Genomic DNA, 115,185 nt, shown 5'->3' with positions numbered 1-115,185 from the left:
AAATTACATAAAGTGTCACTAATATCATTGGGGAGGAGTGGGGAGGAGGATTCAATGAATTTAATGGGACAACCAATATTTAATATCATAACTACTTCAGTATTCCAAGAACACCTGTTGGCAGTAACAATTATCGATAGACTGGAATCATATGAAAAGAAAGAAAGATGCAGACTTTCAGTGGAAAGCTTTGTGGAAGGACTGATTTCCCGGGTTGCAAAAAAATCAGGCACAGTCTTCATCATTGAAGATGCTGAAGCTATCTCCAACCGGCTTACCATGAAAATCTGGACTGAAATCAGGGAAGAATACGACAAAATCCCCCCAGAGAAGTTCAAGAAACTCAGCGAGAGGGTTTTCAAATCCCTCTGTAAAAGATGGAAGCATGCAGCGGTTATTGTGACATTCTGGCAATTAAACGTCCAAGATCTTGATGAAGATATTGTTAAAACTTTCAAAAGAAAGATATTCACAGAACCAAGTTGCATATCTAAGTGCTTCTCATCGGTGCGTGCATTTTTTGGGAGGTTTAAGGGAGGAAACAAAGTTTCCCCTTTATAGTGACATCGTGATATCAACAGCAAGATATTTTCTAAAACTCACTGGACACTTTAAATTAGCTAGTTTTACATTTAGATCAGATCAAGTCATTTTTGAAATCCCCAGGAATGGTCGCGGCAGATGGCCACCCCGCCCTGAGCCTGGTTCTGTCGAAGGTTTCTTCCTCTTAAAAGGGAGTTTTTCCTTCCCACTGTCGCCTCGTGCTTGCTCAGAGGGGTTTGTTCTTTTGGGGTTTTCTTTTTAATACTGTAAGTTGTTACCTTACAGTGTGAAGCACCTTGAAAACACCATTGTTTCCTTTGGTGCTATACAGATTGAAGTGACTTGCACTGACAACATAACTAAGCTGGGACTTTAATTTAACATCAATAAAATTATAAAAATATTACATCTTGATTTCTGCTTGTTTTCATTGTCTGTGACTTAATGAATACAAATGTGTAATTTAACAGATTTTTTCTTTATGTTAGTCTGACCGGTGATTCCACGTTGGCCTTAGGTGTTGGCGCGGATACGCTGCAGCCCCTGAGCCATTAATGGCCCAGCACACTACAGTAAAAACAAAACAACAGCCATCTCTCCAACTAGGAAAGGAAAATAATAAACTGCCTCCTTGGAGGCAACCTGACTCAAAACAGTTGCAGTCCAACTCAGACCGACTGCAATCACTCTCAGGCAGATTGATGAAGATCTGCAAATAACTGTTGTCTAATTTATAAACGCAGACAGATTGCCAACACGTCTGTTTACAATAGAGGACTGTACTTACATGGTTGCAAACTGGTTGTTGTCTTGCTTATATGAAAACATTGCTTTGGAGCAATGAAACTCAAACACATTCATTTTAAAAATGCCTCAAAATGAAATTTTGAAATATTTGGCTTTATGCTTTGAAAGTGCCGTTGTGAGTGGGAGTGTGAAATCCTTACTTGATGTGTTCCCTTTGCCTTTACTGTTTTCAGTTTTATTTGTCATATGCAAGTTAGCACAGGGTCAACATTGCAATGAAATGTGTTTGACGAGCAGCAGTCACTCAGCAGCATGGTACAGTAGAAATATAATAAAATATAATAAAATAAAAAATAGAAAAATAGTAAAGAGCAAAATATTAGAGAGACGTGGTAAAAGAGAAAAGATGACTAAATATATATGTATCTATAAATATAAATATATGTACACTAGTGATTAAATAAGAAAATCTTGAAAAGAAATATGACGGGAGGCCAAATGGGATGTTGCACAGGAATGAGCAGCAGAAAATTACAGTATTACTCAGACTTTTAATAGTCATATTGTCAGTTTTGGCCGACGGTCATGGGTCACTTCCACTAAAATAGCACGAGACTGGAGTAAAATGTACTTTATTAATGAGAACACATGGTGATACAGCAAAGAATCCAACCCTTCTGAAAAGCAAATGGCTTCCTGTCATACTCTACCTGATTCAGGTGAGCATCTGGAATAGACCAAGTCTGGGGGTCAGCAAACCAAAGGAAAACAAAACCCTCCCCATAAGAAAACCACTACAATATAACCAACACGTCATAGACATATGAAGATTTGGAACAAGTCCTATAAATAATTCCATAACATATAAACTTCAGTCTCTTCTATATACATTAAAACAGCGGTCCCCAACCTCTTTTGCGCCACGGACCGGTTTATGCCCGACAATATTTTCATGGACCGGCCTTTAAGGTGTCACAGATAAATACAACAAAATAAAACTAGTACCGGTACCGGAAAAAAAGAAGATTTATTCATAACACACGTGAAAGACCCAGGAAAACAGAGTTAACGATAAAAACGATAACAAAATAACGATAAAAACTCTGAAAACCATTTATTTAAAATGACTGGTTCCCAGTGTTTCGTGCCTGTTTTCAAACAGTCAAAACAAACAGCTCTTGATTACTGTTATGAATGAGAGGAATGATTACAGCGAGCAAAAAGTGCCTCGCCATCGAAACCAATTCATGAAGGGTAATGCTATTAGAACACACTGCAATACAAAGAAGAACTAAATCGTGATTCCCTCCAGAACCGTATTTTTCCCCTTAAGCTGGTCAGTAAAAAAAAAAAAACTATCTGGAGGGCCACCTAAGAGTTTAATGTGCAGGAAAAACATTGGTCTTAATGTCATGAAAAACCTCTGGAAAGTTCTCTCAACCCCAAAACCTGTGTTAGGTATGCAGAAATGCTCCTGGTTACACAAACTGGCCAAGACAAACAAATAAGGAAAAGCACATAGGCCTACAGAAGAATCTCAAATGAAAAATGATGTGTGTGAATAGAGAGGTTGATGGGTATAAATAGAGGCGCACACTTACTTGTGCGAGTACACCAGCACTCAGATTTTTACTACTGTATTCCATGCAAGATTAACTTCAAGGTTTTCCAAGGAATGTTAACAGAAAAATGTTAGAGAGCGGTCAGAAAATTAACCGTATCAACATCGACATCTATGGAGGTGAACATGCTGGTGATAGAAGAACTGCATAAAACAGTGCTCATTCATATTACAGCCTTGTTTGAATAAACTTTCCTTGGGTTGGAGTGCGGGCCAGCTTTCTTTCACTGTGAGCATCCCGTGTGTCATGGTCCCTGTGCCTCCCCGGCCAGCCCAGTGTGGCCACAACTGTTTGTTGTTTTTCTCTCGCTCTGTCTCTCCTACCTGTCTGCCTGGGCGGAGCTCTGATTGGGCTCCTGCCCTTGGCCCACGCACCTGCAGCTGATCGAGTGAATTGCAGTTCTCTGGCTCTTAAGGCTGGGGCTCTGAGCTATTCGTCGCTGGAATATTGAGTAACTCTCGTTAGTATTGCCTGGCTTCCTTGCGATTCTACTGTTCCCGTGTTTGCCTTCAACTTACCCTCGTCTGTGTAAACAGGTTTACCTGGATCAGCCCTTTTGTGACCCCTGGACCCCGTGAGCAGGAGAGTGAGCTGAGCTGCTTGTGTGGAGACTGTTTGGACGAGGAGCAGAGCGAGTGCGAAGAAGTGTGTCTACCCAGCCTATCGATCCCCGGGACCCTGGTGTTCCCCCCCCCCCCCCCCTTCACGTGTATATAGTGCACCAGTGTGATTAATAAAGTGTCGTTGAACTGTGCTACTTCAGCCTGCGCCTGAGTCCGTTCCACACCCGTGACAATTCATCTGTGCTTGTATTCAAGTTTACAGCAAATCATCTGAGAAATGCCTTTGAACTGGTGCCTGTTTCTGGGCTTTTCTTTTGACACAAACTGCTCACAAAGAAGGACGAATGCTTTAGGGAACAAAAGCTTTGGAATGTATTCTGCAAGTACAGGTCAAACGTAATAGCCTCATTGTTTTATAGCAATGCTGAATTAACTTATGTCACTGCAGGACAGTGCAGCCAGTGGGGCTAATTGTTATAGTCACTGTGCACGACAAGAAAGCATTTGACATGGTGAACTGCTGCCACGGTTTTAGAGAGACGTCTGTTTGTAATTAGAAGTAGTTGTTCTGTTTAATTTGGGGTTTTTCTCCTTTGCTTCTGCGTAGAAGACGACCAATCTGCACATCGAGAAGCTGTCCTGTCTTCAGCTAGGAGTCCTTCTCCAGCTGCTGCACATGCTAACAGGCAAAACATCAGGGAGTAATACAAGCTTTTAATGCTTATGTGAACCACAGGCGTGCTTATAATGTATCAACCTGCAGTGAGACTGTAAAAGCAAAATCTTTCTTGATTTAATTTTCAGTGCACAAATAATAACAGATTCAGGAATGTATTCAAGGAAGAGACTGGCAAAGAAAGAGTGGGATAGTCAGGGAGCTGAAGGAAGGAGTACTAAAAGGCTAGGTGCACAGCAAAGAGAGAGGTGTCACTGGCACAGGAAAAGGCTTGTAGTGAGTTGTATGTGAGGCTGGACACTAAGGAGAAAATGATTTTTAATGAATGGCAAGGCACATAAATTGTCCTGGAAGAGAGTAACCAAGTATAGAGATGGAAATGTGCTAATGTGAAGAATGTGTGTTGAGAAGAGAGAAGGAGTACTTTGGATGAAAATTGAATTAGAGAAGGAAGCGAGGCAACTCTGAAGAGGATGGAGACGGGAGGCATAGAGAGGGTAGGAGTGAAGGCTATGATAAGGTGCGAAGAGAGTAACTGTGGTGCTGGATTTGTGGATGTAGTGAAGGTGGACATGCAGGGGGTTGGTGTGACTGAGGAGGATGCTAGAAATAGAGAGATGGAGGCGGATGATCCACTGTAGCGACCTCTAAAGGGAGCAGCCGAAAGAAGAAGAAGCACAAATAATTCTAATCATGCTTTTCTTTTATTCTCAGTACTAAGCTATGTAAAGGAAGTCAAGGTTGTTTCCTCCTACAATCACTTTGTAGATGGTTTAGACTTGTTTAGATTGGTGCTCTGTCTCCCTTTATCCAAACTAAAACTTTGATGGGTTTTTTTTATCTTCACTAAACATTTTTTTGCTTTGTGTTTATTATTGTGCTACTGCAAGTATTTCATATATTAGTCAGTTGATTGTTACTGTAGGGCAGCTCTAGGACAATCCCTGATGTGATGTAGCTTGCTTTTATCCAGCAGATACGACATCTCATGAGGAGGTTCGAACCCTGTACCCTGACCTTCCCACTGACGCACAAAGTCTGGACATCCAGAAGCAGGCCCTTCTACGTGAACAACAGCACAACAGTTTCTATTTCTTTTAATATTAGAAGTCAGTTATTCATTAATGAATACAAATGGTGACTGAAGTTATTTAGACAGGACATTAAACAATAAACTTCCAATAAATTATGAACAATGTGTGACTGAATGTGTTCAGTGAAAGACTTTGAAAATATCGCAGCATAAAACCAGTGTAAAAGTACTCAGACTACTTTTGGGGGTATTTATTTGATGATGCAACCAGAAAATGTGCAGGTTGTGAGTTTAACATTTTCAACACTGGAGAAGAAGTACATGTACACAGACTAGCTAATGACAAACATTTTTTTTTAAATTAACCTTTATTTAAACAGGTTGTTCATTTTTCTGAGCTTACCTGGTGTCTAGTTTCGGTGGCAGTAGCATAAGCAGAGAAGACCCAGACCTTACTCTCCCGAGCCAGCTCCTCCATTATTTGGGGGACACTGAGGCATTCTCTGCTGAGTGCTGTGATCTCCCCAACATGTCCTGGGTGTGTCCTGTCTGTCCTGGTGGGACATGCCTGGAACATCTCACCCAGGAGGCGCTCAAGAGGCACCCTTGTCAGATGCCTGAACCTCCTCAACTGGCTCGTTTAGATGTAGAGGAGTAGCAGTTAACTCGGAATGAGACAGACAGCACCTACTGCTGGGGTGGGCCTACAGGAGGGAGAGCTCATGTCGTCTCTTCAGGACACATCACTGGACCCCAAGAAGCTCTCCCCTGAGCTCCCTTTGGCTGCTGGGGTCGGCATACGTTCAACTTTAAAATCACTCTTGGTTCTTGGCTAGCTTTGTGTTAGCATCCTTTGTGTACTGATGCTTGCAAGAAGCTAAAGTTGCTTTGGCAGAATTTTCTTTCTCATATATGCACACATAAGGAGAGAGATGTTTTATAAGCTTTAGTCATCACCGTGCACTTTTCCTGATTCACACAAAATACAGCAATCTGGCACCTTCCCGCAGGGTCTTGCACGAGTATTAAACATGTTCATTTGTGCTTTGGACTGTCACCAGATTTCTTCTAGAAGTTTCTTGCCAGTCAGCAACTATCTTGGCAACACCACTTGAGTTTGTGTGTTGCATGCTAACACCATTATCATATGTGTAATAATACTAAAGCTTCATCTTATGCACACACAAAAAACAAATATGGCTCCTTCGTGCAGGGTTTTCTGGTATGTTCATTTATGCTTCCCAATTAAAAAAAAGAAAAAAAAAAGAAAAAGCAAACTTCTTGCTTCTCAGCCACTGCGGCCACATCCTCACTGTTTTTTAGACAGTTATATAAACATACTGTGAGTGAGTCATAAGCTTAAATACAATAGTTGAAGGAACAAAAACTTAATGTTTAAAAATACCAGTCAAATCTGATTAAAGTAAATAAATAATAAGTATACAATGTAGTTTTAAGACTTATCTCAATGTTTCGTAACATTAATGTTCTATGAACTCGTGAGTCCAGAAATCTGAATGTCATGAAAAGTATTTATTATTCGTGTATTATTATTTTACAATACAAGGTTGTTTTTCTCCTGATACTTCATGCAAACCACATTTCTCCAGGCCGGTCCTAATCAGCTTACTCAGTATCACTAGATCCAATGCTGCTCCTCCAGCACAGCACACAAAAGTAGGAGAGACCGGAGATGCCATGGCTTAGTTAGGAGACTGTTTGCTTCAAGGCCACTAGAAGGTGCTGCCATAAAACTACAATAAATGAATTGACCTTTTGACCTGCTCACACTCTTTTATGCAAAACCCTGCTGATGTTACACACACACACACACATAAAGAGATTCTAGGTCTGACCAACCATCTCCGCCGTGGGCAAAAAGATGACAGTCAATAAAATTCTAAAATTTTATTTATAAACACAATGAATAATAGTTAAAAGTCCAGTGTCCCATTTAGGTACAAAGTAAAAACACACAGTCCAAGGCCAGAGCCAGCTATGCCACAAAGCCAGTTGCACTCCACACGTTGTTCACTTCAACAGGGGTAGCAATTGTCCTCTGAGACCCACCACCCTGTAAGTAGAAAGCCAGTGATCACTCCATCCTCTGCAACTCAGCTGCCTTCAGGCTACAGCATATAATAGGCCCTAGCCTGCACAGAGCGACAAAATAAGACAATTCACTATATAATTCACAGCCCATCCATCCCAAACATATCAGATCATTAGAGGTTTTGTCACATTACATACCTGCACTGAGAGACAAAATAAGACTAATGACGCTAAATTTAATTACGGGTCATGGACAGCCTTCATAAATGCTCATATTACTCACCCACACTGAATTCCAGCACAGGTTCATCTGGGTCCTGACTATTTCCTGCAAAATAACACAAACGTCATCAGAACATTAAGTCAGAGAAACAACATTTGGAGCTTTTGTACATGATAAATTATACTGCAGTAGTAAAACAAAGTCAAGCAGCAGTACATTTATTAAAATCACCTTCAGCTGTAATATTTAAACTGATTTAGTGTCAATTTAGATTATGTTTAGATTAAAATGAAACTAGTACCCTTGTAATGTCTTTTTAAATTAGAGGTAAATATTTGTATATTTTTTTACATAATATAATTATATTTACTGGATTTTCTCTCTATTGTAGTTTAATATTATAGTTATTACTTGTTTTTTATTGACTTGTCTTGTTTTTACAATGATTTGCTTTGACTGCAGCCTTTAAAGAAAAGACTATCTGTTCAGTAACTATCCATCAGACTGGGTCCATGTTACCAGCCAAATGGGTAATAATTAAAGTAAGTTTTGAATTACGTATATTTGGGTGTTTAGGTGACACTTTTGCAAAAAAAATTATATAATTAGGTTTAAAAAAACTAAACATGTATGTATTTAAAAACAATAAGTGTGTTAGAATTACTACAGCAACAGGTTGTAGCTCACTGTACTGTTTTTGAGCACAACTTTGGTGCTTTTGCCTCATTTTTAAATCAGTGATCCCAGTAGCACAGTCTAAGCAGAGACCTCAGTGCTTGGCAAACAATCAATAGAATCAATATAATTATTAAAAAGAAACAAAATAAATGCCAACCATATAAAAAACATAAACTTAAAGAAAAAACTAAACTTGATTTTATGTCTTTAGGCTATTGTTAACAGCAAGCATGAGGTTAGTGCATATGTATTATTATTGGAAAGATTACTGCAAAGAAAAAAAAGTTGAACCAGGAGGGGGCGATATTGCTCTTCTTACAATGAGTTACATGCAGGCTATTACTTACCGTGTCACTCACATTTATTTCACAAATTAGCTGAACCCACTTAATTCGATTTAATTGTATTTATGCAGAGCTGAATCACAACAACATTCTCCTCGAGGTGGTATAGATTGTAAGGTAGAAAGTCTACAATTAAAAAGAAAAAACCTCAATACAGTGGGAAGGAACAACTCACTTTTAACAGGAAGCACCCTCTGGCAGAACCACGGTCAGGGAGCAAACTATCAAACTACGAGGTCTTTAAAATAAGGGTTCCACAGTGTCACAGTTTTCTGCATATAGTCGATTAATAAATGTTGAGAAAACAACTAATCGATTCAAATTTTTTATTTGAACAAGTATCAAATTGATTTTCACAGAAGCGTTCAATGGAACAAATACATAAATGGTAAACTGACTGCTTTTTATATAGGGTTTTTGTATTTTGCTCGTGCATTAAAAAGCGCTTTATACAACATGCCTCATTCACCTATTCACCCAAACATTATTACAAGCACCTTTTCTACAATTAAGCTAAACATGCATAAAATGTTAGCAGTGGAGATTTGGCACCTGAAAGGACCCCCTTTGATCCACTCCTAGTTTGAGTCTATTTACATTTAAATACTGATACTTCAATTTTGCCTTGGTTTGAGCTCCATAAAGCAGGCAAACCAGAATTAATCACAGAAGGCAAAAACACTGAAACTACGTTTTAAGCTGCGAGCCAAACAAACCAAAGGTAACCGTGTTTTGAAAAGAGCTATGAAGAGAAACAGACAGACTACTGTAATTTCTCAATAAAATGTCGCTTATTATCGCTCACTCTCAAGAACAAAAACGTGAGTAATTTTCCAGTAGCTCACCATATTTGGGATCTTCTAACATCCACACTTCATGTTTAAACGGTGGTGCGGAGGCGGTGTACCGTCGCAGGACGGATGTAGCATTCAGCGCGGTGTGCCTTTTTTTCAGTTGCTAAGCAACAGATTTGTCCCGCCCCCTTTCGTTATGACGAGCCGGGCCAGTCCTTTGACTGGTGACGTTACAAAGAAACCGACCTTATATATAGACCTGGCTGTTCAGTTGAAACGCATTCATACAGCGGGACAGCAGCGCTTTAAACGTTCAAACACGGAGTTTAACACAAAACAACATTTTAGGCATAAAAAACAAAAAAGTGAAATGGCAAGCTCAAACTGTAACACAATGACAAATGATGAAACAGTTCAGACCAATCGGGATAATTCTACAGTGCATGCTTTAGTATCCCTCTTGAATAACTTGTTCAGTGATTTTTCGTACAAGCAGTGGGAAGAGCTTACCTCAGGCTATCCGGATTGCTCCACCGCTAAGCGGCTTGCAGGTTTTGTAGAGGACGTAATGGACCTGTGTGAACAGTCAGGAGCAGTATCACCACTGAGGTCTTCCCAGAACTCCCCTGTACATCAAAACTGTTCTGTCCACACCACCACTGGCAAAACGTTTTTGTCACCTGTGAAATTTTTGGACGATTCTGCTGAGCAGGAGTTTGATACAGCACAGAATATAGATGCTAACAGCCAAGAAACAGCTAACACAGAAGAACGCTGTCAAAATGCTGACCAACACAGTGCTGCAAAAGCAGAAAACAATCCAATTCCAGATCCCCAGCAGCAGAAATCCTGTGTTGAACATGAAGCCAGCATCCCACCGTTAACAAACATAAGTCAAACGGAGTCATATAAAAAGATACAGAATCACAGATCTTCTGTAGACTGTGAGCCACCTGAAAACACCTTAGACTTTGAAAGATGGTTAGAGACATTAATTCAGGCTGTGCTTTCAAAGCTTGGTAAACTTTTAAAGTGCCCTCATTCTCACCAAAAACGTTTGTTGGATCTACTCTTGGACAAATTCAAGTGGATGGATTTGCATTTAGACCGAAAAGTGCAGAATTATTTTGACTGCATTGCTAATGCCATTTTCACTGATATTTGTGACAAATTACATAAATTGTCACTAATATCATTGGGGAGGAGTGGGGAGGAGGATTCAATGAATTTAATGGGACAACCAATATTTAATATCATAACTACTTCAGTATTCCAAGAACACCTGTTGGCAGTAACAATTATCGATAGACTGGAATCATATGAAAAGAAAGAAAGATGCAGACTTTCAGTGGAAAGCTTTGTGGAAGGACTGATTTCCCGGGTTGCAAAAAAATCAGGCACAGTCTTCAGCATTGAAAATGCTGAAGCTATCTCCAACCGGCTTACCATGAAAATCTGGACTGAAATCAGGGAAGAATACGACAAAATCCCCCCAGAGAAGTTCAAGAAACTCTGCGAGAGGGTTTTCAAATCCCTCTGTAAAAGATGGAAGCATGCAGCGGTTATTGTGACATTCTGGCAATTAAACGTCCAAGATCTTGATGAAGATATTGTTAAAACTTTCAAAAGAAAGATATTCACAGAACCAAGTTGCATATCTAAGTGCTTCTCATCGGTGCGTGCATTTTTTGGGAGGTTTAAGGGAGGAAACAAAGTTTCCCCTTTATAGTGACATCGTGATATCAACAGCAAGATATTTTCTAAAACTCACTGGACACTTTAAATTAGCTAGTTTTACATTTAGATCAGATCAAGTCATTTTTGAAATCCCCAGGAATGGTCGCGGCAGATGGCCACCCCGCCCTGAGCCTGGTTCTGTCGAAGGTTTCTTCCTCTTAAAAGGGAGTTTTTCCTTCCCACTGTCGCCTCGTGCTTGCTCAGAGGGGTTTGTTCTTTTGGGGTTTTCTTTTTAATACTGTAAGTTGTTACCTTACAGTGTGAAGCACCTTGAAAACACCATTGTTTCCTTTGGTGCTATACAGATTGAAGTGACTTGCACTGACAACATAACTAAGCTGGGACTTTAATTTAACATCAATAAAATTATAAAAATATTACATCTTGATTTCTGCTTGTTTTCATTGTCTGTGACTTAATGAATACAAATGTGTAATTTAACAGATTTATTATACCTGATACACACACGCACACACATATACACATACATATATATATGTATGTGTGTGTGTGTATATGTATATATGTATGTACGAACAAGACCATGAATGAAGAAAATCAAGAAAATTGTACTACACAGCCAAGAACGATGACATAAATCAAACAACACTTACTGTACTACCTCAGAGCCAGATATTAAATAAAACATGCTGCTGTGTGAAAAAGAAACGCGGTAAAACAAACTCCGTGTTTTCAGACACACATATTCAGAGCCTGGTTTCACAAGTTATTTTGTGGTTGCCACTGTTGTGACACCTAATTTCTCTTTTCATCATGACTGTATGATGCCAGAGGGTTTCCCCCTCAGATTTATGTGTATGAGCTCATGAGGCAATATCACCTGCGTTGCGGTCTTCGAAAAAAAGAAGAATCAAATTTAAAATGACTGGTTCCCAGTGTTTCGTGCCTGTTTTCAAACAGTCAAAACAAACAGCTCTTGATTACTGTTATGAATGAGAGGAATGATTACAGCGAGCAAAAAGTGCCTCGCCATCGAAACCAATTCATGAAGGGTAATGCTATTAGAACACACTGCAATACAAAGATGAACTAAATCGTGATTCCCTCCAGAACCGTATTTTTCCCCTTAAGCTGGTCAGTAAAAAAAAAACTATCTGGAGGGCCACCTAAGAGTTTAATGTGCAGGAAAAACATTGGTCTTAATGTCATGAAAAACCTCTGGAAAGTTCTCTCAACCCCAAAACCTGTGTTAGGTATGCAGAAATGCTCCTGGTTACACAAACTGGCCAAGACAAACAAATGAGGAAAAGCACATAGGCCTACAGAAGAATCTCAAATGAAAAATGATGTGTGTGAATAGAGAGGTTGATGGGTATAAATAGAGGCGCACACTTACTTGTGCGAGTACACCAGCACTCAGATTTTTACTACTGTATTCCATGCAAGATTAACTTCAAGGTTTTCCAAGGAATGTTAACAGAAAAATGTTAGAGAGCGGTCAGAAAATTAACCGTATCAACATCGACATCTATGGAGGTGAACATGCTGGTGATAGAAGAACTGCATAAAACAGTGCTCATTCATATTACAGCCTTGTTTGAATAAACTTTCCTTGGGTTGGAGTGCGGGCCAGCTTTCTTTCACTGTGAGCATCCCGTGTGTCATGGTCCCTGTGCCTCCCCGGCCAGCCCAGTGTGGCCACAACTGTTTGTTGTTTTTCTCTCGCTCTGTCTCTCCTACCTGTCTGCCTGGGCGGAGCTCTGATTGGGCTCCTGCCCTTGGCCCACGCACCTGCAGCTGATCGAGTGAATTGCAGTTCTCTGGCTCTTAAGGCTGGGGCTCTGAGCTATTCGTCGCTGGAATATTGAGTAACTCTCGTTAGTATTGCCTGGCTTCCTTGCGATTCTACTGTTCCCGTGTTTGCCTTCAACTTACCCTCGTCTGTGTAAACAGGTTTACCTGGATCAGCCCTTTTGTGACCCCTGGACCCCGTGAGCAGGAGAGTGAGTTGAGCTGCTTGTGTGGAGACTGTTTGGACGAGGAGCAGAGCGAGTGCGAAGAAGTGTGTCTTCCCAGCCTATCGATCCCCGGGACCCTGGTGTTCCCCCCCCCTTCACGTGTATATAGTGCACCAGTGTGATTAATAAAGTGTCGTTGAACTGTGCTACTTCAGTCTGCGCCTGAGTCCGTTCCACACCCGTGACAATTCATCTGTGCTTGTATTCAAGTTTACAGCAAATCATCTGAGAAATGCCTTTGAACTGGTGCCTGTTTCTGGGCTTTTCTTTTGACACAAACTGCTCACAAAGAAGGACGAATGCTTTAGGGAACAAAAGCTTTGGAATGTATTCTGCAAGTACAGGTCAAACGTAATAGCCTCATTGTTTTATAGCAATGCTGAATTAACTTATGTCACTGCAGGACAGTGCAGCCAGTGGGGCTAATTGTTATAGTCACTGTGGACGACAAGAAAGCATTTGACATGGTGAACTGCTGCCACGGTTTTAGAGAGACGTCTGTTTGTAATTAGAAGTAGTTGTTCTGTTTAATTTGGGGTTTTTCTCCTTTGCTTCTGCGTAGAAGACGACCAATCTGCACATCGAGAAGCTGTCCTGTCTTCAGCTAGGAGTCCTTCTCCAGCTGCTGCACATGCTAACAGGCAAAACATCAGGGAGTAATACAAGCTTTTAATGCTTATGTGAACCACAGGCGTGCTTATAATGTATCAACCTGCAGTGAGACTGTAAAAGCAAAATCTTTCTTGATTTAATTTTCATTGCACAAATAATAACAGATTCAGGAATGTATTCAAGGAAGAGACTGGCAAAGAAAGAGTGGGATAGTCAGGGAGCTGAAGGAAGGAGTACTAAAAGGCTAGGTGCACAGCAAAGAGAGAGGTGTCACTGGCACAGGAAAAGGCTTGTAGTGAGTTGTATGTGAGGCTGGACACTAAGGAGAAAATGATTTTTAATGAATGGCAAGGCACATAAATTGTCCTGGAAGAGAGTAACCAAGTATAGAGATGGAAATGTGCTAATGTGAAGAATGTGTGTTGAGAAGAGAGAAGGAGTACTTTGGATGAAAATTGAATTAGAGAAGGAAGCGAGGCAACTCTGAAGAGGATGGAGACGGGAGGCATAGAGAGGGTAGGAGTGAAGGCTATGATAAGGTGCGAAGAGAGTAACTGTGGTGCTGGATTTGTGGATGTAGTGAAGGTGGACATGCAGGGGGTTGGTGTGACTGAGGAGGATGCTAGAAATAGAGAGATGGAGGCGGATGATCCACTGTAGCGACCTCTAAAGGGAGCAGCCGAAAGAAGAAGAAGCACAAATAATTCTAATCATGCTTTTCTTTTATTCTCAGTACTAAGCTATGTAAAGGAAGTCAAGGTTGTTTCCTCCTACAATCACTTTGTAGATGGTTTAGACTTGTTTAGATTGGTGCTCTGTCTCCCTTTATCCAAACTAAAACTTTGATGGGTTTTTTTTATCTTCACTAAACATTTTTTTGCTTTGTGTTTATTATTGTGCTACTGCAAGTATTTCATATATTAGTCAGTTGATTGTTACTGTAGGGCAGCTCTAGGACAATCCCTGATGTGATGTAGCTTGCTTTTATCCAGCAGATACGACATCTCATGAGGAGGTTCGAACCCTGTACCCTGACCTTCCCACTGACGCACAAAGTCTGGACATCCAGAAGCAGGCCCTTCTACGTGAACAACAGCACAACAGTTTCTATTTCTTTTAATATTAGAAGTCAGTTATTCATTAATGAATACAAATGGTGACTGAAGTTATTTAGACAGGACATTAAACAATAAACTTCCAATAAATTATGAACAATGTGTGACTGAATGTGTTCAGTGAAAGACTTTGAAAATATCGCAGCATAAAACCAGTGTAAAAGTACTCAGACTACTTTTGGGGGTATTTATTTGATGATGCAACCAGAAAATGTGCAGGTTGTGAGTTTAACATTTTCAACACTGGAGAAGAAGTACATGTACACAGACTAGCTAATGACAAACATTTTTTTTTAAATTAACCTTTATTTAAACAGGTTGTTCATTTTTCTGAGCTTACCTGGTGTCTAGTTTCGGTGGCAGTAGCATAAGCAGAGAAGACCCAGACCTTACTCTCCCGAGCCAGCTCCTCCATTATTTGGGGGACACTGAGGCATTCTCTGCTGAGTGCTGTGATCTCCCCAACATGTCCTGGGTGTGTCCTGTCTGTCCTGGTGGGACATGCCTGGAACATCTCACCCAGGAGGCGCTCAAGAGGCACCCTTGTCAGATGCCTGAACCTCCTCAACTGGCTCGTTTAGATGTAGAGGAGTAGCAGTTAACTCGGAATGAGACAGACAGCACCTACTGCTGGGGTGGGCCTACAGGAGGGAGAGCTCATGTTGTCTCTTCAGGACACATCACTGGACCCCAAGAAGCTCTCCCCTGAGCTCCCTTTGGCTGCTGGGGTCGGCATACGTTCAACTTTAAAATCACTCTTGGTTCTTGGCTAGCTTTGTGTTAGCATCCTTTGTGTACTGATGCTTGCAAGAAGCTAAAGTTGCTTTGGCAGAATTTTCTTTCTCATATATGCACACATAAGGAGAGAGATGTTTTATAAGCTTTAGTCATCACCGTGCACTTTTCCTGATTCACACAAAATACAGCAATCTGGCACCTTCCCGCAGGGTCTTGCACGAGTATTAAACATGTTCATTTGTGCTTTGGACTGTCACCAGATTTCTTCTAGAAGTTTCTTGCCAGTCAGCAACTATCTTGGCAACACCACTTGAGTTTGTGTGTTGCATGCTAACACCATTATCATATGTGTAATAATACTAAAGCTTCATCTTATGCACACACAAAAAACAAATATGGCTCCTTCGTGCAGGGTTTTCTGGTATGTTCATTTATGCTTCCCAATTTAAAAAAAAGAAAAAAAAAAGAAAAAGCAAACTTCTTGCTTCTCAGCCACTGCGGCCACATCCTCACTGTTTTTTAGACAGTTATATAAACATACTGTGAGTGAGTCATAAGCTTAAATACAATAGTTGAAGGAACAAAAACTTAATGTTTAAAAATACCAGTCAAATCTGATTAAAGTAAATAAATAATAAGTATACAATGTAGTTTTAAGACTTATCTCAATGTTTCGTAACATTAATGTTCTATGAACTCGTGAGTCCAGAAATCTGAATGTCATGAAAAGTATTTATTATTCGTGTATTATTATTTTACAATACAAGGTTGTTTTTCTCCTGATACTTCATGCAAACCACATTTCTCCAGGCCGGTCCTAATCAGCTTACTCAGTATCACTAGATCCAATGCTGCTCCTCCAGCACAGCACACAAAAGTAGGAGAGACCGGAGATGCCATGGCTTAGTTAGGAGACTGTTTGCTTCAAGGCCACTAGAAGGTGCTGCCATAAAACTACAATAAATGAATTGACCTTTTGACCTGCTCACACTCTTTTATGCGAAACCCTGCTGATGTTACACACACACACACATAAAGAGATTCTAGGTCTGACCAACCGTCTCCGCCGTGGGCAAAAAGATGACAGTCAATAAAATTCTAAAATTTTATTTATAAACACAATGAATAATAGTTAAAAGTCCAGTGTCCCATTTAGGTACAAAGTAAAAACACACAGTCCAAGGCCAGAGCCAGCTATGCCACAAAGCCAGTTGCACTCCACACGTTGTTCACTTCAACAGGGGTAGCAATTGTCCTCTGAGACCCACCACCCTGTAAGTAGAAAGCCAGTGATCACTCCATCCTCTGCAACTCAGCTGCCTTCAGGCTACAGCATATAATAGGCCCTAGCCTGCACAGAGCGACAAAATAAGACAATTCACTATATAATTCACAGCCCATCCATCCCAAACATATCAGATCATTAGAGGTTTTGTCACATTACATACCTGCACTGAGAGACAAAATAAGACTAATGACGCTAAATTTAATTACGGGTCATGGACAGCCTTCATAAATGCTCATATTACTCACCCACACTGAATTCCAGCACAGGTTCATCTGGGTCCTGACTATTTCCTGCAAAATAACACAAACGTCATCAGAACATTAAGTCAGAGAAACAACATTTGGAGCTTTTGTACATGATAAATTATACTGCAGTAGTAAAACAAAGTCAAGCAGCAGTACATTTATTAAAATCACCTTCAGCTGTAATATTTAAACTGATTTAGTGTCAATTTAGATTATGTTTAGATTAAAATGAAACTAGTACCCTTGTAATGTCTTTTTAAATTAGAGGTAAATATTTGTATATTTTTTTACATAATATAATTATATTTACTGGATTTTCTCTCTATTGTAGTTTAATATTATAGTTATTACTTGTTTTTTATTGACTTGTCTTGTTTTTACAATGATTTGCTTTGACTGCAGCCTTTAAAGAAAAGACTATCTGTTCAGTAACTATCCATCAGACTGGGTCCATGTTACCAGCCAAATGGGTAATAATTAAAGTAAGTTTTGAATTACGTATATTTGGGTGTTTAGGTGACACTTTTGCAAAAAAAAAATTATATAATTAGGTTTAAAAAAACTAAACATGTATGTATTTAAAAACAATAAGTGTGTTAGAATTACTACAGCAACAGGTTGTAGCTCACTGTACTGTTTTTGAGCACAACTTTGGTGCTTTTGCCTCATTTTTAAATCAGTGATCCCAGTAGCACAGTCTAAGCAGAGACCTCAGTGCTTGGCAAACAATCAATAGAATCAATATAATTATTAAAAAGAAACAAAATAAATGCCAACCATATAAAAAACATAAACTTAAAGAAAAAACTAAACTTGATTTTATGTCTTTAGGCTATTGTTAACAGCAAGCATGAGGTTAGTGCATATGTATTATTATTGGAAAGATTACTGCAAAGAAAAAAAAGTTGAACCAGGAGGGGGCGATATTGCTCTTCTTACAATGAGTTACATGCAGGCTATTACTTACCGTGTCACTCACATTTATTTCACAAATTAGCTGAACCCACTTAATTCGATTTAATTGTATTTATGCAGAGCTGAATCACAACAACATTCTCCTCGAGGTGGTATAGATTGTAAGGTAGAAAGTCTACAATTAAAAAGAAAAAACCTCAATACAGTGGGAAGGAACAACTCACTTTTAACAGGAAGCACCCTCTGGCAGAACCACGGTCAGGGAGCAAACTATCAAACTACGAGGTCTTTAAAATAAGGGTTCCACAGTGTCACAGTTTTCTGCATATAGTCGATTAATAAATGTTGAGAAAACAACTAATCGATTCAAATTTTTTATTTGAACAAGTATCAAATTGATTTTCACAGAAGCGTTCAATGGAACAAATACATAAATGGTAAACTGACTGCTTTTTATATAGGGTTTTTGTATTTTGCTCGTGCATTAAAAAGCGCTTTATACAACATGCCTCATTCACCTATTCACCCAAACATTATTACAAGCACCTTTTCTACAATTAAGCTAAACATGCATAAAATGTTAGCAGTGGAGATTTGGCACCTGAAAGGACCCCCTTTGATCCACTCCTAGTTTGAGTCTATTTACATTTAAATACTGATACTTCAATTTTGCCTTGGTTTGAGCTCCATAAAGCAGGCAAACCAGAATTAATCACAGAAGGCGAAAAAACACTGAAACTACGTTTTAAGCTGCGAGCCAAACAAACCAAAGGTAACCGTGTTTTGAAAAGAGCTATGAAGAGAAACAGACAGACTACTGTAATTTCTCAATAAAATGTCGCTTATTATCGCTCACTCTCAAGAACAAAAACGTGAGTAATTTTCCAGTAGCTCACCATATTTGGGATCTTCTAACATCCACACTTCATGTTTAAACGGTGGTGCGGAGGCGGTGTACCGTCGCAGGACGGATGTAGCATTCAGCGCGGTGTGCCTTTTTTTCAGTTGCTAAGCAACAGATTTGTCCCGCCCCCTTTCGTTATGACGAGCCGGGCCAGTCCTTTGACTGGTGACGTTACAAAGAAACCGACCTTATATATAGACCTGGCTGTTCAGTTGAAACGCATTCATACAGCGGGACAGCAGCGCTTTAAACGTTCAAACACGGAGTTTAACACAAAACAACATTTTAGGCATAAAAAACAAAAAAGTGAAATGGCAAGCTCAAACTGTAACACAATGACAAATGATGAAACAGTTCAGACCAATCGGGATAATTCTACAGTGCATGCTTTAGTATCCCTCTTGAATAACTTGTTCAGTGATTTTTCGTACAAGCAGTGGGAAGAGCTTACCTCAGGCTATCCGGATTGCTCCACCGCTAAGCGGCTTGCAGGTTTTGTAGAGGACGTAATGGACCTGTGTGAACAGTCAGGAGCAGTATCACCACTGAGGTCTTCCCAGAACTCCCCTGTACATCAAAACTGTTCTGTCCACACCACCACTGGCAAAACGTTTTTGTCACCTGTGAAATTTTTGGACGATTCTGCTGAGCAGGAGTTTGATACAGCACAGAATATAGATGCTAACAGCCAAGAAACAGCAAACACAGAAGAACGCTGTCAAAATGCTGACCAACACAGTGCTGCAAAAGCAGAAAACAATCCAATTCCAGATCCCCAGCAGCAGAAATCCTGTGTTGAACATGAAGCCAGCATCCCACCGTTAACAAACATAAGTCAAACGGAGTCATATAAAAAGATACAGAATCACAGATCTTCTGTAGACTGTGAGCCACCTGAAAACACCTTAGACTTTGAAAGGTGGTTAGAGACATTAATTCAGGCTGTGCTTTCAAAGCTTGGTAAACTTTTAAAGTGCCCTCATTCTCACCAAAAACGTTTGTTGGATCTACTCTTGGACAAATTCAAGTGGATGGATTTGCATTTAGACCGAAAAGTGCAGAATTATTTTGACTGCATTGCTAATGCCATTTTCACTGATATTTGTGACAAATTACATAAAGTGTCACTAATATCATTGGGGAGGAGTGGGGAGGAGGATTCAATGAATTTAATGGGACAACCAATATTTAATATCATAACTACTTCAGTATTCCAAGAACACCTGTTGGCAGTAACAATTATCGATAGACTGGAATCATATGAAAAGAAAGAAAGATGCAGACTTTCAGTGGAAAGCTTTGTGGAAGGACTGATTTCCCGGGTTGCAAAAAAATCAGGCACAGTCTTCAGCATTGAAAATGCTGAAGCTATCTCCAACCGGCTTACCATGAAAATCTGGACTGAAATCAGGGAAGAATACGACAAAATCCCCCCAGAGAAGTTCAAGAAACTCAGCGAGAGGGTTTTCAAATCCCTCTGTAAAAGATGGAAGCATGCAGCGGTTATTGTGACATTCTGGCAATTAAACGTCCAAGATCTTGATGAAGATATTGTTAAAACTTTCAAAAGAAAGATATTCACAGAACCAAGTTGCATATCTAAGTGCTTCTCATCGGTGCGTGCATTTTTTGGGAGGTTTAAGGGAGGAAACAAAGTTTCCCCTTTATAGTGACATCGTGATATCAACAGCAAGATATTTTCTAAAACTCACTGGACACTTTAAATTAGCTAGTTTTACATTTAGATCAGATCAAGTCATTTTTGAAATCCCCAGGAATGGTCGCGGCAGATGGCCACCCCGCCCTGAGCCTGGTTCTGTCGAAGGTTTCTTCCTCTTAAAAGGGAGTTTTTCCTTCCCACTGTCGCCTCGTGCTTGCTCAGAGGGGTTTGTTCTTTTGGGGTTTTCTTTTTAATACTGTAAGTTGTTACCTTACAGTGTGAAGCACCTTGAAAACACCATTGTTTCCTTTGGTGCTATACAGATTGAAGTGACTTGCACTGACAACATAACTAAGCTGGGACTTTAATTTAACATCAATAAAATTATAAAAATATTACATCTTGATTTCTGCTTGTTTTCATTGTCTGTGACTTAATGAATACAAATGTGTAATTTAACAGATTTTTTCTTTATGTTAGTCTGACCGGTGATTCCACGTTGGCCTTAGGTGTTGGCGCGGATACGCTGCAGCCCCTGAGCCATTAATGGCCCAGCACACTACAGTAAAAACAAAACAACAGCCATCTCTCCAACTAGGAAAGGAAAATAATAAACTGCCTCCTTGGAGGCAACCTGACTCAAAACAGTTGCAGTCCAACTCAGACCGACTGCAATCACTCTCAGGCAGATTGATGAAGATCTGCAAATAACTGTTGTCTAATTTATAAACGCAGACAGATTGCCAACACGTCTGTTTACAATAGAGGACTGTACTTACATGGTTGCAAACTGGTTGTTGTCTTGCTTATATGAAAACATTGCTTTGGAGCAATGAAACTCAAACACATTCATTTTAAAAATGCCTCAAAATGAAATTTTGAAATATTTGGCTTTATGCTTTGAAAGTGCCGTTGTGAGTGGGAGTGTGAAATCCTTACTTGATGTGTTCCCTTTGCCTTTACTGTTTTCAGTTTTATTTGTCATATGCAAGTTAGCACAGGGTCAACATTGCAATGAAATGTGTTTGACGAGCAGCAGTCACTCAGCAGCATGGTACAGTAGAAATATAATAAAATATAATAAAATAAAAAATAGAAAAATAGTAAAGAGCAAAATATTAGAGAGACGTGGTAAAAGAGAAAAGATGACTAAATATATATGTATCTATAAATATAAATATATGTACACTAGTGATTAAATAAGAAAATCTTGAAAAGAAATATGACGGGAGGCCAAATGGGATGTTGCACAGGAATGAGCAGCAGAAAATTACAGTATTACTCAGACTTTTAATAGTCATATTGTCAGTTTTGGCCGACGGTCATGGGTCACTTCCACTAAAATAGCACGAGACTGGAGTAAAATGTACTTTATTAATGAGAACACATGGTGATACAGCAAAGAATCCAACCCTTCTGAAAAGCAAATGGCTTCCTGTCATACTCTACCTGATTCAGGTGAGCATCTGGAATAGACCAAGTCTGGGGGTCAGCAAACCAAAGGAAAACAAAACCCTCCCCATAAGAAAACCACTACAATATAACCAACACGTTCTCACTCCCAAAGCGTAACATTTTACGCTAGGTGACAAATCGTCACCATATTACGTTACATTTTACGCTAGGTGACAAATCGTCACCATATTACGTTTTTGGCTACCCACCACGTTCCTAAATGACGACCTCGGAAAAAAGAGGAAATATGAGAACCGTCTGGACTGAATCTACACATGTTTGCTCTTTTTCTTCAAATCGCTTAGAAACACGCTATTTAACATCATTAAAGTCCTGGTTAAGGTCAGGAATAAGGTTATGGTCAGGGCTAGGGATAAGGTTAGGTTTAGGGCTGGAATACAGGGCTGGAACGTCTATTACCGCGGGAGCGTCATTGCACTGGATTCCAGCCATAGCCCGCCGCGTACAATAAGAACGCCGAAGGTCTCCTTTCGCGTTCCTCAGGAACGCTGCGGGACGTGACAAAACGTCGACATGTTACGCCTCGGGAGTGAGAATGGGCTGATATAGCACATCATAGACATGAAGATTTGGAACAAGTCCTATAAATAATTCATTAACATATAAACTTCAGTCTCTTCTATATACATTAAAACAGCGGTCCCCAACCTTTTTTGCGCCACGGACCGGTTTATGCCCGACAATATTTTCATGGACCGGCCTTTAAGGTGTCACAGATAAATACAACAAAATAAAACTAGTACCGGTACCGGAAAAAAAGATTTATTCATAACACACGTGAAAGACCCAGGAAAACAGAGTTAACGATAAAAACGATAACAAAATAACGATAAAAACTCTGAAAACCATACATTTCACACCCGAGCCTCATCTCTCGACCAAACGACGGTCCGTGGCCCGGCGGTTGGGGACCGCTGCATTAAAACACCTTAACCACACAGTTAGGTTTCAGCCCTCGCTGACTCAGAACAAAGTAAGACAATCAGAGTTCGATTGGTTTTTACTTGTGCAGGGGAAGCCTGGTCAGATTCTCAGAGTTGCAAGCTCTACACCCAAACTCAGACAACTCCAACTCCAGCCTTTTATTGAATGAAAACAGTTACACAACCGCCCATTGTAAACCCCATATGTTGTGTGGTAAAAGCTAAGGCACTGTGTGTGTGTGTGTGTGTGTGTGTGTGTGTCTGTATACGTGACTTCCTGGTTACAAACGTTTTAACCGCATCTCTAGTCATAAAAGGGTATCTCCCCTCAACCTCGTATATGGCTTAACCTCTTTAACAGTCCACCATTTACATGGTGAGCCCATACTGTAAAGGGCAGGAAGTGAACATTCCTTACCAAATAAGGAAACCAGAATCTTACATAGATTGGGCCTGCAGTTGAAAACTATAGCTAGTAACATCCCCAACATCCTACATGTGGGGGAGGAACAGAAAAATATCTGAACATACAGTTCAAGACAAGGTCCAAGCACAATAATGACAACTTTTAACAAAATCACTCCAACACACACTCCCCTAGCCTGGCACATTGGTTTGCTCCAGGAGCTCATAAGCAGGTGATTGAGCTGCTTTTACTCTTTACAAAGTGAGTACTGTTAACACTTCTCTTTTTACATATACAACTAATTTAGGTTACAGACAAATGTTTAAATGTGAACAGCTCTAACACGGGTTCTTTTCCTGACACAGGTAGGATGGCCAGTCCCCCTGTCTCTTCACCTTTCACGAGTCACTTAAATAACAACCCAAAAAACCTAATAAAGATCACAATCAACCAGTGTGTGTTTTTCTTCATTATGGTTTTTAAATACAAATCAGTCAGTCAATTAATAAAAATACAAGTAAGGGTAATGGAACCCCTGGTCTCCATTACACACATAAATACCATAAAGACACTAAGTCGTAGAGCTCTGAACTCCTTGCTTTTATGATATTTACACTTCTTCTTGGCCTTCTCCTTCACTCTGAGTCACTGCAGGATAAACGCATCAGCTCAGACATTCAATAATTAAAATATGTGTAGGTGACCGTTTGGCAGAAGACGATGTCGAGGCGGTACTGCAGTGACACGTCCGTGGCTATCGTCGGGGCGGTGTCCTGCATCAGCAGGAAGTCCATAGACTTCTTGGCTTTGTTGCTCATCGTGGCTCTGTAGTCCGTGGGCGTGGCCTGCAAAAAGTGTAAATAAACCATCAGAGACCAAACACAAATATGCCTTCCAACCACTAGTTTAGACAACATCTTGCAAAGAGTGTGTATTTCAGAGTGCAGTTGTTTTTAAATTTGACAGAAACAGAAAAAAAGACGGAACAGAAGGACAACAGGGAAAGCAGAAGCACCGACACACTGAAATCTTTTAGGGTCAAGCTCCAGAACTAGCCACAAATCCTGCTGGAAAGAACCTAAAAATACTTAAAAATACTTGCAGAGATCTAATGGAGCCGTTAACTCAAAAGCCTGGTGTCAGGCATGTTCTTTAATAAATAAGAAACGAGCTGATATGTTACAGACCCCAGTCTTTACGTAAAGAAAAAGCTGACATTTAGAGCGGTCTCGCAGCAGATTTTAAAACAGTGACACTGATTTGTGGGGTTTTTGTGCACAAATTTGAACCTTTTTGTTTTATCCATGTCCTTGAACACAGCTTGTGACTTGGGCGCTTTCATATGTACCGATTCATTTAGGTTTGTGCACTGAGGCCAGATTTAGGTATTAAAAACGAGTCAGTCATAACACTTCTTACATTAGTTAAAAAGCTGAGCTTACACTAAACCAACATTTAAATTTCCCCTTGTGGGACTAATAAAGGTATATCATATCATATCATATCATTACTACAGTATTGCTGCAACATTGTAAAGACAAAGATGACACACGGACCAGACATAAAACACTGAACACTTTTTAAAGAAGAGTCATTTAAGAGTATTTTCTCTAGAATAAAGTCGGCTGATATGGTGAAGGAAAAATCTGCTCACGAATCCTCCAACTTCTTAAAAGTAAGGAGTGACCTGAGCTGGAAATCAACATGAGAGGGATGACTCAAGAAGAAGAAGAAGCAACAAGAAAAGAAAAACAGAGTTCAGAGTCTAGTTAAGATATTAAGCTGTATCCACAATGTGTGCCAAGAAACTAAGCTTGTCTGTTCTCATGCTAAAGAAATAAAAAATCTGGAATCAGAAAACAGCCAATAACTGCTGATCAACTCACCCACTCCTCTTCGTGCCAGTCCACGTGCAGTGACGACTGGCTGTTGTGACCGCTGTACTTTGCTCTCAGCGTATCCTGGTCATTGCGGAGCACTACTTGTTCAGACTCAGCGGAAGGAGAAGCTTTGGTTGCGATGTACTCGCCCCGTACTGCGTTCAGGGCCTAAATAGCTGAAGCTAGCAGCTTGCAGCCGCACACTGTCACCAGCTGACGGGTCTGAAAGGAAGAGGGTATGAATGAAATATGAAGCGTCCCCACGTAACGTCAAACACTTTTAGTACCTTGTCAGCCAGACTGGCGAGCGATTGGTCTTTGGCAGCTTGAGATAGCCTCTGCGTAATAGCTGACCTGAGTCTTCTGCGTGTTGACGTGGGCGATGATCTCTTTGGCTCAGACAGTGTCCTGGGGTATGTGGATGATGACTGAGCTGGAGAGGGCACTACTGCAGGGAACAAAGACACACAGACACGTCTTTATCCAAGCTGGGACTGAGGATACTCTTACACTCACCAGCCACTTTATTAGGTACATGTGTTCAAAAGCTTGTGGCAGCAATTTAGTGCATTTAATCAAATAAAGACAATAGAGTGGCCTGCAGGTGTATATTTTTGTAATGTTTCTGTCTTATGCCTGAAATATGCTTCAGCAGGAAATATACGCTGTAACTGGAAACAACAGTGTGGAATGGACCGGTTTAGTGTTAAGAGGTGTTACATCTGAAGTTAGAACGTAAATTTCCTGCAGAAATCTAAATCAAGCTTCAGAGGTACTGTTCCAAAAATATAGGGAGGGACGTTACCCACCAGATGTAAAAACAAACACTGTCTGCATGCACATGCCTGCTCTCAACGAGCCTAATCGTGGCTTAGAAAAAACAAGGAGGAGCCGACTGCCGGGGACGGAGAGCGATACCACTCGCTTCACAAATTCAGACCATCTGTGTAGAAGAATTTTAGAAACGTCTCATTAATATTGTCAGGATTTGACTTGTTTTTGATAGACTTTAAAATGACTGAATTTATACAATGAGCAGTATTCATATACAACTTTGTGACAAAGGATTTGCTCATTTTAAGGTAACACACATTTTAGTTCTATATTAGTGAACACATCACCGATGCGCTACGTGCCCTTTTTTCCTTGCATTAACATGATAAGCTGTGCAAAACCCCATTCTTCCAGCTTAAAACTGAAAATACTTTGTTGTACAAATCTTAAGGATAAGATAAGAAGAACTTTATTTATCCCGAGGGAAATTCTTTAGTCATACACATACTCAATGCAGCAAGAGAGACAGAGGAACAGAGGAATAAGATATACCATATATACAATAAGAATACTACTATTACAGTAATATACAGTAGGATAGTGCAAAATACAATATCAAATAACTCTAATGAAGTTAGTTCAGTCAAATGAAAACAAGCAAAGCAGTGCAAGGACTCACCATTCCTCCTCATTTACGCTGATTGGAAAAGTAACAAAAGCAAAATTAAGAGGAAGCCATAAAATGGGAACTGAAGTATTAATGCAGAAATTGAAGAAACAAGGTGACCAAAAACGACTGTTTAAATACAAATCACAAGACGAATAAAGCAAAATATAAAAACCCAAAACAGGAGCAGAGGTCATCACTATGCCATTGCATTTGTCCCTAACCACCAGAATCCCTCACGTTAACTTTTATCAAGTGGAAAAAAGTGAAGCTGGCGTTCATCCTCCAGCTTCACTGTGCTAATGTTATGCTAACAAACCTGTGTCGCTAGCAATCACGTAGCACAACATTATATACCAGGTAGTCCAACTTCAGTAACCCTGCAAACGCCACTGCTGTTTACTTTTCTGTCTTCATTTATGTTGGAAGTGGTAGCAGAGCTGTACGTTTTAATTAGTTTAAAAAAATCTCTCAGTCAGAACATGGTATGAAATGTTTAGGTGGAAACTAGCAAGCTAACTTCCTGTTAACTTGTAACTCCGTTAAATTTAATAAATTCTGTTTTCATTGATGCATGGATGTTAAACTTAATTGTTACACCTGGTAAAGCAGCAAGGTTGATGATTTTATTAAAGATGAAAGAATTTAGACCGTTTTTAACTCTCAGTGTTCATCCGACTTTGGGAGCTGAAGCCCACGGAGTTTTGGACCCAGATTACTCCATGAAGCTCCTCACTACGGCAGCCGTAATGCTCTGACAATCCATCAAGCAGTGCAGCTTACCAAAGTAGTACTAAAACATTTTTTAACAGATGTCTGCACGCCAAAATCGGTTCGAGGTCAGTAAGCACAACCAGAATTCATACATAGGCACTCTTTCGATTTTTGAGAAAATTAATTAAGTGTGCCATATAGTGTGGAAAATATGTTATACAGAAGAAAAGAATATTTCCCGATATATATCATTACCGCATGTGCTTCAAATTATACAGCGATATGGATTTTAGGCCATATCGCCCAGCCCTAATGTGACGCCCGACTTTACTCTCAACTTACTGTTTCTTTGCTTCCTCAAACTTCTGGATGAGCTTCCTCAGAACGCCATTTTTAGAAACCCTGGCAGTGAGAGGCCGGTGCTCCGACAGTTACGACATCATATGTCTGTTCTGGAAAGACAAACGAGGATGTTTTAGAGGCACAAAAAGAAGTATGTGTGATCACAAGAAGATTTTTTTAAATCATATGTATTTGTGTCTAAACCAAAACCCATTTCCCCTGTCCAAATCACGTTTTATGTTTTTAAACCCACTTTGCACAGAGAGGCATGTTTTGAAAAATTATTCTTACAAACGGGGAATGAAACAACTACGCTTAAAATAAAGATGGTATTAGTTTATTTTGTTCCAACCTGTAATTTATTGTAGTTTACTTTTATTTGTTTGCTTTTGGTTTTTTAAAGGTTTGAGGTGTGAAAGAAACTGCAGTGGAGTTTGAAAACAATAAATGGCTGTGTGTGGTTTGAGAATGTGTTTGTGCCGGGGGGCTGCGAAGATTTTCTTGTAAAACAAACAGGGGCCTAGCAAAAAAAAAAAAAAAAAAAAAAAGGTTTGGAAACCACTGGTTTAATGTAACATCCTTTTATTTATCCTCCCTGTCCTATATATCCACGTTCAAAGTCATGGGTTTGGTCAATCTAAGGAGAGAAACTTAGACCTCCCTTTTGCCAGCCACCTCTTCCAGCTCATCTGGGGGAAAACTGAATTATTTCCAAGCCAACTGTGAAATGTAATCTCTCCACCGAGCCCTCAGTTTGCCCTGGGGCCTCCTACCTCCAGGACATGCCTAAAACACCTCATGCAGGTGGTGTCCAGAAGGCATCCAAATCACATGCCAGAATCACATCAGCTGCCTCCTTTCGATGTGAAGGAGCAGTGTCTCTAATCCAAATGCCTCCCCAATGACTGAACTCTTCATCCTATCACAAAGGCAAAGGCTGCCTACCCTTCAGAGAAGGGTTATTTTGTCACTTATATCTGCCATCTCATTCTTTCTGTCACTATCTAAAGCTCACGACCATAGTTGATGGTGGGGAGGTAGATTGACAGATAAATCAACAGCTTCACTTTTATGCTTAACTCTTACTTCAAAACAACAGAGCCCCAATCTGTCTGTCAACCTCCCGCTCTGTTCTCCCTTCATTTGTGAATAATTCAATTCAATTCAATTTTATTTATATAGCGCCAAATCACAACAAAAGTCGCCTCAAGGCGCTACAGAGAAAAACCCAACAATCATATGACCCCCTATGAGCACTTTGGCGACAGTGGGAAGGAAAAACTCCCTTTTAACAGGAAGAAACCTCCGGCAGAACCAGGCTCAGGGAGGGGCGGCCATCTGCTGCGACCGGTTGGGGTCAGAGAAGGAAGACAGGATAAAAGACATGCTGTGGAAGAGAGACAGAGGTTAATAACAGATATGATTCAATGCAGAGAGGTCTATTAATACATAGTGAGTGAGAAAGGTGACTGGAAAGGAAAAACTCAATGCATCATGGGAATCCCCCGGCAGCCTACGTCTATTGCAGCATAACTAAGGGAGGATTCAGGATCACCTGGTCCAGCCCTAACTATATGCTTTAGCAAAAAGGAAAGTTTTAAGCCTGATCTTGAAAGTAGAGATAGTGTCTGTCTCCCGAATCCAAACTGGAAGCTGGTTCCACAGAAGAGGGGCCTGAAAACTGAAGGCTCTGCCTCCCATTCTACTTTTAAATACTCTAGGAACAACAAGTAGGCCTGCAGAGCGAGAGCGAAGTGCTCTAATAGGGTGATATGGTACTACAAGGTCATTAAGATAAGATGGGGCCTGATTATTTAAGACCTTGTATGTGAGGAGCAGGATTTTGAATTCAATTCTGGATTTAACAGGAAGCCAATAATAAGACCTTGAGGTACCAAAATTCTCCATTTGATGCAGCGAGTCATCCCTGACCTGCAGACAGGACTCTGCTCTTTCTTTGCTGAAGACCACGGCCCTTGACTGTCTTGAAGGTGCTCACTGTCCTTCCTGCAACTTCACTCTTTGATGCAAACCATCCCAGTTTACATCTAAGGCTGTCTGGGAACGTTTAGAGACAGGACACTCTCAGCCATCTGCTCCAGCACTCGTAGGTGGTTCCCATCAGTGGTTGGGAAGCGGCACATCCTCGACATCATGCCGCCAAACACTGAAGAAACACAAAATTCAGTTAGCTGGGATTAGATGAAGACAGATCTGACCAACGTTTTTCTCTGTGGACTGCCACTCAATCTCCGAGGTAAACAGACACCTCCCATTCACCGGGGACAATCAATTTAACTCAACCTTTTCAGGATATGTGACTGGAAGAGTTAATGAAGCTCTGTAAAATTGTCCACTTCTTTGTAAATGAACCATCCCATGTTGTGTAGCTCTCTGGATTTTGTACTTATTGGCCTACATATTTATTTAAAATAACAACAGCGTGAATATCAAAAACTGTTAACATTGCTTTAACAGGAAGTTAGCTTGCTAGTTTCCACCTAAACATTTCATACCATGTTCTGACTGAGAGAAATAATTGAGGACTAGCTAAGTAATTTAGCTTTGTTAGTTTTGCTAACACTGCTATCAACCCGTCCAAAATGCTATACAATAAACTTACCAAGTGCTGCGGCGTTTGTGAGGTCGAGGGTGCATTACCGCTGAATCGTTGGATGGCCGACAAAACGGCTCTTCCAATGTTTTCAGCTAAATCGCTGAACATGCTGGTAGGGAATAGTCGAAGCAGCTCATGGCAGTCAAAAGTGACCGTAAGAGGAGCGCAAACACAGAACCTGACCGCGACCGGCACACTTTAGCGCGGGAGGTTTTCTTGAAGCTTTTATTTTGGTATTTCCGTTGACCCGTACAATAAATTTGCATATTAGCTAAATATTTAGTTTTCCGTAACATTTAGATTTAACATTTAACATTTAGATTTATATATAACATTTAGATTTAACATTTAACATTTAGATTTATATATAACATTTAGATTTAACATTTAACATTTAGATTTATATATAACATTTAGATTTAACATTTAACATTTAGATTTATACATAATATTTAGATTTAACATTTAACATTTAGATTTATATATAACATTTAGATTTAACATTTAACATTTAGATTTATATATAACATTTAGATTTAACATTTAACATTTAGATTTATATATAACATTTAGATTTAACATTTAACATTTAGATTTATATATAATATTTAGATTTAACATTTAACATTTAGATTTATATATAACATTTAGATTTAACATTTAACATTTAGATTTATATATAACATTTAGATTTAACATTTAACATTTAGATTTATATATAACATTTAGATTTAACATTTAACATTTAGATTTATATATAATATTTAGATTTAACATTTAGATTTATATATAACATTTAGATTTAACATTTAACATTTAGATTTATATATAATATTTACATTTAACATTTAACATTTACATTTAAATATAATATTTACATTTAACATTTAACATTTACATTTAAATATAATATTTACATTTAACATTTAGCATTTAGATTTAACATTTAACATTTAGATTTAACATTTAGCATTTAGATTTAACATTTAAAATCCTGTTTTAAATATGAAAAGTTACAAATATTTTACTAAATGTTGTAAAAAATGACTCGAAAAAACATGTTTTTGTAAGATTTAGAGCTAAATGTGGAAAAATGTTGCTGTTAATTTCGGCATGTTTCAGTTTACAAACGGCGCCCCATAGCCTGCTGCTGTCCAAAGTAAACAAAATCCAAACTGTTTGTTTAGTCCATTGAAAACACTGAAATGTATCAACTGCCTTCAGGACTCCCAGAAAGCACCACACATAACCTCCTGCAACCCTACAATCTGGTTTTTGTTTTTAAATCACTTTAGCAGTTTTACAGATAACACAATCAACATATAAAATGTGAATCTGTGGTGTTGGACAAAGCCGAGGTAGCTGCTTCCTTTATTTATGTCATCATGCTAGCAACCCCTGGCGATAGAGTCGCATTCAGCATACAAACGTTATTTCTTAACTTCAGGAAGAAGGTGAACATGCTGTTTGGCTAACCGGTTGCCTTATTTGATATTAACAAAACCCCAAATGCATGCTAACTCTGAAACGAGGTGCAAAAAAGTGTCCTGTTAGTTCAGAGAGATACAGGCCCGCCATTTCAAAACCACTCGCCCATTAAACCCCCCAGCCCGCAGCATAGTGCATGTGCTGTTTTTGGTCACAATAGACTCTTACTGAGACTGTGAACTTGTGTGCTGTATTGAGAAACCCTGGATTTTGGTTTCACTTCTTCGCACCTCGGTGCCAGTGTCAACACGGCTGCGGTTCTCTGATGCTGGCCAGGACTGATTATGATTTGCTCTACACCACAAGCATCGCACCCATTCAGACTGAGGGGATGACAGGCCCTCTCAATTTTTGGATGCATTTCTTCTCGACCACATGCTGATTTTCTTCAGCGCTTCAGACTAACACATGGGGCTCTTCTCTCTCTTTTAATTTTAGGAGTAGGGGGAACACATCTGTCACACTGAAAGTCTTTTTTCTTGCCATTCGGACTTGCACGCAAATGGCTCTGTGAGTTTTCTCAACCTGCTTGCAGTTTAATTGGGGTAAGAGCAGTAGCTGGTGGACAGTCCCCTATTTGCTTATGTTTATCTGCAAAACGTGGAACATGAAGCGGGGAAACTTTCTTAGCGAAATTTATAAAAAGGTATTCTGTCCATGTTTGGGTCATTCAATGAAAGCCAATCAAATCCTCCAGCCTGACCCCATTAAAATAAGCTGGGGTGTGTATCAAATAATTTACTGGTGAAATTTTCAAAAAAGGGCATTATAGTTAAAGGTTCAATGGTCACCTCACCAGGTGAAAAAGCAAGTTATAGCATATTAAAGGTCTCCTTTTTACCTGCATTTGCATATCAGACTCAGCTTCTAGTCTAGTCGTCAAAACATAATCGGTAGGCGCTCTGATGCTTCGTGTTCAAATATGAGTGTGTTTACTGTTCCACTTTGAAAAACAAAGGTTGTTCTGCAGGGACATTTTGAACCTCTGTACTTTGCATAGATTGGGGCCTTTTTCCCCGCAAAAATGCACACTCACAAACCGAGTCAAAGAAGTGCCCACAGAGTTACTCTTACAAAGCCTATCTCTCTCACATGTTTAGTTAAGTCCTCGGCGGGGCTTAATTGCCGTCTTGTTTGGGATTCTTTTTAGCGTGGTGCTGATTGATTGGGGATCAGGGCCCTAATATGGCTCATCGGGGACGGGTCCTTTTGACATGCCCTGGTCCCAGAGCACCAGCGGCTGTTTGAAATCAGAGATACCACCACAGCCTCCCTCCCACAAGCCCCACCTAAATCCTGCCCCACACACTCGGGGGGGGGGCATAAATTGTAGACGGCCTTAGCCATTAAAGCAATTTACATTATTAGGCATTAGACGTGACACACGTCTGTCTTTACACACATTATGAGTTTTCATACACCACTCTTTATTAACGGAGCTTTCGCACACATGCTTGGACAAGGCCGACTTCCTGTTTCCCAGGTTTCCTTGTGTATGTGTGTTGGTGATCCCGTTGGCAGGTCTGGTCAAGGTCAGATCTGGTAAAGTCTGTGTTTTAAGGTGTGTGTGTGTGTGTGTGTGTGAGAGAGAGAGAGAGATAGAGAGAGAGAGATATTTTGTGAATCACAGTTTCTCCCTGAGGGTTAGAAGGTCTACACAGGGTATTTGGGTTTTCCCTGAACTCTGCCCTAAACCTCCCATGAACACACACACACATATACACTTTTGCACAGGAAAAAAGGGAACTGTATGCAGAGAAAGTGCTCTTTCTTTGCCCTTGGTGGTGTGTGAGAGAAACAAATGGGCACAGTGTACGTTGTGTCTATTTAGAGGTTATATAGAAGCTTTTGTTAGCAGTTTAGATCGCTGTCCTGCCAGCGAAAGCCAGATGGCATGCAACACTTAATGTGATCAATGCAGTTTGCGCTGAGAGTGTTATTATCTTCCATCAGTTCAGGTCAGTTTATCAATCAGTTTAGCATTTATTAGTCCTGGCGCCCACCAAATTGCATGCATGTGACCAAAGGCCATTCAGGGTTTTGATAAAGTCTCCTTTTCTGGATTTTCTTGAAAAGCTAGATGAATGCAACCTCACTGGACCAATTCTACAGTTTTATTAGTGTCAGTGTGAGGCAGAGAGCCCAGATTACGTATGTTCTTCTGTTTTGATCAGATTCATTCACTTCTGTGAAATGATGTCAAACTCATCTTAGGTGGGCCAGGATAGGGTGAGGTCAAGTATGAGCAAATTTGGGCTGCTGGAGCCTGGTGACAAAACTGATTAAATTATGTTTCTTTTTCCAGCCTGGGTTCAGCTCTGTTTTTGTAAAGACTGTAAGAGATATATTGTATGCCTCGAGTTTACACTGCTCCTGCACTTTAGCAATTTTAAAGTGGACTTTATAAAATGCTGCTGACCCAGTCTTAGCATGAAAACTCTTAGTCTGTGTGGTGAAAAATGACACACAGACACCCATGTTCATAACTGAGTCTTATGAGTCACAAATGAATTTGCCAAATGCATTACAACTGGGATCGCATACCTTTTTGATTTCACCCTTCCCCATAGCCATTGCTTTGTCTGACCACTGATAATGCTTTCTGTAGCACTTTGATACATTCTAACGATACACTTTGACACTTTCACATCATCGTCAGTCCAAAAAAATAAAAATAAACAAAGCCTCCAAAAGTTAACCCACTCAATACATTTATTTTAAGTGTGTTAAGTGATTTTTTTATATACACCATGTAGTACTATGTGGAAAAGCAGAGATATATCAGGATATCCATTTTTTTTAATAAAATGTTAGAATCTAAAAAAAAGTTGCATTTGCATTTGTTAATCAGAAAATCTTGAGGACTCGACCGCCTCAATAAGAGCTAAAGTGAAATTATTTGCTATTAGGAGATCATTTTGACTTCATGTCTCTTGGTATAAACACAGAACTCAAAGAATTCCTATTTTAAATTGATGGGGAAATCCCCCAAACAGCAAGGAGGGTTGTTTTTGCAGCCAAGCCAGCAAACACTTTAAACAGTTTTCATCTGATTTGACCTGTGATTCCATACATGCCATTTCCATGTCTAAGTAAACAATCAAATTAAAGTTAATTTAGCTAATGCTTCAGAATAATCCCCAAATATGTGTCTAGTGGTGTTTTGCGCTGGCTTGCTTCTAGAGGGACTTTGACTTTGTTATAATGCAGCTTCGGCTGATAAGCAGTTCGTGTGAGTCGGCGAGGTTCGTGCATGCACAGAAACCTTTTGGTTTGTTGAAATACTATAATGTTTCCTCCATCACAAAAAGGTTCTGTGAACATACACAAAGTTGCACATACGTACACATATATCAAGCACATTGTAAATATATACGACAGCTGTGAGAGGGTTTGCCTGGCGCTTTCACCAAATGAATAGTTGTGTTTGTTTCCACGAGTGCAGGAGCCTTAACTTATCTTATTATTGGAAGGTTGGACCTTGAAGACAAGTCATATCCCTTAAAATACCTTCAGCAAAACCATTTTTGAGTATGCCTGTAAGTTCTTATGTCCGTGTCAAGATTTGTGCTTTACACCGGTTGTCACACAGCAGGTGAATATTGTACTATTATGGCTGGAGCATTCCAATAAATATTTTCTGTTGTACTCACATTCCTTAAGCTTGGTTGTGTGCTTCAGTTTCATCAACATATTACTACTTGCCTGTAGTTCCCAGGAACTCCAGACAAAATGCCTGGATACTCTGAATGTAAAATGTGTCGAGAAACAGCAACACGACTGATGTGTATAGCAAAGGAAAGGGGGTTCCACCTGATCACATTGGGTAATAATTGTTCATTCATCCTAAAAAGAAATTTATAAAGTGAACCAAAGATATATTTTCAGTGACTGGGATCAAAATCCAGTATTTTGCATATTGATTTCTGACACTTTTTACTGTTGTTTCCTTTTAACTGCTCTTACTGCAAACTTTAGCACAGAGGATCTGGTCTTCATTGTTAATCAAACATGCTGCACCTTTGTTCACTCTATCACCTCCTACAAGGACAAAGAGCCAAATTCAACACTGCACCCGGACTGAATATATCCAGCAGTAAATTAAAAAGAGGCTGTCAAAGAAAAGAAAGAAAAAATCTACATGTATTTTATGACATCTGTTATCAACATGCAGTTGAAGAGTATCCCTTTTCTCAAATGTATTTCTTAGACTATCTTTCTAACCCCCAGAACAGTGTTTAAAGTCACAGGCTCAGGTATAGCTCCCTGACATTTTCATTTTGCTAGTGCGAATTTTGAAAGGGTTAATGATGTTAGGGTTTGTTTGGGTTTTTTTACATTGCAGTAGATATAATTTTAAGTTTCACCTTCCTTTTCACCTGAAACCTTTCTACCTTTCTAAAGTGCTTTGCACTTTTGGCAAATCACTTTGTAAACTGCTTTTAAAGGTGCTATATAAATAAAGTGTGTTATCATTTGTAATGCTTTTTTTTCCGTGGGAATTGCAGAAAATGTATCCAGTGGACAAAGGCATACAGAACATACTGTCAGCAGTTCATTAGAAGCTTTGTTTAGTTACAGGAATGTCGTTTAAGGTGGATGTCCTTAAACTGAACATAAGTCTTTTTGTGTGTTTTCTCTGTCATACAGTCCCCAGTGTGTTTAAAGACGGATTATTTATGAGCTTCACAACAGTGTTACCTTTCTCCGTGTCTTTTGTGATTCTTACTCGCTCTCATCAAGGATTATTTCAGTTTCCTCAGGAAGCCGTGCTTGTGTTCAAACATGCACATTCTTGTTCCTTAAGCACCGTCAGTAGCCAGTTAGCCAAAACATGTGTCCTCCTGTCTTTTTTAAGTGTCTGTCTCTGTGTGTTCAGATTGGGATCTGTGATCTAGGCTATAAGCTGTCGTAAATCATGCACAAAAGTGTGTGTGTATATATCTGTGTGTGTGTGTGTGTGTATATCTGTGTGTCGGGGGGTAGAAGCAGGTTTGCTCCTGGCAGTCTTGTTTCACTCTTCTTTATTTTCTGCTTTCCTTTCTTCTCTCGTCATTATTGTTTCCACACGGATGTTTGCTGGCAGCCTGGAGTCAATTCAAGGAATGCTATTAAGAAAAAAGATAAAGTCAGGAATCTATTTGCAACAGAGATATGGAAAACAAGAATAAAATTTGTAATAGCTCTCCGGGGGGAGAAGACCTCTTACGAAAATAAATTACGAACTGATGTATTTGTTATACTCGACTGACAGTTTGGAATTCAGAGCCCTAATTTTTTGTTACATGGAAGTCAAACATTATAAGGCTGTTTTCCCATTTTGCTGGTCCTTCCTGCTTAAACGACTTTAGATGTTCTGAAAATTATCAACATTTCTATTTTTCAGATATCAGAGCTGCCAGGTTCTTTGTATTTTGTATTTTATTAATCTTTGACCCTCCTTTTAATGTTCTTCATCACACTTTTTCCTTTACTTTCCTTTGCTTTGGGTTATAGTTTTTGCTAAGGCATTCATGTGGCTATTCAAGCGAAAACCCTCCAGCCCTCTCCTCCTCAGGCAGCAAATTCGACTCTGTGACCCCTGAGCTCTGTTTGTTTGTATGTATGCGTCTGCCGAAAAACCACTGGGTTTATGTCAGGCTTAAGCAGACATATTGCCTCCTATACTCCTAATTGACAGACAGATTGACACCTTCACTGCCCAAACCCTTCACCCTCCAGGACCTCTGAGTCCCTTCTGCCCTCTGGGAAAGTGATGTCACCAGGTCAGGAGTTTTGTGAGGAGTGATGGGATTGATGTCGGTTCCTTTCCTGCATGTTGAACTCTTGTATTAAACTTTTCTGGGTCTTATAGCAGAGCGCAGTGCAACACCAGCATCTATATCTGGGAGTCATTTTTGCGTTATTATAGATAAGATAAGTATCTAAGTTGCATTCAGTGAAGTGTTTTACAAAAATAATTTTCTAGGTTTTATCTCAATTCAAGAGTTATTCAAACAGACAGCTTAATGAAAGCTTTAGCTTTTATTTTTCAAAGTCACTAGTCACTGCACTGGCTTTTCAGTAAAAATCAGTTGAAGTATGTGCAAGAATTCTATATTTGGCATTAGCAGAGAAACAAAGACTGCGACTGTAGACTATGTTCAGACCAAGTGATAAGCAATGAGACTGAAAAATGAAGCCAGAGTAAAAATATTCAAAGGGTCAAAGCCACTGAGTAACTAACTTTGTTTCGGAATAATTCTCTATTTTGTTGTCTTATTTCATTGTTTTATGTAAACAACACTCTTCTTCCATATTTATTGATACAAAGTTGCTCTTGTAAAAGAGGAAATTTTTTTAAAGTGAAGTTGTTCACAGTTTTCCAAAATGTCTGGTTTTGATTCTTTGGCACCTGGTCTCTTCAGAAGTGTACCCTTTCTGCTGGTCAGTGGAGCACAGATGCTACACCTTAAATATGACTCATTAGGAGAGAATTCTAATGTCTAAACCCCGGTTACAGTCGCAGTGAGATAAATATCTAGAGAGAGAGATTTTTTTTTTATATTAGCACATAATTAGCTGGTTTCCACTGCATCATCCTTTTTAACCTAGCTAGCATTAGCTCACAGCTTATATGGTCACTCCAGTGTTTGGTTACTTGTCTCTTAAAAGGCCATAGAGGCTCCAAAACAGTAGTCCACAAACCAAACCAGTGACACATCCATGTTTTATACACTTTGCCTTAGACCCACTGTCTGTGTGCTTAAAAGTGCAGCCTCCCCATTTATTTAAATGATACCAGACTGAGTGGGTAGCCAGGCAGGCAGTAAAATAACAGCTGGATCATCTGTAAACGGCAGACACTGAATTCCCCATTTGTACTGTTTACCCCGTTACTGTTTATATTAATACTGTGATACAAAACCACAGAAGAAGAAACCTTCTTCCTCCTAGTATTATAAAGCTTCATTCATGGTTTTGGCACCCAATAAACCCTCATACTGATGGCTATATTAATCAAGCTTAGCATTCAGGCAGTTTCGACCATACTACCAAAGTTTTGCTATGCTGGATGGAAAAAAACTGTGATTTTGATTTTGTTTTCAGAGAAGCCTCCTTATTTTTTTCCCTTTTAAAAAAAATGCACACCAGCTCAAATTAATCCCTCATGTTTGTTCTTACATCCTTCTTCTCTTAGCGCTCTGTTAGTTTCCTTCTCTCTGACAGAAGCCTCTATTGTTGCAGTCAGCGAGCAGCAGTAACATGATGACCAAGAGGGCCTTCTCTCTCCACTGTATCCTGATGCAGTGCCTCAGTTTGCCCTCACTTGCTGTTCATTCCCAGTGTGGTCACGGGCCACTGGCAGCCACAGATCCCAGTCAGCCTCAGCCTCTGGTGGCCATTTTGGCTCCCTGTCAGTAAGAGATCATTACACAGCCCTACTGTGATAATGAAATCACGAGTGCACACCAATGGAGAGAGCCCAACATGCTGACGAATGCGTGTAGATTTCACCTGCTGCACAGACAAATTGAAAAACGGAGACTTAGATGCACTTGTGCATCTCCAGATGCACAAGTGCCGTCTGATTTGTTGTTGGGCATCTTTAATCTGTTGCAAACATACATAGCGTCTAACACATAAATTTGCAAACAGTTGTATTCAAGTGATACAATACAACTCATGAGCTTTACTGGGCATATCCAACCAGTCACCTTCTTTTCTGAGTCTCTTTAGATGATTTGCACATCATTGCACTTTGGCTTCTTTTACATGACAATTATGAATTTATACAACGTAATATGTATAATGGGTTGGTAACAAAAAGGTACATTATCAACTAAATTTGCAGGTTTAGAGCAGCAAAAAGTTATTGGTCATGTTAGACCTCCTGATTCTGTCAAAGCATTTATTATTCCTGTCAAACCAGGATGAGAGTGATTAAATAAAAACTAGTTTAGGGGCATCCCTAATCAGGATACAACAGCTGTGACCTCATGTTGCTAGCAGCTCATCTCCTCTTCACTCAGCACCCAGAGCAGCTAATGGAAACAAAACCCTAAAATCTAAAGTGTCATCACGATTTCCCTCCCCCTTCTCATCATCCTCAAATCCTTTCCTTTCCATAGCATGCTCCAACAAAGAGCATTGAGATTCACATCCCTTTACCCCACAACTCAGCACAAACCCATCATCACAGACTTCTTATGGGGAAACACTCGAGCTTATATCCTCAAGGCTTAAAGGTTTCTTTCATTATCAGAACCCTACACCAAAGTTTAATCCTCAAATGAGACCAGGACGAGGCCGCTTGTCATATTCTGTCACACCACCTCCTCCCACCACAACTCTTCATATTCATGAAGCAGATGTGAGGAAGCAGTTTAAGAACCTGAATGCTCGGAAAGCTCCCGGCCCAGACGGTGTGTCTCCTGCCACCCTCAGACACTGTGCAAACGAGCTGGCCCCAGTGTTTTCTGGCATTTTCAACTCCTCACTGCAGGCATGTCATGTGCCTGCCTGCTTCAAGTCCTCCACCATAATCCCTGTCCCCAAGAAATCTAGGATCACTGGACTAAATGACTACAGACCCGTGGCTCTGACATCTGTGGTCATGAAGTCTTTTGAGCGCCTAGTTCTCTCCCATCTCAGGACCCTCACGGCCCCCCTCCTGGACCCCCTGCAGTTTGCATATAGAGCCAACAGGTCTGTAGACGACGCCATCAACATGGCCCTACACTTCATCCTGCAGCATCTGGACTCCCCAGGAACCTACACTGCAAAAACAGCTATACTTGAAACAAGCCAAATGTTCTTAAATCTGACAAATTTTTCTTGTTTTGAGCAAAAAAATCTGCCAATGGGGTAAGCAAAAGTTGCTTGACTAGAATTCTTAAAACTAGCAAATTAATCTAACTGCCATATGCCTTTTAACTAGACAAAATTGTCTAAAATGTATGCTTATTTGAAGAAAATGTGACTTATTATAAGTAAAAGACACTTTGATATTTAGAAAATCTGCACCTAAAATGAGTATTATGCTTTCTTGAACAAGCTGTTTTCAAGAATTATTTGCTTACTTTAAGATTCTACACCTTAATTTAGATTTTTCACATTAAAAAAAACACCTTACTATAGGACAAATTTTCTTAAAACTGAATTGTTTCTTTCTTGATTGAGCTAACTATAAGAATTATGTTTCGACTCTGAGAACAATAATCAGCAAAAATTCCTGAGAATAAGACACCATCTCTTCAAAAAGCTACTAAAAATAAGGGAATTCATCTTAAATTAAGACAGCAAAAGCACTCTTAGATTTTGCGCTTTTATTGACACAGCAATGGGTCAGTAACTCACTGAGGTCTGTTCCAGGAGAATCATGCCTAAAATTATACATTTCAGCAGGGTACTGTGTAACATGGCCAATATAAGAAGTGCATATTCCAGATACTCTTAAAATGAATAATAACAGTATAACACACTCATGGCTGGTATCAAAAATAAATTTTGCTGAAGCTTAAAACAATCACTATTTCAAATCCTATATTACATAACATTTTAGAAGAACAAGTTTAACGACCACACAAACAAACATGTGTTTTACATTTGAACAACTTTTCTATAGAAAAAAAAACAACCTCACTGACTAACACTGAGTCTGATAAACAAGGCAGATGTAGTCTGTCATCTGGGAGACTCACTCAATGAATGACTTCCACTCACCAAGCGCCTTCTTGTAAGAGGGGGTTGAATCTCGGTCATGGATGGAGTCTTTGAGTATTTCAGTTTGCAAGACAGACAGCAGCGTGGAAATGCACTATGGATATGTGAGGTGGAGGGCATAGTAATATGCCATCAGATAGAGCAGTCCCTCATTAAGATCCTTCCGGTCAAAAGTGCTCACCGGTGTGGTTCCAACAGCTATCATGCAGTTGCCTTCAGAGACAAGCAGAACTGGACAAGCCAGGGGTCGCTGACGCAGGTAGCCTTCAGGGTCTTCTGAAGTCTACATGACAGAAAAAAAGAGTATTAGAACAAGACTGTAAGAAACACAATTTTTGAGTTGCATTACAGTTTAAAATAGATCAACTTTTTTTGTAGGTTTTATTAACATCAACATGTTATGGGGATCTGAACTTTAAGAATATTTGACTGACTCCACAGTAAAATATATAAAATGAAAACATGAGTAACTGCAAAATTCAACAATATATACACATAGAATATTGCAGCCTTACCTTTAGGACATGGAAAAAAGCCTCACTACAGATGCCCAGCTTCTTAGGTGGTACTGTGCTGGAAGGGAAAAGCATGGGAAGGGCTCTGAACACAGCTGCTGCATGTTCCACTGGTTTGAAAAAAGAAAAATAAGACAGGGCAACACCATTAAACATTGCAAATAATGTAATCTGCAAAGCATAAATGTAGACAAATCAAGATACTGTAGCATTACCTCCATCCAAAGTTTTTGGATGGAGGTAAGTGCTGGGTTCCTCTCTGAAGAAGTCACCATCTCCAGTAGTTGTTAGCGTTTTTTCAGCAGCAGTCTTGTTCTAAAATACAGTGTACATAGGGCTAATTTCACATAAAATTGCACAAGAACTTTAGGTCTCTAAATATGAAAGATAGTACAACAAAATATCAGTAAAGTGTTGAACAATAAAAAATATGTATATTTAATAAATGTGTAGGCCACTTGATTTAAATCAAAACTAAAGAAGATTCTACTGTCTATCTGTTAAGTGAGTATTGGTGGAATTATTTGAAACTGCATAAAACAAGCTGGTGTGTTCTCAGTTTTGTCACACAGCGATAGGACAGAACTTACTTCTTCACATTTGTGCACTGCAAGCCATAGAGCCCGACGCCTGAGGCAATGTTCAGGACCAGGAAACAGATCTTTGATGTCATCTCGTGAAAGTGATGAGAGCAGGTCTTCTCCAACATTTGCTTCTGCAATAGGAGTTTCCAATTATCACTACATTGCATTATCCTCATGTGCAAGCCAGCTGACAGCTTTGCTTGGGTAACAGACAGGATACATAGGAAACATAATTTAATATTTACCATTTAAAACCATGACTCTATTCCATTATTCTCCCTCCTCACTGCTCCACAGGTTCTAAATTACCTTCCTCCTATTGACTGGTAAAAGTAATATATTTGTGATACATCAATTAAATGCATGTATACATATAAATGTTGTTTTTTTTTTTTGCTTCCTGGGCTAAAGTATATAATGAAATAACTTCACTAATAGAAATTTGAAACTCCCACAATTTCTGTAAAACTGGCATTAACTTATGGCACTTTGCACACTTGTTGAATAAATTCACAGACACTGAAACTAATAACTGGACATGAATTCTTTCATAACTTTCTGCACTAGCATATTTAAAAATGCTAATGCAACTAAGCTAACCGCACAGCTAAGCTAAGCTAACAACCGGGTATAGCCTGCCATGCTAGCGACTTAACATGCAACATACCAGAACACAAAACATAGAAAAAACAAAACAGTCACATACCTTTCAGGTTGGCAATTGTTATTTCGTCCAGTTTTTCCATAGCGTGCCTTAATTTCTTCACACTGTACCAACTGTATCGCATCTACACCCAGACCCCAAAATCCTGCAATCCAACCGCTTAGGCACGGAGCTAGAGGCGGGAAGGTGGGCTGTACCAACTCAGGAGTATGGGGTTGTGTACGGAAATAGTTTAGTTCGCTCTTTTATACCTATAAAATGATATATATTTAAATATTTGACTATTTAGTTAGATTATGTTCTGTAAATACTGACGTGTGGGTGCTGTTACTTACTACAGCTGTTATAAGGCACTGAATTAGGATAGCCATTCCTACCCCATAATGGAATAATCCTGGTTATCTTGACTTTATGGGAAAAGTAGTTCACAGACCAGTAAAACAAAATGATTTGGCGCTGTGTTATCTACATCGTTTTTGTAGGTCTGACCCTCAAATCCCTACTGAGTCATATTAATTCTGCACATAGCCATAGTCCAGATTTCCGTGAAGATTGTGGCATAGATGGATGTGTCAAAGAATATCGTGTTTACAGCTAATTTTGGTATCACATTCTTCGAACACACTCCGACCACCTTGCCAATGGACGATGCAGCGGATCGATTAGGACACAAAAATCTGTAAGGTGAGACTGACTATATACTTTAATATCTTTGAAAATAATCATATGAAATATTCATGTTAGATGTCTACTTGTTTTTACAGCTTAACAGTAGATATGTTAATGCTTATTCCTTATAATCCACAACAATGCTATCTATTTATAAAGAATATTCTGATAGTGTTTAATTTCTTCTACTAGAGAAAACAACATTTTGTATTTTTTTAAACTTTTGTTTTAAATAAACCGATTGTCATGGTCCGCAGTCTCCTTGGTTGTTTGTGTTTATTAATATTCATTGTGTCAGTTAGTTTCCTAGTTATTTGTTAATTATTTCCAGTGTTTAGGTGTTCTCTGTACCTCCCTTGTCTTCAGTGTATTGTCCCTGGTTCGATATTCGTGTTTATTCCTGTTTTACTTTGATAGTCCCTGCCCTGCATCGGTGTATTCTGTTTTGCTTCCTCCTGGTCTCTTCTCATCTGATTAGTGTCAGCTGTGTTTCGTGCCTGTCTGCCAATTCCTCGTTTCCTTTTGTGTGTGTATATTTAGTGTGTTCTTTGTCGGATCGTCTGTATTCTCTCCTGTGTTATCATCTGTGTTCCCTCCCTGATGTTTTCATGTCTTATGTTCCTTGTTCAAGGTTGTAAGGTTTTTGCAACATTTTCCATGTTTCCTGTGTTCTTTAGTTTAGCTTTCCCATTTTAGGTTTTTGAGGATTTTTCAAGGCTTTTAAACTACAGTTAAGCTGCCAAATAGCAATGAGCATTAAATGAATATCCATTTATTAAACTCAGCTTGAAAACATGCATATTTTAGAGTAAATTATAAAATGCAGTATATTTCTGACATTAAAATTTTTTAGAAATTATCAGTGTACCTTGTATTTAATTTCCTTATCCGCAACTAGTCAATTAATCAACCAATCTCAATTGCAGTTCTAGGAGGGAACCCTCATCAGCAGTGAACAGAAATCTGAGTAACATGTGGGCATACAGGACTGATTCAGTGGTGGAAAGCCAGCCAACAATGATATGATATGAGATTCCATTCCATATTACAGTTTCACACACAAAGATATGACATGTGCGGTCATGAAATATTACCTGGGTGATGTAATTGGACTACACGTGAGCTCAACATATGTTTTATAAAAGGTACACTGCTTTACATGCATGAACTGTATTTTCAGGTTATTGTTTTGGACAGTTTTGTGACAATTTTTAAAATGAAGTTGTTGTTTTCCTATAAATTCTGACAGTTGAATGCGATTTTAGCATTGCCATAGTATAGATATACTGATGCTGATCTATTATTCTGTTTGACATGGCCTAAAGTGAATGAGTTGTGCTGTTTCTGTTTTTCAAATGGGCCTGTATTTCATGTTTACCATGTGCTTTTAGTTCCTGCCTTTGTTCATATACTGCATATTGTGTCAAACTTGACAGCAATTATATTAAACTTTAGTGTCAATAAATAAATTTCTTAAACTGAGCAGCTGTTTAAATGCCCTTACTCTTGAAATGAGAAAAATAATCTTATTTTTATTCTGGAAATTCAACCAAACCATTGTCATGCCTTGTAACTGGTAAATAAAGCTCAAGATGAGCTGAAATATCCTTTTAAGGAAAAGTTAGACATATTTTCCTAGAATAAGCTTTATTTTCTTGTCCAAAACTTGCTTGTTAAGAATACATTTTCTTTTTAGGCAAAAAATAAGAAAAAATGTCCATAAACAAGGTTTTTTTTATTTTCTTGAAAATCGTTTTTTGCAGTGTACGCCAGGATCCTGTTTGTGGACTTCAGCTCTGCCTTCAACACCATCCTTCCAGACCATCTCCGAGACAAGCTTTCCCAGATGAATGTGCCTGATCCCATCTGCCGGTGGATCACTGACAGCATGTGAGGCTGGGAAAGAATGTCTCGGACTCCCGGACCATCAGCACCGGCTCCCCTCAGGGCTGTGTTCTTTCTCCTCTGCTCTTCTCCCTGTACACCAACTGCTGCACCTCCACCCACCAGTCTGTCAAGCTAATCAAGTTTGCAGATGACACCACCGTTATTGGACTCATCTCGGACGGGGACGAGTCTGCCTACAGGAGGGAGGTTGAACGTCTGGTGTCCTGGTGCAGCCACAACAACCTGGTGCTGAATGCCCAGAAGACAGTGGAGATTATTGTGGACTTCAGGAAGCACACAGCCCCATTCCCCCCCATCATCCTGTCTGACACCCCCATCACCTCTGTGGACTCATTCCGCTTCCTGGGTACCACCATCACCCAGGACCTGAAGTGGGAGCCCACCATCACCTCCGTCATCAAGAAAGCCCAGCAGAGGATGTACTTCCTGAGGCAGCTGAAGAAATTCAACCTGCCAACACGGACGATGATGCAGTTCTACACTGCAATCATCGAGTCCATCCTCACCTCCTCCATCACCGTGTGGTACGCTGGAGCCACTATCAGGGACAAACAGAGACTGCAGCGTGTTGTGCGCTCTGCTGAGAAGGTGATTGGCTGCAGACTCCCATCTTTGCAGGACCTGTACACCTCCAGGACATTGCGGCGTGCAGCTCGGATCTCAGCTGACCCTTCTCACCCTGGACACAGTCTGTTTGACCTGCTCCCCTCAGGCAGAAGGCTCCGGTCCATTCGCACCAGAACCTCTCGCCATAAGAACAGTTTCTTCCCCTCTGCTGTTGGACACATGAACAATAACCATATGACTGTACCCGCCACTAACACATGACCCTATGCTGTGTTCACTGCATCATTCTATGTTTGGCACTGATCACCACCTGCACTCATGTATATATCTTTCAACGTAGCACTCTTAATTCTTATTCTCATGTATATATCTCATGTATATCTCATGCACATATCTTTCCACGTAGCACTTTTAATTCTTATCCCTACTTTTATTTTTTTCCATGTCTATTTAAGTGCTATTTATGACAGCATGTTTGCACTGAAGCACCGCAGCAATTTCCTAATGTTGTAAACCTGCTCAACATTTGGCAATAAACCCCTTTCTGATTCTGATTCTGATTCTGGAGTAAAGAAAGTGTGTGCTCATTCGTGTCACAGCCTTTTTGAGCTGTGTTCATGTTCTGTGTTCATTGGTCGGACAGTTATCTTCACTGCCATGTGTCCCACTAATGAATAAAAATCGTCACGGAAAAGTTAAAGCAGATAAGAGTGAAGACGAGTCATCACATTGGAAAGTGGAACTGGGAGAGTTTGCGGAATCTGTGGAAATCCTGAGAACTTTGGACGTTTTGATGAATATGGTTTAAAAAATCCAGATTGAACAACTTATTAGAGATATTCAGAGTTGACTCAACATTTTTTAACATTCTTCCTTAACTGAAAACTCTCCCTTTCCTGATAATTCTATGTTTGTGTTAAACCACAGCCCTTAAATCCCGGAACGTGTCTGTGTCATTGTACTGATGTTCTGACACAGTATTAGTCAAGAGATCAGAGAGAAGACATCAAAACGAGCCCACTCCATCCTATCATCAGTTTGTGGTTTATATGTTTCATTGTCCAAGCACGTGTGTTTCTGCCTATGAAAAACTGAAAATGTACAGTGCAAAGGTTTTGAGCCACTCCTAATTTCTTTAGAATTTGCTTCTAGGAGCCAGACTTTCTTGTGATGTTTATTAAAATGGTCTTGAGCAACGATTCTCGGTGCTTTTTCACAGTTGTTTGGACATTGGCTGCTTTTTCACAGTGTAGTCCGTGCACCTGACCAGTTCAAGCAACTGACTGCTGACCTATGGCTTGTTCAAGCATAAAAAGGCACCTTACTCAAATGATGAATCAGTGTTGTGTCAAAACATAATCGAAAACTTCGCAAGGTACCAATTTGAAATTGCAACTTTGGGCTAGCAGCCTGTAGCAATTGTTCCCATTTATCTAGCTGAAGCAACATCAAACAAAAAACTTAAATGGCCTTCAAGGAAAACTATTCCTGAAGACTACTTAAAGAAATTATAAGAAAGATGCCAAAGGGAATTCAGGCAGTGATGAAAAATAAAGGTGGCCAAATACCAAATACTGACTCTCACACTACAATTGTACAAACTCTGTTTTTGCTTTCTATACTTTATTTCCATGTAGGCTTGCACATGTTTTAATATATCCCTGCACCTATTTCCAATTTTGCTAGCAAAACATAAAGAAATTTGAAGTGGCTCAAGACACAATATTGTAAATATGTCCATGTTCTTTTCCTTGTAATCCTAATTTTAGTTTACAGAATGACTCCAGAGCTGCTGTTTGAGTCTGATGGTTTACCACATTGGTTCAAATTAAAACATCTCAACACCTATTAGATGGATTACCATGCAATAATATGCAGATGTTGGATTATGTTACCTTATGTATTTGACAATCTCCTAGCACCACCGTGTGGATTTACATTTGGGATTTCGAGTGAGACTGAAAACATAAAGCAGTGTTAGCTTGGTTTTTATAACAGTGCCAAAATAGTTAGTATGGATAGGATCAGTCTTGTTCTCTTATTGGATGCTTTCAAATTTATATAAAACTCACCTCCCACTTTATTAGGTACACTTGCTCAACCGGTCATTAACAAATAACTAATCAGCTAATGACATGACAGTAACCCTTTAGCCATGCAGACATGGTCAAGATGAGCTGCAGAAATTCAAACCAAGCATTGGAATGGAAAAGAAAGCTGAACAAAGACTGTGGCATGATTGTTGGTGCTAGATGTGCTGAAACTGCTGATATACTGGGATTTTGACACACAACACTGTCAGATCTCAGTCCAATTTGGCATGCGGTGGAAGGGGAGAAAAATGTGCACCAACTGCTTCATGCTCTCACGCTAGTATGGATAAAATCTTGTGCCACCAAGAATTAAAGCTGTTTTGAAAGGACGGTTATAATGGGGTCCAACCAGGTAATAACAACATGTACGTAGGTGTTTTTGTACTTCCATTCTTCAACAACCATCCACCCATCCAACGTCTTCCATTTGTCCAATTCAGGGTTGCTTCATGTGGCTCACATGAGCTAGATGTTCCATTTATATCCATCTCCCTATTTATTTATTTCGAGCGTGAAAAAAGTAAATAAATACTTGAATTACATATGAATCGAATGAGTTGAACTCTATATCTTTTCTACACACCTATTGTGCAAATGTATTTACCACACAGGTCTGGTAAATACTAGTCTCTATTTAATACTGTGGATGTTAACCTGGGTGTTGGGTGGAAAAAGACCATGGCTGCTCAGCAAGCACTTCCCTGAATAAATAATGAGGTCGGAAAAAATGTAATTGGACAATGCATCAGTGTCTTCAGCACCTTGTTTAGGCTCTGTGGTGAGGCTCGTCTTTCTGTTTATATCTGGATTATAGATCGAGTCTGGAACGGAGAAGGCTCCCTTTGTAATTAACTGTTATAAAACATTATACAGAGGGCCCGTGGCGTTAGTGTGTAAAATCAAAGGCCTGAACAGTTATTCACTGTTTACACAAATAGCAACCGCGCTTAGCTTTCCCCTGCTCGGGATAGCTTACACTGACACACACAAACACATGAGAAAATAAATGGACAAGAAAACACCGAGAGAGGTTTTCGGAAAACCTCAGATGTCTCACAGTGATTAGGTTTTCGTAGATGTGTCTATCGCTCTTCGAACATGCTGTTATCCATTCCTTCCCTACCAGACGAGATGCTTTAATCATCTTCTTAGACATGGTCTTGGAAGCTCCGTTGATTTGGAAACCAGTGAAAGAAGCTAAAATACAGGAAGCCCAGTGAGGGCGACTTGGGATTCAAGCTGAGCCGCTTTGGTTTAGGGCGTTCTGACTTGCAGTAGTTATAATTTGCCCGCGGGGATCTGGCTGCACTGCGGTGGATCGTCTCCTCTCCCTTGTCATTTGCTTGTCTGTGTGTGGCTTCATGCTAGTGTGGATGTTTGTGTCCACCGTTCTCTGTGACGCACAACCAAACTAACCTCTGGGTTGCCTGGACACACTCCAGCCCTCGCTCTTTATCCCGTTTGTGTATGTTTTCTCATGCCAGAGCTACCTTTTTTTATGTTCCGCTTCATTACGTTCAAAAATGGCAGGAACCTAACCAATTGTAAGTCTCTCAAATTATTCAATTATTACTGCTTACAATTACCAGACACTCCCTTTATTGCTTTCACCTAAACACAGGCGGCTCTTCCCCAAAAGGGTGAAAAACATCCAAAGGAGTATCAGTTTATGCATTTGCGGCTTGTTGAAGGGGTGCTAAGCCCTCTGCAGGCCCACCGCAACATGAAGTCATTATTACTGCATATTTTAGTAGGAAATTACATATTCCGGGGATAAAATCTGTTTAAACCTGCATTAAGTTGTAAAGTTACCCTATCTCTGAGGAATCGGCAGTATGCAGACCGCTGCCCTGGTAGTCATGTGTGTGAGTGTGGGTGTGTGTGTGCATGAGTGTGTGTGTGAGTGTGTGTCCATGTCTGGAAAGCCCATTTAAGATCTGCACAGACAGGGAAAGGGGGTTAACTGACCTTGGCCCTTCAGTCACTTAACACTCCACAGAGAGAGGTAACCTACTGACCTCACACTCACACCAAACCAGGATGGGGGAATGTGTGTGCAATTTTTACAGCTTGTGGAGTAAAATTAGTGCTTTGTACCATCTCTTGTAAACCATCCAACTCTCATTAGCAAAAGTGACGTTTCTGTAAAGCTGTAATAAAAGAATGATGTGCAAAAGAAGTAGAGAAGCAGTTAAATTCTCACTAGGCTGCTACACAATAGTGTTTTTTAAACCCCCATATATGGTGGCCCTGAAAGGTCAAACAGACTGCAAGTTAAGGAAACACTAAGTAAATAGAAAAATGCAGCAAAAGCGTAGAAAACACAACAGAAGTTGAATAAAACAGAAGTAGAAAAAACAAAATCCAGAAATGTTTCTGGGGACACAATAATGTGATGGACCAGCCACAGAACGGACAGAAATCAAAAAATACGGAGGCGTCATTAAAAGCAGTTGAGGATTCATCAATGTTATGTGTTATATTGTTGTTTTAATTGCACACTTTCATATAATACTGTAGGTAGTTTGCTATTGGCCATCTACTGTTGGCTTGTCATTTGTGCAACTCTTCCGTCACATTATTGTCTCCCCAAAAACATTTGTGTGTTGTTTTGTGATTATTAGCAACTTTTTTTCTATTTCTATTGGGGTTTTTATTCAGTTTTATTTTGTGTGCTTTTTCAGCATTTTTCTATTTGCTGGTGTTTTCATAAGCTGCGGTCCGATCGACCTCTCGGGGCCACCTTACCTATCAGAGTCGAAATGTTTGACTATTGGTGTTATTGTTCAGCCAATCACAGCTGAGGCCTGTGTCTTAGCTGTGATTGGCTGCACTTTAAGTTAAATATATTAAAAATGTCATAGTCTAGCTGCTTCTGTTCGCCATTACTCAGGCAGCAGGTCTGCACCATGAGGATATACTTCATATATGCAGTGGCATCCACATATTGCAGTTGTGCCTGGTCTTAACGTCCCATATGGTATGACTTAAAGCGCATGACAAAGTGATCTCACACTGAGCGAGTGGTCTGCCGGTGAGCGTGGGCTTTGTGTGTGTGTGTGTGTGTGTGTGTGTGTGTGTGTGTGTGTGTGTGTGTGTGTGTGTGTGTGTGTATGGAGAAAGAATAAAAAAGCACAGAGAGTGAGACAGGAAGGGGAGAGGATGATGATGACTGTGTTAAGCGGGATAAGAATCGTTACATTAACGAGGAAATTAAAAGAAATGCCCCAAAAGAAGCTCACTGAGTGGAGTTGCATATCTGTAGAAACAAGGTTGCTCTCTTTCTCCTTTCATATGTTTTAAATTGTGGCTCAGAGTGACGACTCTCTGACGCAACACGAATAAAGTCCGAGATATTAATTCTTAAAGCAGTTTACTGTGAATAAGGACATTTATGTGTATTAGATATCTGCCTTTGAGTTTGCCTGATCTGTAGCCAAGCAAAGGCAGCAAGGAGCAGCCTTTCCCTCCACAGAAGTGGAACTAGTTGGTCTTGTGGGATATGCTAATGTAGACTGACCTCTAGTGGTTTTCCTGTGAAAGAGTCGATGAAATTGATTCATGTTGTTCAGACGAACTTTAAAAGCACCCTCTCTTTCTCGCCCCTCTGACCTCTCAGCAACGGGTTTCCTGAAGATGGATTCTGCCAGCCGTACAGAGGCATAGCCTGCGCCCGCTTTATCGGCAACCGCAGCATTTTTGTCGACTCGCTGCAGATGCAGGGGGAGATTGAGACCCAGATCACAGGTGAGTTTGAGCGGGCTAAACCTCCTTCGAGCCAACACAAATCGAATTAATGTTTTGAGAATAGATTAAATTTACTTCTACATCCATCATAAATACATATTCATTCATAAGAAACGTTTGATTAGTTTGTGTGTACAGGCTTAACTTGATGAAGATGATTCCATGTTACTAAATATTTAGTTCCTGCAGATTCAAGAAAGACAACTGAACACAATCAATGACCAAAGGGCATACAGTACTGTGCAAAAGTCTTGAGCCAAAAGTCATTTCTTTATGCTTTGTTTGAAAAATTGGAATAAGTGCCGCTTCTTCTGTCCTTGCTCTTGATGGCAGATGGCACCTGCATTTTTGGTAGATTCAATTAAATGGGAGAAAATTATGTCTTTCAGAGACATAATTTGTCTCTAAAAGACAAATAATACTGATAATACTGATAATACTGAAGAGACTGAAACTGCCAAACTCTTTTAGAGATATAATTTGCTGCTAAAAATAAAAAAGATGTAGTAATTCAATAAAAACTTTGTGTAAATTCAGATTTTTCAGAAGGTAATCATAATTAATATGCTCCAGGAAGGAAGCAGAACGTCACTTAGAGAGTTCAAAGGGAGTTCACCACTCAGTATGAATCACATGTGGCCGACACACTGTTTCCAGTGTTGTTACACGTCTGTGTCTCAGCGTGTGTGCTTTTTGTTTTATGCGTATGCATGCGTTTGTCCTCAGAGGTCATTATTGATTATATCCGTGCAACAGTTCAGGGAATGACGCAGGCCATGAATCCAGAGCCTGATCTGAAACATCAAGGACGAGTGATAATTGAGATTTATGGCGCCACAGAGTCGTAACAGGCCAACAGTAGGACTGTAAATCATATCAGAGTCCAGATTCAGCATCTTGAATTTAATGTCACACTTACTGATCTCTATGTTCCTTTTTACTCAAGCAACATGTGCTGGAGAAACATTTGGATGGTTGTCAGGTTCACTTGGCCGCTTTTTATTCGCGTCTCCTCTTCATCGTAGTCGCCGTAGTGATAATGACAGCCGCAGCAATGCACATGTTTGCAATAAGTGAACAGCATCGCTGTGCGCGAGTCGTGCATTTAAAGTATGAAATTCTCTGTTTTTATTCAGTCTCCTAATTCTTCGTTATTTAGAAACTTTCAAGCAACTGAAATTGAATCCTCTCGTTCCCAGCGGCCTTCACCATGATCGGGACGTCCAACCATTTGTCTGACCGCTGCTCGCAGTTCGCCATCCCTTCCCTCTGCCACTTTGCCTTCCCAACGTGCGACCGCAGCTCGGGGTCCGACAAACCCCGTGACCTCTGTAAGGACGAATGCGAGATCCTGGAGAACGACTTGTGTAAAACCGAGTACATCATCGCCCGCTCCAACCCGATAATACTGAAGAGACTGAAACTGCCAAACTGCGATGACCTGGCTACTTCCGACAGCCCCGAGGCCGCCAACTGTCTGAGGATCGGGATCCCTATGACAGAGCCTATTAACAAGAGTGAGACATGTTCATGTGGCAATTGTAATGATTTACTGTGTTGACGCTGCTAAAACATCATTGTCTGTTATATTCCACCAGATCACAAATGTTATAACAACAGTGGGGTAGACTACAGAGGGACGGTAAGCATAACCAAGTCAGGGCGTCAGTGTCAGCCGTGGAACTCCCAGTATCCTCACAGCCACAACTACCAGGCTGTGCGCTACCCGGAGCTTAACGGAGGACACTCGTACTGCCGCAACCCAGGGAACAAACACGAGGCCCCCTGGTGCTTCACACTAGATGAGGGGGTCAGAATGGAGCTCTGCGACATACCCCTCTGTGGTGAGACGCTAGTTTTAAATCGTAGTTTGCGATGTTGCCTTTGTGACACATGTGTGACGTGTGAAATGAGATGATTCCCCTCTCTCGATGTCCCATCTGTTTAGACCATAAGGAGTCTGGCATTGAGATCTTGTACATCCTGGTTCCCAGCGTGGTAATCCCCTTAGCCATCGCATTGGTCTTCTTCTTCATCTGCGTGTGCCGCAACAACCAGAAGTCCTCCAGGCCTCCCGTGACGCGCCAACCCAAACCCGTCCGCGGCCAGAACGTTGAGATGTCCATGCTCGCGACTGCATACAAGCCTAAGGTAGGGAGCGTTACAGTCACAGCAGATGGCACTCAGGGTGGGGAATAAATGACGGAGGGCCTTCCTGGTAATCCTGCAGATTACCGTTTATTTCTGCAGATATAGAACACTTTTTACATGTAATATCAACGCAAAAATTAAACACTGTAAACTTCACGATTTTGAAGTGGACACTAAGTGCATCATCACGCTGTTGTGTAATGACTGTAAAGAGGCTGTCGTTTGGCATGCAAACAGACTGCAGAAGGAGTCAAAACACTGGCACAGCCCTCTGTGTGTCATTAGGGATATGTCACGGCATGCCGGGGTTACTGGCTTGAGTGTGTGTGGAAACGACCTGTCTCAGACAAAGCATCAGATCCGTCATCAGAGCTCAGCAGGTTCAGGAATGTTCAACTGCAGCCCACCACCTCCCTCCTGTTTATTTCTCACTGTCTCTTTTTCCACACCCTTCCCTTACACTTCTCCTTATCCTTGGTCCTCTCACTTAATTCATCTTTTTAAGTGTGCCTATGCCAAGAGGCACACTTATTACTATTCGTCGGCTTTATTATTCTTATCCGGTTGTTCAGTGATGACGCGACGAATCTTACTTCCGGGTCTAAAGTAGTCTGCGTTTAATATGGCTTTTGTGTTGTTAACATGTTTAATGTTATGTATTTTCTTCTATTTGATCTCAAAAAGCTCCTAAAACAGTCAGTGATCACTGTTGACCTCCCTCGGCTTTTATTACCACTAATCATTTATTTAAGCTCAGTTTTTAAAACCTTAGGATGTAACTACAGCCCAGCCCATGCAGCAGTATATGAATGACTAACCTCGTATTGTGGATGGATTATCTCAGTTGTTCTCCTGGCTGAAGTTTGGTCCTTTTACAGCATCCTGCCATGCGATTACATTTGTTCCTGACCACCGAGAACACTCACATTATGGAACGCCAGGACTGCCATAATGAATTAATTAAATACACCATTAAATAATGAATTAAATGTGTCAATAATTAATTAAAATTGGAATCAATTAATTAAATAAATAGTTATGACACATGTAATTAATTATTGACACATTTAATTAATTATTTATGTATTTCACATTTTAATTAATTATTGACACATTTAATTAATTAATTATTGACACATTTAATTAATTATTTATGTATTTCACATTTTTATTAATTATTGACACATTTAATTAATTATTGACACATTTAATTAATTATTTAATGATATATTTATTTATTTCATTTTGGCAGTCCTGGCGCCTGGCTCTCATCATGAAATAATTTTATCTGTCAGCCTCACCCATCAAACTCAGGGGGCGGGGTTAACGCTGATCGAGTCAAAACCATTGCTTTGGCCTGGTGGCCATTGTTTCTAGCACACAACAACCGGCATGTGGAAGCTAACAGAACTGAGCTTTGAAAAACCCTGTTTGTGTGTCACCAAATACCGTTTTAATATTTTTTTAGCCGAGAATGTAGTGGTTTAATCTTCTAGTGATGGGTCGTTCGCGAACGAAATGGCTCTTAGAGCCAGCTCTTTGACGTGAACGACGCGAGCCGGCTCCTTATCGCGAGCCGTCACGTGGGGTTTTTTTTTTTTTTTTTTCTTTCTCTCGGCCTCTCTCTCGCACTTTTTTTCCGCTTCACTCTGCACGCGAGCCTTGTGCTTTACGCTGGGCAGAGGGGGGAGGGGCGGTAGTTACACTCAGTAGCACAGGAACAGAGCCAGAGAGAGAGAAAGAGAGGCAGGGACAACAACATTAGAAAGGTATAGTAATCAAGGCTGGACTGGGACAAAAAATCGGCCCGGGCATTTTGACTAGAGACCGGCCCACCAGGATAAAGATTGAAAATGTGACATCATTCAGGGATAAAACCGCAAAGGATTCTGGGAACTTGTGGCAAGAGGTACTAGCGCACGCAGGCTTTCAATTGAACTCAGTTACACAGCGATAAAAAGAAACCCAAAAAATGGCAAGAAGCTGTTGTATTATTAACTTCAATAGCCGGTCGCATGACAGCCACGGGAAGCCGATGGGTAAAGAGATCTTTTTTTTTTTTATCGGATTACGTCGTTGAAGAGAAATTTTTTAAGCCATGTTTCCGAAGTAAGAGCCGACGGATGGTCTGGATATACCAAATATAACGTCTCAGAACACTCCAGCTCACATGTTAGTCTGCTCCAAGCATTCCCACAAAGGTCAGAGTTTTTTAGTAGTTAATACGTCATTTTTCTTAACATAATTGGTGATATAGGTTACAAGCAAGTCTGGCACTGAACAGAAATTGTCGCGCTATGCTCCTTTATTTATTGTGCATAAATAGTAAATTGTCCTGACACAATATTGTGTTTCGCTTCTGTTATTACCATGGTACATTGACAAAAACATATACTTTTATTCACAGGATAAAACAGTTGTTTTGTATCACTTATTGTCCATTGCGATTACAACATACAATATTATTGTCACTGCTACATTTCTGTAATGCTACTGTAACCGGTTTCTGCTTCATCCCGCTGCAACAGTTCGGCCCAAACAGACTCCTCGACTCTGCGTTGTGTAGTGTTTTAAAAAAGACAAGGAGTCTCTGATCGATCGTTGCCACTTTATTTCCTGAATGGAAACAACGGTGTATTATCAGTGCACAAGCTCGCCATACACCACTCCGCACAGCACACTCTCGTATGGCTACGGCAGACTGGCAGCGATTACTGCAGCAATATTACAATTTCTAATATACAATAAAATAACAGCAACAACAAATTATGTACCTGAATGGAAACAACGGTGTATTATCAGTGCACAGGCTCGCCACACACCACTCCGCACAGCACACTACGGCAGAACATCTCATTAGCATTCCGCTTTAGCATACAGTTTCACACATTACAGTTTTTTACAGACGCTAGGACACATTTCTCAATACTTAGGTCACTTTTGCAAAACTCTTCACACAATTCTCCTAACTGACCCTCAGCTTGGCAAAGCAGTTCATTCCACATTCAAAATGCACTACAACTACCAAAACACTTCATTCAGGTCTCAAATAAAAACATTCCTCCAGAACACTAGCAAAGGTTGACAGCCGACAAACACACTTTGTCACCCACAAAACAATGACCTAAAAAACACTAACAACATGTAGCATTACACAGTGTTTTCCTGTGTAAAACAAGGACACATCTCTGTTTATAATTTCAATATATGTTACTGGAATGAATCAGACATCATGTATTTATGTTTATGTATTTTTATTTTTTTGCACTAAGTAATCCCAAAATACAAGAATTCGTATACACACCATCCACTGATACACATACAATAGTAATGCTAATCTACTCGGTCTTCTCCATTTGGCCACAGGTTCTCATCCACATCACATCTTATGTCATCTTGGGCAACACACCTAGGAAAGAATCTTCTGGCATGCCAGAACTGAAGGAGTTGAAAAATTGAAGGAGTAACAACTGTGTAGATGTTCATCTACAATGAGAATCAGCTGTGGCTGGTTAAACTGCATTGTTAGATTTAAAATATGTTTCAATAAAATATTGCCGTTGGATTTTGCTGTCTTTTCAAGTTTTGCATTGTGTTATTGTTTTGACCATGAGTTTAACAGTTTTGAAAACAGTATGTAAGCACATGCAAAATGTCCTGTCCGTACAAAGGTTTTTGGCAGTTGTTGTGTCTGAGTGAGAAGATGATTCATGTAATTTGAGAGATGTAGTCATTGAATGCATTTTGTGCCAAAACAATGATAACTGGTCCTCAGTTTAGCCCACATAGACTTCTGTTGTGCTCACTGTGTGAGGAGTTTTGCAAACGTGACCTAAGTATTGAGAAATGTGTCCTAGCGTCTGTAAAAAACTGTAATAAACAAATGAAAAGTACATAAAACTGGTGTTGGACATGTGTCCACTAAGCACTTATTACACTCGGTGCTCGTCAGCTAATCAAACATGTTTTATGTGTCTGTACTACTTAGCTATATTGTGTGCGGAACAATACAACTCACCTCTCGTATGGCTACGGCAGACTGGCAGCGATTACTGCAGCCAGCCTCACCTAACCAGCCACACTGAGAGCGGGGGGGCGCTGTTTCCCCATTACACTGATATTTGTGGCAAGTGGAATAATACCACAAACACTGTTACACTACCAGAAATTATTTCCACTACTAATTAATTACCGTTGAGCTCAAAGGTCCTATTAATAAACTGTTAATGAATGTGTATTTATGAAGACGATTTGTGAGACTGGTAAACTTATGATACGTACAATAGTCTTTCGTCCTACACGGTGCATTTCAAGGTCCTGCACCCATCCGTCGGTAAACTGTACCTGGGCTTGTTGCAGTGACCTGAAGTTACTAAACTTCATGAGTGTGTGCACTCACTCCAAGAACCGTGTAATTATAAATCTGAGCGTGGTGAAAGTGGGCAGCACACTGACGTCTTTTGTCCACTCTGTGTGCTCGTAAGGGTCTGACCCTTTCACTCCTTTGATTTTTTCCTCGTATCTTTTCTTTGTCTTTTCGTCGAGTCTGTCTTTGTACGGACCGGCATTGTTCTCCTTTTGTTTTGTACATTCCTTTTTTGTGCGGCAAAGAAAAAAAAAGAAGGTATTGGAACCGGAGAATGAACGTTTTGCGGTGCTGCAAATGCTTGCATTTGATGCGGTACTTGGATTGTTTTGCCACGAGTTCCCGGCATGCAATGCGCGAAAATCACGTGATTGCTAAACAAGGGGGAGGGTGCATCCAGCCTCCTCGGCTGTAATTGGTCCAGCCCAGAGTCGATCATGACCAATTGGCCAATCCAACACCTTTCATTATATATACCCTTCCTAAAAAAAAAAAAAAAAAAAAAAAATATCCATCGGCCCATAAAAACAAAAAATCGCCAGCGGCCCACCGGGCAAATGCCCGGTATGCCCGATGGCCAGTCCAGCTATGATAGTAATCATCCACAACTATTTTCGGTTGCAGATGATAAAGGATTGAGAAAGTTTATTCATGCAGGTCCATATGACAGAGAATATGCATGTTCTTTTAGTTTTCATATTATAATTTATATTTAATTGTGTTGTGGTTTGCAGTGTTTTGTGTTCTTTTCACTTTAAATTTGTGAAAGGAAAAAGCTGAAAATTTAAATAGTTAAAACTTGAAATGTGAATAGTTGATTTTTGTATTATATGATTTATTTATTACATTTTATGTGGAGTGAATAAATAAAAGTATATTTACGGTGGCCCCTAGAGACAAAGCACATACAAACTTCAAATCACGTACGAACTCTGAAGCATGTACAAACTCCAAAACACGTAAAAACTCCAAAAACACGTAAAAACACGTACAAACTCCGAAGCACGTAAAAACTCAGAAGCATATAAAAACTCAGAAGCACATAAAAACTCAAAACACGTACAAAAGACAACAGAAGTGCTCCAGGATGCTGGGCGCAGTGTTGAGCCTTTGTTATCTTGTGGCTACACAAGCCAGCAAGTACCAACGACCGGATTTGGTGTGTGGTAATAACAGGTAAATGAACTTTTTTTTAAAATTATTTGAATATATATATGAGTGCCTGTGTATAAATATACAAACAATACACACATGCTTTCAATTGTGTAATTTAAGTGATCTAGTAGCTCTGCTTTGGAAGTTCAGTTCATGCTAGAAATGTGTTTTGGAGTTTGTACGTGTTTTGTCTCTAGGGGCCACCGCATATATTTATATATAAACATATATAAATAAAACCACTTGTTTTTACGTTAGTAATTCCTTTTGTGCATAATTTTATATTATTGTTAATAATAAATTAATTAAAGCAACAAAACAACCTGAAGAGCCGGTTCGGAGCCGAAAGAGCCGGCTCTTTTTAGTGAGCCGAACCGAAAGAGCCGGATCTCTAAAAAGAGCCGGAAATCCCATCACTATAATCTTCATGTGTCTGGTCGGTTTGTCAAGATACAGCCTCTTTGCAAAAGTGTTTCGATGATTTCGGAGATGTCTGCCCAGTCTCACGGCAAAGCGTGGGATAGACCCGCTCGCCTCGCAAGCAATCCCACCGACAAAGCGCACAGCTGTAGTAACCCCCGCTGACTTCTTTTACTGAGGTTATATTTATCGGTGTTTTATTTCCTGATGTTCTTATGTGTCTTACGTGTTTCAGTCGCCAATTCTGAATCATAACTAACATTAAAAACATGTTTAAGGAGGAGAGAGAGCAAATAAATTTGTTTAACATCTGATCTTTGGGTTTTTGTTCAGTAATCAGCGTGACCTGTGTATAAACGCATAAAAGAGATAACGTTGGTGTTTCTGTCATGTAGTAACTGCTGGCTTTAACTGTACAAAGGTTGTTCGACACTATGAAACACATACAGACTTCATGATGTTCGGCTAATATTTTTATTGTGAATATTAATCATGCTGACCTCGCTCTGTACACCACGCAGCGAGGTCAGCATGTCCACGATATCCTCAGCTCCATGAGTTAACACAAAGTTTCCCAGCTGACTATCTAACTTCCAACTATTCCAGAGACGTGAAAATATACAGCATAAAGAAAAGTGTAAGAGACTCAGCAGCAGATTAGAATAACAGTTATAGATTTAATAAATCACCAAATGAATCCAAGAAATGTGCAATGACAATAAAGTTGAATTCTATTCTATTCTATTCTAAACTACACTGATTAGCATAGACACACTTAAAATTTCTTCTGAAATTTTCGCTTTCTAGTATTTATTTAATATTTCTTTATGTTATAAAAATGACTTTGAATCCTGATAAAAATGCAAAATCATGGGTTAAAAACGAAAACAAGAGAACTAAGAATGTATTAATATTTGTTGACAGAAAAACAGAAACTGTATATGTGCCAACCAAAGTGCCATTTTAATTCACATGAAAAAAAAAGGGATTTATTCATTCATTGTCCATTCAGGATCTTAAAAATGTGATAATAATAATGAAATAATACAAATAATGTAATAATAAGAATGATGTAATAATAATTAATGTAAATCTAAATAATATTGTCCTTCAGAGAAATAGTTTGTAGTCCTGAAGATGGAGAAGTTTACTCCTGCAGAGCGACTGGGACTGTCTGTGGTCATGATGGTTGAACCTCCAACCACTTTCCCAGCTTAGCCTCAGAGTGCTGCTGCTACTGTAGCTCTTCTCCTCTGTACTCGTCAGGACTTGCATTGTCACATCTGGGGATCCCAGGCCCTGCTGGAGAGGAGAGCCTAGTCTGAATGCTGACCTGCTGCCTGTAATTATTAGCCTTTTTCAGGCTCTTCTCCACAGGACGCCTGTCTTTTTCAGGGACAATCTTCATCCACAAATTCATAAAGTCCTTGTGAAGGGTCAGTTTCTTGATGATTGTTCGCCCATGGTACCTGTGGAAGATTACAGTTGTCATTAATTGTGTAAACTCACAGAAAATAAAACATTGATGCACTTCAAACCCATTTAAAAGTACCCACCTGGCTTCAGGTGCAGCATCCCCTGCCATTCTAGAGGCAGCAATTAGAAACCTTTCAGTGAAGCTTCCTGCTTTCAGGATGACGGCTGCTCCAACTTTGTCAGCCAGCTGGTGCAGGTGTTGAGCTGTGCTATTCCTCACTGCGACACAGCGATGGCTGAGCAAGGACAATATTAGACACACAACTCAGTGAACATCATCTCTCTTTCATGTCTTCTAATAAAATCACTACAGCTTCTTCTCTCCTCTTACGTCAGTCCTGTGTTAAACAGAGCGCTCAGAATCCGTCCATGGCTGCAATTTTCCACCATGGCATCAAGTGCCAGATTGACCTCCTGATGAAGAAAGTTGTTGTTGGTCTGTGCAAGCTTCAGCAATAGAGCTCGGCCTGTTGTTTCAACTTCTGGGTCCATTGTTTTCTGGAGCTGAATGTAGAGCTCATCGATGGTATGTATGGCCTCACAGGCTACTGCTGAGCGTTGGTTTTTCACCTAAAATGTGAGTGAAAATCATCAGTTGAGGCTGTAGTATGCACTTGAAGGGAAACTAGCTGCATGAAACACATATAAGAAACATAAAGTGTGCAATACCTCCTCAGTGAGGACCAGACACACTTCATGCAGTTTAGTCTTCAGGATGTCCGAGTGGTGCTTTGCCAGAGACTGAATAGTTTGCAACCCCTGTCTTTTCTTAATCCTGTATTTACACAACACAACATTGAACACGACTTCAGGAACACCACAAATAACACAGCCACATTATGCAGCACTGTTTCTGTGCAGTATTTAATGTCTCCTTACTACGCTTCTTACCAGTCGTCTGAAGACAGCAGACTAAAGCTGTGGGACAGGCTCTCTACAGGTGTAGCTAGAGGCGGGAGTTTGACCCTGCCCTCTCTTGGATTATTCTGACTGCACTGACTGTCTGCTTTCTTGTCTGATAATCAACGAGGTTAGTAAAGAGAAAATGTAATTTCTTCTAATTTGAAGCATTGTACATGATGCAGTGATTAATTGTTCATTAAAATCTTTTTAAAAAATCTCTTAATTTAAAGTTTGATTATTCAGCATCTTCTACAGTTACTGAGGAAAACCACTTACCGTCTATAGGGACGACTTTTGCACGGCGCAGCAGCGTCCCAAGCCGAGGTCCTCGTTTTTGCGGTATGGGAACTGTTGGAGGTTTTGGAGTCAAAGGCTTTACTGCAGTAAATGTTTTGGTTGGTACTGTGTGTCCAGGTGAGGTTACAATCCCATCCTGGAAATGCTGCAGTTTTTCCAAAATAGGCCCAAATTTGTCTTTTACTGTCAAGACTCTTATTCCACGAATGACCTTCGTGTCTGTTTAGACAAAAAAATAAATAAATAACTACAAATTGACATCTTACTAAAAAAAACAACAATAGACATTTTTCTTCCTGATTTTTTTTTTCTACAAAAAAGCATATAAAATGAATGGACAGCAAGAATATGTGTAATTTAGCATTAAAATAGATAATCTACAGTGTCAAATTTTAAAATCTAAACTAACTGATTAACAGCAGGTGTAACCACTAAAGAAAAGCATCACCTTTGAACTGACCTGCTCCTAAATGTTTAGCAGAGAAAACAGGCAATTGTGATGGACAAGCTGCTCGAGGAGGTGGAGGAACTGGAGTGAGCGGTGTCATCTCAACAGGACTGTCAATGAGAGGAATGGCCCTCAGCTCACTTGGTGTGTGTGTGTCTACAGAGCTGAGGCTACACGGACTTCTTTTAGGGTCCTCCTGATTCCAAAAGGGGTCATCCAACCAGGGACTTAAGTTCCTGCTTCTCTGGACTCTCTGTGGAGAGCCTGCGCATTGCTTAGGTAAAGGTGGGAGTCGCACAGCATAATCTCTGGGTCTCTGTGCGATATGCGATGTGTCTGCCTGTTGAAAGAACACATTTCTCTTACTGCTCAGAGCTTTGTGAAAGTCCAGGATCCTGGACTCTGTGGTGAAGCGCTGACAGTTGCTCTGTCTACAGTGACTTACACAAAAATTACACTGTGCAAAGCAGCAAAATATAACACATCTCTCCGAAACGTTTACATTTGAACAGCAGAGAAGTCAAGAATGAGTATGTTTAGTTACTTACATCTCCACCTGTGCGTTTTCTCTGAATCAAATCTCGAAAGCGATGGAAAAAGTTACCTGATGTCTTTTCAGGCATGACTGAGATAAAAAGTGAACAAATTGTTTAGAAACAGAAAGTTTGTGAGTGCTGCTCAGTGTGTGAGTGACAAGTTCTAACTCAGCTGCTCAGTAAATCAGTTATGATGATGTCATGAACTCACAGAGCATTCTGTGCATTTTTTGAAAATATTCATATATATACACTATTTTGTGTTTTTACAAAAATATCAGACATGTCTAAATCAAAGGCAGCTTATGATCTCTAATTATGATCTTTAATCAACAAATTTAAATAGACGTCCTAATCACAGCTTCTAAAACTAGACAACACTATACTGATATAAAACGGCAAAAAGGAGATAAAAGCACTGTCATAAACAGAGAAATAAGTACAGTAAATAAATAAATACAGTTTTAAAAAAATACAGAAAAAAACATGTGTGTCATTTGCTACAACAACAACAACGACAACAAAATAGCAATTTGGACAAAGCTGTTTCTTCAAGCTTCGCCTGCATTTAGGGGCTGCAAACCTCTGTCCCAAAGGAAGAAGCTGAAATCCTCCAATAAGGGGTGGGAGTCATTTAAAGTAGAGTAACTCATCCTCTACAACTGCCTAGTATTCAAGGACTCTATGTTAAGATGCTCTAACATGGTACAGTACCTTCAGAAACGCCCCAAATTTCTTATATACTGAAAATTAAATCTCTTCTCAGGAACCTTTTCTCGATTCAGTAGAAGTAGATCTAGTTTTCCATTGCTATGCTTCTGTCCATCCTAATACCACTGGAGCTTTTTTCTTTTTTGTAATGTATATCATGGTCTCCCAGTAAAACACACAGCTCACATCAGCATGAGTATCATGTTGCCTTCAAGGCTGCACACCCTGTCATGTCGTGTAAGCACATCTTTTTTTCCACATAATTGTGGTGGTTGAGGGCGGAGGGTTGGGGGTTTATCTAGACAGCATGTATTGCTGGGCACACTTGAGCTGATGCTCAAGGTAAGGCGTATAGTATTACAGCGAAGAGCCGCGGAGAGAATTGCAGATGTCACAGATGCGTCAGAATCCATTAATATCCTTGCTTTATTTTGTTTCTGAGGGTTTTTTGGGAGGGGGACTGGAATAAATGTTTCACTGACCTAAAAAGGGAGTCTCTCCTTGCTGTTTACATGAAGACCTTGTGTCTGCAAAGAGTTACGTTTACAGGAGAGTGACACCCATGCAGTCATGGAATTATACAGTTGATTTTAAATGGTCTTTGTTGCCAACTTGGTTCTGAAATATAGCAGACTGCATAACCATCAGCTGAAAGATTACCAAAGCCCCGCCCTCATGCGTCCATTCAGCCTTGTAGCTAAATTTTACAGATCTACAAGAAAATTTTAATAAAAGGGAGCGGCTGTGTGATTTCTGTCTTTTAAAAACTTTTTTATATGGGCTAAATATTCCGACTTTTAGACGTTTTACTAAGTCAAATGTCTTTCTTTCCTGTTTTCATTATCTGCAGCTTTGTCTTGGATTAAGCTGCTACCTAACAGGCTTTGCTTGCAGGGGGTCACCCAAGGGTTACTGCCTATGACAGTCCATTTAGACACACACATAGAAATCTGTGGTGGTGTGAGGAGGTTCTGAGGGTTTGGGTGTGGGGAGGAAAGACAGCGGGGAAAAAACCCATAACTAAAAACATCTGTGTCTCACATCATGCACAACACACACACTCACCACCCCCCTCAGAGCTCGTACAGACGGTGTGCATGTGTGAGTGTGTGAGTGCATGTGTCCTCACAGAGGAATTTCATTATTCATCTCAAAGTTCCTGGAATCTGGAAATCTCTGCCAACCTTTCTGCACCTTTTATCTCTTCCCAAGCATAGATACGAGTGGCAGTTTGGCACCATCGACTTTATATAAAAAATATTCAGTCCCCAACATCCCCACCGTCATCTGTTGGTGCTGTTCTAATGAGATGGTCGGTATGATTATCAACCGTGGTCATGCTCTGGTTGCAAAGAAGACTAATCTTAATGATCAAAATAAAAAAAGAAGACACACACAGAAACCTGACATCACAGATTTGCCTGAAGAAAAAATCAGGGGAAAGATACACATTGTAATAAGACGTTATGTTAAAAAAAAAAAATTCATACTGAGAAATTAAAATACCGTCACAGATTTTGGATAAGAGTCTCAAAAAAAGTTATGGCATCATACCTGGGACTTATCGCACTGAAGATGCATGAAAATGTGTTTTTCCCCCATAATCAGGCTTTAATATCTGTGAAGTGTTCAGCTGATTTGCTCCATTTTAAAGTCTATTACGTGCTTTGCACATGTGAAGCTGTAAACAAAATGTGGGTCCCATCTCCTCTACTGGCCTCCCAAGCTGCTGCTGGAGATCGGACATCCAAATTGGATTAACTTGAGCTGAGGTTTGAAAGTCTGTGCTCACACTTTCAGAAGTGTAGCTCACAGACTTTGCCCCCTAAAAAATTAAAAAATAATCACTCATAAAATATAAAAAATAAATTCTTATAAACTTTCCTTTGAAGAAGGCCATTTTCCCTGGATTTCGTTTTTTTTTTTGAGAGATGGTAAGGTGGGGGGCATCTGATGAACAGTCCTCATGAATTCTTAAACAAGTGATCTGCTTTCCCCTCAACTATTTTACACAGAAATCTGACACTAAATATACTTATTAAGGTGACTAATTTCTAACAGATGGCATTTACACAGTGTATCTGCTGTGGTGTTTGTGGGAAACTGCTGAACCGCATTTTCTCCATTTGAATCATTCGTTTTCTTTATCTTAATGAGGAAATGGATTTAATTGACTGCAATTTACTTTAAATGAATTCCAAAACGTGCCTGACCCTGTCCTAACCCCACAGCCCAGCTCATTCCTGTTGGATTTAGATGTGCTGTAACCCAGCATTCCAGTCAGAGCACTCCTCAGTGAGTTCCAAAAGATGAAAAAGCAAAGTCATCCCTCACAGGGAGCGCTACATTGTTTTCTGCTATTGTTGCAGCTGATTCTAGGGTTTACTGGCAAGAGAATTAATTGCCTCATCTTCCCAAATTTTGCTTAACCTGTCAGCCAGATGACATTTTTAAGCTGCGACATGTTGCCAGATTTCGCAATTTTCCCACATCGCTTTCCAGAGGCGTGAAAGGGGCGATTTGGGGGCTGATGTAATGGGCTGAGTCTGATTGCGTGAATTATCAGCTCTGAGCTATAGTTTTATTTTTCTTCTACAATTCAAACACGGATTTGGTGTTATATTAGGCAGTTCGCCTACATCAGATTGAAAGCAGCGACATCATGTTTTCTTTTCCCTACAAGGACAGCGGTGATGAAAGGCTGCTGACCCGACAAAGAAAGTAATGATTTCATTTTTGTTGAATGTGTTTTCAACCTGTTGATGTCACCTTACCATTTTTTTCCTCCTCCTTCTTTCTGTAGAGCAAGGCCAAGGAGCTTCCCTTACCTGAGATTACCGAAAAGCACCACTGAACGACACAGGAAATCATTCCTGCCTGTGGCCATCTCCCTGTACAACGCATCCACTTAACACACTGTTTGCTGCTACAACTACACATGTTTCTTTTCCAAATATTTATTTATAAGTGACTTATGTATGTATGTATGTATATATATGTATATATTGTACTATTCTTAGTTAGTGTATTGTCTGTCTTGTCTTAATGTTGGTTTAAAATGGAGCACTGTAACAAAAAATAATTTCCCCCAGGGATCAATAAAGTATTCTGATTCTGATTCTGATTATCAGCCGTCCGTTTCATGGAGGAGCTCGGAGAATGTACTCTAGGGAAGATCTACAAAGGTCATCTGTATCTGCCGGGCATGGACCAGGCCCAGCTTGTGGCCATAAAGACCCTCAAAGACATTTCCAATGCCCAGCAGTGGGCTGACTTCCAGCAAGTAAGAAATGTTTCTAAATTAACCGTTTTTACAACACACATAAAAAATGTATATATATACAATAATGAAGCCACATCAGTCGTCTTTGTGTAGAGTTGGAAAATGAAATGTACCACTAAAATATCCTATTGCTAAAAACTACATGTGGCTGCTTTCTTAGAGGAAAGGCGTCTAGGCCCACAAGATTTCAAGCACGGCTTGTTGTATGTCTATAGAAGGTAGACGCGGTGAAAGATTGGAGACGGCTGAACTGCTCAACTGTAGATGAGTTCTCTGGAAATAGCTCCCAAAATAAACTGTAACTTGGTGGAAGGTTGTCCAGATAAATTTAGATGTGACGGCGGATTGAGGCAGTCGGCATGTGTAAGACGTAATCCTCACTTTCCGTTTACAGAAAGTGAGGCAGACCTGAACTGTGCCCACATTTTAAAGTGGTACTGCCATCGACTCAATTTCAAAAGTGATCAATGAGCCGTTGTGAAACCAGCTTGGGTGATCTTCTTATAATCACCTGTCAAAGCCACACAGTTTCAGACTCAGTTTCTCCATTAAACTCCCACATCTTTTGTAAATATCCACTTTTCCAGTAAATGTTGAAATCAACCTGCCAGCCACCTTTTTTTGTTTGTTTGTTTCTTTGAAATTCACCGTTATTTATCCAACTTCATCAAAGGAGGCCGCAGTGCTGACCGAGCTTCAGCACCCCAACTTGGTGTGCCTGGTGGGTGTGGTTACCCAGGAGCAGCCAGTCTGCATGCTGTTTGAGTTTCTGCCCCAAGGTGACCTCCACGAGTTCCTCATCATGCGTTCGCCACACTCAGACGTCGGCTGTAGCAGCGATGAGGACGGCACGGTGAAATCCAGCCTGGATCATGGAGATTTTCTGCATATGGCCATACAGGTAGGATCTAAAAACATCCTCGTAGTTGGCTACAAGCGTAGTGGAAGAAGTACTGTTGTGCCTTCCATTTAAACATGAACCATTTACATGAAATGTTGATGATGATCTTAATCGCTCATGTAGAAACTTTGAATTAAAATCAGTGTTTTAATGTCTACCTTTCACTGCTCCTTGAAACGTCTTCTAAATATTGTGAACCAGGTGGCTGCTGGGATGGAGTACTTGGCCAGCCACTTCTGCGTTCACAAGGACCTCGCAGCTCGGAACATTTTGGTAGGCGAGCAGCTCCACGTCAAGATTTCTGACCTGGGTCTCTCCAGAGAGATCTACTCCTCAGACTACTACTGCCTCCAGCCTAAAATTGTGCTGCCCATCCGCTGGATGCCCCCTGAGGCCGTCGCTTCGGGAAAATTCACCACAGACTCGGACATCTGGTCGTTTGGAGTTGTGCTGTGGGAGGTCTTCAGCTACGGGCTACAGCCCTACTATGGTTTCTCGAACCAGGAAGTGATGGAGATGGCGAGAAAGAGGCAGCTGCTGCCCTGCCCCGAAGACTGCCCACCAAGGTATGTTGCAATTACCGGTGCAATATGAGAAGTATACAAGAAGATAGTGCATCCAGCTAATGGTGAAACTCAAGTGTGCAAGTGTCTTTATTGGACTCTGGTATTAGGGTTAGTTTAGTGTATTCAATTCAAATAGAGTTTTAGAAGCAGTCTGATTGTTGCTGTTGTGGTAATGAAATAACTCTGTTGGCTTTTAGGTTTTATGGTCTGATGACAGAGTGCTGGCAGGAAGGACCAGCATGTCGGCCGCGCTTCAAGGATATTCACGCCCGCCTGCGAGCTTGGGAGGGGTTGTCGTCCCACGCCAGCTCCAGCACGCCCTCTGGAGGAGGAGGCAACGCCACCACTCAGACCACCTCGCTCAGCGCCAGCCCCGTCAGCAACCTTAGCAACCCACGCTATGCTGCCGCTGCTGCCGCCGCCGCGGGGTACCTCTACCCAGCCCAGGCTATTCCCGCGCCGGGACAGATGGGTGCAGTTCCAGCATGGACGCCCATGGCCGTGACCCAAACCCACCAGCGCTTTATCCCAGTCAACGGATACCCAATCCCGCCAGGATACGCAGCATTCCCAGCTCACTTTGCACCCCCAGCTCCGCCTACTAGGGTAATCCAGCACCACCTGCCCCCTCCAAAAAGCCGCTCCCCCAGCAGCGCTAGCGGCTCCACCAGCACGGGTCATGTCAGCGGCGTGCCCTCCACAACGGGCTCCAACCATGACGCCAACACGCCGCTGCTGTCCCACTGCATCATGCCGGGGAGCGGCGGAGGGTCGGCTCAGGTGTACGGACAAATCTCCCAGAAGGGGATGGTGGACCACGTGTCTCAGACGTCAGCACTGCTTACCCCTGACTCTGATGTGCTGATGTACAACGACTCAGTCATCACTGCAGACCTGTAAATATTCAACCTCTTTGAGCTTAGATCCCAGATATGAGACGTTTAGCGCTTCAGCCAGTGGCGCAGCGTCACAGTTCTTCTCTGGTCTTACCGAGACCCAACAGAGATGGAGCGTGCCACACATCTGGGTATCCAAGAAACACTAAGCAGGCTATATAAGCAGCTGTCTGACTCTGCCATGCCTTACTGTTTACAGGAGGCGTACTTACTATCATGGTTTGAAAATGTTATTTTAACCTCTGTGTAAATACAGTACATAGGTCCTGAATGAATGAATGAAATACAAAGATATATATTCAAATGAACTTTTTATTAAGTAAAACACTTTAAAGGTGAAAACATTCTTCCCGTGGCCTTATTCAACAGTTTGTGTTCCAATCAGACAAAAAAAAACTAAACAATTCCCACTCGATGGACTTTTTCCTACAGGATGTCAGGCAGACATGGATATTCATGTGATGACTTTCAGGTGCCTTTTTTTCTAAACTAGTTCATTGGCTTGCTTGTCAACACAAAAAAATCAAATATCCAAGGGAATTGGAACGGCGAGTAACTTTATAAAAACGATCAACAGTGGCCTGCTCCAATAAATGATGCCTCCTTGGCCCTCATAAACCAATCAGTAACATTTATGTTAGCATGCATAATTCCCATGCTGCCAACAGCTATGAAAGTACTAATGCAGGTGCTAAGAAGTCCCTTTGAGAATGACAGCTGAATGTGTGTTTTGTTTTTTTTTGTTTTTTTATTTTCCAACTTCATCACGCTATCTGAGACGTCTGCAACAAGAAGACCGGACACAGTGAAGCTAGAAGTTTATCTGATCGGCCTCCCTTTAAGTATCATTTCTTTTCATCATCGCCCCCCAGTTTTGTTTCTCCGGGAGACATCGCATCTAACTTCAGAACTGGCAAGAGGGCCCCCTGCAGATGAACAAAAGACATCACAAAGCACTCGCTTCCTTCCACAGCTAACCCACACCGTTCTCAGGGCAAACACTTCATTCGCCGCATAATTGATTGGATACAGTCTTTTATGTTTTTTCCGAAAGTTTTTACGGATTTCATTTTGGAGATGGGAAAAAAAAAGCTCAGCACGTGCAGCTTTTAACAGAAAAAGTACAACCTGAAAAAAAAGTCTGACCGTTTTGTCTGTTTCCCAGTGAAGGATGACGAAGTGTGTGTTTGGTGAGTCTCAGTTTCGTAGCCGCACAAACTATGCCTCAGCCATCCACGATGGTTTATGAGAGGCCAAATATGAAGCTTCTTTCATTCCCTAAAAACAAAAGTCAGAAAACCAGCAGTAATGTGTCAAGTCAACAATCAATGGGTGCGAATGTTCCTGAGTGCATGTTTTAACTACAGCAATAACACATCCGGGTTGTTTTTACTGAGGACATGCAGAGAATAAAGTGCATTTCTGAGTTGTAAAGTAAGTGGACACGTGAAATGTAGCAACAAGAAAAAAGTAGCTGCAAAAATGGCATCACAATCAAATTCAGTTGTCTTTATAAATCCTACTGCTCTTTAGTTTTCCTCAGCATTCAAGTGAGTAGAGGTCAGTAGTGAAGCTGGTTGGCTGTTATTAGCAGCATGAAGGGTGTGCTCTTGTGTCCATGCTATTTGAAATCATTTGAGAGTGTATTTTTCAAATGCCTTTCCTCTCTGTGTGTTTTTGTGATTCTATTTATCTAAAGCAGAGTGAGCTACCTAAGCATCTTTACCCATGTAAATGATGTACGAATACTAACATAGACTGTATATATAAGCTAGACTTTGCTTCCAGATTTAAAAAAGCAAGGCCAACGCAGTCTGCACTGATGGCCAACAGGGGGCGACTCCCCCAGTCCAGTCCACTTCTCACTTGATTTTTGACATCAGTGAAGCCTTATTTAATACAGGACGTTTCTCATTTTGTTAAGGATGCTGTCACTGACAATTGCTAATAAGGCAGAGAATAGTATAAGGCATGGCTACCGTATGAGTGTACAGAGTCTAATAGAATAAAATAATAAAAGTGAAAATGCTCAAGTGAAGGTTTCAACCATTGGGTGCCGTCATTGTGGCTACAGTCATCTTTTTTTATGTAGTCTATGTACTAATATAGCAGTGCACAAACCACTTGTACACAAGACTGTGAATCTTAATCAAGTTGAGGTATTTTTGTATTTGGCAAAAATTCATTATAGTGCCTTTTTTTTTGTCTTTTATTGGTAAGAAGAAACAAAAGTATATGTATATTTCAATGCCAGTGTACCCATAACAGGTTTACATGCATATTGATCAAGAGAGGCCTTGGCTTTGTATTTTGTCTGAATATTTTTGCACAGATGTTTTGTATTGCAAAATCATTTATTAAATAATGTTTGGTAAATCCCGCTGCTTCTGTTGTATGATCGATCAGTTTTAAGAATACAGACTTGTAATAGCAATGTGAATCCACTGGGGTCCACCAAATCACCATTTCTGAGAACAGTTTTGAATGTCTTTGGACGGTCCATCGGCGGTGGAGCTGGCCATCCTGGAGTCCCTGAAGAGGCCACACCAGTCTCCAATGGAGCATTTCCTCCTCAGCCTTGTTCCTGCTCTGGAGAGCAGCTGGTCCTTTTTATTCCTGTCTCTCTGTAAATTCTTATATTTTATATATTTATGTTTAATGTTTTTCTGTTTGAGACTTTTAATATTATTTCAAATAAATTTTTATAATGACTAATGTCTCAGTTCTACTACACAGCAAATGTTGGCACACGACTTGACACATGTAGAATTTATTTCATATTATACTAATGACAAAATATACTAATACAGTGGGATGCAAAGGTTTGGGCAACCTTGTTAATAGACATTATTTTCCTGTATAAATCGTTGGTTGTTACAATAAAAAATGTCAGTTAAATATCATACAGGAGAGACACACAGTGATATTTGAGAAGTGAAAAGAAGTTTACTGGATTTACAAAAAGTGTGCAATAATTGTTTAAACAAAATCAAGCAGGTGCATAAATTTGGGCACCACAAAAAAGAAATGAAATAAATATTTAGTGTATATCAATGTGTGTGTCTCCTATATGATATATGGGGTGCCTTTGTCTGGATGTGCTTCCCATCCAGAGCTGCACAGCACAGAGGAAAGTTCCAGCGCTCCTGGAATCCCTCTGTGATGGACCGCCAGTCTCCAGTTGAAGGCACAGCCATGAAGTCGTCCACTAGACAGTCCCAGATGGACGTCGCTGCCTGGGGGGTGATCTGGCTCACCGTGGACACACCGACTCCGTAACTGAATGCTTGGTCGTGAAGGAGTCCCCGGTGACAAGGAACCTGGACAAAATTGTTCAAAATCAGTATTATGTGTACTGCAGTTACAAAATACATTATTCAAATTCCAAAATACTTTTGTGATGTCAGATTTAAATCACAAAACTTAAATCTTACATAAAACATTTTGTAATTATAAGGATAATTACAAAATGTATATTAGATCATATCTAAAACAGTTGTGTTTTGTTTTAACTTTAACATATCATAATTTGATTGGTAGCAACTTTTGCCACTACAGTGAGCCAATCACTCATAATTCCTAAACATGTCAATCAGGTAGGAATGAAGTAAGACATTAATAGAAATAAAGAGTTGTGTGTTGACATGTAGCCCTTTCCTTGCTTAAATCATTAATATTTTTGAAAAATTAATCTGTGATAAGACAGCTTATCAAGATAGAACCATGTAACTAAAGATGAACCAAACTGTTCAGTTTGATCTAACTCTGTTTTAATAAAGGCTGGTGACCCCTGCTATAGAGTCTGACAGCTGCAGGGATTATATACAAATATTCAACTATCCCAGAATTAAACCAGGTCTAAATAAAAAGGAGTGAGTATCACTACAAATGTTAACTCAGTGGTGCTAATGCTACAGTTTGATATCAGCAAACACCGAGCGCATACATTGATAGGACACCACAGCCATGCTATCATCGCAAACACTGATAACAGCATAAATCGAATTAAATCGGGGCTTGATGAGACCTTCTGAGTATCGCTAGAAATATTATAAAGAGTCGTCTCTGTACCACAGTTTGCTTTCAGTAAACATCAACAGCATTCACTGTTAGCATAGCACATCCATGTTAGCAGTGTATAACTGGATGGATTAGCATATTAGCACAGATATCAATAAAGGACTACCGTATTAAACACTTTTACTAACCTCAGGCAGACGGACAGGCGCTCTGCAGGTGGGATTGAGCGTCTGTAGTTGGTGTCTAGGCGGGCGATGCTGGGACCGACGAGGGAAAGCAGGTCCTCAAACTGGCCGACGGTGATAGCGCTGGAATCGGCCGTCATCCAGGCGCAGCTCCTGGAGCAAGTGGTGAAACTCACCAAACTGCTCATGCCTCTGGAGGACCTGATGGACCCAGGTACGGCGAGGACGTCTTTTACGCTGCTGCTCTGCTCTCCACAGTACATAGAGAAGGGAGACTCTCTCTTCAAGCGCTAGCTCGACAGCTGCCATCTTGCCGGTCTGGCACAACTCCCTCCCACATTCCTCCCACATTTCCGGTTCACGCGCGTCAAAATATGATATTTTGACTCGCGATGGATTTTTCTTGGACACGCGTTGAGACGCGAATGTACACGCGTCAAATTAGGGGCGTTTGGGGCGTTTTATTCGCGTCCATCGCGTTCGGTGTGAACACACCGTAAATCTATTTGGAGTATCGATATCATTCTTTCACCGTAAGAGACAGCAGGCTTTGGTGAACAGTCATGGAAATCTTCAGGTCTCTGTGGAAATCCAACAAAAAGTTATGACGAGAGAAAAAAGTGGTTCATTTCCACAGTTTGAAATCTGAAGAAATCTGTGCGATAGACAAATTTCCTACCCTCAAACAAGTCCAATCCAATTCATTGTGTCAAAACCGTGGGATGAGTTACGCTCCAAAATTTCAGGCGGAAAAAGGAAAATAATAATAATAAGAAGAAGAATAATAAATCCGAGAAAGAATAAGAAGTGTGCCTTTTGGCATAGGCACACTTAATAAATCCGAGCAATAGTAATAAGTGTGCCTTTTTGCATAGGCACACTTAATTATACACACACAAAAAAAAACAAGTTTAGCTCGAAAAGGAGTGGAATGAAGACAAGCTTTTTAACTCCCACCCCTACAATCTTATCTGAGTTTTAAATTTTATAGCTACACAGTACATTTAAATATTTATGACATACAATTACAATTATAAAATTGACATTGTCATAATTACAACATACAGTAGTGCAAATATTTAGCATCAATAATACAGTCTTTGTTACCACCGTTGAGTATCACAGTCATCACCATCAATACATCCTCTCCATTTATTATTTATATTTTGGCTATAAAAATATCAATGAAGTTTGCTTCCATTATATAGTAGTAACTTCATTAATTTTACTTTTAAGAATTAATTCTGGTCTACTGTTTCCTAATAATTGAGATAGCAGCGATAACAACAGCGTAAGACAATATCAACAGTGTCCATTTCAACTCTATAAGATAATTGTTTATATAGCTATTTGTTGTTGTTTTTTTCTTGTTTTTTTTTACAGTAAATCAACCAGTTTATTTTCCTCGTGAATGGGGCAAATAACAACATTCACTACACTGCATCTCATCTCTGCTGAGTTTAATCATCTTTAGGTATGTAGATGATTTTGAACCTCTCGAATAAGTTGATGTCGTCCTCCAGCTGCTTCATTTGCCTTTCGAGGCAGTCCTTGGTGGCCCTCTGTGACATAGTGTCGATGATGAGGGGAAGGGCCTGGTACTCGTGATGCAGCTTATCCCAGGTCTCCTTCAGGCGCTTCAGGATGGCTTGTCTCTCCTCCTCTGTTATGTGTTTCATGGCCCTCTGCTCCCGCTCTGCTTTTACAAAGTTTTCATACTCCTCTCGAGCCCTCCTCTCTGCTTCGCTGCGCTGCTGGAGGTACGCTGGTACTCTACCAAAGTCCTTTCGTGTGATGAACTTTGGGACAAGCCCTGAGTTTTCCAGCACCTGTTTGTGCCCCTTGCTGGTGTCTACGCATGCAGGCTGTGGTTTCATTGGCACCAGTTCAGGTGTTTCCTTTAAAAAGTCCCTCTTGGTGTGAATTCCCATCAGTGGTTTGTCATTCCTTCTGGGGACTGGAGGTTTCCTCTCAGTGAAAGAGCAGGTTTTATGAACATCTTTGGAGCTCTGTGTCTGTTCAGGCAGTTTGGGCTCTTTCGAATGCTTCTTGAGGAAATTCTCTGGAGATGGCAACTCCAATCTGGCAGGTCCCATCGTCCTTATCGGCTCCTTCACCAGTTTTCTCTCCAACATAACTGCAGGCCTGAATTTTGATATATATCTTGGAGCTTTTTCCTTCTTTTTGTCTTCCACTGGAAGGAGATTGAAGGCACTTTCTGGAAGATGAACATCTTCAGACATCATGAATAAAGAGGCGATTAACGAAAGAGTGCCGTAGCTTCTTTTGAAGGCTAATAGCCTTAAAATCTCCAAATTTGTTTGACACCAGCTAGTTGATTAACGGTCAATTTAAATGAAACAAACTGACCTACGTTAAAAAATAAATAAATATTTTTTTATGCTGCTGTTGAACACTTTGAACTGTACGAATTATGAAAAAAATTTGTTGTTAACATTCTATATATAAACAAGGAAAATCACACCCTCGATTCCTCTTTGTACCTTGACAATATACATTTTTTGTACCTCAATTTAAACAGATGAATATTTGGACATTGTTTGAGCTCGACATCCAATCTGTTCCAAAGTTTCACTCCACACACAGACACACACAAACTTTTCCTGGTAGTTCTAACTCTCTGCCTTTTAAAGTTACTACATCCCCTCAAATTGTAACCTCCTTCTTTATGTGTAAAGAGCTTTTGGATATTTTCTGGCAGTATACCCTTATTTGCCTTATATAGAAGTTGAGCAGTCGTGTATTCAACTAACTCAGTTAATTTTAATAGTTTTGACTGCCAAAACAATATATTAGTGTGACTATGATATCCTACCTTATACATTACTCTTATAGCACATTTTTGTAGTGTGACCAGATGGTGCAGAGAACTTTTATAATTATTGCCCCACACCTCTACGCAATAAGTCAAGTATGGTAGGACTAGTACACAGTATAACAAAAACAATGCATGGTAGTTTAAGAAGAACTTGGCTCTGTTTATGATTGAGATACTTTTAGACACTTTATTTTGTATATGTCTAATGTGTGATTTCCAGCATAATTTGCTATCAATCGTTACTCCCAAGAATTTTATTTCTGATACTACATCTATGTCTACACCATCTAATTTTATTGCAATATCTACATTTACATTGTAATTCCCAAAGAACATTACCTTGGTTTTGCTCAAATTTATAGATAATTTGTTAACATCCATCCATATTTTTAGTTTCCTTAATTCATTGTTAATGTTAAGTACTAGGTCACTATGATCGTCGTTAGAATAAAAAATATTGGTGTCGTCAGCAAATATGACTAGTTTTAATAACTTTAATACATTAAATATGTCATTTATATAAAGGTTAAATAGAGTTGGTCCCAGAATTGATCCTTGTGGCTAGAGCAGGGCGATATGGCCAAAAATATTTATCACGATATATACTTGAAAATTTGCGATAACGATATAACTGACGATATAATTGATGCGAGACAAAATACAACTCTACAACATTACTAGCGCAAAAAGACAACCTTCCATTTATTTTCACTTAAACAAGAAGCTGTTTTTTATGTACATTAAAGCTTTATAAAAATGTAACAGTGCAAATGCAAATTCCTTGCTGAAAGTTTAACCAAAAGGCATTTCCAGTAGAAATGGGCTGACATATCCTGAGCATAACCATGTCCACTGAAGTTAAAAAGAGGTGCTTTGCAACATTAAACTGCAGTGTGCAGTACGTATTTTTTGGACCATAAGGTGCACGGGATTATAAGGCACATTAAGCGAAACAAAGCAGTCAGATAAATCAAACTTTATTAAACTCATTCTTCTTGCTTCCTCCTCTTCTGTACCATTGATTCATTAATGTTGAATTCTCTGGCAGCTGCTCTATTCCCATGTTGTTGCAGTATATTAATGACTAACCTTGTATTGTGGATGAATTATCTCAGTTGTTCTCCTGACTGAAGTTTGGTCCGTTTACAGCATCCTGCCATGCGATTGCATTTGTCTCTAACCATGAGGAACCTTCACGTTAACTTTTATATGTGGAAAAGTGTTAGTGATCGTCCTCCAGCTTCACTGTTTATGTTATGCTAACATAGTTGTGTCGCTAGCGATCACGTAGCACATCATTTTATACCAGCTAGCCCAACTTCAGTAACCCTACAAACGTCACTGCTGTTTAGTTTCCTGTCTTCATTTATGTTGGAAGTGATAGCAGAGCTGTACGTTTGATTTTTTTTTTCAGAAATCTCTCAGTCAGAACATGCAATATCATGCTTAGGTAACTAGCGAAACTAGCGAGCTAACTTCCGCTAGCTTCCTGCTAACGTCTAACTCCGTTAAATGTAATAAATTTTGTTTTCATGGATGCCTGGAAGTTAAACTTCATAGTTACACCTGGTAAAGCAGCAATGCTGATCGTTTTATTAAAGATGAAAGAATTTAGACAGTTTTTAACTCTCAGTAATGCTGCAGTGTTGTTTGACCTGAAAAAGACGGAGTTTAGGACCCAGATTACTCCCAGATTTAAGAGCATCTTAGTCCGACAAATACGACAATAACGACGGCCGCTTGCATGTTCTGCAAAAAAAAAGTGCTTTGTTGTGTATCTGACGGACAAACACCAAACCAGTTCCACATCACTGAAGTTGCACCATTTTTACAAACCAATTCTGGTTCATCTGTTTCACTCAACAATTGGCCATGTGCGTATGAAAACAAAGGCACTGCGCATGCGCGTTTTACTCCCATTCTATCGCGATATTTCATTTTCCTATCGTTGCCTAACATTATACCGGTATTACCGTGAACGGTATAATATGGCCCAGCCCTACTTGTAGCACTCCACAGCTAATGCCCAAATACCCCGATTCAAACTCGCCCATCTTCACATACTGCTGTCTCTCAGTCAAGTAACTTTGGATCCATTTCAAAGTCACTCCCCTAATACCATATCTGTCTAATTTTTTAAGTAATCTACTATGGTTAATCATATCAAATGCTTTCTTCAAGTCAATAAATATCCCTGCTGCATGTTTTTTTCTATCCAAACTGTTGGTTATCTCTTCTATTGCATCAATGATAGCCATTGAAGTTGACCTTCCTATCCTAAATCCGTACTGACATTAATTAATTAATTTATGTTTGTCAATAAATTTACCTAATCTATTATTATAAAGTTTTTCTAATATTTTAGAAAACTGAGGGAGCAGGGACACTGGTCGATAGTTCGTGAGGATGTGTTTGTTTCCATTTTTATATATGGGTATAACTTTAGCTATTTTCATTTTCTTTGGGCATTTCCCGTTTGAAATGATAAATTGCATATATAAGCTAGAGGTCTAACAATGCTATGTATGATTCGTTTGACTAATGTCATATCTATACCAAAACAATCAGTAGATGTCTTGTTCTTACAGTTGTTAACTACATCTAAAATATCTAATTCTGTAACTCCCGACAAGAACATAGTCTTTGAATTTGAATTTTGAATTTGTTTCTATCAATGACATTTCACTGCTATTACATTTTGGAATTGTTGTAGTCAGCTCCGGTCCCACATTTACAAAAAAGCTGTTAAAACACTCCACCATCTCATTTAAATTGTAATTGTCACTGTTATTATTAGTGAAATAATCTGGATATGAGCCCTTTTTTGTGTTACCTTTAATAATAGTGTTAAGTATTCCCCATATCTCTTTAGTGTTGTTTTTATTTTTATGTATTAATTTAGTATAGTATAATTTCTTACTAGTTCTTAATATTTCCGTTAGTTTATTTTTATATTTTTTATATCTATACTCTGCTTCTTCAGTTCTTAGCTTAGTGAATTGTCTATATAAAGAATTTTTCTTCTTACAGGCCTTGTGTAATCCTTTTGTTAGCCACGGGCATTTAATAAATTTATTGTTGATACTGATTTGCCCGACTGGGCAGTTTTTATCATACAGAGAGTTGAAGATATCCAAAAATATTTCAAAAGCACCATCCACATCATCTCCGGCATACACTGCATTCCAATCCTGAGTCATCAAGTCCTGATAAAAGAGGTTAATTGCATTTTCTGTTCTTACTCGTTTGTAGATATATTTCTGAGGTACTTTCTCACATACACTCTTAACGTCATACACTACAAATATTGGCAGGTGATAAGTTATATCACATACCATTAATCCGCTAGCAATTATTAACTCTAAGTTATTTGTAAAGATGTTATCAATAAGGGTAGCACTATGAGATGTTATACGACTTGGTCTTAAAATTGTGGGATATAAACTCATACCAATCATCCTATTAATATAATTCTCGGTGATCTTGTGATTGTTTGGATTTATCAAATCGATGTTGAAATCTCCACAGATGAATAATATTTTATTACTTGCAACTGAAAATATTTTTTCAATCCAATCCAGTGAATACTTCTAGACTCGAACCAGGTGATCTATAAAGACAACTAACAATAATGTTTTTCACTTTTTCATTGATAATTTCTATGGTTAAGCATTCAAATAAGTCATTTATTGTCAATGTCATACTTTCCAATATTCGAAATTTAAATTTCCTATGGACATATATAGCAACACCTCCTCCTGCTTTGTTTGTTCTATTAACATAGTTCAGATTATAATCCTTTAATTCAAAATCAACACCTTTTTCTTCTTTAATCCATGTTTCTGATACTGCTATAATACTAAATGGGTCTTGAAATTGTTGTAAATATTCCTCGATTGAACTGAAATTTGCATACAAACTTCTACTGTTAAAGTGAATGTTTGAGAATTTCTTATCAGTTTTAATTGAGGAATTATATTCTTTTTCAGAATAATATTTACAGTCATTTGGGTTAGCTAATAGGAAATGGTTGTCAGGGTCTAGATGATCTTCTTGATCTAAAGCATTATGATCAGTATATTTGAAATGCTTCAGTTCCAAATCCTCAAGATTTAAACTCCGTTCATGTGTTTCTAGTTCATCTTTTTTCCGTTTTAAGGAGTATTTAGATGTCATTGTATGAGTTTACGCTCCCTTAACTGACACAGATTGTGCAGACCCTCAGTAGTATTCATTCATATTTATTCAATTCCTCTATATCTCTGATAATCACCACTTTAGCTTCCTCAGGCGTTCCTTTCAGTTTGATGTATACCTTACAGTTCATGACCCAAGTATTCTGTATCTTGTCCTGCTTCCTCATGATTCTGGCTTTTTTAGCAATGTCCGCATTTCTTTTAATCAAATGATCATTCAGATAGACGTTAGTACCTTTTAGCTTTTTCCCTTGCTTCATTAGTGCAACTTTGTTTTTTCTGCTGACAAACCTCAGGAACACCGCTGGCATGTTGTTCTTCGTGGGAAGAGGATGACAGGCATCAATGGTATTTACATCCAAGTGTATCTTTTTAGACGCAAAAAAAGACACCACCTGTTGCTCCATCGAATTCTCCTCCCGTAAGCCGGTTTCTTCATTGTTACCGGAGGTCACAGCATGAGCATAAGAGCGGGGTTTGATCTTAATCCCAGTCACAATAACATCGTTTATCCTTGAGTATTGCTCCAAATCCTCGACTTTCTTCTCTAGCGCTGTTTATTTTTTTGTCCCGCTCAGCAAGGCGTACACGCAACTCTGTCACTTCCTGCACTAGGTTAAGTATTTTGTCTTGTTTAATTTTAATGTCATTTACATCCTGTGATAGGAAGTCCAGTGATCTTTTGATATCTTCCGCCTCCTCCAAGGCTGAGTTTTTCTTGGGTGGCATTGTCAGGGGTAGTCCAGAGTCTTTAGCTCCGAGACTACCGATGGCTTCTTGATTAGCTCATTAGCCACAGTCCAAGGTTAGCTGTTGTGCTAGTTATCTTCTTCCCTTTTTTCTCCGTTTACACTGCACTCACGTACACTATCCACACTATTAACACTAGCGACGTGAGGTTGTTTGTACATACGTGGGGACGATGTGCGTGAACTCCAGCGGCGCGGATGCAGGCCGCAGCATATCAATAACCTTTCCAAATAGCGTAGCGTGGAAAACAAACACTAATAGATGATGGAAAAACTACAGTCCCGTTTGTCAAGCTTGCATTTTCTCCCGGTCCTCTTCGGCAACGCTGAGCGACCCTATGTGATATTTCGTCGTCCAAATTTCCATGACATACTGCGGTATGGAAGAAATATAGTATCATCAGAATTCAAGTATTTTTAGACATTGAATTTATGACACTGAATTTTTATCCTCCAAATTTCCCTGCAAAAATATTCACCTGCAAAAATTCACCTGCAAAAATTCACCTGCAAAAAATTCACCTGCAAAAATTCACCTGAAAAAAATTCACCTGCAAAAAATTCACCTGCAAAAAATTCACCTGAAAAAAATTCACCTGCAAAAATTCACCTGAAAAAAATTCACCTGCAAAAATTCACCTGCAAAAATTCAACTGCAAAAGTGATGAACTTTAATGACCCAAGCCAGAGCAATCAGCACCAGATCGAGTCGAGTGGCTCTCAGCCAATTAAATTACGCTGTTTGATCACATGACACCGTTAGCCAGCAGTGTGTCTCCTAAAAGAGAGCTGTTTAAAGGTGAGTGATTAAGTTTTTCTCCTAAATAGAGATCATTACAGAACGCCTAGTCCGACTTAAAATCCCATTTATTATTATTTTTTTTTATCATCTACTCGAACTAAGGAAAACGTTTGACTAACTCAAAGACAATTTCCACGCCTCCCCTGCCTGACTGCAGAGGCAGTTTTGAATTTAGGAGCGCCAAGATGGCAGCGGCAAACCCTGGCGGCTCTCCGGTGAGTATATATATATTTTTTTATCTTCAAGTTTGTCTTTTGAAACCTTAATTTTATTTAAATCCGTTGCTCACGTATAAAGTACACAGACGGGGTCTTTGCTCAACTCGTCTGAGGCGTGTCTCACTAAGCGCTACATGCTAGCATCCTGCTAACCGAGCTACCCTTTACATGCTGTGCTTTAGAAAATAGGATACTCGTTAAAAAAAATACTCCGCAGATATTGATAAATAGACGAACACTGCAAATATAATGTTGGAAACGAGAACGGCCTTTGGTGAAGGGGTAAAATACACCATGAATAAAGCCATAGAGTGAATGGCTGCCATGGTTGCAGAACAGCCTGATTTAATGACAAGAATGGGGAAGAGTGAGGTGAAGTGAACCACAGCCACAAAACACGGTCAGACAAGGCGGCAAAAGGGCAGTGATCTGTCCGTCAGTATGAAGTTGGTGTGTGCTTTGGTGAACAAAAACTCCAGACTGGTAGCAGGAAGATGGGAGACTCGTGTTTCACTGGAATAGTGGTGAATTAAAACATCCTTTGTTGGGGACATTTCGGTGTAAATGCATCCATACAGGCAAGACAGAGGCAGACTAGACAGTGAAGAAAACAAGGCAAACATTAGAAATATAAAAACGGAAATATAGGATGAGTCGGGGATGAGTTCCTGCCCCAAGTGGAGGAGTTCAAGTATCTCGGGGTCTTGTTCGCGAGTGATGGGAGAAGGGAGCCGGAGATCGACAGACGGATTGGGGCTGCAGCTGCAGTAATGCGGACGCTGCACCGGTCCGTCGTGGTGAAGAGGGAGCTGAGTGTAAAAGCGAAGCTCTCAATTTACCGGTCGATCTACGTCCCTACCCTCACCTATGGCCACGAGCTGTGGGTAGTGACCGAAAGAACGAGATCGCGGATACAAGCGGCAGAAATTAGCTTCCTCCAAAGGGTGGCTGGCCTCTCCCTTACAGATAGGGTGAGAAGTTCGGCCATCCGGGAGGGGCTCAGAGTAGAGCAGCTGCTGCTCCACATCGAAAGGAGCCAGCTGAGGTGGTTCGGGCATCTGACAAGGATGCCCCCTGGGCGCCTCCTGGGTGAGGTGTTCCAGGCATGTCCCACCGGGAGGAGGCCCCGGGGCAGACCCAGGACACGCTGGAGAGATTATATCTCTCGGCTGGCCTGGGAACGCCTTGGTATTCCCCCGGATAAGCTGGAGGAGGTGGCTGGGGAGAGGGAGGTCTGGGCCTCTTTGCTTAGGCTGCTGCCCCCGCGACCCGGCCTCGGATAAAGCGGATGAAGATGGATGGATGGAAATATAGGATTAATATAACATACAATTAGGGAAAATGTAAGGAACACAATGTAAATGATATTGTAAAGTCATTAAAACAGCATACTCTGATTAAAAGAAACACATAATTGGGTAGGATAATAATAATAATAATAATAACAATAATAATAATAATTAAAAAAAACTAAAAAAAAACATGTACAAGATGGGTATGTATACTTGTAGCCAGAATTTAACAACTATAAAGTTGTAGCATGTCAGTACCTTACCCCATCCATTATATCCACACTTTCAGAAAAGGATATGGTCAATATCTTTACAAATACTATCTAAACTTAAACGGGATATTCCCTCTGCTTCTTCTGCTTCTCGTATCCACAGGTTTCTGTAAGAGCGTACGTAGGCTGCCATGACAGACTGTACATCTGATCATATTTTTGTCTTATTCAGACTCCACAGTGTTACGTTCAGTGGAATTAGACCAGGCCAGCATCTCCACACAACCCCCTGAGCCACATCTGCACTCAGTCCACACACAGTGGGAGGATCCTTCGCAACAAGACCATCAATACTGCAACAGGTCTCGCAGAAAAGATGTGCAGGATAAGATGACTCAGTGTGATGAAGTTGCATATTTCATTCTTCAAAATGATGCAGACGCTTTGCTGTTCACTGGGATAGCCTTAGAAACATTTAACACACTTGTGTCGACACTGGAAGGATATGACAACAATGAATTTACCATGCCTGTCCGAGATCAAGTCCTCATGACACTTATGAAATTAAAGAGTAACCGTGTAATAGGTGACCTAAGCCGCCAGTTTCATATATCACAAAGCATGGCCAGCAAGATCATCTCACACTGGTTAGACAAGCTGGAGGAAGTTCTCCGACCATTAATTCCATGGCTGCCAAAAGAAACTATTCAAGCAACTATGCCTGAAGCCTTCAAGAAGAACTTTCCAAATAGTACATGCATTATAGACTGCAGTGAGACCCTTTTACAGAAACCCAGAAATCTGGGCTCAAGAGGGGAATCATACAGCCATTATTATTCACACAACACAGTCAAATATTTGGTTGCTGTTGCACCATGTGGACTAATCATGTTTGTGTCTGCGGCATATGGCGGCCGATGTAGTGACAAATTCATCACAATGGACTCTGGAATATTAACATACCTAAAACCTGGTGATGAAGTCATGGCAGATAGAGGTTTTACAATTAAAGACTTACTCTTTGAGAGAAAAGTTAGATTAGTAATACCCGCTTTCACAAAAAAACGTAGACAGCTAACTGAGGAACAGGTAACATACACACGTCGGATTGCAAATGTAAGAATCCATGTTGAAAGAGCAATCAGACGCTTGAAAGTCTACAAAATACTTTCACAAATTGTTCCTATAAGCATGGCTCCTAAAGTAGACAAGATACTGAGAATATGTGCTGCTCTAGTGAACTTAAGAGAGGATCTCATTCGTGATACACAATAATTGTGTATGTTATGAACAATTGTGGACTCGGGGATATTAAGATGGTTACTCAGGACATAAAGTTGCGTAGTGTAATGTAATTATTTTAAAATTTGATGTACATATATGTAGAGAGTAAATAATTCCAGGTCTCACTTTTTTATCTTGTGTTCTAGATGAAAGGTTATGTGATACAGTGTGTGTGTGCGTATGTATGTATGTATGTATGTATGTGTATATATAAAACAATTGCAATCAATCAATTGAACAATTATTACTTTTTTATTCAACCACAATGTGATAAATTTCTTAAATGAAAAAAAAATGTTTTTCTCAAATCTACAATAATTAGTTGTGCATTCTTGACATTTTTTTGTGTTGGAAGATTACAGAAATACAGAACTATTCACAACATTTAATGTTGTCAGTTTGTCATTCATTTCCCACCATATGTTACAACTACGTACATTTTAGTTGTATTGAAATATTTAACAGATTTCATATTGAATGTCTCCTTTCATTCACAAGACAGAGACCAAACTCTGCAGACATGTTGGTGTCTGACTGTCCCATTTATAGTTGTAACATGTATTAAAGCTTGCCCATTATCTTCAAGTATCTCTCATTTAACTGAAACCGTCCTGCTGCATACTCCTCTACAAGTCGAGGTAAGAAATATGAGAAGTAAAACCCTCTCAAGCGTTTTACTTGTTCCTTTACAAATGCTTCATCATATTGCACTGTAAATGAAACATGCTCAGTAGGTGTCCAGATCACAAGTGTGGCAGTCTTGAGCCCTGTGCAAAACATTGTAAGTTGCACTTGCATGTAATAGCCTCTGCTGCCAGTTTTCTGCAGCTGCAGTTCTCCATCTACCAGTTTGATATCGCTGCATTTCTGGGTAAGCTGCTCCGTGAGTGAAGGATAAGTCTGCACAGGACATTTTATTTCTAGAAGCACATCTGAGTCAATGACCCCGTCAGGACTCGCAGAGAGCCATGGCTCCTGGATGCTGATAACACTACCCATGTGAAGGATGTTCATACCCTGTTCTTTCAGCTGATGACAAGCTTTAACTTCATTTTCTTTACCATAGTTTGTTTCATAATTCCCACGAAAGGAAGGGTACATGTGCTCAGATAAAAATTTGTCATTTTTTGTGGTGGCACGTACTGGAACTTTTTTAGCAGAGCTTGCTGTAAGTCTGATTTTCCTGCAGTTGTGCCACAAATCAGATGCACTTTGCTCTTTTGTTTCTTCTTGTAATTGTTCTGCTTGCTCTTCAGAAACTTGAATGTATGCCTGGTAGAATGCCCTGCATGGATTACAGCTTAGTTTGTAACTGTGTGCTTGGTGTGGCTGAAAAAATTGCTCATCAACTTTACTGTTGCGGTGAGGACCTGCAGATGGCGAGGCATTGTAACACTTTCCAATTAATGTGTTCTTGAGGAGGAAAAGTGGCTTCACTGGTGCTTTGCTAACACTGTCAATAAAGTCAATTCAATTCAATTCAATTTTATTTATATAGCGCCAAATCACAACAAAAGTCGCCTCAAGGCGCTTCATAGATACAGAGAAAAACCCAACAATCATATGACCCCCTATGAGCAAGCACTTTGGCGACAGTGGGAAGGAAAAACTCCCTTTTAACAGGAAGAAACCTCCGGCAGAACCAGGCTCAGGGAGGGGCGGCCATCTGCTGCGACCGGTTGGGGTGAGAGAAGGAAGACAGGATAAAGACATGCTGTGGAAGAGAGACAGAGGTTAATAACAGATATGATTCAATGCAGAGAGGTCTATTAATACATAGTGAGTGAGAAAGGTGACTGGAAAGGAAAAACTCAATGCATCATGGGAATCCCCCGGCAGCCTACATCTATTGCAGCATAACAAAGGGAGGATTCAGGGTCACCTGGTCCAGCCCTAACTATATGCTTTAGAAAAAAGGAAAGTTTTAAGCCTAATCTTAAAAGTAGAGATAGTGTCTGTCTCCCGAATCCAAACTGGAAGCTGGTTCCACAGAAGAGGGGCCTGAAAACTGAAGGCTCTCCCTCCCATTCTACTTTTAAATACTCTAGGAACAACAAGTAGGCCTGCAGAGCGAGAGCGGAGCGCTCTAATAGGGTGATATGGTACTACAAGGTCATTAAGATAAGATGGGGCCTGATTATTTAAGACCTTGTATGTGAGGAGCAGGATTTTGAATTCAATTCTGGATTTAACAGGAAGCCAATGAAGGGAAGCCAAAACAGGAGAAATATGCTCTCTCTTTCTAGTCCCTGTCAGGACTCTTGCTGCAGCATTTTGGATTAGCTGAAGGCTTTTCAGTGAGTTTTTTGGACATCCTGATAATAATGAATTACAGTAGTCCAGCCTGGAAGTAATAAATGCATGAACTAGTTTTTCAGCGTCACTCTGAGACAGGATATTTCTAATTTTAGAGATGTTGCGCAAATGGAAGAAAGCAGTCTTACATATTTGTTTAATATGTGCGTTGAAGGACATGTCCTGGTCAAAAATGACTCCAAGGTTCCTCACAGCGTTACTGGAGGCCAAGGTAATGCCATCCAGAGTAAGAATCTGATTAGATACCATATTTCTAAGATTTTCAGGGCCGAGTACAATAACCTCAGTTTTATCTGAATTAAGAAGCAGAAAGTTAGCGGCCATCCAGGTCTTTATGTCTTTAAGACATTCCTGCAGTTTAACTAATTGGTGTGTGTTATCTGGCTTCATGGACAGATAGAGCTGGGTGTCATCTGCATAGCAGTGAAAATGTATGCTATGTCTTCTAATGATGCTGCCTAAGGGAAGCATGTATAATGTAAACAGAATTGGTCCTAGCACTGAACCCTGTGGAACTCCATAATTAACCTCAGTGTGTGAAGAGGACTCTCCATTTACATGCACAAATTGGAGTCTATTAGATAGATATGATACAAACCACTGCAGCGCAGCACCTGTAATACCTACAGCATGTTCTAATCGCTCTAATAGGATATTATGATCAACAGTATCGAACGCTGCACTAAGGTCTAGCAGGACAAGCACAGAGATGAGTCCACTGTCAGAGGCCATAAGAAGATCATTTGTAACCTTCACTAAAGCTGTTTCTGTGCTGTGCTGAGCTCTGAAACCTGACTGAAACTCTTCAAATAAACTCTTCAAAGTCTTGATGTGTAAGGTGATATGGTGTGTTAGGGAGAGATTGTGTCACTGCAGTCCGGGAGTTCACATCGTACTGCTGCTCTGCCCTGTGATGTCTGAAGTTTATCTGGCTTAGACGTTTAGGTTCAAGGTTCTTTGCTGTCCCTGCATTCCACCTGCGCTGCTCGTCTGTACACGCAAGCCCTGTCTTTCCACTGATCGCAGCATTCTGCACCTGTAACAAACATTAATAGTTTTTTCTCACTGTCAATACTCAAGATTTAACATAACGAGGAAGTTTACACTAACAAAAGCAGTACACGGTTGGTGTCCTGCATGTTATAGATATGACCCTGGGTCAATACACCTGAATCATATCCAAAACAGATATAAACACTGGCAAAGTCACCCATATTATCCATTTCATATTAATAGTCAGTTACTTTTTGATGCAGAAATATACATCCACAGTCTAATTTTTTTCAAAGTAGTGTGTGTGTACAAATATACATATATATAAACAAACATGTATTATACTACTCTGTGTCACTTCTTATAACTATAGTTTTTCTTGTCTTGTAAATTTGACCTTAATGTTCAGTCTTTTATTTTTTTTATATTTTATCTTCATGTGATTGTACAGCATACAGCCCACACAAAGTTAACGAGTGTCTTTCACATGTAAACAGTGCTCCACGTAATACTTGGCTAGATGGCAGTAGCGTGACTCCTTAATCACAGCCTTTGACCAGTCCAGTGTTTCTGTTTCAGTGATTTAAACATTGTGATATCCAGATAAGTGATATACCTTCCACAGAATAGCAGCCGCATGGCTACATGATCTCCCTAATCCGGCGATACAGGAACAGCCGACTGTCTCCACTACTCCACTTTCTCTTAGCATTGCCCATGCTAAGTGTTTCGCTTGATTAATACTCTGGCTCGGCTCTACAGCTGCTTTAAGAAAAATAAAGTCGCCTTGTTTGTTGAGCAGTACTTTATCAATTTTGTTGCTGTGCAGGTAATTATACGCCTCGGTGCTCTTGTAATTACGTAATTCCTCGCCATCAACGCCTTCGGAAAATACAAGGTAATTAATAATGTCGATGTAGCTAACATCGGGCCATAGTTTCATGTCATCTACCCACTCCGTGAGAAGTGACGGGTGAGGCACTGCAACTGAACTGTCCTCGCTGCTTTTTAAAACATCTTTACTGTGTATCCACCTTCGATGTGTTGCCATTTACTCCAGGTAAAACAAACTGCAGTGAGAGAAATCTTTATCAACAGTGAAGGTGTAACCCCGCAACTGTCAACAACAGCGCAAGCGGAAGTAAAAAACCGGCTTCCGCTATGAATCGGGGTAATGGCGCGAAATCAGAAATACTGTGGATACACCCTCAGGGTTTGTGATCAGCCAGCGGCTGATATGATCATTAATCCTGTAAAATAATATTCTTTCGGTTTATGAATCTGTTTGCATGGATTTCTTAATCCGTTTCCACTGTTAGCAGAAGTTGTGCATGCAGTTTTGGTGTGCTGCTCTCCAAGACTACAAGCTGCGTTAAAGTTGGAAGTAACTGGCCGATGTTCCACTGTTGAAGATCAGCTGTGCCCATTTGTTGCACATTGTGGGTATGGAGAAGTTGAGGCTCTTGCAGGCTACCCACAATTTCCCCAAACTGAGCGATTATACATCTTGCTTCCATATTTGTATCTTGTGTCACTAAAAATGCATTTTATTTTAATTTTATACATTGATTAATGACCTGCAGAATCTCCTTATCATATTAAGTGATTCATAATTGTCACTTTATGCTTTCTCCATCTTGAAAGTGATTACATCCTTTAGGTTCATTTTCTGCAGGCAGGTTTCTGACAGAACAGGCAGATTTAGAATATAACATGCAGCGTTCTATAGATGGACACATAAAGAAATGAAAAATTACATGTATGTGCTAACTTTCTAAACACTGTTACATTAATGATTAAGTAGATAAAACATTTATGTCAGCCTTGGCTCATAGTTCATTTAAAGACAAGAACTTTGTGTGTGTGTTTCAGGTCCTGCACTCTCAAAGACTGAATGAACCAGCATTGCAGCCATGGGTCACTGTGAGCATCACAGGGAAGGTTGAAGCCGCCCACTCCAGCTGTAAGGCCGGAGTCACGGAGACCTGCACCCACGTCACTGCTCTTCTGTTTAATGTAGAAGCAACAGTGTTGATCTGTGGCACAAGGACTGTTACAGGTGAACCTGCATACTGGGTTTTGCTGGGTAATGTGACCAAGATACAGTCAGAGGTTGGCCATAAGATAGACTTCTCCTCTTCCTCCTCTTATTGTATTTTGCACACCTCTGTTGCACACACATAAGAATTTCGCTCACATGTGCTGTACCAGTGTACCTGCACATGTTATGTGATACGGGAAATCTCCAATTTTTTAAATTTTTAAATTTTTTTTTAGATTAAATAATATACCATTGTAAAGACGACACAAGAGTTCCAGAGGCTCTTCTGGGAGCCAGAGTCGACCAGAAAAGGTTTCCCCGAGCTTGAGTCCTCTATGAAGAGCAGCCTTTCCTTATCGGCAGCGGTCACAGCCGCTACAGAGCGCTGGCAGGCTTGTTTCCCTGGGCCTTAAAACTGCAAAGGCGGCACGGTGCTGTCACGCTGATGGTAAAAACACAGGCCTTTACCACAGTGCCGCTGTGCCACTTTATTTTTTAACAAAACACTACGCTTTATGTATAAAGAACTGCCTATTCTACTACTTATTGAAGAAAAGAATCCACAAAAGATTAGTTTTACTTTCTTTTATTTGTTCCAGGTAAATTATAAATTATTTTTTAAAAAGCAATGAAATGCATCAGATGTCTCCCATGCTTTCTTTTCTGCTGTAATTTTTTTTTTTTGAACATAAATTGGTCTATTGAAAATAAAATGTAGTAAGAAACACTACATTTTTTCAATAGGCCAATTTATGTTTAAGAAAACCCCAACAAACAATCAAATGATCCCATCTGAGCAAGCACTGGGCGACGGTGGGAAGGAAAAACTCCTTTGTCTTAAAAAGAAGAAACCTTCGACAGAACCAGGCTCAGATGGTGCGGCTTCTGTCAAGACCGGTTGGGGGTTAGGTAGTTAAAAAACTACTCTAACGGTACAGCACTACAGCTTTTTGGTGGAAATGGGTGGAAGGATGGGTGTTACACCTCGTTTCATTGGAGGTCTTACAGGTGGTCGGGGTGTAGATTCAGCTTTTTTACAAATAGGTGGCAGAGGGACAGGACTAGGTTGTGGAATTATACCTAGTTGGGTGGGAATAGGTTGCTTTCCACTTCTGGATATAGGTGGAACACACATCCTACGAAAAGGTGGTAGGTTGTCGGTCGAGAAAGTTTCCTTTTTCGTTGGTTGTGTGACTTGAGGAGCGGGTGTCAACTTTGTGTTTTTCGGTCTAATGGGTGGCAGTGGAGTCCGCTGTAACTGTTGTTCGTCAGATGCATCTTCCCTGCCTACGTAAATGTATTTATGTTCCTCAAAAAGGGCAATGTCTTTTTCAACTTGACTCATTGCCTCTTCAAGAAACATTTTGTAATTGTATTTTTTGTGCTGTGAAGGGGAGATAGTAAAAGGGAGGGATTGATATTCAAAGTTTAGCTCATTAAACCTCCTCTTTAGGCCCTGGAGAATGTTTTGTTTCTCCTGTTCGGCCAGTGGTTTAACTGTTTCCTGTTGTTTTGTTAACCAGGCATCATTGTCCTGCTTAGCCTTTTCTTTCTCTGCCTTTCTTCTACGCAGGTAGCCTGGAACGATTCCGTAATCGTTTTTCTGTAAATAAAAGGGGACAAGTCCAGATTTCTCAAGGAGCTGCTTGTCCCCTTTGCGTGTATCCACACAAGCAGGTTGAGCCATGACTTTCTTCATGCCTGTGTGTTCTGGTTTTTTCCTGAATGTGTGTTCAGGTTTTTCGCCTTCTGGCCTCTGTGGGCACATTTCGCGATGAGATGGGGCCTTAACTGTTCTTGGCACCATGGTCCTGTGTTCATTTTTATATTTATTTTCTAATACAATTGCTTCCCTGTATTTAGAAATATACATTTTAGGTTTGGGTGGAGGAAGAGTACTCTACTTTGGGAGAAGGTTATAAGCGCTTTCATCTGAAAACACAATTCAATCGCTAGCTTAAAATCACCTGCAAGGGAATTCTACAACTGTGTGTCGAGGCACCCCTATTTATAGATTTTTATGGCCTGGCATGTGACATCATGGTGGCCTGGCATGTGACATCATGGTGGCCTGGCATGTGACATCATGGTAGCCTGTCTTTGTTCTGTCATTTAAGCCCCACCCCCCTGGTTACTGTTGCTATTGTAACTATTATATTATGAATGCTGGTAGCTAGCATTCCACACACACACATACACTTTTTGCCAAGGTTCCAGCTGCAGTCACCAAGACATGTAAATGTATTTAGTAACCCTCTGGGGTCCAGAGTATAATTGGCCGTTTTTGACTACTTTTGATTTTACCTCTATATTTCACCTTTAAAAAAATCTTCTTCTTTTTTTTTTTTTTGGCACAACCTCAAATATCTGAAATTTGAGTTAATTTTTCATTTATACTATATTTGCACAATAGATCTAAATTCAGACAAAAAAAATTCAAAATCCGAGTAGAAAATACTTGTCATTTTTACTGTAAAAGCCACAAACATGTTTAAGGAATTGTTTTCATAACTTGAAATGCGAATAGAAGTTGTACATTTGTAAAAATTATGCACAAGTTTTGCAAACAACTTTATGTTCAGTATAATACTGTCGTTCTCTAAACCTAAAAGAGAATTATGGATTTGATCAACTGGTCTCTGAGTGCTATTGACACCCTTAACGAGAAGTCGGGGCTCGGGAGAGCCTGAGTGCCCTGGAGGGACTTTCCCTGCCGGTTACACGATGGACGGGTGGAGAACTGGAGGACCGTGTGCCTGGCGGGACTGTCGATCGAGGACGCTGAAGATATCTACCTATTCGGAACCATGATAACAGGGTTCATGCTGATCGGCGTTGGCTTAGCCCTGGTTTATCAGAGAAATAAGAAAGCGGAACCGGCTGTTCAAACCCCCACAAGGCTGCCCGCTGGATTCGAAGCGACGGGACGAGGTGCGACCTCTCACAACGAACGTAATATGGTCAACACCTTGGAGACGCTTACAGCTGCTGTGAAGGCTCAAAACAACACCATTGAGCGTATGAGGGGAAACATCAGAGAGAGGCCTGCTCAAAATGAGACCCTTGAGCGACAGTTGGAAAACATCGCGGAACGGATCACTGCAGTTGTGAGGTCTCAGAATCAAAAGACTGACAACACCACGGAACAGAAGTTTGATACCATCATGGGGAGGCTCGCAGCTCTTCAACGGGAGATCGAGAGACCAGCCTCGGAGTGCTAGAATTCGAGCTGCTCACAAAGGAGAAATCAACAATATTCAACATTTGGACACCACGGCCCCAGCTGCAGGCCCAAGGCTGGAGCCCACCAAAACAACTCCCTGATAACGACTGTGTGATGACTATTCTTCCCGCCCCATGAAGGACACCTGGATTGGCTGGAGGACTGTTTACTTAGCCTGATAGGCCGAAGGACACTGTCTCAGCTAAACTATGGACACGCACACACACACACTTACACTGATAAGCACTCACTCATCCCCCTCCCTTTCCAACGCCTTCGATGCTTGTGCCCTACCGGGGATGATAGCAGTCAACTGGACCAGCACAGATGCTGCAGGACCGGATGCGCTGTCTACGCCGGCTCTCTCTTACCCTTTACCCGCCCCTGTTGCTTGTCTCGTGTTTCTATGGTGTATTGATAGTCATGTGCTTTTGTGCTGAGGTGTTTTTTCTTTTATCAAACTGTTCTCCCACTAGGAGCTCAGTCTGAGTGGAGTTTTTTTTTTCTCCTCCTCTTACCTCATGTAGTGTATTTTCGTTGTTTTTTTCCTATCAGCCTACCTTCTGACATGTCTGCCCAATGTGATGTTTGTGTAAAGTTGGTCAGAAGGTTCCTTTGTGAGTGCGCATGCGCCATTAGCGTGCTGCCTGCTGTAACCCCTAATTTCCCTCGGGATGAATAAAGTATTCTGATTCTGATTCTGATTCTGATATATGCAGGTTTTCTTCCTGAATACTATCGTTGTTTATATTTACTGCGGGAAGAAACGGTTTTTATAAGGAAAAACACTAGAAAGCACTCAGTCCCCCTCCCAACTCCCCCAGCCTTTCCTATTGGTGAAAAAATATACCATGTGGACCAATCAAAAAATGATAGGGCAACATAGCATTTAGTTGTTTACGAAGGCGGGCAGGTGTATACATATAGTTTGAGTCTGACGGCTCTTTGTTTGCTTCTCATCTGTAAACTCTGCATACTCTCTCATGTGATTCAGTTTGTTTTGAAAAGTCTCAACAGGATCTTGAGCTTTATTGTGAAAGGTTTACGTGGAAAACAAACAAGCGTACAGCGGAACCACGCGATGGTTTTACCGTCATTGTTGCTAACGAAAACACGTAAAAACAGGCACTTGCCCGCCCATAGTGTGGTTATATTAAATATAAGAGAAAGAGAGAACTTTAAGAAATTAATATAGCCACTAAGGTGACCGTCAAAACGATGAAAAATACTGCTGTAAACAGTTTATTTTACGACATCGCGAAACAAACGATAGCGTAATAGGAAACGATAGACATTTTTATATCGTCATTTGATATATATCGTTATATCGAACAGCCCTAACATACACTCTTATATTTGTACATATATTTATTCTTATAATTCTCAGATTTACCCATTCGTATATTTTGCTTGTTCTTATGTTATTGTATTTTGCACACCTCTGTTGCACACACATAAGAATTTCGCTCACATGTGCTGTACCAGTGTACCTGCACATGTTATGTGATACGGGAAATCTCCAATTTTTTTTAATTTTGTTTTTTTTGAGATTAAATAATATACCATTGTAAAGACGACACAAGAGTTCCAGAGGCTCTTCTGGGAGCCAGAGTCGACCAGAAAAGGTTTCCCCGAGCTTGAGTCCTCTATGAAGAGCAGCCTTTCCTTATCAGCAGCGGTCACAGCCGCTACAGAGCGCTGGCAGGCTTGTTTCCCTGGGCCTTAAAACTGCAAAGGCGGCACGGTGCTGTCACGCTGATGGTAAAAACACAGGCCTTTACCACAGTGCCGCTGTGCCACTTTATTTTTTAACAAAACACTACGCTTTATGTATAAAGAACTGCCTATTCTACTACTTATTGAAGAAAAGAATCCACAAAAGATTAGTTTTACTTTCTTTTATTTGTTCCAGATAAATTATAAATTATTTTTTAAAAAGCAATGAAATGCATCAGATGTCTCCCATGCTTTCTTTTCTGCTGTAATTTTTTTTTTTGAACATAAATTGGTCTATTGAAAATAAAATGTAGTAAGAAACACTACATTTTTTCAATAGGCCAATTTATGTTTAAGAAAACCCCAACAAACAATCAAATGATCCCATCTGAGCAAGCACTGGGCGACGGTGGGAAGGAAAAACTCCTTTGTCTTAAAAAGAAGAAACCTTCGACAGAACCAGGCTCAGATGGTGCGGCTTCTGTCAAGACCGGTTGGGGGTTAGGTAGTTAAAAAACTACTCTAACGGTACAGCACTACAGCTTTTTGGTGGAAATGGGTGGAAGGATGGGTGTTACACCTCGTTTCATTGGAGGTCTTACAGGTGGTCGGGGTGTAGATTCAGCTTTTTTACAAATAGGTGGCAGAGGGACAGGACTAGGTTGTGGAATTATAACTGATTGGGTGGGAATCGGTTGCTTTCCACTTCTGGATATAGGTGGAACACACATCCTACGAAAAGGTGGTAGGTTGTCGGTCGAGAAAGTTTCCTTTTTCGTTGGTTGTGTGACTTGAGGAGCGGGTGTCAACTTTGTGTTTTTCGGTCTAATGGGTGGCAGTGGAGTCCGCTGTAACTGTTGTTCGTCAGATGCATCTTCCCTGCCTACGTAAATGTATTTATGTTCCTCAAAAAGGGCAATGTCTTTTTCAACTTGACTCATTGCCTCTTCAAGAAACATTTTGTAATTGTATTTTTTGTGCTGTGAAGGGGAGATAGTAAAAGGGAGGGATTGATATTCAAAGTTTAGCTCATTAAACCTCCTCTTTAGGCCCTGGAGAATGTTTTGTTTCTCCTGTTCGGCCAGTGGTTTAACTGTTTCCTGTTGTTTTGTTAACCAGGCATCATTGTCCTGCTTAGCCTTTTCTTTCTCTGCCTTTCTTCTACGCAGGTAGCCTGGAACGATTCCGTAATCGTTTTTCTGTAAATAAAAGGGGACAAGTCCAGATTTCTCAAGGAGCTGCTTGTCCCCTTTGCGTGTATCCACACAAGCAGGTTGAGCCATGACTTTCTTCATGCCTGTGTGTTCTGGTTTTTTCCTGAATGTGTGTTCAGGTTTTTCGCCTTCTGGCCTCTGTGGGCACATTTCGCGATGAGATGGGGCCTTAACTGTTCTTGGCACCATGGTCCTGTGTTCATTTTTATATTTATTTTCTAATACAATTGCTTCCCTGTATTTAGAAATATACATTTTAGGTTTGGGTGGAGGAAGAGTACTCTACTTTGGGAGAAGGTTATAAGCGCTTTCATCTGAAAACACAATTCAATCGCTAGCTTAAAATCACCTGCAAGGGAATTCTACAACTGTGTGTCGAGGCACCCCTATTTATAGATTTTTATGGCCTGGCATGTGACATCATGGTGGCCTGGCATGTGACATCATGGTGGCCTGGCATGTGACATCATGGTAGCCTGTCTTTGTTCTGTCATTTAAGCCCCACCCCCCTGGTTACTGTTGCTATTGTAACTATTATATTATGAATGCTGGTAGCTAGCATTCCACACACACACATACACTTTTTGCCAAGGTTCCAGCTGCAGTCACCAAGACATGTAAATGTATTTAGTAACCCTCTGGGGTCCAGAGTATAATTGGCCGTTTTTGACTACTTTTGATTTTACCTCTATATTTCACCTTTAAAAAAATCTTCTTCTTTTTTTTTTTTTTTGGCACAACCTCAAATATCTGAAATTTGAGTTAATTTTTCATTTATACTATATTTGCACAATAGATCTAAATTCAGACAAAAAAAAATTCAAAATCCGAGTAGAAAATACTTGTCATTTTTACTGTAAAAGCCACAAACATGTTTAAGGAATTGTTTTCATAACTTGAAATGCGAATAGAAGTTGTACATTTGTAAAAATTATGCACAAGTTTTGCAAACAACTTTATGTTCAGTATAATATATGCAGGTTTTCTTCCTGAATACTATCGTTGTTTATATTTACTGCGGGAAGAAACGGTTTTTATAAGGAAAAACACTAGAAAGCACTCAGTCCCCCTCCCAACTCCCCCAGCCTTTCCTATTGGTGAAAAAATATACCATGTGGACCAATCAAAAAATGATAGGGCAACATAGCATTTAGTTGTTTACGAAGGCGGGCAGGTGTATACATATAGTTTGAGTCTGACGGCTCTTTGTTTGCTTCTCATCTGTAAACTCTGCATACTCTCTTATGTGATTCAGTTTGTTTTGAAAAGTCTCAACAGGATCTTGAGCTTTATTGTGAAAGGTTTACGTGGAAAACAAACAAGCGTACAGCGGAACCACGCGATGGTTTTACCGTCATTGTTGCTAACGAAAACACGTAAAAACAGGCACTTGCCCGCCCATAGTGTGGTTATATTAAATATAAGAGAAAGAGAGAACTTTAAGAAATTAATATAGCCACTAAGGTGACCGTCAAAACGATGAAAAATACTGCTGTAAACAGTTTATTTTACGACATCGCGAAACAAACGATAGCGTAATAGGAAACGATAGACATTTTTATATCTTCATTTGATATATATCGTTATATCGAACAGCCCTAACATACACTCTTATATTTGTACATGTTAAAGATATTCTATTATCAAAGTACTCAGATGCAATGAAATATCACTCAGACACTTAGAGCAGTTTTAAACGTGCACGGGTGAGATACTCAGGGAGAGACTCACACACCTCCTTGGTGCAGTCTGGCTTTATTTATACACATCATGAAGCATACAAAAAAGGAAATATCATCCTTATCTTGTCAAGAAAACAGGTGTGGTTTATCAAAAAACTTCGTGTTCTCTACAAGGTTGTTTCTTACTCGTGGGTGGCGGTTTCCTGCTAGTGTGAAGGCAAACAGTGACAATGTGAAGGCAAAGACTGATAATGTGAAGGCAAGCAGTTTCCGTTATAAAGTAGGGAGCCAGCAATTAAAATATGCAGCTGGTTGAGTACAGAACAGAAATATAAACACTCTTAGCTGATTATTATATGAATAATAAAATCTTTAAGAGCAAAAATACTCTGACATTCCCTCCTGTTGTTTAGATTTCTCACATGACAGTACTGTTATTTTTGTCAGTTCATAACCTCTTGTCTAAACATTTTCGGTTTGAACGTCATAAAACAGTCCTGTGTTCAATTAAACTAAACATTACTGTATGGATCATCTTTCAAAATTTCTTCCATTTGAGACATCATCACATAAGCATTGATAGAAGTTGTCACCATGTTTGATACCATTTTCTTCAGACAGGGTACTACACATGTTGTGAAAACACATAACAGTAAAAGCAAAAATGCTATTCCAACAAGTCCTTTAATCAGTAGGGACTTCCATGAACCACCTAGTAACCATGTCAACCAATCATCACTGCTTGTGACATAGTCTTGTTGTTCAGCATCTTTAATCTTTCTCAAGGTGTTCAAAGCGTCGGTCATGTTTTGTGAGTGTATTTTGTCTGGGATGTATGTACAACATGTAGTGTCAAACAATACACACAAACCTCCTTTTTCAGCTAGAATCATGTCTAGTGCGACTCTGTGTTGCATCACTACAATGCGTATTGCGTCGATTTCTTCATTTTGCGCTTTGTTGATTTTCATTGAAGCATTTAGGAACAGTCCAAATCGATAGTCAAGTGTCTCGATCCTCAGCATGTTTTTCCCAACTCCTACCCAAGGGAACAAGGAGTGGAGGACTTTCTGACCATCAGTCCATAGTTTGAAGTTCTTGGGCACATCTGATCCATAGATTGAGTCATGTGGCATTACTTCAGTGACTTCAGCAACTTCACGTTTTGCTCTTGACGTGTGTGTCTCTGCTGTGATCTTGAAGGTGTGGTCTGAAATTAGTACTGGTGCACATAGACCGGTGGAGTTCGGTGGGAGCATGAAGTAGGTTTTAGGCCCGCAGGCCCAAGCGACTCCCTGGACCCAGAAAGTTCCATTTTTGAAGGTGTGTATTCCTTTGGATTGGGTCAGGTCAAGTGTCTGTGTGCAGTTGCGGTTTCGTCCAAGTTTCCTGTTTCCATCGGAGAAGTTGAAACACATTGGGTGCTGTATGTCCGGCGGCAAAACTATGGCGAATGATTTGTTTTTTGTGTTGTTGGCTTTGACGTTTACCCAATGTTTTTCGTTGCAGGTGTAGTTCCAGTTCGTCAGATTGTAGGCACAAGGGGTTGTCTGTTCAATTAGGATACGTCGTTGTGAAAGTGGTTTCGTGACACGTTTGACGTCTGTGTCACTACACCATGGAATTAGGTCTTCTTTCTTTGTGCTTTGACCTTTTAGGGTCAGTCCTGTTGCCATCAAATCTCTGCGTGTGCAATTGCCAGTTGTTGCTTTGTTGAACACACACATCGCTTCGTCAAGTTCAGGTGCCTTTCCATATATTGTTGCGTGTACGGCTGTTGTTGGCATATGTGAACATACATAGCATTCCGTGCTGTTGTCGGTGCGTGTTCTATCATACACATATCTATACCACGCGTTGTTCATCCATGGGTGGTTATGGTCTTGGTTCAGGTCACGCAGATGCGAATTATCATGTGTCCATCTTTTTTGCAGGTGGTGTTGTTTATTTCCTCTCATCTGGGTGAGTGTTAGTAGGCTCACTAGGAGCGCAATGCTGGCCACTAGGAGGACAAGTGTCTTCATGATGACCAGGCACACCTAGACTTCTGGTGAGTAGACTATTGGCGAGAAGTAAAAAAGGGCGGGATATACCCAATCAGCCCTTCCCTTCACCAATAGATCACCTAGAAGCCAGGGGAGCCGGCGTCTAAGCGTCTGGATTGTCACTCACTTTTTTACAGTGGCTTTGGTGGATCCAAGATGGTCTTTCTGCTATTTTGCAGGCGGTGGGTGTGGTAAGTAGGACTTGGTATGGGCCCTCCCACCTTGGTGAACTCCAATTCTTTCTCTGGAGTACTTTGATCAGGATCCAATCACCTGGTTGTAACCTGCAAGACACTGGAGAGAAATCACTCGGCAGTTGGTTGTTTAACACAATCTCTTTATTTTCAAACAGTTTAGTCATCCATTCTGCTAGGGTAGTTTCCCTTATTGATTTATTAATAGGTTCACTGGTAATTGGCAATGGAAACGCTCTCCCGTGGATGATTTCAAAAGGTGTAAGTTTCTGAGAACCTTGTGTTATTCTCATCCACATCTTTACTAGGCCTAGACATTCAGGCCATGGTCTTCCTGTTTCTTCCATGCATTTTCTTAATCTCTGTTTTATTGTGCCGTTAGTTCTTTCCACTAATCCTGCGCTTTGTGGGTGATATGCACAGTGATGTTTGATGCTAAATCCTAGAGCTTCAGAGACTTTGCTGATGATGTCATTAACAAAATGTGTTCCATTGTCTGACCTTATCAGACTGGGAATGCCATATGTGGGGATGAAGTGATTGCATAAACACTTTGCCACTGATATTGCATCTGCTCTTTTTTACTGGATAGATTTCTGGCCATTTTGAAAATACATCTATAATTACTAGAGCATATCTTGATGCTTGGCATTCGTTAAGTTCAATAAAATCCATGTGGGTTTCCTTGTGAGTTGTGTTGTTTTTTTTGTTTTTTGTTTTTTGACAGAATAGGCATGTTCTTACGAATTATTCGCTAAAGTTTCAAAATTTATAGTGTGTATTGCATTGTTTATCTATACTATATCTCCCTCCTGTTGACACAGGTGTTTACCTCATGTGTCACTACAACCGCTGTCCTGTGTAATGACTCTGTTAATATAGGTTTTCCATCACAGACCATTAAGTCATCTTTCAGTTTACTCCACATTTCAGCCACTTGTTTTGTTCAGTGATTGTTGCAGCTTGTTGTTCGGTTTTTAGTACATCAAGTGGTATTTGTAGGCAGTAGTTGGTTTCTAGTAGCTCTGCCGATTGTTTGCAGCCTGTTTTGCTGCTTGTTCTGCAAAATTATTTCCTTTTGTGACAATATAATTGTCTTTTTGATGTGCTCCACATGTGCACAGTGCCAATTGTTTTGGCAAGGTGATCACTTCCAGCAAGATTTTTTTTTCTTCTCTATAGATGGAACATTACATTCTCACTTGAGGCATTTTTAGATAATTTCTAGTTTTTCAAAGAATTCACACATCTCACACATCTTACATATTTTAAACAAGTATTGTCACGAATTTGTTTCCAAATCAACAAAATAAAATAATCAAACAAAACCGAAAACATACATGAGTCAGGACCCAAAAAGAAAAATGCTGCTACTGAAACAGAGCAGACATGTGAGGGAAAACTGAGCTCACAGACAGCTGCATGTGTTGGCTTTTATGCAGCTTCTGCTCTAAAAACAAATAAATAAAAAATAAAAGAAAATGTGTAACATGCTCATCAACTTAGCGGTGTCCACATATTTAATTCAGCTTCACAATCCTGTAACTTTAGCTGTTGTCTACAGGGTTTGGCTTATTAGTTGTTACTATAGATGTGCTCTATATCTCAGTAATATTTTATCCAGGTTTTCAAGCATGTCAAGTGCCTCTATGCACCTAAGTAGTTTAGATATTTCCTTTATTTTCTTCATCTCCTATGTCATTATACTGAGTTTGAGCAAACCTTAAGCTTGATGCAGACTACTTCATAACAATTGTCCATCTCACATCATACTGACTAGGTTACTTCTTATTATTATCATCTTTTTCTTTCCATATAATAACAACAGTATATTACAACATTTTATCAGTGTATATAAAAGTGTATATTACTATACTACTACTGAGCCAATTTAATAGTTGGGATCATCTTACTCAGCAAACAGATAACTTAGAATTCATCCAATCTGTACAAATTTGCTTCTTCTCTGAACAGGTTTGTGCCTACTTTTTAGACTGGTCTTCTGTTTGCCTCATCTCAGATCCAACCTTCGGTCACTTTCATTCTTTCTGTTGCATGTCTAACCAAGCAATTTATTATTATATATTTTATATTTTATTTTGTGTCCATCAAGGGCTTCGGGTGATCTGCAGCTTCACCTTTTCCCAAGCTGGAGACATTTACCTTTTCACACACTTTCCTTGGCTGACCAATGACACAGCCTTAATGTACCTTATGCATCTCTCTATTTTATTTAAAAGGTTTTCGTGTGAATTATTTCCTTTTATTTATTTTATACATTCTGGGCATGAACGTCTTGCCAACTATGTTTCATTGTTAATATAAGTTTACAGGTTGTTATCCTTCCTATTATTAGTTTCAATACATTAAAAATAAGTTCTAATGTAATTTTGTCTTTATTTATTTTATTTTTGTACTTCTTATATTTATATCTATTCGTTGAGGTCTGTTTCCAACCTTTTTAAACTACTTTGATCTCTAGTTTTCACTTAATAAGGGTTTTATCAGTCACTGCAGTTTGTCCGGCGCCTGGACATTTTTCTCTAGCCACTGCTCGTCAGCAGTGAGTTTTGTTGATTTATTACCCATTTTTCTTTTTCCTCTTGTTATTATTATTTATTTATTTATAAATATATTTGCGTTTACACACACACATACACACCCGTGGTGCTTTCTCTGGCACGAGGAATGGGAGAGGCTATTGACACGGCCTTCTACTTTCAAGCTAGCCTTGAAAGCGGTGTCAATTTTATGTGATGAAACACAACCTTTTCCCGTTCCACCAGAACTCGAGCAACCAACGGTAAACAATTCGGTGGAGTAGTTCAGCCTCCTTAATGTGCTGTAAAATCAACTTACTCCACCAACAAAACAGTAAAACAACAGATTATACGCGTAATGAGTTTTTTATTCTGGGCAACACTGTGTCTTTCTACATTGCTCCAAGCCCTCTTTCAGGCGAGCTGCTTCGTAACCTCTACGAGTCCTTTTTCAGACGAGAATGTTACTATCCTGTCGTATTTTGACATTAAACTTGCTCCAAGCCCTCTTTCAGGCGAGCTGTAACCTCTACCAGTCCTTTTTCAGACGAAAATGTTACTTAATTAATCTGTCATACATTGACGGGAAACTATTTAATGTATAGACCACAGGTTGCCTCAGTCGTTTTGCGCAAGATGTGAGTGAGTGCTAAATATTCACCTGAGTTATTGTGTGGTTGCTTTGGTTTCCTTCATCAACCCCTGAAGTCGTGGACCTCTTATAAGAACGCTGGCCAGAACCCGAACGTCACGTCTCTGGACTTTATCCTCTGCCTGGAGAGGAGTCGACAGCGTGGGCTTCTCACGACGTCAGGACTTGACGAAGGTCTCCTATTGGAGCACTGAAAAAAATATCAATGTCCACTCCGGCTCGAAGGACCAATTAAATGTTAAAGATATTCTATTATCAAAGTACTCAGATGCAATGAAATATCACTCAGACACTTAGAGCAGTTTTAAACGTGCACGGGTGAGAGACTCAGGGAGAGACTCACACACCTCCTTGGTGCAGTCTGGCTTTATTTATACACATCATGAAGCATACAAAAAAGGAAATATCATCCTTATCTTGTCAAGAAAACAGGTGTGGTTTATCAAAAAACTTCGTGTTCTCTACAAGGTTGTTTCTTACTCGTGGGTGGCGGTTTCCTGCTAGTGTGAAGGCAAACAGTGACAATGTGAAGGCAAAGACTGATAATGTGAAGGCAAGCAGTTTCCGTTATAAAGTAGGGAGCCAGCAATTAAAATATGCAGCTGGTTGAGTACAGAACAGAAATATAAACACTCTTAGCTGATTATTATATGAATAATAAAATCTTTAAGAGCAAAAATACTCTGACAGTACATATATTTATTCTTATAATTCTCAGATTTACCCATTCGTATATTTTGCTTGTTCTTATGTTATTGTATTTTGCACACCTCTGTTGCACACACATAAGAATTTCGCTCACATGTGCTGTACCAGTGTACCTGCACATGTTATGTGATACGGGAAATCTCCAATTTTTTTTAATTTTGTTTTTTTTGAGATTAAATAATATACCATTGTAAAGACGACACAAGAGTTCCAGAGGCTCTTCTGGGAGCCAGAGTCGACCAGAAAAGGTTTCCCCGAGCTTGAGTCCTCTATGAAGAGCAGCCTTTCCTTATCGGCAGCGGTCACAGCCGCTACAGAGCGCTGGCAGGCTTGTTTCCCTGGGCCTTAAAACTGCAAAGGCGGCACGGTGCTGTCACGCTGATGGTAAAAACACAGGCCTTTACCACAGTGCCGCTGTGCCACTTTATTTTTTAACAAAACACTACGCTTTATGTATAAAGAACTGCCTATTCTACTACTTATTGAAGAAAAGAATCCACAAAAGATTAGTTTTACTTTCTTTTATTTGTTCCAGGTAAATTATAAATTATTTTTTAAAAAGCAATAAAATGCATCAGATGTCTCCCATGCTTTCTTTTCTGCTGTAATTTTTTTTTTTTTGAACATAAATTGGTCTATTGAAAATAAAATGTAGTAAGAAACACTACATTTTTTCAATAGGCCAATTTATGTTTAAGAAAACCCCAACAAACAATCAAATGATCCCATCTGAGCAAGCACTGGGCGACGGTGGGAAGGAAAAACTCCTTTGTCTTAAAAAGAAGAAACCTTCGACAGAACCAGGCTCAGATGGTGCGGCTTCTGTCAAGACCGGTTGGGGGTTAGGTAGTTAAAAAACTACTCTAACGGTACAGCACTACAGCTTTTTGGTGGAAATGGGTGGAAGGATGGGTGTTACACCTCGTTTCATTGGAGGTCTTACAGGTGGTCGGGGTGTAGATTCAGCTTTTTTACAAATAGGTGGCAGAGGGACAGGACTAGGTTGTGGAATTATAACTGATTGGGTGGGAATCGGTTGCTTTCCACTTCTGGATATAGGTGGAACACACATCCTACGAAAAGGTGGTAGGTTGTCGGTCGAGAAAGTTTCCTTTTTCGTTGGTTGTGTGACTTGAGGAGCGGGTGTCAACTTTGTGTTTTTCGGTCTAATGGGTGGCAGTGGAGTCCGCTGTAACTGTTGTTCGTCAGATGCATCTTCCCTGCCTACGTAAATGTATTTATGTTCCTCAAAAAGGGCAATGTCTTTTTCAACTTGACTCATTGCCTCTTCAAGAAACATTTTGTAATTGTATTTTTTGTGCTGTGAAGGGGAGATAGTAAAAGGGAGGGATTGATATTCAAAGTTTAGCTCATTAAACCTCCTCTTTAGGCCCTGGAGAATGTTTTGTTTCTCCTGTTCGGCCAGTGGTTTAACTGTTTCCTGTTGTTTTGTTAACCAGGCATCATTGTCCTGCTTAGCCTTTTCTTTCTCTGCCTTTCTTCTACGCAGGTAGCCTGGAACGATTCCGTAATCGTTTTTCTGTAAATAAAAGGGGACAAGTCCAGATTTCTCAAGGAGCTGCTTGTCCCCTTTGCGTGTATCCACACAAGCAGGTTGAGCCATGACTTTCTTCATGCCTGTGTGTTCTGGTTTTTTCCTGAATGTGTGTTCAGGTTTTTCGCCTTCTGGCCTCTGTGGGCACATTTCGCGATGAGATGGGGCCTTAACTGTTCTTGGCACCATGGTCCTGTGTTCATTTTTATATTTATTTTCTAATACAATTGCTTCCCTGTATTTAGAAATATACATTTTAGGTTTGGGTGGAGGAAGAGTACTCTACTTTGGGAGAAGGTTATAAGCGCTTTCATCTGAAAACACAATTCAATCGCTAGCTTAAAATCACCTGCAAGGGAATTCTACAACTGTGTGTCGAGGCACCCCTATTTATAGATTTTTATGGCCTGGCATGTGACATCATGGTGGCCTGGCATGTGACATCATGGTGGCCTGGCATGTGACATCATGGTAGCCTGTCTTTGTTCTGTCATTTAAGCCCCACCCCCTGGTTACTGTTGCTATTGTAACTATTATATTATGAATGCTGGTAGCTAGCATTCCACACACACACATACACTTTTTGCCAAGGTTCCAGCTGCAGTCACCAAGACATGTAAATGTATTTAGTAACCCTCTGGGGTTTATTGTATTTTGCACACCTCTGTTGCACACACATAAGAAATTCACTCACATGTGTTGTACCAGTGTACCTGCACATGTTATGTGATACGGGAAATCTCCAATTTTTTTTAATTTTGTTTTTTTTGAGATTAAATAATATTCCAAATAATACACCGATATTATTGCAACTTGTTTTTAACACACCAAGTGGCGACTGTATTAACATGTACAGGATTCTGACAAGGAGCTCAGCACGTGCAGCTTTTAACAGAAAAAGTACAACCTGAAAAAAAAGTCTGACCGTTTTGTCTGTTTCCCAGTGAAGGATGATGAAGTGTGTGTTTGGTGAGTCTCAGTTTCGTAGCCGCACAAACTATGCCTCAGCCATCCACGATGGTTTATGAGAGGCCAAATATGAAGCTTCTTTCATTCCCTCAAAACAAAAGTCAGAAAACCAGCAGTAATGTGTCAAGTCAACAATCAATGGGTGCGAATGTTCCTGAGTGCATGTTTTAACTACAGCAATAACACATCCGGGTTGTTTTTACTGAGGACATGCAGAGAATAAAGTGCATTTCTGAGTTGTAAAGTAAGTGGACACATGTGAAATGTAGCAACAAGAAAAAAGTAGCTGCAAAAATGGCATCACAATCAAATTCAGTTGTCTTTATAAATCCTACTGCTCTTTAGTTTTCCTCAGCATTCAAGTGAGTAGAGGTCAGTAGTGAAGCTGGTTGGCTGTTATTAGCAGCATGAAGGGTGTGCTCTTGTTTCCATGCTATTTGAAATCATTTGAGAGTGTATTTTTCAAATGCCTTTCCTCTCTGTGTGTTTTTGTAATTCTATTTTTCTAAAGCAGAGTGAGCTACCTAAGCATCTTTACCCATGAGCCCCAGCAATGTAAATGATGTACGAATACTAACATAGACTGTATATATAAGCTGGACTTTGCTTCCAGATTTAAAAAAGCAAGGCCAACGCAGTCTGCACTGATGGCCAACAGGGGGCGACTCCCCCAGTCCAGTCCACTTCTCACTTGATTTTTGACATCAGTGAAGCCTTATTTAATACAGGACGTTTCTCATTTTGTTAAGGATGCTGTCACTGACAATTGCTAATAAGGCAGAGAATAGTATAAGGCATGGCTACCGTATGAGTGTACAGAGTCTAATAGAATAAAATAATAAAAGTGAAAATGCTCAAGTGAAGGTTTCAACCATTGGGTGCCGTCATTGTGGCTACAGTCATCTTTTTTTATGTAGTCTATGTACTAATATAGCAGTGCACAAACCACTTGTACACAAGACTGTGAATCTTAATCAAGTTTAGGTATTTTTGTATTTGGCAAAAATTCATTATAGTGCCTTTTTTTGTCTTTTATTGGTAAGAAGAAACAAAAGTATATGTATATTTCAATGCCAGTGTACCCATAACAGGTTTACATGCATATTGATCAAGAGAGGCCTTGGCTTTGTATTTTGTCTGAATATTTTTGCACAGATGTTTTGTATTGCAAAATCATTTATTAAATGTTTGGTAAATCCCGCTGCTTCTGTTGTATGATCGATCCGTTTTAAGAATACAGACTTGTAATAGCAATGTGAATCCTCTGGGGGCCACCAAATCACCATTTCTGAGAACAGTTTTGAATGTCTTTGCCTTGTAATTGCAGTGACCACTGTTGGCCAAGTGGTGGGGCCCTTTAGCTGTTTGATTACTGTAGTCACAACTGGAAACAGTTGGAAATAATAGTCAAAGATGAAAAAATGGCTCCTGTGTAGCCTTTCCGGGTGTGTGTTTGTCTGCTTCACTTCATTTCTTTCAGACTCAAATTCAGATCTTTCACCTTGAATTGGGAAAAAAAAATAAGTGAACCAGAGTGACTGTCATCCAGCATATGAATGTCATAACAGATGTAATGTTCTACATATACAGACATACAGACTGTGTCTGCCAGTAAAGTCATACGAGCATGGAGGACATTCCAGGAGAAAGGAGGCTACTCTATGAGAACAGCACAAGATCGTTATTCCATCAGCAGGAGCAGTATCTGCCAGAGCTACAAACTGACCTCCAGCAGGCTGCTGGTGTTGATGTCTCTGACCAGATAATCAGAAACAGACTTATGAAGGCCAGACATCATCTAGTGGGCCCTTTGCTCACTGCTGGCACAGAGGAGTCTGATTAGCATTTGCCTCAGAATACCTGAATTAGCAGGTCCACATCTATTGCTTTTTACAGATGAGAGCAGGTTCACCCTGAGCACATGTGACATACATGAAAGAGCTTGGAGAAGTTGTGGAGGATGTTATGCTGCCTGTAACATTGTTCAGCATAACCGGTTTGCTGGTGGGTCAGTGATGGTCTGTGGAGGCATATTCATGACCTCAACAGGCTCAACCTAGACAACAGGACTCTGAATGCCATTAGGTACCAGGATCAATTGATATCATTGACACTTCACACTTACCTAACCTAAATGTTCTAGAACACCTCTAGGACGTTATGTTTCTGTCCATTCAACGCTGCCAGGTTCAACCTGAGAGCTCAGCTCTGATCTAGGTGTTTTGCTTCATTGCCTTTAAAGGCCTGAAAGGGTTAATGAACTCATGGACCAGAAAATGCTATCAGAATATTTAGTAATGTTCTTCCCTTTTGCAGAGATAAAATATAATTACCAACAAACTAAATAAGTATTCTGTCATTTGAATGAACTAGTCATGCAAAAAACAAACCAAAACTGAAGCTCCATTTTGCAGTGCAGGTGTCCTTTCTTCCCCCTGTCAAGCATGAGCCTGCGAGTGTTCGCAGGAAAAGAGAAGACAGTCGGTCATTAGCAGCAATGCAGACTTTCAGACTGCTCAAAACATTTTCTGCTGCCGGTCTGGAACAGTTTGTTTTGTGATTGTGTTCTGTGAGCAGCGGTAGCACAGCAGTAAACCCTCACGACTCCTACATCAGACACTCCGCGCTCTGACACCATTTAATGTAATTTCTCCCAAGGCATCAACCAAAACCATTTGCTACGCATGCAAGTGCAACCAAAGAGAGGAGTGCACAGGAAACAGAAGAGAAGAAAGGAGGCATCTGTATTTGATAGAAACCAACATCTGCGCTGATGGGAGATGCCAGCATCGTGTCATCCAGAAAACCAATTTGTACATCCAGTACTGGTACACCATGTGCTTGCTGACTGAGCAACTGATGTTGCTATCAAATGCACCCTTTTTAATTCCTAGTCCTTTAATAAAATCCTGTTTACTAGCTTCTGGGTGACTATATTATAGGTGCAAGCAATGGTTATTTTCCATCCATTAGTTTTTTGGGGAAGTTTGCAGCTAATTGTCAGGAAGTTCAATCAACATTTGCCGTAGGGCAGAGTACCATGTGGACATGTGACCGTTCTTGCTAACATTCATGGGTGATTTAGAATCATGGTTCAGAAACATAAAATATCAAAATGAAAATAATGTTCTATTGGGCAGACTTTTCCTACCTAATACTCAAATGTAACCTTCTTATGGAGTGTTGAATTTTACCTCACAAGCTGATTAGGAAAAAAAAACCCTAATCAGTCAACCTTCAATTTGAATCTTTTCACCGTCTTTTCTTTCCTTAAATTCTAAAAAGCTGTTTAATATTGTGTCTGAATGAACTTTATTTTGGCCATTTGTGGGAAGGCAAAACAATATCAAAATATGAGAAATCTGCAGCCAGATTTCTGGCCATCTGTTGAATTCAGTCTATTATTCACTATTTTTTAAGCTTCTTTGTGATTCTTGAGGAAAACATCTGGATATTTAGGTGCTAAATATTCCACATCTTCATTAGCTTTTCTAGAAAGAAGCTGCTGTTTGGTGAACGTAAGAAGCATTTTAATTGCAAACAGCAGCGTGCTTTGGCAAAAACACTGCTATAAGATGAACTGAGCCGCAGAGTCATATGAGAGATCTGACACTAGGGGGCGGACCTCTTGCATATTAACACATAGTAATATCACATAATTAGTAAGATCAGTTATACTCTCCACCCAGCTGACAATCTCGGGACATGCTGTCTTATTTTAACCGTCTGGTCCCAGTGCAGGGCTCTAATCTATTGTATGAACTGGGACTGACACCTATTTGGTGCAAAACTGCTGTAATGGCACCGACTGTAGGGAAACTGCCATTTTTGGCCCTTCTGTACTGGCTTAAGTTTTCAGCTCTGGAGGTTCCTTTGGAATCTCTGGGAAGTGAGATTGGAGCCAGCCTCAAGTGGCTTTTCTAGGAACTATGGTTTCTGTTGAAGTGAAGACGAAAATATTTTGAATGGTTTAGGGAAATAGTTTTAAACTTTTATTTTATTTTATTTCAACATCTTTTTTTCCCATAGTTTAATGTAATCAGAATCTTAAAAGCGACAAGTAAATCCAGTATGGCGATAGATCTAAAAGACAATATAAAGAGTATAATATTTTTATCTGACATGTAGCAGAGTAGAAGTGCAACCGAAATAATTCAGTTAAAAAAACAGTACTTATAGCTATTATCTGCCACAGCTATGCAGACAAGAACATGTCTAAATAAACACAAACAAGTCTAGCTGATGCGTGCGACTCGCCCTGATGCTTAAATCTCTTTGGTTCAAAGCCAGAGAAGCAGCTTCCTGCATAACTAAGGATGACCACTCCCTTCGTTACCAAAGAAAGGTGAGCCCTGAGGGTGTTTTCTGCTAAAGAAGCCTCATTTAGCCCCTTTATTTCAGAATGAAATGGGCTGCAATGGGCTTTGAAGATAAAGAAGAGCAGAGGTGTGTATAAGAAAAGCAAGATGAATAGAAGGGGTAGGGAAGCAAGGGATACAGGCAAAGTGCAGTGAATGGCTCTTGAGGTAATGTCTGGCTTAACAGCATTTGAGCAGAGAGATCAAGGTGTATCTGCTTTACCATAAGATTCCTATGGAGACAGCATGTAAACAGTGAGTCAAGAGGGCCTTTTGGTTTTCTTTTGGTTTTCCAGGATGGAATCTAGCATCATCTCATCGCACTGGGAGGGTCAAGATGAGAGAGTAAAGGGATAGGTGTGTTCAAACTACTCATTTAACCACCACTGCAATTGTATGTCCATGAAGCTATCTACCTTGCTGTTAGTAACATCATCTGAAGCACTCACTGTTCAGGTTAAAATGATTCAGTCATTTTAAAAATAAACAGTCCTTATTGTGATACAGATACTCATATACAGTCCTGATCAAAAGTTTAAGACCACTTGAAAAATGGTAAAAAAAAAATCATATTTTGCATTGTTGGATCTTAACAAGGTTCCAAGTAGAGCTTCAACATGCCACAAGAAGAAATGGGAGTGAGACAAAACATTTTGATCAGGACTGTATCTTGAGATTGAAGGTGCAGGCATTAATTAAAATTTGCCTCTGCTGCACATGAATGCCAAAGACTTTTTATATCCTCCGCCTTTGGCGTGCTATGTCTGTGTTTGATCTTTAGCCACATACATAAAGTGTGATTAGGCAGAATGGAGAAGTCCATCTTTGTCAGTTGGGACAAAGATGGGAGCAATGTGGGAGCTTACAGAAACCTCCCGCTATGTAATTTTATTGGTTAAACTCTAAGTTTATGAGAATATATAATTAATATTTTGTTATGTAATATAATTACACACTAATCAATCTGTAGGATGAAGTATATCTGTAGGTACAACACCCTTTCATCTCTCATATAATCTCAAGAAACAACTAACTGTATCTTGAGTTATAAACATAATAGTCTGGTCATTGATGCAGTCTGGGTGACTGGGCACTTAAATAAATCAGCCAGTCTCCAGATACTGTTTTCTGCTTTAAAGTGTGTTTTCCTTTTTTAAATGTTGGTTCCTCTTCTGATGATGCTTCTGGTGTTTCTGCTCTCCTCGTTATTCCCTGTCTTGAGTTCCTCTGTGCATAAGTAGATTTGTCAATCCATGTTCCCCTGTCCGGTTTAGTACTAGTCTTGGCGTACTAGTCCCGCTTTACTTTTTCCTCCTGTGCCTTGTTTTAGTTTCACTTCTGGTTTTTACCCCTCCTTTTTATTCAATCTTTGTTGTCTCGTCACCTTTGCCCTGCTCCAAGCTGTTTTTTTGTTTGTGCTCCCTGTGTGTTGTTCCTCATGCTTGGTTTCTGGATTCCTGTTTAAAGTTTATTACCTCGCCTGCCTTAGCATTTTAGGGCTTGGGTCCTCCCCATCGTGTGTACTTATATCATTGATTGTTCACAGTCCAAATGTAATGTTCCATCCATTCATTCGCTTCCGCTTATCCTTTTCAGGGTCGCGGGGGGCGCTGGAGCCTATCCCAGCTGTCATAGGGCGAGGGGCGGGGTACACCCTGGACAGGTCGCCAGTCTGTCGCAGGGCCAACACACAGGGACAGACAACCATTCGCGCACACATTCACTCGCACATTCAAACCTAGTGGCAATTTGGATTATCCAATTAACCTATCCCCACAAGTTGCATGTCTTTGGACGGTGGGAGGAAGCCGGAGTGAACCCACGCAAACACGGGGAGAACATGCAAACTCCACACAGAACTCAGGACCTTCTTGCTGTGCGGCAACAGTGCTAACCACCGTGCCACCGTGCTGCCCCTTAAAATGTAATGTTATTTAGTTTTAATCACACAATCTTGCTATGTCCCTCCTTGGTAATCAAGACAATGATTGAGGCAGGACTTACGGCACAGGACTTTGAGAGCATGCAATTACCTTTCCCAGGTTATTTATTTATTTATTGTAGCAAAAAAAAATTCATGCTGTTTTTCCACTTATTTGTTCTAGTAATGACATGATAATCATCTCTACACCTTTAGTTTACACTTAAAATGTTTTGAGTAAGTATGATTGTTTGGTCAAACCAAAAATAAAATGAATAAATAATGAGATTTAAATGACTAAGGTAGACCAAGTGGATAATTAAACTAGGTGTGTATTAAATGCTACGCTTAGATTTAGTGAAGAAACATCTGTTAGAGGTTAAGAGATAGGTATCTTCACACACAGCATGTAAAAGTAAAGAGAACGCTTATGTTTATGTGCAGAGACAGCGTGCATAAATAGCTCTGGGATTAAGGTCACAGCCTTTAGCGAGTGACTCACTTATAATGTATACAAATGCACACAAAGACAGATTCATGCATGCATGTTTCTGTGAAAGATCTTTTTTAAGCCACATACTGTACCTGCTTAGAAGATCTGGCTGTAAGTCCTCAGTGATGAAAGTGATGGTAAAGACTTCAATCAACAAAGCATTTATAACTAAGAGATATTTTAGAAAGTTACGTTCATATAAAAAAATCATCAGTCTTGAATATCTCGTAGCTGGCCGTAGCTTTAATAAAAAGTTGGAAAAGGGTGATACAGATTCCAGATTGTAGGTGACACTGCAAGAAAGGCTGGAATAAAACTGATCCACTTTGGTGGGGAAAGACGCCTCACCTATAAAAATTCAGTATCAGTGGAAAAGCACTCCATCACCTGTGTTACATATGTGGACTTTGATTACTGAATAAATATCCTGGACAAATGTATATGTATATGTA

The 115,185-nt window shown here is 40.1% G+C and overlaps 9 protein-coding genes and 2 long non-coding RNA genes across 14 annotated transcripts; 1 reads left to right on the top strand and 10 right to left on the bottom strand.

Annotated features, from left to right (window-relative positions):
- Positions 1-7,077: 7,077 nt before the first annotated feature.
- Positions 7,078-9,442, bottom strand: LOC146554995 (uncharacterized). The gene is made up of 3 exons (XR_014889208.1): positions 9,327-9,442; positions 7,520-7,564; positions 7,078-7,258 (listed from the first exon to the last, which is right to left on the bottom strand). It is a non-coding gene; the product is annotated as an uncharacterized LOC146554995 (long non-coding RNA).
- Positions 9,443-16,547: 7,105 nt separating this feature from the next.
- LOC146554994 (uncharacterized) lies at positions 16,548-30,538 on the bottom strand. The gene is made up of 9 exons (XR_014889142.1): positions 30,274-30,538; positions 29,546-29,817; positions 27,651-29,037; positions 26,607-26,624; positions 25,441-25,601; positions 25,160-25,375; positions 18,801-24,118; positions 16,990-17,034; positions 16,548-16,728 (listed from the first exon to the last, which is right to left on the bottom strand). It is a non-coding gene; the product is annotated as an uncharacterized LOC146554994 (long non-coding RNA).
- Positions 30,539-40,584: 10,046 nt separating this feature from the next.
- Positions 40,585-43,435, bottom strand: LOC146554993 (uncharacterized). 4 transcript variants are annotated; one of them, XM_085252829.1, is made up of 6 exons: positions 43,266-43,435; positions 42,805-42,882; positions 42,566-42,690; positions 42,191-42,290; positions 41,976-42,085; positions 40,585-41,743 (listed from the first exon to the last, which is right to left on the bottom strand). In XM_085252829.1, exons 2-6 carry the CDS (start codon positions 42,815-42,817, stop codon positions 41,555-41,557), a joined length of 537 nt encoding a protein of 178 aa, XP_085108955.1. In that variant the 5' UTR covers positions 42,818-42,882; positions 43,266-43,435; the 3' UTR covers positions 40,585-41,554. The 4 variants fall into 4 exon arrangements, 2 of the variants coding, with proteins under 2 accessions (XP_085108955.1, XP_085108954.1); XM_085252828.1 differs by lacking the exon at positions 42,805-42,882 and having other exon boundaries at positions 40,586-41,743; XR_014889321.1 differs by lacking the exon at positions 42,191-42,290 and having other exon boundaries at positions 40,588-41,743; positions 42,805-43,435.
- An 8,645-nt stretch (positions 43,436-52,080) lies between these two features.
- On the top strand, positions 52,081-72,730 carry LOC146554991 (inactive tyrosine-protein kinase transmembrane receptor ROR1-like). Its single transcript, XM_085251320.1, has 9 exons — positions 52,081-52,207; positions 53,407-53,724; positions 53,806-54,051; positions 54,156-54,358; positions 67,474-67,493; positions 67,794-67,953; positions 68,627-68,854; positions 69,056-69,420; positions 69,618-72,730. Exons 1-9 carry the CDS (start codon positions 52,177-52,179, stop codon positions 70,318-70,320), a joined length of 2,274 nt encoding a protein of 757 aa, XP_085107446.1. The 5' UTR covers positions 52,081-52,176; the 3' UTR covers positions 70,321-72,730.
- LOC146554992 (TOG array regulator of axonemal microtubules protein 1-like) lies at positions 61,334-64,047 on the bottom strand. Its single transcript, XM_085251317.1, has 8 exons — positions 63,972-64,047; positions 63,436-63,763; positions 62,955-63,194; positions 62,667-62,790; positions 62,445-62,550; positions 62,107-62,345; positions 61,856-62,011; positions 61,334-61,768 (listed from the first exon to the last, which is right to left on the bottom strand). Exons 1-8 carry the CDS (start codon positions 64,044-64,046, stop codon positions 61,534-61,536), a joined length of 1,503 nt encoding a protein of 500 aa, XP_085107443.1. The 5' UTR covers position 64,047; the 3' UTR covers positions 61,334-61,533.
- A 340-nt stretch (positions 72,731-73,070) lies between the features above and the next one.
- Positions 73,071-74,847, bottom strand: LOC146554990 (uncharacterized). The gene is made up of 2 exons (XM_085251319.1): positions 74,525-74,847; positions 73,071-73,636 (listed from the first exon to the last, which is right to left on the bottom strand). Exons 1-2 carry the CDS (start codon positions 74,782-74,784, stop codon positions 73,570-73,572), a joined length of 327 nt encoding a protein of 108 aa, XP_085107445.1. The 5' UTR covers positions 74,785-74,847; the 3' UTR covers positions 73,071-73,569.
- Positions 74,848-75,981: 1,134 nt separating this feature from the next.
- LOC146554989 (enkurin-like) lies at positions 75,982-76,767 on the bottom strand. Its single transcript, XM_085251318.1, has one exon. The coding sequence runs from the start codon at positions 76,765-76,767 to the stop codon at positions 75,982-75,984; it is 786 nt and encodes a 261-aa protein (XP_085107444.1).
- A 14,737-nt stretch (positions 76,768-91,504) lies between these two features.
- On the bottom strand, positions 91,505-93,546 carry LOC146554988 (uncharacterized). The gene has a single exon (XM_085252121.1). It carries the CDS (start codon positions 93,334-93,336, stop codon positions 92,404-92,406), a length of 933 nt encoding a protein of 310 aa, XP_085108247.1. The 5' UTR covers positions 93,337-93,546; the 3' UTR covers positions 91,505-92,403.
- A 2,580-nt stretch (positions 93,547-96,126) lies between these two features.
- LOC146554987 (uncharacterized) lies at positions 96,127-98,074 on the bottom strand. Its single transcript, XM_085252038.1, has one exon. The coding sequence runs from the start codon at positions 97,869-97,871 to the stop codon at positions 96,939-96,941; it is 933 nt and encodes a 310-aa protein (XP_085108164.1). The 5' UTR covers positions 97,872-98,074; the 3' UTR covers positions 96,127-96,938.
- A 1,280-nt stretch (positions 98,075-99,354) lies between these two features.
- LOC146554986 (uncharacterized) lies at positions 99,355-105,414 on the bottom strand. The gene is made up of 2 exons (XM_085251161.1): positions 104,739-105,414; positions 99,355-101,637 (listed from the first exon to the last, which is right to left on the bottom strand). Exon 2 carries the CDS (start codon positions 101,320-101,322, stop codon positions 99,811-99,813), a length of 1,512 nt encoding a protein of 503 aa, XP_085107287.1. The 5' UTR covers positions 101,323-101,637; positions 104,739-105,414; the 3' UTR covers positions 99,355-99,810.
- An 86-nt stretch (positions 105,415-105,500) lies between these two features.
- Positions 105,501-107,434, bottom strand: LOC146554985 (uncharacterized). Its single transcript, XM_085251162.1, has one exon. It carries the CDS (start codon positions 107,245-107,247, stop codon positions 106,315-106,317), a length of 933 nt encoding a protein of 310 aa, XP_085107288.1. The 5' UTR covers positions 107,248-107,434; the 3' UTR covers positions 105,501-106,314.
- Positions 107,435-115,185: the final 7,751 nt, after the last annotated feature.

This window comes from Mchenga conophoros, linkage group LG17 (genome assembly GCF_057382185.1).
Source record: "Mchenga conophoros isolate Kocher_MC1m ecotype Shallow Benthic linkage group LG17, M_conophoros_male_GT1.1, whole genome shotgun sequence".
NCBI classification, from domain to species: domain Eukaryota; kingdom Metazoa; phylum Chordata; class Actinopteri; order Cichliformes; family Cichlidae; genus Mchenga; species Mchenga conophoros.
This window is presented reverse-complemented; position numbering and strand designations above follow the sequence as displayed.

What these genes read in the sequence shown, in the direction of transcription:
- LOC146554993 (XM_085252828.1), bottom strand. Translation starts at nt 43,347, where the DNA reads ATGCGATACAGTTGGTACAGTGTGAAGAAATTAAGGCACGCTATGGAA. An exon ending in CAGTGCACAAATGTGAAGAA is followed by an intron (nt 42,291 to 42,565) that starts GTAAGTTCTGTC and finishes ACTGTATTTTAG; the next exon opens with AACAAGACTGCTGCTGAAAA. An exon ending in TCCAAAAACTTTGGATGGAG is followed by an intron (nt 42,086 to 42,190) that starts GTAATGCTACAG and finishes TTTTCAAACCAG; the next exon opens with TGGAACATGCAGCAGCTGTG.
- LOC146554991 (XM_085251320.1), top strand. Translation starts at nt 52,177, where the DNA reads ATGCAGGGGGAGATTGAGACCCAGATCACAG. An exon ending in CGACTGCATACAAGCCTAAG is followed by an intron (nt 54,359 to 67,473) that starts GTAGGGAGCGTT and finishes TTCTTTCTGTAG; the next exon opens with AGCAAGGCCAAGGAGCTTCC. An exon ending in AGTGGGCTGACTTCCAGCAA is followed by an intron (nt 67,954 to 68,626) that starts GTAAGAAATGTT and finishes ACTTCATCAAAG; the next exon opens with GAGGCCGCAGTGCTGACCGA.
- LOC146554992 (XM_085251317.1), bottom strand. Translation starts at nt 64,046, where the DNA reads ATGCCTGAAAAGACATCAGGTAACTTTTTCCATCGCTTTCGAGATTTG. An exon ending in AAAAGTCGTCCCTATAGACG is followed by an intron (nt 62,791 to 62,954) that starts GTAAGTGGTTTT and finishes GTTGATTATCAG; the next exon opens with ACAAGAAAGCAGACAGTCAG. An exon ending in CTGCTGTCTTCAGACGACTG is followed by an intron (nt 62,551 to 62,666) that starts GTAAGAAGCGTA and finishes GTGTAAATACAG; the next exon opens with GATTAAGAAAAGACAGGGGT.
- LOC146554990 (XM_085251319.1), bottom strand. Translation starts at nt 74,784, where the DNA reads ATGTACTGTGGAGAGCAGAGCAGCAGCGTAAAAGACGTCCTCGCCGTA. An exon ending in CGCCTGTCCGTCTGCCTGAG is followed by an intron (nt 73,637 to 74,524) that starts GTTAGTAAAAGT and finishes AATTTTGTCCAG; the next exon opens with GTTCCTTGTCACCGGGGACT.
- LOC146554989 (XM_085251318.1), bottom strand. Translation starts at nt 76,767, where the DNA reads ATGATGTCTGAAGATGTTCATCTTCCAGAAAGTGCCTTCAATCTCCTT.
- LOC146554988 (XM_085252121.1), bottom strand. Translation starts at nt 93,336, where the DNA reads ATGTATATTTCTAAATACAGGGAAGCAATTGTATTAGAAAATAAATAT.
- LOC146554987 (XM_085252038.1), bottom strand. Translation starts at nt 97,871, where the DNA reads ATGTATATTTCTAAATACAGGGAAGCAATTGTATTAGAAAATAAATAT.
- LOC146554986 (XM_085251161.1), bottom strand. Translation starts at nt 101,322, where the DNA reads ATGAAGACACTTGTCCTCCTAGTGGCCAGCATTGCGCTCCTAGTGAGC.
- LOC146554985 (XM_085251162.1), bottom strand. Translation starts at nt 107,247, where the DNA reads ATGTATATTTCTAAATACAGGGAAGCAATTGTATTAGAAAATAAATAT.